Source organism: Melanostigma gelatinosum (assembly GCF_949748355.1).
Source record: "Melanostigma gelatinosum genome assembly, chromosome: 4".
Taxonomy (NCBI): Eukaryota; Metazoa; Chordata; class Actinopteri; order Perciformes; family Zoarcidae; genus Melanostigma; species Melanostigma gelatinosum.
In genome coordinates, this window is record NC_136637.1 from 4,747,190 (window position 1) to 4,891,368 (window position 144,179).

The following is a 144,179-nucleotide window of genomic DNA, read 5'->3' on the forward strand; positions in this document are numbered from 1 at the left end:
CTCCTGAAAGTATAACAGAGTTTATTAAATCAAAATAATAAATGATCAAATCAATTACTATTGCAACCAACAAACGTTATCATACAATTTTATATGCCTAAACTAAAGAATGAATAAAATGGATGAGAGTGTATGTCTGTGTGTGTGTGGGTCTGTGGGTGAAAAGGAGGGGGAGTCTTACAGCTACAGCTAGAGACTACAAAGATGGCGGCGTCGAGTGACGCTGGCCAAAAGGGGAGGGGCCTTAAGAACTACAGCTAAAAACTACAAAGATGGCGGAGTCGAGTGACTCGGACACAATGGCAGTTAGGCTGCTATATGTAATCACGTGTGCCTGGGCAGCACGTGATGTGAGGCGCTCGTTTGAACGGGGTTTCTCCCGGGGCAGAGAGAAGAAAGAGAGAGCAAAGGTGGGGGTCATGAATCAAGCTTCTGCGTGCGGTCCGCGTTGTAGTGATAATGGGGGTCGCTGGCGTATCGTACACAACGTGCCGTTGTCGGTAGAACTGCCAGCAGTTATGTACGATAGCCGAGATTCCACACTTCACTCACAGAGCTGATTTAATGAGCAGAGAATACTACACGAAGTGTAGTAAAACAAATGAAAAGAAATCAAATAAATCCCAAGAAAACAGTCATAGTTAATACACCAATACAGCGGAGCTTCTCTGCTCCGTAAAGAGTTGCGTGGTATCTCAATATCACGCAACAGTAATGTAAACACAGAAAAACACGGGAATATCAACATATGAATGAATGACCTGAATTAAACTTACGTTAATTTCAGCTAAGCTATGCCCAAATGCCAAGAATCTTACTTGTCGATGCTTCGTTGCAACGTTGAAGTGTTCGTGAGCAAAGCGGTCCGTTTTCCTCGTCGGGAAGGGGGACAGGGGGGAGCTTGCGGGTCGGCGCGGCTTTGCAGCGGGCGCTGTGTGTCGCACGCCGTTTGCTGGTGCGGCTTCGGTCCGTCGGCGTGGCTCTGGAGCAAAACGCAGACGTGATCAATCCTCGCTGCAGGGAGGATGACCTAACTTCGGCTGAGACGACGTGGTCCGAGAGGAGCGAGGCTTCGTCGGGCTCCTGTGCCGGTTTGTGCACAAAATAAAAAGAAACAAAAAGCAGAGAACGGTTCGTCTCGCGGGCTGAGTGGAGCCGTACTCAACGTGGAACACTGTCGTTTCGTCCAGCAAAACGGCTCGTGACCTGACAGGGTTTGAGTAGGGGAGAAGGGCCGTTGCGTCCTCGTGGCCTCGTTCGTGCTGGAGGGGGGAGGAGAGGCCGATGTATCTTCATGCGTCCAGGACGAAGGTCCGAGCGAAGAGAGCGTGGTGTGCTCCCTGTTCGACGGAGGTCGACGGGAAAAAGCTTTGAAATGGGGGAAGGAGACAGTTTTATAGAACAGTGGTTGAACCACAGGGGTCCTGGGTTCGCTTGGCCTTCGGCCAATGAGGTGACTTCAGGACCCATAGTTTTGGGGGGGGGGGGGAATTTACACCCAAGTGTGAAATTTCACCCAGAGGAGGCTTGTTCTCATCAAACTACAAGTCAGGATGAGACCTTTGCTTGAAAAAGCGAAGGCCTGATTCTCTTTGTCCACAGCACATATTGAAGCCATATGGTCAGACCCCAACATTGGACACCAGAAGGGAAAAGAAAAAGAGGCCGACCAAGAAACACATGGAGAAGAACTGTGGAGGAGATGCAGAGCCTAAAGCACTCGTGGGGCACCATCCAGCGACTCGCCCAGGACAGACAGGAGTGGAAGACTTTTGTTGATGCCCTACATGCCAAGAGGCATGAAGGAAAATGATGACTAAACACTACTCCACTACATCTCAAGATTGTGCAGTGCGTTGGACGCTTTTTTGCAGTGCGTCAAAAAATCAACGCGACCGGTGTGAACGCAGCATTAGGCGAAAGTGTCCGACGTTCAGCGTTTTCTGAAGGCTGGTCACGAGGGAGAGACCGCAGCAAGCCGGTAAAGTATATTGATTTGAAATTTAAAGTGACTGAATTGCTGTATGAAACACACTTGCAAACTGGATTATGGAACACCTGTATTTTGCCTACACGCTGTTCTTTTTTTGCGAAATCCTACCGGTACGGTCCGCCGAGGTGCGTTACACGTCTTATGCTGCGTTCACACCGGTCGCGTTGATTTTTTGATGCACTGCAAAATCGCGTCCAACGCACTGCACAATCGCGTCCAACGCGCCGCCGGTCGTGTTCACACCAAACGCCGCAAAATCTCGTAGCGCCGGAGAGGGGGCGTGGTTTATCGTCCTGGAAGCAGCCGTTCACCTGGCAGCCATTTCTTTCCGCTGTCAACCGTGAAAGGAATAAGGACAATTGCTGCTTTGTACGTGTTGTGGAAGTCCCTCAAACATCGGAATGCCAAACGCCGTCATGTCTGGTTCATAATATTGTTCAGAGGAGCTCCGTGGATTGTATCGAGCTGTATTCACTGTGTCTAGCAAGCCACCGGTCGCTGTTTACTACAGCTGTAGGAACACAAAATAAACTGATTTGGCTGTGATTCATCGGCAATAAACCGACAAAAAGGGACTCCGAAATAACTACGTAATGATGCCGATTTGTACTTGTCTTCTCCGACAAAAAGGGACTCCGAAATAACTACGTAATGATGCCGATTTGTAGGTTACTGGTCTTCTCAATGGAGCTCTGATGGATCGGTGCTAGGCTATGCTAACATCGTAGCAGCTCCACCAGCACTCAATAACGTCACGTAGACGTAAATACGGCAGCGTCTATTCATAGTTTGTACCGTATGGTTTACACACACACATGTATACACATAGTTTGGTCCGGTCTCTGTTGATATGAGGTATCAGAGCTCTGGGTGAACACAGACGGCTACAGGATTTATTTCCTGATTCAACAACGGCAGGAAGCCAGTGATGACAGGGGGAGCAACTCAACGCTGATAGGCTATCGCGCCACAGCGTCACGCGATTATGTCGCTGAAGTTGAAAAATTTCAACTCGCGCGTTGGCGATTTTGCGGCGTCCAACGCGTCCACCGCGTCCACCGCACTGCAATAACGCGTCCAACGCGCCGCGCCATCGCAAAATCGCGGCGCGCCAGTCTCATCGCGTCTGTGCATAGACTTTGTATGTAATCTCGACGCGCGTCAAAAAATCAACGCGACCGGTGTGAACGCAGCATGAGACGTTAGCCCTGATCAAGCTATAGCAGAAGCTACAACGTGCTAAGAAGGTTTAAAGAGCTAAGCGCTCAAGAGCTACGAGCTCCGAGGGTCCGGTAAACCAGGCTAACTGAATCTGGTGGCGGGGTTACGTAGGGTAAAGGCGACGGTCCCCCTGGGTCCTGTTTGGCAGGTTTGGATCTGGCGAACCGACTCTTAACGGGAGGGAATAAATTGAAACGAGCTTAGAAGCTAACAGAGCTAGTTGTGCTATTCGAGGGTCGAGCTCTGCGGCGACAAACTGACTACTACGAAGCACTATAATTAACTGAGTTCAAGGGAATATAATCTGGGGTGGGTAATATAGGTAACTAGAAAAAGCATTTCCTGCTGAAAATGCGCTGGAATGCTGAAAACTGAAATTAATCGCAAAAACATTGCTGAAAATAGATATCCAATTCAAAAACAAATTGCAAAAAGCTTAATAATTCAAAAAGTTTAAAGATTACAAATATGAAAAGTCATATCACACCTCTCCTGAAAGAGCTGAACAGTTTGATGTATAAAGTTGCCGTGTCTGTAAACGGGAGGCTCGTGGGTACCTGTAGAACCCATTTTTATTTACATATCTCGAGGTGGGAAGTTACGGGACCCGCCTTCCCAGGGCTCAAGTCAACTCACCGTTTGCACAGCCTTGTGGGAAATGTAGTGCCATAACATAGGACACGTTTCTAACTGATTTGACCTCATTCATCCCTGCCCCTCCCTCTCCCGTGGTTTCCACAGTGACGGGTCCAGCCTATGAGAACCTGGTCTCAGAGATCATGTCCATGGGTTACGAGCGGGAGCAGGTAGTCGCTGCGCTCAGAGCCAGTTACAACAACCCAGACCGAGCAGTGGAGTATCTGCTCACGATGAGGATTGAACCAGCCCGGGCTGGGCGGCTGGGGGTTCCATTCCCGCTGTATTCCAGAGTGTAAAGTCAATGTTTATGCACTGCAGGGTATTCCAGCCGAGGCCAGTGATCCGCCACCTCAGGAGCCAGTTGGACCCAGTGCTCCATCCAACCCCCCGGCTCCTGCTACGCAAGAACCCCGACAGCCCCCAGCAGCCTCACACAGTAAGAGCACACATTTACACTCTATTGATGCAGATATATGACTGATTAGCTTAACTTTACTCAGGAATACAATGTTTATTTTATTGACATTTTAGATTTGTTTCCAGTCAGATATTATTGAGTTTATTGGTGACTTTGCTGTCAATATTTCTGTTGCTGCTTAAGAAACACAATAAATTAAAATATAAATATAGTCTATTCAGCTTCAGATTTTTTTTCTGTGGAAAATAACCGATAAGAGTTTTGGTAAGAGTAGTAGTATTGATTAAATCATAACGATACCCATCCATACTCATGAGTCCCTGCTCTGGGGCCAGTACTCGCACATGGTCCCTCTGGAGTTTGTAGTTCTGTATGCGAGGGACAGACATGACTTGTGATCTGACAAAATAATCTCAATCCAGGGCCTGCTTACTACCTGATTCTGGAGTTTAGTCCCTATCAGAGTGTAGTGTTTGTTCAGTTGTCTTTGAGTTGGCTCTTGTCATGGTGTGACGACTGAACAGCAAAGAACAGTATGACTGACTCCGTGTTGGTTGAAACACAAATGCACAAAATGGACTTTTAGTTCCTGGGATCTATTTGGTTGAAAATTACATTATGCTCCTTCTTATTTAGGGTTACAGTACGGCTAACTTATCTTCATAGTTAGCAAAGGAAAAACAGGTTATTGAACCGACGTTAACAACACTACTTTCACACTGCGGCTGACCAAATTAGTTTTTGTTCTTTTAGGCACATATGTGACTCAGATTTGTTTTTCACAACAGTGTGAACAGCCCAAATCACATGGAATCTGATATTTTCCATTCTGGTTTGGGCCACAGACCAACAGTCTTTTTAACAGTCATATCGGAATTCATGCCACTTTTGTAATAATAAATTATGTAAATAATATGCTCTATACTTGTATGCTTATATTGCGGAGTTGTGAGGTCACATGTAAGTAGGTCAAATACTCCGAGCAGGGCATTCCTGCGCCTGTTCGCACGATAGAAACAGATACTGTGACTCTGGAAGGACACATCTGCTTAAACCACCAGATTAGGGCGGAAACTGCCATCTTAGGTTAGGAGTAGAGCTCTCTCTTATCTATCCACACAGAGACTTCGAAATAGCTTAGAATTGCACCATTTTGGCACCTCGAGTGTTAACAACATGCATTCACACTGATGATGCAGAGAAGGCGGATCCGGTCGTGAGCCAGTGTGGGTGGAGATGCCCAGTGCTCCAACCAGGCTGCTGTTCTGCTAAACACAGCCCTGCCTGCAACTTTGCTTTAACCAATAGGCTTCCATCAGAAGAACCTATAACACGCATGCGCACTCTGTCTAAGCGCCTTTTAGCTTTCACTTTTCTAGGTCCGTGCATGTATAACTGCTGGACATAATACTTGTTACAAATAAATGTTATTGCTTGAATTGAGCTAAACGCCTCGATCTCAGTCTGTTCACTCAAGTTACATCCTCAACATGGTAGCAGAGGATGGTTGATAACGATCTAAGAGGATTTTTCATCGAGTAACAGAATTTTCTTCTGTCAACAGAAAGAAAAAGGGCATTTTCCCGAGAGGCTGGGAGACCGGCTGCCGACCGGAGCGATTCTTCTCACCTCTGGAAACTGATCAAAGCAGTGCTGCAATCAAAGGTGAGCAGAAACCTATTTAATTGAATTCTGCAGATTGTCTATAGGTACTAAATTGAATTGATCAGAAGTACTGAGTTGTGAGTATGAATTGCCTTGACTAAATTGCTAATGATAAACTACGTAACATTGTGACAGAATTGTTATGCCAGCAGTGGGAGTTTTAGCATAGAATGTACATGTGTGTGTGTGGATCTAACAGAAACTGAGGCTTGTGGCATTGTATAGGTTGACATTGTGTCACACTGTGTGTTGTGAAAAATAAAGCTATCTTTCACTCAGAGCGGATTTAAGAGGATAACGAAAGCTCTCAAGAGGCGTTTAGTTATATCAAAAGCAATAGGTTTATTTATCAACAGAGTTATTCAGCCCAGCAATTAAACATGCATGGGAACTAATGGTTTCACTCTCAGAGCTCCACCATCAGAACACACTTGAACATGGCAGCGTGATCATATATGTAGGGTTCCTCCCCTAGAGGCCCATTGGTCAAAGTCAAAGATGCAGGCGTGGCACGTTTGTACGTGTATGACACCTGGGTGGAGGCCTGAACGTCCGTTCACATTGGCCCCTCCCAGAAGGCGTTTCTTCTATCAGTATGTAGTGAGATTTTGAGGCGAGAGGACCTGGGAAAAGATGTGAAGAGGGGAGTCTGCTGGGGCGTTGTCCCTGTATCTCACTATCTATTGTTCCTCCCTTATCTATTTAAAGATGGCGGCCTATTCCTTGTGGCGCAGTTAAATCAGTAGTCTCCCTCCTGCTTCTTCCTTGCCCTAGCGTGTACTGTGTGTATTGTATGAGTGGTTAATAGAGCTGCATAAGCTAATGGTTATTAAAACTACAAATAAGCTAGTGATTAATTAAAGCTATATATAAGCTAGTGGCTGATTAAGCTGTATATAAAATAATTTTCTCAACATGTGTAGGTCTCGATAACTGTTCGGCGGTTACGCAACCGAGGCGAAAGCTAAGGCACGCTGACCAATGACGGTCTGAAAGACCGAATTCCAGGCCACATGGTTGATTTATGCGAGATAGCAAGCTAAAGTTTGGATCACGTATATAGCAATTGTTTAATTACGCTGATGTGAAGAAGTGTGAGTGAAGACTGTACAATATAACGCCATTTCCTTATGGGACCAACTTCGTGCAAAGCGTTCACTGTAAAACGAAGATCCATACGTGGTTTGTGTAACGAGTATTGCAGAAGTGGCAGTGTATGGGTTTGAGTGCAGCGTAGATGGACTCAGGGAGACATCGATTCAATTTTAGCCAGTGGTGTATAAAGTACTCAAAAGCCATACTTGAGTAAAAGTAAAGATACCTTACTGGAAAACTACTCAAGTAAAAGTAAAAAGTCACCTCTTAGAATACTACTTGAGTAAAAGTCTTAAAGTATCTGATATTTATTGTACTTAAGTACAAAAGTACTTAAGTATCAAAAGTAATTTTCTGATATTAAATGTACATCATAACCTGAACATTAAATGAACATCATAACCTGAACATTAAATGTACATCATAACCTGAACATTAAATGAACATCATAACCTGTTCATTGAAAGTAAAAGTACAAGTAAATGCTGTTAATAAAAAAGCAAAGGGTTAGAATTGTGAGAATGATGAAGTTTATTCTTTTAAGTGCTGTGGCATCATGACCAAGGACATGGAGCTATGTTGAACATAATTGGGTTGGCTGTGATCCATCCAGGAGCAACAATGTTCAACATAATATATTGTACATAAGTATACTTTTGCATCTACTATGAACTTATCATCATAATTCTCCGTAAAGCAATATGACACTATGAAGGAGTTGTAACAGTGCGTTTATAAGTCTGCTCATTAGACTAGAGGATATAGAGGACCAATGCATAATATTATGTTCAGCAAAACATATCCACTTGATGCATCAGGTCAGTGTTTAGAGAAAGGACGCCTGCCTTGTAAACTCCTATGGGTCTGATTTGAATACAAAGGTTTTGCTCAAGCGGAATCTGCAATTGGGCGACTGCTACCATCATAACTCCATCTGATCATCCACAACATGACTCAAATATCAAAACATGATCAATACTAAAGTAACAACCCAGTCATTACTTGAAACTGAAACATGTCCTGTTCATCTTCAAAAGAAGTTGGTTTTCAAAATTGCGAGAATTCAGTCTCGCTCTTCTTGGGCTGAAGACTAGTCCTGCGATGCTAAATATCCTTTCACAGGCCGCTGAGGCAGGTAGAGGTGTGTTCAGCGTCACAGACAGCTTGCACACAGCTGCGAAGAATTCCCCGAATGCTGCGCTCTCGCGGCTCCTGTCAATCCGTGTATATAGCTACAGCTAACGTTAGCCAACTAGTGCTGCACAACTGTCAACACTTCCTCAGCTCACTAACTCGCTAGCGATCCACGGGTGTTGGTCTTCGTCACCACCGTCGTTTGTTGCGGGAGTAGCAGGTGCTTCCATTTCTGCTTCCATCATGAAATCAGTCATGTAGAGTGGAATGCTACTCATGTAGTCGCTCGCTAGCTTATAGCATGTAGCATCCTGGGCATCACTGGGAATCAAAACACCGCGGCTTTGAGAGCACTTGTTTGCAATTGTGCATTAACGTGATTAACCAATGATTTAACTTGCTGCTAGGACCACTGATTCACAAACCTGCTTGCTTGCAGTCTGTGTTCCACCACAGTCCCCGACGCTGCTCTCATGATTCATTTTGTTTCTAAAGATAGATTTGATTTTGTAGCGAGTAACGAAGGTTTCAGGGGAAATGTATCGGAGTAAAAGTATCAGTTTTCTTTGCAAAATGTAGTGAAGTAAAAGTAAAAGTAAACAGAAATATAAGTAGTAAAGTAAAGTACAGATACCCAAAAAAACTACTTAAGTACAGTAACGAAGTATTTCTACTACGTTACTATACACCACTGATTTTAGCACAACATATCGCCACTTCCTTCGGGGCCGTGTTCGTACAAGGCGTACGCTGTAAAACAATAAGATCAACAGAGATCTTCCAGACGTGGTTTGGGTGCGAGTAATTGTAGACGTAGAATTGTAGAATTGTAATCGTCACACGGCAGTGTGTGGTTGATTGAGTGCTATGTAAAGGTCTCAGGGAGACATCCATTTCCTTCGGGACCGGGTTCGTGCAAAGCGTACACTGTGAAACACTGTAAAACGCAGATCCATAGTACGTGGTTTGTGTGCGAGTATTGCAGAGACGGCAGTGTATGGGTTCAATTTGGTATGAATGTTTGACTGAAGCGTACATGTAAATGTGATAGCAAAGGATTGGAGCAGAATCTTCCCACCAGGTTCGTGTGTTGTCAGTTTTTGATGGACAGTGGAGCGGAGTACACGCATAAGACACAAGCTTTGCACTCACCACAGAAACACGAACACTAGGTTAGACTGAGGAAAGCTGAGGGATATATGTGTCAGTTTTACTGGTAGTGTTAGCCGTATTATAGATTTATTGGGAATTGTGTTGGATAGGGATCGTCAAAAATTAAAAAACGAAAAGAGCAGGCTAAAAGTGCAGGCTGAGGAGACAAAAAGGGAGTGAACAGTAGATAAGGAAAAAGGGAGGGACAGTGGGAGTCTCGTTCAAGGTCGGAAGGGCAGCAGGAAAATTTCTGGAGCTGTGGCTCCATCTGGTGGACATTCAGGAATACTGCAAGCAGAAAAAAATTCTGGAGCTGTGGCTCCATCTGGTGGACATTCAGGAGTACTGCGTTCAGAAGATATGGCTGGAGCTGTGGCTCCATCTGGTGGCTATTCAGGAGTACTGCGTGCAAAATTGAAAAAAGCAGTCACAGAGACCGGAGGCAAGACTGCATGGAAAAGAGACAAGATTCATTGGGATAATTGCATGGAACGATGGAAAGAGGAGGGATGGTGGAAGGCAGCCAGTCCACTACCTCCATCGGTCAACAACCTCCGGCTCTTTACCAACAATTTGACAAAACGAGTGGCTCAAGCACAGACTGCAGAGAGAAATCAAACGACAAATCAAACCAAGCGATGGGGGTTCGCTAACCAACTGAAGCAAGATGCAACCCTCACGCACAGCTTTCTCTCTGCTCCAAACTGCCCAGTCAACCTGCTGGGACGCGATCTGATGACTCGCCTCAATCTGACCATCTGGATGAACCAAGACGGTGTCCATGTCTCGTCCAACCCACCAGCTAGTACGTTGTCCATGCCAGTGCGCATTCTCTCTCTTGCTCCCGTTACAGAGATGGTGTCCCCCACAGACGAAGAGGTTTTCTGGCTGCGCTGTCTTCAAACTGGCCCCCAGACCCCTGCCATCCAATATTGGTTCAACATTCTCAAACCAAAAATCACTCAGCTGTTCCCGTACAAAACTCCTCTGGACCACGTCCATTGCACTCTAAATGTCACACCAGATCCCGACGACCCCTACACAGAAGACTGGGATGAAAACATGTCTCACCTTAGACCCCCCATTCAGTGTCTACACATCTTTTGTAGCCAAGAAGGAGTAGCATCAAGAGTCATTCTATCTCCCTTCCTTCGCTCATGGTACCAGCTAGATGCGGACTCACCACCCCATGTCACTTTGGCTGTTGGTTTTGGCCATGAGGCCAGAGGTCTGGGACCTATGATCAAGAGAGCACTTACTCTCACTTGGGAACCAACCACGACTGAAGGTCTGCTCAAAGCCAAGGAGGAGACCATGTGGAGATGGACAGCCCCTGACACTGTTGAACACAATTTACCGGAGCACCTCCCTTTGCCTCGTCACCATGGCAAATCGTGTTCAGATCATCCAGCTACAACTGCCTGTTTGGCTCAGGTCCCGGCCGAGTTGTGGACCTCAGGGGCCTATGACGTTGGCCGCCTGACTACGGAACCCATCAAAGTCACATTCACAGACCCACAACAGCTTCCTGTGTACAGACCCCAATATCATCTGAAACCAGAACAACTGGAAGGCATTTGGCCGACTATTGAAGGCCTGCTCCAAGCGGGAGTCATCTACCCCACCTCGTCACAGTTCAACACTCCCCTACTTCCAGTTCCAAAGGCAGGAGGAAAAGGATGGAGGATGGTCCAGGATTTCCACCCCGTGAACGAAATCACGGTTCCAACATGCCATCCGGTTCCAGATCCTCATCTCTCTCTCAGCAACTTGAGCCCTGCACACACCCACTTCACAGTCGTGGACCTGGCCAACGCTTTCTTCAGTGTCCCACTGCACAAAGACTCTCAACCTATCTTCGCCTTCACCTTTAATGATCAGCAGTATACGTATGCCTCCCTACCCCAGGGCTACAGGTGCTCCCCAGGACTATTCAACCACCACTTACGCCTTCATCTTGCTGACCTCGCCCTCCCAGGAGGGGTAGTTCTGATTCAATATGTGGACGATCTGCTTCTGGCGGCAACGTCAGCAGCTCTCTGCCTTGATTCCTCTGTCCGACTCCTCACTCTGTTGTCCGAAAAGGGCTACAAGGTCAAACATTCAAAGGTGCAGTTTGCCAGACGCCAAGTGTTGTTTTTGGGTCGCAATGTTTCATCAGACGGGCTAGGCCTGTCACACACGCACAGGGCCACCATCTTGCAACATCCCCAACCTCTCACTGTTGCCGCTCTCCTCTCATTCCTGGGCTTGACCGGCTACTCACGAGCCCATATCCCAGACTACACCAACCACACCACCATTCTCAGAGAGATGTTGAAGGAAGTGGGCACCAGAAATCTTACTGCCAACCTCACATGGACAGCAGAGGGTGAAACAGCCTTCACCCGCTTGAAGCAAGCACTTGCACATGCGGCCGCACTCATGTCCCCGGACTACTCCCTACCGTTCCACCTTGATGTTTCTGAAAGACACAGCCTACTCAATGCTGTACTCTTCCAGAAAAAGGGGGGTGAAAGAGAGGTACTGATGTATCATTCATCAAAACTTGACAGTGTGATAAGCGGTCAATCCACGTGCGCAAGGTACGTTGCAGCAGTGGCAAAAGCGATTGAAAAGACTTCTCATCTTGTCATGGGTCATCCACTGGAAGTACACACGCACCATGGCGTGGCGGCATTCCTGATGAGTAAAGAATTCACGTTCAGTGCCGCAAGGAAAACAAAGATTCAACACACTTGCACCATGCCACACATCAGCTTTGTGCCAGCCACAAGGAATATGGCGGCTAACTTTACGGATGGACAACCACATGTGTGCGAGGAAGTTGCAGTACAAGAAAACAAATTGAGACCAGACCTCCAGAACACTCCCCACCTCACAGCTGAGGCCTGGCTGTACACGGATGGTTGCTGCTACAAAGGAGAAGAAGGGAACATTGCATCCTATGCAGTGGTGGAACAGAAGAGTGATGGCTACCACCAAACAGTGGAGTCAGGGATTCTGCCACAACCTGCTTCGGCACAACTAGCGGAAGTGGAAGCACTGATCCAGGCTCTGGAGTGTGTTGAAGCGTAAATGAGGATGGAGACAGGACGAATCAGAGTTTGCAATCCAGCGGGAATTGTTTAATGCACATTCGAACATGCGACATGGCATATGGAAACAGATTCAACATCTAACTGTCCGAGGAACACTTTTATAGACCAAATACACGCCTTCTTTCAGCTGTGGTTCATCAGTCAAACCTGTCTGTTCAATCCAGACAGGACACATCTGGACTTCTAATCTGGGTGGGTTCTATTTCGTTCTCGCAGAAAACAACTCTATGTAAGGGGTTGTTTTGGTCCTTTTGAGAGATTAATCACACTTTATCTGTCTGAGGGAGGCATTTCCCGATAACTAACAGAGACAGAACCATTTCGCGATATCTCCTTCGAATTCACAATAACACGTTACGTAACTTGTTTTTAGTTCAAGTCCAGTTCAGTTCAGTTATAATGCTGATTTTCTTCAACACATCCCTCCTCTGAGGGTTTCTTAACCCTCATCCTAACTTTTTATAACTTTTGTCAATTTGCGAAACTGGAACCTAAAATTTTGATCCCTGCCTTCATTGCAACACAAGTGATTTTTGTAAATTATATGTGATTGATTATATACCAATACAGTAACAATACAATACAGAACATTTGAGTTCGTAAGATAATTCAAATAACATCATTCAATGCTCAGATTCACCTTCATATAAGGGCGAAAAAACCAACAGATTGCAATGCAGGAAAAACTCCCTTATGGTCCTTTCCCGCCAAGCGACCACCTTTTTGGTATGAAGTGAATCTGTTCTTGCTTACAAACATGTATTAACAGATACCTCACACATTTAATTTTTGCAAAATATTGAACAATGTTTCAGTATTCATTAGATGCAACGTCTGTGATAAACCTATATGCTATAATACTTGTGCACTGATTATATGAATCATGACTATGAATATACGTGAATGTAGAAATATCTGATTACAATACATTCAAATTTATAGTGAAACAGTTTGGACAGATGATAAAACATGTGACGTGGAGTTTCTTGGACGTGTGTACTTTCAACAAAGTTCGGGCTCTCGTTCTTATGGTGAGTTGCCCCCAAGTCCTGTTTCCCCCATGTCCTCTGAGTCCTCCAGATAATCCGGAATGGGAAACAGGTCCGGAAACAGGTCCGGTCGTCCAACCACCATTTGAGCGAACTGGGCCTTTGTCCCTTGCTCCATCATCATCATGTTCATCATCTGAGCCAGTTGGAGATTTGCCATGACACCCATCTGTTTGTCCATGCTCCTCTGGCACTGTCTCCTCAGGATGGGTACGATGCAACATGCCAATAGAAAAGCCACAATTAAAACTATTAGTGCGCCAATTCCTGCTTTTACCAACACAGACCCCCATTGTCCCAAAATTTGGTCTAACCAATCCCATGACCACCCCCCCCTTGCCAGCGTTGTCCTTAACTTCCTGTCTCAAACCCCGAATTTTCCCCATTGCAACAGCAAATGTCCCATCAGGTGCAGTGTTATTGGGAATGAATGTACAACACTGTTTCCCAAACATTTGACATACCCCACCTTTTTCAGCTAGAATCCAATCTAATGCTTGTCTGTTTTGCCATGCCATTGTACTGGTCTGGTGTAGCTGCTCACCCAACCCCTTAAAGGCCTCATTACTGTAATTCAGGTACCTCTGCTGATTGTAGTAGATATAATTGATCCAGTTAACGTTTTTGTTGATAGTAATCCAGGGTAATATAGATTCAAATCCTGCCTTAATCTCATCTTGTGCTTTAAATTCCTTTGGAATCCCTTTAGGCTGTCCTATAGCGTCTAACTGGATACTTTGGTCCAGCGTGGATTGTCTCTTATACCTACGCTTCTCGTCGGGCACTTCCATCATTTTAATTGTTTCCCCTGCCCCGTTATATATTACCACTACCGGTAATCTCATTCGAACTAACGCGCACAGCCCTACCCATCTGGGCGGCAGAATATTTAGTAAAACATTTTCACCACACATCCAATAGCTGTCGGCTATTCCTGTTGTCTGTTCACTCAACAAATGAAGAGTGGGAATGGTCATAGTTATGTTATCACAGTTTTGGTCAAGTGGTATTTGGTTCTCATACCATACTGGTCTCCTGATGAACAAAGAAGTCATATTAGCCTGTGGGAACCAGGACACCACCCAAGTTACTTTACAGTACACGGTAGTATTACCTAAGTCAACCCTTCTTTTGTCTGACGCAAATCCACCACTGGCAAAACATTCATATTCTTGTAATTGATCTACTTTATAATTAGTGGGAGGCTCGTTCTGCGTTGTGGAAATCATAAATTCTGCACATGCATTTCGTAGTTGATATTCAGGATACAGATCTAAATAGTTGTGCTTCTTTTGGGATCCATACAAGAGTCTACATTGAACACCACACATAGGAAGTCTGAAGATTGAAGCCAACCCTTCTCTGGGGATGAATCTTCCCTCTCTGCATTCATGCTGTTGTGTCTTTGCGCACTCTTTGAAAGTATGCTTTTCTGCGACTACTACAGGCAAGGTTGTTGGAGCTTCTGAGCACATTATGCATTCAATCGAGGTCATCTCTTTTACTGAGTACCATGCCCATCTATACCACCCATTCTGATTAGCATGCTCCCAGTCTTCATCTTCTGTTATTCTAACACTTCTCTGCATTGGCTTGAATTTTCTCCCTGAGTCTTCTACATCATCTACCGTTCTGTTCCATCCCTCCTCTTGGTCATGACTGTCATAATTATCATAATCATAACTCATGTTTTTACCTATTTTTGTAGCTCCTTCGGCTCTCTTTACCGTTGGAACAATAGTCGAGTTCGTTACCACTACATTAGGAATTACTGTCGTGTTCATCGTGTCTACTTGTTTTCCAGTTGTTGTTACTAACGAATGGCTTGGTTTTGTGCTAACCTCACTTGGCACTGTCGCGTGCACAGGAGTGCTTGGAACTTTGATTGGCCATGGTTTTGGAGTAGTTGTAACGGCGGTTGTACCGCTGCTCAAATTAACTCTTAAGGTTGTAGTGATAACGGTTGTTACCTTTATCTCACTCTCAGACTTGACTGGCTTGGGGGTAACTGTATGGTTATCATTATTGTCGATAGGGTTCATCAATGGTATAACTGTTGGATTGGTTTTGGTTATTTTAGCAGATGGAGTTGTACCTTTTGTTTCCTTATTTGTCAATTTGGCAGTTACATTTTGGTCTTCTATCACCTCTTCCCACTCCCACATGGGGTGAAGTTGTCTCTTTCTACGTATTTTAGCATGCAACTGTCTAAACACTTGATGTGCTGGTTTGAGCTTTAATGACAATGCTGGCATAGGTCTCGGTCTAACATGGGATGGAATATATGTGGTTGCATCGTACTCAACTGATTCATGGTATCTGGCTCTCTTCCAGGATGGCTGAGTCATCATTTGGCCGCTGTCCTGCATGCTCTTTGACGTCATCGCAGGTTTCTCCATCGTCAGCGTCTCCTGTCCCATGCTTCCCGACAGCATCCATATCAGAAAGCTGATTAGTTTCAACATTTGTTCCAGGCTCACCTTGTTTGTCATTTTCTTCTGACTTTACACCGTCCTTATTTTTGTCTTGGACTTTCGTGCAATGACTCAGGTGATACCACGTTGTACTTCCCTCGACTTGGACAGCTGTTGGCGTCGCTCGCACCACTCTGTAGGGACCTTCTCGTCTTGGCTCGTGCCACTTTCGTCTGAAGACTTTAATGTACACGTGGTCCCCTGGAACCACTGGTTTCTCTGGTTTCTGGTCAGCCCCCGGCTCCTTTCCTTTCTCCTGTAAATAGATGGATCTATGTATGGCAGTTAGTTGCTTCATATAGTCCTTTAACTCTATTTGCAGTTGCTCAAGTGGGGGCCCCTTGTAGGGCCCCCTCAGTTGAGGTGCTGGCATAGGTCTGCCTGTTAGCATTTCATGCGGCGTTAAGTGCGTGCTTCTGTGAGTTTGCATGCGATAGCTCATTAGCGCAAGTGGCAATGCATCTACCCAGTTTAGCGTAGTACTAGCACAGATCTTATTCAACTTTGCCTTTAGCGTTCCGTTAATCCGTTCCACTAACCCTTGGCTTTGTGGATGATACACGGCGCCCAATCTCTGTTTGATTCTCAACTGTTGTAAAATCCCCTTGGCTATTTTCTGCACAAATGCTGAACCATTATCTGAGCTTATTTCTGATGGTATGCCAAATCGTGGTATGACTTCCTTAGTCAGAAATTTAATAACTGTGTCAGCTCCTAGGTTCTTTGATGGAGTTGCTTCCACCCAGCGACTGAATCGATCAATTACCACTAGCATATATCTCTTTCCATATGCTGATTTTATCATGTCCACATAGTCTATGACTAAGTGTTTAAATGGCCCTTCTGGGACAGGGATGTGTCCCACAGGTGTTTTTATGCTTTTGCGCACATTATTTTGGGCACAGATTTCACATTGGTTCAACACTTCATCCACCATTGCTTGCATAAATGGTGACCAATATCCTTGTCTCCTCAATCTTTTCAGGACTTCCCCCCTCGAACAGTGATCATCACTGTGCGATTCTGAAATGAGAATGGTCAACAATGCAACAGGTGCTACCAACAATCCTTGATGTGTTCTCCACAACCCCTTATCATCAATTGTTGCCCCCCTTTGCATCCACATGTTATGTTCACTTTGGTCTGCTTTTTGTTGTATCTGGATAATGTCTTCGGGCGTGACTACAGGCTCTAGTGACACCACTGGTGATAGAATAGCTACTTTACACTTGGAAGCTGCTTTTGCAGCCTCATCTGCAGCATTATTTCCTGTTATAATGTCATCATTCCCTTTCCGGTGTGCCTGACATTTAATGATCGCAAGCCTCGTCGGGCCCATCATTGCTGATATCAGGTCCATTATCTGTTTTTCATGCTGTATTGGACTTCCGTCTGTTTTTCTGAAACCTCTCTGTTTCCACAATGCTCCTAAGAGTTGTGTGACGCCTAGTGCATACTGGCTGTCAGTGTAAATGTTTGCGACTCTGCCTTTAGCGAGTCTGCACGCCTCAGTCAATGCTTTTAATTCGGCTAGCTGTGCTGAACATGGCTGATCACAACCTTCAGCTTTCACTGTCACAAAGTCACTGCCTATTTGCTCAATCACGGCAAATCCGGCATGATTACCTAAGTAGTCCCTGTAGCAGGACCCATCCACAAAGTACGTCACATCTGCGTTTACTAACGGAGTAGACTCTAGGTCAGGTCGCAACTTGGTATACTTCATTGTCTCTGCCACACACTCATGTGGCTCTCCTTCAAATTCAAATGGAATAACATTTGCTGGATTTGTAGTTATACATTTCTTTATTGTCACATCTGGATATGTCAAGAGCGGCATGTACTGCAAACACCTTGCTTGTGTCACCACAAACTTTCCTTGGTTTATCAACTCAGTGATTTTGTGATGTGTGTGTATGACTACAGGATACCCCATCGTTACCGTTGCTGCTTTCTCATATGCATAATGCACTGCTGCCAGCCCTTGATAACATGGAGGCCACCCTTGTGCTACATTGTCCAGTTTTGTACTGTAATATGCAATCGGTTGTTTTGGACGACCACTACACGTCTCCTGCATCAATACTGCTGAAACGTACATGTCCTGTCGATTAGATACATAAAGCAGAAATGGTTTGTCATAATCAGGTGTTGCAAGAGCCGGAGCTCTCTGCATCTCTTGTTTGATTGTTTCAAATGCTACCAAGGACTTGTCTGTCCATTGTAACGGAGCTCTTAACGTCTGGGTTCCTGCCTCCTTCATGATTTCCCTTAGTGGAGCAGTTTTTTCAGCATAGCTTTCAATCCACTCGGAACAAAATCCAGTCATTCCTAGAAATGTCATTAACTGGCCCACTGTTCGAGGACGTGGCGCTTTACTCACTCCCTCTAGCTGGGAGGGTGACATTGCAATGGCTCCATGGGAGATCATTCTCCCCAGATACTCTACTTGCGGTTGGCAGTACTGTAGTTTTGTCTGAGAGGCTTTATGTCCTCCTTCTGCTAAACTCTGGAGTACTTTGATTGAGTCTCGATGACAATCATCGATTGTAGATGAGCAGATCAACAAATCATCAACATACTGTATTAATGTGCTATTAATAACAATATTTTCAAGATCCTGTCTCAAAATCTGATTAAACACGTGAGGGCTATGCTTGAAGCCCTGTGGAATACGTGTGTAACTGAGTTTTCGTCCTCTGTATGTAAAGGCAAACAGATGTCGAGAGTCTTCAGCCAATGGAATGCTGAAGAATGCTGAGCACAAATCAATTACTGTAAAAAATGTAGCATTATGTGGCACATTCGTGAGGAGTGTATGTGGATTTGGCACCTCTGCTGGCCAATCTTGTACGACATCATTTACTGCTCGCAAGTCATGCACAAGTCGATATTTTGATTTGTCGTTTTTTGGCACTGGTAGTATGGGAGTGTTGCAGTTGCTGTATGTCTCAACCAACACTCCTGCGTTTATCAGACCTTCAATTGTCTTACTTATACCTTCTTCAGCTTCAGGCTTTAAAGGATATTGTGGGCGATACGGCAGTTTCACGTTTGGTTTTAATTCAATTTTTACAGGATTGGCAGACTTTACCAACCCTACATCACTGTCATGTTTTGACCACACTTGATCTGGCACGTGCGTCAACATGTCTTCCATAAAAGTGTTTCTGCTTTCTTCACTTTTAGTTGCTGTTTTTAGTATTTTTCGCGTTGGTATCGTTACTACCTGCGGTTTTGCCATCATTGATGTTCCACAAAGGATTTTGATCATCTTTTTATCTTGTGATGAAAAAATTAGTGGGTTGTCTGTTTCTTGCCACTCAATCTGTGTAGCAACATGCATCATTGGACCGAGGTCTTTTGATTCAAACGGCTCATTCACCAATAGGGTGATATGTGGAACCGACTCTGGTACAGCGTACCACTCTGAAATGAATGAATTTGGTTGCACGCTCAGTGCTGCTCCCTGTTGGCCTACTACAATATCCTGTGTTACCAACTCAACAGTCACATTTTTCGTTTTCTCATCCCATTTCTTCTCAAATACCGAACTGCATGATGCATCATAGAACATTGTGCAATGATAGTCAGATAATGGTTGCTTTGCTTGTGGGATTTGGGCTCGAATTAGTTTTTCCCATTGGCTGAATACCTTTGTTATAGGTTCCATAACATCACCTAGCCAATAAACTTTTGCACATTCAGATTGTGTGTACATTTGAAAATCCAATCCGGATCTATCAACAAATACTCCATCAGGTGAACACCAGACTTTTATTTGTAATTTACACAGTGCATCCCTTCCTAACAAGTTGATTGGAGTTTGGTCAGATACTAAAATTGGAATTTTAGTTTCACCACCTTCAGTTGTTAATCTCACTGGAGCTGTTATTGGAATCATTTGTGTCATTCCCGAGAATCCTACTGTTTTAACAAATTTTCCTGACAAGGGGAGGTGTGTGGCATATTCTGGACTTACACATGTATAAGTAGCTCCAGTGTCAACCATCATCGGTGTTGGCTTGCCTTCTAATTGAACCTGTAACATGGGTTCTTTATCAGCTCCTATGGTGATAATTGGATGCTGACCCTCCCCGTTAGGATTCTCTGGGCACCCCTAGTAACCATATTTCGGACCTGCCCATGGATTGACAGGACCTCTACCTCCACGTTGCATGGACTGAGACCCGCGACCCCCCTCTCTCCACTCTGTGCCTGGCTGTGGTCTCGGACAGTTGGCTCGGAAATGGCCTGTGTCTCCACACCCCCAGCACTCCCTCTGTGGCGGACGTCGTTGTCCATTCTGGAAAGAAGGTGGTCCTCTTTGACCTTCCCAGCGAGGGCGAGTGAACGGAGGTCTCATTGCTCCATTTCGTTGTTGTGGATTTGGCTGTTGTGAATAAACATTGACAACAGCGGGTGGCTGCACAGGTGATGGTTGTGCCTCAGGTGCAGTTGGCATTGCATGGTTAATAGTGTCATTTACCATTGGAGCTTGCGTCTTTATTTTACTTTTATTTTGCAAGTCAGTGAGTTGCAGCTGTGTTAACTTTCGCTGCAAATTCCTCTCTTGTTCTTTAGTTTTCTCCTCATCCTTCCTGTATTTTTCAATCGCGTGTACCACGTGGTCACGGAATTGTCTGTGAGGCATTGAAGTCAGTCCCACCACATCCTCCAGTCTGCTCTGCACCGGAGTTGGCAGGGCTTCAATAACTGCATTCCTGAACAAAGTCATTAGGACAGGGCTGCTCTCAGCCTCTTCCTCTGTCTCCTGCTTCCATCTCTTCAGCTGTTTGTTAATATATCCAGCTGCATTCTCAGTCTCTGCCAGAGGTTCCCCCTTTAATGACTTGGGATCTATTTTGGTAGGGTATTCCCCCCTCAGGGCCATCCATAACTCAGCTCTGTATGCATTGAGCTCAGTTCCGTCTGCCATCGGATTGGCCATCCAAGTATTTCCGCTATTGCGCAAAATATTCTCCATCGTGGATACTCCAAGACTTTGTGCCCACACTGCCTTAATGTCTCCCAAGGCTAACATTTTACCGACTGTTTCCTCCTCAAAAGCCTTGATCCACTTACCAGCCCCCTCATGAATGTCAGGCAGCCTGGAAATCAGTCCTGCAAGGTCGAGTGTTTGCCAAGGTGTATAATGCCCCTGAGATCCTCTTATCAAAATTGGCCATTGCCCATACCTGTCTGGTGGGTGTATGCCAGGTCTGTATCTCAGATCATAAGGTCTGTCCTTTGTTACCCCTCCCCTTTTGTTTAACCCTGGTTGTCCTCTTAACGCTCCTTCTACTCCTTCTTCTTCCCCCTGTTGCCCGCATATCAGCCTGTGGCTTTTGTCTATCTCTCTCTCTAGTTCTCCAATCGTGGCGTGTGCCTGTTTGCGACAGTGCTCTGCGTCCTCCTCCATTTCTTGAATTACGGTCCGAATTACATCGCCTCTCGAGTCTCTCTCTCTTCCTCTTGCATGTTGTTCCATACCCAGCCAGTAAGACTCTCCTCTGTCTCTCCCTACGGTCTCATTTCGTTCTGCATAGCAATCTAGTATTTCTGATCCTTTCGCTTCTCTTTGTTTTCGGCCAGTGCTGCAGTATTTTGGGGGTTTATCTCCTATTTGTGATGCTGGGGTCGCATCGAGTCTGGGGCTGGTTGAACTGCTCGGGTCACCCTGTGGGGGAGTTTGGTGCGTCATTAAAGATCTGTTGTTGTTTTCAACTTCGAAGTCTCCTTTAATGTTAACAGTTCCTGCAATTGATGGATAAATTCCTGCAGTTTTCGAAAAATCCTGCAGCTGTTCCTTTTGATCTGCTTTTGCTTTTCTTTCTTTCAGTTCAACGAACCCGTCTCTTACATTTTTCCTGTAGCGATGACCTTCAACCTTAAACAATTTAATTGTTTCTAGTTCTAGTTCTCTTTTCGTCAAACGTTTCTTGCTTTTATCTTTTGGTTTGTAATCCTTGATTCTCAGTTCCATATCCTCACACAAACCCACATCAAATGTGCCCTCTTTAGGCCAAGATGGATCGAGTCCTTTAGTGCGTTTTGCCCATTTCTCTGAAAGTCTCTGGACATCTTTTGCATGCTCTAAGTTTTTGATCGCCACGAGAGCTACTGGTGTCACACTCATGTTTAGTTTATTTTATTTAAACTCACAACCTCGCAAAATTTCAAATCAAGAAGTCAAACCTAGTTCTGGTTTAAATGCTTATGCTACTGATACATTTATACCGGTTACACTTGTAATGTATATTGTGACAAATAATAAGATTGCTTTTATTAACTTGAAATATTATTGTTCGATACTGTAGAATATTAAGATTCTTTACTTTAGGTTATTTAGACACATACTCTGATCAATGTTTGTATCATGCAGTTACTTCTCCTCATGTGCAGCCTGTGTCACTCAACAATTTCTGGGCGTTCGGCCAAGGCTCTCACTCAACAATTTCTGGGCGTTCGGTCAAGGTTCTCACTACGGAGCCAAACTGTTTGGCCGTCCTGCCAAGACACAGCAAACGGAGCAAGAAAGGGAGGGCTATTTTCGACACAGAGAGAAAAAGGAAGAATAGAGAGGAATAGCCTTAATCTATACAACTACACAACACTATGACACTAATACTATAAACTTTATACGCTTTAAGTGACAATTTTAACTACAATGTTTAGACGCTTGTGTACTGCCAAGATTCTATTTGTACTAGAACAAATTAATAAACTCACAAAGAAACTGCCAAAATCACAACTCACTTATTTGCTATACGCACTTATACAATGATGTATATTTCTTATGAGGGGTTTCACAGAGGCTCGATTGAACATTTGCAAAAGCGTTATCACTGGGAGAGCATGCCAAAAAACATACAAAGCCAATATTTCATACACATGCAAAGCCACCCAGGTGTTTATCACATCAAAAGTCAGCGGTCCCAGTCTGTCAGTCCGTTTTTTGTCCAGGTATTTTTTATTTCTCTTTCTAATGTCAGACTTTGACTATGTGGGAGTTTTTTAACAGTATTGCTTGTACTCAAGGCTTTGTTAAGGAGAGATTCTTATTGTTGGGCTGTTTCACAGTTTACAAATGTCCTCTTTATTTCACCAGAGGCTCATATTGTTTTATTCTTCTTGGGGGTTTAACAGGGAGTATTGTCTCTTCCCTTTATTCGTCTATGGATCCCTCCTTCATAGTATTACTTTATCAGTAATGTCAATAAGTTACAGTCGTGTGCACACCTTTTCAAACCGTACTATTAATCTTATTGTCTAGTTAGATATTACTTTTCCTGCTCATTTAGATTTCTGCACAAAATTTCTGAGTCTCGTCAGCGTAGTGTCCTGCCTTAAACAGCGCTCACTCGTGACAGATTCACATTATAGTGTTATTATTTAAATCTAAGCCAGTCTTTTCGTTTCTTCCCTCTCGAGAAAGGATTCTTTTCAAGACCTACGTATCTCACACTGGAACTCACACTGGAGTTCCTTACACTTATTTGCAGAAATTGCTTTATCAATAGCACACAGTCGCTTTGTCATTAGCGTACAAAAGTCTCTTGAGTTTGAGAGATCCACGGAGCGCTCCGCATTTGAGCTTATCTTGGCCACAACCAGGCGTCACGCCAACAGAATGCTGCGTACGCTGTTCCACACGAGAGAGCTCTCTTTTTACAGCTGGAGATCAAATTGAATCATATCAACATCTTTTTTGCATTTTTCCAGCACACACCAATCCGCTTCTCTCCTCCTCCGCTAAACAGCGTGGATTCTGTCGAGGGGACCCCAAACACTCCCTCTCTATCACTCAAGCGAGAATCACGCTGTACAGAAATATACTATAGTGAGATATGAAGATCTCATACCTGACACGGCGCCTGAAGCGTGATTGTCGGTTGGCTGGCGTAGAGGAGATGTCGAAGGTCTCGACCCGAACCACGTTGAGGCGCCAATTATGTTGAAGCGTAAATGAGGCTGGAGACAGGACGAATCAGAGTTTGCAATCCAGCGGGAATTGTTTAATGCACATTCGAACATGCGACATGGCATATGGAAACAGATTCAACATCTAACTGTCCGAGGAACACTTTTATAGACCAAATACACGCCTTCTTTCAGCTGTGGTTCATCAGTCAAACCTGTCTGTTCAATCCAGACAGGACACATCTGGACTTCTAATCTGGGTGGGTTCTATTTCGTTCTCGCAGAAAACAACTCTATGTAAGGGGTTGTTTTGGTCCTTTTGAGAGATTAATCACACTTTATCTGTCTGAGGGAGGCATTTCCCGATAACTAACAGAGACAGAACCATTTCGCGATATCTCCTTCCAATTCACAATAACACGTTACGTAACTTGTTTTTAGTTCAAGTCCAGTTCAGTTCAGTTATAATGCTGATTTTCTTCAACAAGTGGAGCACGGACAAAATTGTAAATATCTTCACAGACTCGGCTTACGCCGACGGAGCGGCCCACATCGATGGCCCTGTATGGCGAAGACGCAACTTCACCACTTCAAATGACCACCCCATAAAACACGAAGCAGCTATGAGAAGGCTGGTAGAAGCAATCCAACTACCAAAGGGGGTGGCCATCATGAAATGCAAAGGACATGACACAATCAGATCACGAATCAGCGCCGGTAATGACGCGGCAGACAGAGCAGCAAAGAAAACGGGAGGCTACTCACCTCGCCAAATGGTTATGAAGCCAACATCCGGTCCACCTGAGCTCACCATAGAGCACATCAAAGATCATCAAAAGAAAGCAGGACCTTATGAATGGTCCGAATGGACCCGGAAAGGAGCCTCAAAAGACAAAGAAGGTCTGTGGAGAGCCCACGACGGCAGAGTGGTTGCCTCAGCAGAACTGTGTGCAGCACTCCTACCAGGGTCCCACGGACCTACACACGAGGGAAAGAAATGGACATTGGACAATTTAAAACAACTATGGTGGCATCCGCACATGGAAGCGATATCTTTCCTCTTCTGCGATGAATGTCAAATTTGTGGCAATCACAACCCAAGAAAGCCATTCAATACACTGATGGGATCTTATATCGTGCCCTCTGCCTGTTTCCAAGACATCAGCATAGATTATACAGATATGGGAACAGAGTGCAGGGAAAGAGGTACATCTTGGTTATGGTAGACAGATTTTCAAGATGGGTGGAAGCAATTCCCACCAAGAGAGAAGACGTGCAGACAGTTGTAAAGTGGCTGCAGACAGAACTGATTCCCCGTTACGGAGTACCGAGATGCATCCGCTCCGATAACGGATCACACTTTAGCAACACCACGCTCGCACAGGTAGAGCAATTTCTGGGAATCACACACCGATTCAGGTCTGTCTATCACCCGCAATCTCAGGGCCTGGTGGAACGAGCGAATCAGACCCTTAAGGCCAAGATTGCCAAAGTTTGCGCGGGCTCCAAATTAACATGGGTTGAGGCCCTGCCCCTGGCCCTTATGGCCATGAGGTCCGGAAAAGGGGGAGAAACACATCTCTCCCCACACGAGATCATGACTGGCTGGCCGATACCAGGTCCACCCAGAGATGGAGGTCATATGCCACCTCTGGATGTACAGCAGATTGAAATGTCTGACTATATGAGTGCCCTAACTTCTCTTGCTGAAGCTCTCTCCAAGCAGATCGAAAGGACTCGAGCAGTACCTGAAGCAGCAGCAGCGGGAAAGCAGATACAAGTAGGTGATTGGGTCAGGGTCAAGGTTCACAGGCGCAAGTGGACTGACCCCAGGTGGACTGGGCCATACGAGGTGAAGGAGGTTACTTCACACTCGCTCCAGGTCAAGGGCAAATCAGGCGCCCCTTGGCACCACTTGACACACTGTGTCTCAGCACCGGTACCAACCAGAACACTGGGAGAAATTCGCACTGATTTGGAAAATGCACCGAGAGTCTAGACGCTGTCTAGGGACCCCTCATGCAGACCCCGCAGATGTGAAGAAAACTATGATGGGGGTGGGGGTGGGTATGGGCATACTTGCTGCCCTCATGTTGTGGGGACTACAAACCATGTATCAGACACACCAGCACCCATCTAATTCAACCACCCCTTTTCCGAATCAGACTCACAACGCCCCTTGTCCCTCTCCTTTTCTGAATCAGACTCACAACCGAACAAGACGTAGCACCCCGACATTGGTCCATAAAACAGCATGTAGATCCAAACTCGTTCTAAATTACACAGCAGGCTCCACCAGTGCATACACGTTTGATTTGTGCGACGTTATAACCTGCAAGGGCAATCCAAGGGGTTGGCGGGGCTATAATGTTTATCTTTGTGATACACCCCCATTAGTGAAAAGCTGCGAGACTAGGGGCACGGCCCGACCAGCTATAGGCGGGTGGTGCAGCCATTGGGCTCTTGTAACTAAGTACACCGGAAAATGGGTCCCCAATGGTACGACAACCACCAGCCCAGGGTATAGGTGGTGGAGCAAAATTAGCCTACAGAGAGACTTTAGTGCCACAACTAACCCTCTTACTCTCTCGATAAACAACATCACAGCAAGTCTTTACGGTAACACCAGGGCATGGTTCATCTTAGGCGTCGACATCGCACACAAAGATCCCATGGTCGGTATCCATATCAACATATTTCCCCAGGTAGAGAACGAACACACCCAGCCCACGTCTGCCCTAGCATTGGCATCCCCATCTGACACCGGTCCCGTAGTGTTTTCTCAAGATTATACTGATATGACTCCCCTACAGGTCTTGCGGAGGTCTACCGGCTATGGCAATGATAATGTTTGGTTAAATTGGATCACTGATAATGCTAAAAGACAAAATATGACAGGGTGCGTGGCCTGCGCCTCCGCCCGACCTGCCATGTTCATCGAACCAGCCCCTCTCTACCCGCAAACTGATCCTCAGGGCTATGCCTGCATGATAGGTCTCACACGGCAAGCTACGCCCACAAATTGTACCACACTTGCCGCGATATTTCCACCTATCATAAATGAAACAAAAATGGGCCAATTTTCCGCAATTAGAGGTCAGGCTAACAGGTACATGTGTTTAAATTCCACAGCAGTCAGACCACAGCTGAATGTGGGCAAAATTTCCCCTGATTGGTGTAATGAGACCCGCAATGGCTTAGACATTGGGCCCTGGGCCAGAGCAGGTTTATTCTATTACTGTGGAGACCTGCGCTTAGTACCTAGAATAGAAGCTACCAAAACCATCGGAACTTGTGCAATAGTCAGACTCGGAATGCCCCTTACCCTAATAGGTCGTAGATTAGTACGGGCCGACGGTCTAGCCACTTCTCTCACCAAACGCAGAAGGCGACACATCATCAAACGAGAAGTTGCCTTAGGTTCCTTCTCGCTCACTGGGGGCCCCACCTATATAGACTCTATAGGCATCCCACGAGGGGTTCCTGACGAATACAAACTAGCAGATCAAGTCGCGGCAGGTTTTGAAAACATCCCCCTAATCGCTGCCTTCTTTCCGATGACTCCCAACAAAAACGTGGGCCGCATAAACTATGTCCATTACAATGTCTTGCGTCTTGTTAACCTCACCAGAGACACCGTTGAAGGTTTAGCCGAACAACTCGCACCGACCTCTCTTATGGCTATGCAGAATAGAATGGCTTTAGACATGTTGTTAGCTGAAAAAGGGGGTGTCTGCTAAATGTTTGGAGATATGTGTTGTACCATCATTCCTAACAACACTGCCCCAGACGGTTCGGTCACCAAGGCCTTAAATAGTCTGCGCACCCTCGCGGAAGAAATGCATGAGGCATCAGGCATAGACAATCCTTTCTCTGATTGGATGGAATCCATGTTTGGCAAATGGAAGGCCCTCATCATGTCCATAGCAGTTTCCATCGCGGTTTTCAGAGCTATACTCATCACCTGTGACTGTTGCTGCATCCCCTGCCTCCGAACTTTGATAGGCCGTCTTATTACCACAGCTCTCTCCAAGGAAAAGCAGCCGCCTCCACATGGTGCTTATCCACTGTTGGATGGAGACCAGCCGGCCTCTGACCCAGAGGGGTCTTGGGACCAGGAAGAAGAACCAGAGTTGCATTCATTGACAAACTCCCAGTTAGATGATGACACACAGGTCTAAGAAGTTCACACCTAGCAGGTGTGAAAAGGGGGATTTGTAATAATAAATGATGTAAATAATATGCTCTATACTTGTATGCTTATATTGCGGAGTTGTGAGGTCACATGTAAGTAGGTCAAATACTCCGAGCAGGGCATTCCTGCGCCTGTTCGCACGATAGAAACAGATACTGTGACTCTGGAAGGACACATCTGCTTAAACCACCAGATTAGGGCGGAACCTGCCATTTTAGGTTAGGAGTAGACCTCTCTCTTATCTATCCACACAGAGACTTCCAAATAGCTTACTTAGAATTGAACCATTTCGGCACCTCGAGTGTTAACAACATGCATTCACACTGACGATGCAGAGAAGGCGGATCCGGATGTGAGCCAGTGTGGGTGGAGATGCCAGGCTGCTGTTCTGCTAAACACAGCCCCGCCTGCAACTTTGCTTTAACCAATAGGCTTCCATCAGAAGAACCTATAACACGCATGCGCACTCTGTCTAAGCGCCTTTTAGCTTTCACTTTTCTAGGTCCGTGCACATATAACTGCTGGACATAATACTTCTGTTACAAATAAATGTTATTGCTTGAATTGAGCTAAACGCCTCGATCTCAGTCTGTTCACTCAAGTTACATCCTCAACACTTTTTATGTCTCTCTAGATCATGATCACAGTCCCACCGCTCCTGGGTCCGACTCCGCACGCACGCACGCACGCACGCACGCACGCACGCACGCACGCACGCACGCACGCACGCACGCACCACTGTACAGAGGAAGCTTGCGCTTTGCTTCCCTTGCTCCACAAAAAGCCATACTGAAAGATTTGACCATGTGTCAACAGCCAAACAATAAAAATCTGATCCGAGTAACAGTCAGAATTGAGCATGAAGGCTTGCAGTGTGAACGTAGAGATTTATGTTTTAATGTGTATGTTGTAATCTGTGATTGCCTGAACCAACAATATTTAGTTAGGCCGTGGCTGCTACCTTGATGTATGGGGTTAGGGTTATTTTGTCTCCAAACGCTCTCCACTCTATCACACTAAACAACACTGGCAGTAACCAGCGCGTCCTCCCTCCAGCAGAGCCAGCGTCCGGGAGCCTGCCTCCCTCTGCCGGTGGAGGCTCTCTCTCCACGGGGAACCCTCTGGAGTTCCTGAGGAACCAGCATCAGTTCCAGCCAGATCATCCAGCAGAACCCGGCCCTCCTACCGGCCCTTCTGAAGCAGCTAGGCAGAGATAACCCGCAGCTGCTGCAGGTACCGCACCGGCACACTCACCGATGTCTATTTCCTTTAAATGCATAACAACCACGTATATATTTAAATAATATTTTGCACTAAAGTACAAATTTGAGGCCCTTATGTGTTGAAAAATCCTCTTTCTTCTTAAGCTAAATAAAATATTTTAAAAGCCTCTTGGATCAGCTGGAAAATGCAATTCCACAATGGTGGAACCTTCCATGGTGTAATGGTTCCACCCAGAACTCTGGAGATTCTATTCAGAACCTTTCCACACTTTAAGCATGCTAACAAGAACCCACTCAAGGGATTCTACAGAGAACCCTTTTATATTTCAAAGATTGCATATAGAATACACCCAGGGTTTCATCTAGAACTCACCTGGGGGTTCTACGGAGAACCCTAACAACAACAATCCTGGTTCCAAATCACAGTTTCTGGTGGTGGGTGGGCTGGATAAGAACTCTTTCTACCAAAAAGGATTCTTCTGATGAAAAGGGTTCTTCGTGGAACCCTTATTCTTGCAAAGAACCCTTGGAAAACCCTTTCTTATAAACAAAAAGATCTTTCAGAAGCAAGTGGTTTTGGGTAGAACCTCAACTGTTCAGGGAGAATCCGTTTGGAGAGTGTAGAGACTGGGAACCTGTATATTAGTTATTTGTAGTATTTACATTGTATGTATGTGTCACTTATAGCAAATCACGCAGCACCAGGAGCGTTTTGTGCAGATACTGAATGAGACACGCGCTGGAGACACGGCAGGGGAGGGGGCCGAGGCCCAGGGGTCCCCACAGACCAACTACATCCAGGTCACCCCCCAGGAGAAGGAGGCCATTGAGAGGGTCTTGATAATAAAACTATCCCATGGTAAGTCATACTTCTGAGATACAAAGTCAAAATTGTGAGATGAAAAGTCATAGATTTGAGATAAGAAGTCAAAAATGTCACATTAGAATTCAAATTTATGACGTAAGAAGTAATAATTATAATTACGAGATTCAAATTTTGTAATTACCAGAGGAAAAAGTTAATTCTGAGATGAAAAATGCGGAAATGGGCTTCCATATTTACAGGCCAATGGGCTTTGGTTTAGAGCACATGTGTCAAACTCAAGGGTTAGGGTTAAATTGGCCCGCGGGCCAAATCCGGCGCGCCACGTCATTTTATCTGGCCAGCAAAAAATAAATTAAAAAATTGTTTTTTTGGAAAAATAATTAAAAGTTAGACTCGAGTATCCCCATGGTCGAAATTATGAGATAGAAAGTTGAAATTATGAGATAGCATGTTGTCTGTGTACCGACATTAAAACTATCACAACAGGTGGACAGGAGAGGCAACAGCCCGAAAAGCGGTTTTCCAACGATTGAAAAAGATCGACAAATAATCCCAAAATGTCCACGAAGAGAAAAATTGATGCAGAGGGAAGAATTAAAAGGCAGACTGCAATCACAGCAGAATATATTTACACAGCTACAGCCCAGTACATGCTAAAGGTATGTGAGTAGGTGAGCTCCGACCAGATACAGACTTTTACAAATGTCAGTTTGTGAAGAAACACCATCGCAGACCGAGTTCATGAACTAGCAGCAATCTAACAACACAGCTAGCTAAGAGACGAGCAGGTACTTGTGTTTTTAATTAGCTGTTGATGAAAGCACAGACAACACGGATACAGAGCATCTATCCATGTTTATCAGACCTGACTCTTAAAATTTTTTTTTTTTTAAACCTTTATTTAACCAGGTAGTCCCATTGAGATTAAAAATCTCTTTTGCAAGATGTAAGTAACAATACTACATAACATTAAGGAGCAGTTTTTGTTTTTTATGCTTATGTGTTGCTAAGAAGACACCCCAGAAGATGGGTCACTCAGGTATAGTTCCATCATTGTGCAAAGTCAAAGAATAACTTTGTGATGTTAGTTTTAATGAATAAATACATTTTAAAATCAAGTACATTTCTCTGGCATTTATAGTTTTCTACTGTACCGAAACGTACCGAACCGTGGCTCCACTGTATCGTACCGAACCTAACCGTGAATTTTGTGAACCGTTACACCCCTAATATTGGGTATATCTATATTCAAGAAGTCTAGTAGTAGTAAGGTCTCCGTGTAGTAAACAACTGCCAAATCAAATAAAGTACACATCAATTATGTTTAAAAAATATTATTCTCATTTTTCAAATTTAACTGGATGGATTATAAATAATACATAGAAATACATCAATAAATGTTCTTCTCATTTCAAGTAAAATAACAGCTGGATTAAAAAATAAATGATGTCATGAAATTCATTTTAGAAAAGTTATTTTCACTGAATTGCCCTGCAGCTTTAAATTCAGTTCATTCAGGAAGTGAAAAAGCCACAATATTATATTCTTCTCATCTTCTAAAAAGAGAAAGTAGTGTGGGAAGAATTCACCTATATGAGTCTGTCCAGTCAGAGTCTATTTACTCTGGTCTCTCTGGCCATTTCTCTCTTTTGGAAATCGTCCTAGGATTTGACTTTTTCAACTCGCACTACAGTAGTCCTGCTCTGCCTTCGATATCCTCGTCTCTCCCCCGTGTGTCACGGTGTGTGTACATCTCACTCAAGTCAGGAAACTTGTCAGAATACCCATATTTGATTGGCTGAGCTGCATCACGTGATGTGATTCACAACGCATTGGTCAGTGTTTTTCCTGCACCGCTGAACAAGTGCCGTAAATGCTGGAATAATTCCGCTGCATAAAAAATGCCCTTCAAAATAAAATCACAACATTTTTTTTGTCAGGCAAAGGCCCACGACCCATAAGTGGGTCGCGACCCACCAGTTGAGAATCATTGTTGTAGAGGACTCATGTCCTCATGGTCTTTCACTGTGGAGGGCCCGTCTGTTGGGTTATTCTATATGAAAGAATTTGAAGTGCCAATTTGTCAGCAAAATATTTGACTTCAAAAAATCAAAGTTGTGTTCTTTCATAATATTTCATTAGCTTGAATGATGAAACACTATTCAGATGATCCGTTTCTGTTCCATTGGTCTCATGTCACATCTTCTATGCATCTTAAAGTGGTCAGACTTGGAGCCACTGCTCCTTCATGCCTTATGATTGTCAAAGACTTGAACGCTTTTCATTTCACTGATGGAGTTATAGTTTACAATAAAGTGTTTTTGGATATTTCACAGACCAGTGTCAAAGGATCGGTGATGATCACCATTACTGTTTACATTTTTATGATTATTTAAGGTGGTTTAAAGGTAATTTGAATAAGTGCTTGAAGCCAAATCTATATATTTTTTCAGCTTTTAGCATGTACTTTGCTGTCTTCTTCTTTTACTTCTCTTTATTGTGTTTGAACTGGAACTGACTGGAAGTTTTGTATGATAATGTAAATGTGGTATACACACTTCGGGGTGAAAAGGGGCACTTTACTGTGATAAACGCTGTTCTTTAGCTGTGAGGGGTATTTGGTTGCATGCATGTGTTCCGGAGCTATTTATAGCATGGCAGCGGGTTGGAATGATGAAACCACCAGTGTGGTGTTGCTCTGGTATTTTACCCATTTGTTCTTTTGGATTTATAAAAACATATATTACAACTTTAAAAACACTAGTTCAGGTTTTGCGGAATTTAAAAATAAATGGCTTTTAGAAAGTGGGTGATAAATTGTGGTGTTTTATCATGACTGATGTAAATGAATGCAAACCTCACATATTTCACTGTTTGGTGCACATATACGGTTAGTATAAAGAAATAGGGTCTGGTTTACTGCTGTATTAGTTTACATGCAACAGTGTGTATCATAACCATCACACGTCTTCACAGCAGAGGTACAAACGTTTTTTGAAGTTCATTCTAATGATCTTCCTTTTTGACAACTCTTGCAACTTTATAAAAACAATTTTTATTTATTCTATTTGTTGTTATTATATCATATTATTATTATTTAACATAATTTAACTGCACGATTGATGCGGGAGAGTCGGTATACAGCCACCACACATCAGCGCCAGACAGGGATTTGTGACTCTACAGACCCCAATGTGGTTCCAGCACAACATAAATTAAATATAAACCAATTTAAGCTGCGATTGCGTGATTGTTTGTGTCCAACTACATCTGCCGAATTAAAAAGCTTTCCCTTACGATTAAACAAAAGTAACTTTTTTTGGTTGAAGAAATTCATAATTTTGCAGAACAAGTTATTGAGAGCAGTTTCGACTGCATTCTGTTCCAGTATTGTGAGGCATGGGTTTGTCCGCTAAGGGGAGTGTTGCTTTGGCGAGAGAGGGAGGGTGAGAGAGAGAGGGCGCGTTCCCGCAGCAACAGGGAAGATGGCAGCTCTCACATCTCTCACCCAGGTAAAGATGCAGCGATTTACGACTCCACACTTCACCTCAAGGCTCAGCTATTTAATAGTACGGCACAGTGTGCCTTAAACGTGACATTGTGATTTTTATGAGTTTGAACACAGCACGAACTCTCTTTGAAATGCAGCTAGAAATAAGGCAGTCAGCCGGTCGATTAAGGCCTATTTGAAGTACCGTTAGGTAGCGGGCTTGTTAGCCTCAGCTAGAGGAAAGCTAGCTGTGTAGCTATTTACATACGACGTAACATACAATTAACGCATTCATTATACATTTAAACTTAACAAGCACCGTGTACACTGTATGCAACGTTTGGGACAGGCTGGCACGCGCGCGTATATTTAAGAAAGCACTGTAAACTATTATAACGCTCAGTCCTTTCGCTAGCAAACCCTTAGCTAGCCTAGCCTTGATGCCAAGCAGTGTGAGGATGGAGATAAACACGCTCGTGAGCTTCTTATACACAGTCTATGCTCGTGGGGCTAGAAGGAAGGCTATACAGTCGGCTAACCCCAGCTAACCCGGGCTAAGCCTCGATTAATGCCGCTGCAGTGAGTTGGCTTTCTCGTCTCCATGTTCACCGGAGACCCAGGTTTATGTTGAGGCTGAAGAGCAGCCACGGTAGCGATTCTTCTCATCTGTGGTTGCGCAACAGTCACATAACATGGTAATGCAGCTGTGTTGTGATGCCTTCTAATGAACTGTGGGGCTGGGCGCTTTCAGCAGAACCGACATTAGCGTTAAGGAGTATTTTAATAAGAACTATAACGTTAGGCATGGTTAGACGTTTGAGTCAGTGTTTTGGTGAACGAGGCGGGTTATTTTAAGCCAGCATGCTCTCAGTGCTTCTAGAAGGAACCTCACTAGTGGAGAGAAGTGCATGGGGGATGATTTCTAGTGCAATGACATTCTCTCTCTGCCACAGCTGTCGAGTGGGAACCCTGTATATGAGAACTATTACAGACAGGTACGTTCCTTTATTGGTAATTACGAGATGGAAGCATGAATGATGCAAATATTCTAATACATTTTAACTGTGTGTGTGTTTGTTCCAAGGTGGACCCTGGGAATACAGGGAGAGTGGGACCAACGGAAGCTGCCTTGTTCTTAAAGAAGTCTGGACTCCCTGACATCACATTGGGAAAGGTAGGTAGTGGCAAAGGTTATTGGCTGATGATGGTTTGTTATTTCACATAGAGCTGGAGAGGTGCGTTTGTTTCATACAGCAGTTTGTGGATTTTCAGTGGACCAGTCTGCTGCCCAAAAGGGCTGTGTGTTGTTTTTACAGAGCTCATCTCTGATTTATTTTACAGGCTTTAAATTGCATCAGAATAATCATATTTTTGGAACGCTGAGCGATTTGTAATCGTAAGCGATGATTTGAAGCTGCATCAGTATTATTACATGAATAATAGATCAACTTGAGTTTGTGTTTTACAGCTTGTTTTGGTGCCCCAAGTGGCAAAATAGTCAGTTATTGCAGCTTTAAAATGGTAGAAAACTGCAACGTTTGTATAGCAAGTGAAGTTAAAGGTCCAGGATTTTGCTAAGAAAGTACTTTAGCCAACCCGACTCAAATCATCTTGTTATCAATTTATTTTTTAATAGCCACCTTCCTCTGCTTTGTTACCCCCTGCTACCCAGCCAGACTGGCCTAATTCAAATCAATGAGGGGCCCGTGTTTTTTCACACTAAATTCAGTCCGGACCCGGCTAGTGTATCGGCCTATTAATTGGCCTTCTTGTTCTTTTCCTGCTCCAAACTATCGTTATTATATCAGCCTTTAAAATCCACTCTGGTCGACCTTTACTGGTTAGGCTTTTAAATCTAACCAGGGACAGTCAGATACATGAGTAGATAAAACAGAATCGGGACTAAAGCAACTGCACAGATAACACTGACCGTATAGTGTGTACATGTGTGTATGCATTGCACATGACTTTGTTACACAGTGACCTATTGGTGTGTGAGTGTAAAATGACACATGCAGTATGTAAGCATAGATTTGTACAGAAATCCAATCAAAAGTGGTTCAGTTTTCACATCTCTGTTGTTTAAACCAATGCTTCACTTGTGGAGTGAAAACATATTGTGTTTTTAATTCTAAATAGTAGTACGCACGGTCTCTTTTGAAGGTAGTTGTGCGTTCATGCTGGATGTGTGAAACGTAACCGCTCACACCCAGACACACCTGTCAATCACTGTGTATCACCATGATTGTTCAATTAGCATGCTGAGGTCTTCAGGTGCTGAATAGTTATTTTTTTCCTTTTTTGCTTTCTCTACGGAGTCTTTGTGTTGGATGTTATGTGTGTGGGTGGTCGTGGCAAACCTTCCTGGCATGCTGAGAGAGAGAGAGAGGGGACATGCAGCTTTAGGCACTGACATTTTTTTTGTCCTTTAAGTGTGAAAACTGAAACTGTAGTAGACCTTGGATTTAACCTGAGTGGGTGTTGTTGGAATATTAATGTATGTATCATCACTTTTATTCTTTATCTTCAGTCGTGTATGCTTGTAAACTAAGGTTCCAGCTGTGCATTTTCACTGTTTTGCCTGATCATGTTTTTTTTGCTGCTGATACTACTTGCAGATCATTGATGATCCCTTTGTTGTTTGATTATAGCAGGTCTACAAGGCTCCAGGCTTTTTTTGCCACCGTCCCAGACATCATTTCAACCGCTCTGAAGTCTGTAAACCATCAGACATTCTAAACGTTATCCTTTTACTTTGTTAATGTAATTTATCGGGTTTCATTCATAAAGAAACACAATTCCAATGATTATTAAGAAATAAAAGATTGGATTTTCATTCATAAAAAAAAATCTTGTCATTAGTAGTTTTAATGTTGTATTATAATCTGCTTAGAGCTAGTGTAAACAGGTCATAATTCATCTCTAATATATATTTATGTTGTTGTAAAACCATCTCTCAAGTTTCTCACCAACACTACATTTTACGAGATCACATGTGAACACATCATGATAATGTTATAATTTACCTTCGCTCAATACTCATTTTCACTGAACAGAGCCTGAACGCATCATAATTTAAGTGAATGTAACCTTGGTTTGTTCTCCATTGGCTACTCGACCAGCTCTCCTCCGGTCATTTTAAACACAGAGTGGTTGTTTACAATGTAACATGATCAGATCGGTGACTAGAAAGCATCAATGAAGTCCTGATCGCATATTTGACTGAATATTGACGGATAATGATGTCAGTGAACCGTGCACATCAAGATACATATTTTTTTGATATCTGTTGCATCAGTGATATTTTTGCATCACTTTTAGAGACCATGGCGAAGCACAGACAGTTTGTGTTTTGGGTGAAAGCTTCGACTAACCCGTCAACATCACAAATGAATGTCCAAATTGATCGAACTGACAAAGAACCAGATAACTGGTTGTCACTTTTTCAGGAAGTTTTGTCTTATAAACTACTTAAATAGAATGACATTCAGCAGAGAGAACTGATCCGAGACCATCTGTCCCGTTTAGAAATAATGAATGGAACTAGAAAATGCATTTCCTGCTGAAAATGCGTTGGAATGCTGAAAGCTGAAATGAATCTCAAAAACATTGCTGAAAATAGATATCCAGTTTAAAAAAAATTGCAAAAAGCTGAATAATTCAAAAAGTTGAAAGATTACAAATATGAAGTTATGTCACCCCTCTCCTGAAAGAGCTGAACATTTTGATATTCGAACGGTTTCTGTAGCTTAAAAGAATTCCAGCAGTAGTGATATTTGTTGTAGTAGTAGTAGAAGTATTATTCGCAGTATAAGTATGAGTAGCATTTGAATAAGTACTAGTTGTAGCAGTAGTGATATTTGTAGTAGCAGTAGAAGTTATCGTCGAAGTATTTGTAATTAGAAGAAGTAGTAGAAGTAGTAGTATCAGCAGTCGTACTAATAGCTGTAGTAGTATTAGTACTGGTTATTAGTACTGGTAGTAGCAGGAATAGCAGTATTAGCAGTTGTGGTATCAGTAATAATAGTAGTGGTAGTGGTAGTAATAGCAGTAGTGGTAGTAATAATATTCATGGTAGCAGTAATAGCAGTAGCAGTAGTAGTAATAGCAACAGCAAAAGTTGTAGTAGTAGTGGTAATACTAGAAATATTAGCAGTAGTAGTAGTTGTCGCAGTATTAGTAAGAGCATTCATTATTTCAACAAAAAAGCCTAATTTTGAGCAAAACGTTTAAATACAGTTAATCCATGAGGCTTTTATTTTGAAAGGGTGGGACTGGGTGGGGGAGGGAGGGGGAGAGGAAACATAATCACCATGTTTGACACATAAACAGAGGTTATTAAATGACAGGCTTCATCACAAGCAGTTCAGTTAGAATTCACTCTCTGGGGCTTTTATTTTGAAATGGGGTGTGGGGAGAAGGGGAGAGGAGACAGAATCATAATGTTAGATAAACACAAACCGGTTATTAAATGACAGGCTCATCACAAGCATTTCAGTTAGGATTCATTCTGTGGGGCTTTTATTTTAAAATGGCATGTGTGTGTGTGGGGGGGGGGGGGGGTGGAGGAGGGGGGAAAGACCTCTAAAGATCCCTAAGACCTGAATTACTGTATGAGAGACAGAGAGAGAGAGGGAGAGGAGTGTATGTGCGCGTGTGTCTGTGAATCTGTGTGTTTATCAACATCACTAATTGGCTCAATCGCAAACACCTGTGTGCCTGAAGCCATTTCATGGAGATAAAACAGGGAAACACCTCTCAAACAAATCATCAAAACTCCCATAACCGTAGCTCCTATTGCTCCGATATTAATAATTAAGGGGAAGAATGAGTTGAAGAACAGATTCTGTAAAAATTGTGTCTGTAGTGTAAAAAATGTGGCTTAACTGGGGATCTAGAAATGGGGTACCGTGTTCTGTGGAAGATGTTTTTGAAGCAAAATTGGTCAACATTGGTCTCTATGGAGCAGAAAGTTGGTTTTCCTCTCAATTAACGGCTTCCGTGTCAAATGTGGAAATCTGTGGGATTCCACAGTAATTTTTCTACGACAAGGACAATATTAGCTACTTCTACATCCAGAAATTATGCATGAAGAGTGAAGATTGTGGACACAGTGGCAAAATACAAATGTTTTTTTCACAAGAATGTCAAGCTGCTCTTCACTCTAGCGGTGACATCACGCACTCTAAGCTGCGCAATACACACCCATTATAAAGTCAGAAAAGGGCTGAAAAATCATAAAAGTTAAAATGCTGCAGTTCAAAAAGTTAAAAAGATATAAAAAAAGCTGAATCATGTTGGCAATAGTTGAGGGTTTTCTCAACATTTGAAAGTTGAAATGGTGTCTGTAGCTGAAAGTATGAGGAAGTTGAAGGATTTGAAAGTTGAAGAAGTTTAAGAGGATTTGTAAATATTCTCCATAGAGATCCCATTAAAAAAAAAGTTGCTAAAAGCTTAATAATTCAAAAAGTTTAAAGGTTAGAAATAGAAAAAGTCATAGCAGACATGAGCTGAAGGAGCTGAACATTTTGATAGTTGAAAGGTTTCTGTAGCTTAAAAAATGAAGATGAAGAAGCGTTGCGACGAAACGGGGGACGGAAGAAATAGTGGAATAAAGAAACAGGATAACAATAGTTGGAATGCTTAACAGCATTCCAACAATAACATCCACGTATGTGTATGTGGCTCTTATGTTTTGTAGCACTGGGGTTCTCAAACTTCTTTGGGGCCAGGGACCCCTTACAGCAGAGGAAATATGCCAAAGACCGGCTCATAAATCCCAACAGCAGTTACGCCAATGCATGCTACCATTTGTACTCTTAGAAGCCAGGGAGTAATGGACACAATATGCTTGTAATACTGCTCCCTATTTGTAGATATGCACTTTTTGATGATGCAGCACAATTTTATAATTCAAATTATTTAGCCGAGTGCCACAGACCCCACTTTGAGAATCAGTGGTGTAGCAGACTGCAGCCTCTTGTCTACGACAGGACTCTGACTATACTGCTTTATGCAAATACAGTTTGAAGTGAAGCCATTTGATTGGTTGTATGGAAACAACTTTACCATCTATGTAGACGGATACCTGAATAGAATTGTATTCCTCCCTTTTGGTTTCTGATTATTTTTAAGGAGAAGTAATCTACAGATGTTAGCAGACAAAAAGATATTTAATACCAGTTGGACGTAAACATGCGAAATGCATTTCCTACCTCCAGGAAACACTTGCAATGCCTTTCTGTAGTAGTTGAAACATGCATTGTAGGTCTGCAACTAATGATTATTTTCGTTAAAAATTATTTTCAGGCTATTTTCTCGATCCTATAAAACATAAGAAAATAGTGAGAAATGGCCACACATTAATAAAGGGCACAAGGCGATGTCATCACATGTTTTGTCCGACCAACACTCCCAAAACCTACAAATGTTTGACTTGACTAATCATTGCAGTTCTGCCACATAGATTACATTGGATTTCAGTCTTCCTCTCTTTCAATCGCTAATCTATCAGTGAGCATTACGGCCTCCATGGATATCCATTCCTGCCTCTGCAGTCAGGAGACATCTGTACGCCTATGCTCGTGTGGTGCTGTGGTTTAAGAGATACACATATTGCTTTACAGCGCCAGTAGCAGTCAAAAACTCAACAAGATACCACTTACAATGCAATTCAACTTTCTTCCCGTTTCTCTCCTTTTGGATAAATTTGCTTTATTTGAGTAAAGGTAAATGTGCTTGTCAGTTAAAATATTTCAGGGACATTAATCAAAGGGATCAGATGGGTATCTCCGGCAAAAATAATCAGAGCATTTTGCTTAATTATCTGGCCAATTGTCTGATATGTATTCTTTTGTATGACGAGTCCAGTGCCTTTAGATTATCTGCTGTATCTGTGAAAAATTCCACTCAAATTGATAAAACCGTGGGAAGTCAGAGTCCGACATGATTATTTCAGACAATTGTAAAACGCTTCTTATTTAATTTGCTCAAACAGCGTAAAGATGGGTTAAAGAGTGCCTCACCATTGTCGGTCAGTGGGCTTAAAGATAAATGCTCCACAGGAAATGGTTGAAACTAAGTAGCTTCATTAGCCAAGTCAGCATGACATCTTACTATTCCACATGCACACGCACAGCACAAAAACGAGGAAACGATGATGGCATGTGCTTCTGTCCAGTTTACTTTTTGATTGATTAACCCTTTTCCACTGTTAATGTATTTCATGGGGCTGCACACTGCGCCTCACAGCCAGAGGGGTTGGATCCCGGGCTGGACGGCCCTTCTGTATGGAGCTGGCATGTTCTCCCCGTGTCAGCGCGGGTCTCTCCAGCTTCTCCGTTTCCTCCCACAGTCCAAAGATGTGAATGGTTGTCTTTATACATGTCAGCCAGGGCGCTCCTGCCTTTGTAGCCTTTGACATTGTGGATCTCCTGCCATATGTTTTTAGTGTTGTTGGTGTTGAGGTCTCCTCACGCCTCCACTATTCCTCCTTGATGCCAGCTTTCAGGCTGCCCTGACGATGCCGTATTATGCTTCCTTGTCACCTGACTTAAAGGCAGCTATTCTTTGGCTCTGGATAATAATGCTGTGTGTGTGTTTCTTGTGTTTCAGATCTGGGATTTGGCCGATCCCGATGGTAAAGGCTATCTGGACAAACAGGTAGGGATTGGAACAGTTCTCTGTCTTTGATGATGTGCTGGGTGTACTATCAGAGAAAAGGGGAAATTACTGTGGCTGCAATTATGCAAAAGTCCTTAAAGTAACCAAATGTCTACAAGTTGATCTTATGAGCTAACCCCAGTTGAAATAATGCCCCAAAATGTTCAAAGCCTTTTTGAACTGCAAAAGGGTAAACCAGAAAACATGAGCCTCTCCAGGCAAAGATAGATATTTACGTAAACATTGCCCTGTATATTCTTCTTCTAGTTCCTCAGTAATGGTGTTCATGTATGACAGGAGATGCATGCCTTTGTGGTGCTACGTCAGCGTTGCTTATCTCATGTAGAGAATGACACTGAGTGTTTTCTGTCTCAGGGGTTTTACGTAGCTCTGCGGTTGGTAGCCTGTGCCCAGAGCGGTCAGGAAGTTAGTCTTTCCAGCCTCAACCTCACGATCCCGCCCCCCAAGTTTGTGAGTAGGACTTCATCATGAAAGCTCAAATACACAAATTCTTTGTCTAACATTTTTGTTTTTCAAAATATTGACATTTACATGGAATTCATATCAAGCTGGAGATATTTTTTATCATACTTTATATAATTATCCTACATTATGTTACAATGTTATTAAACTTTGTATCAAAAGCTCATTCTGAGAGAAGATGTGTGTACGATCATGTGACAGTTCTGTGGCAGCCATCTTTGTTTGTCTGATTTCAGAAGGACAGCAGCAGTCCGTCTCTAAGCAGCACAGCATCCGCCTCCGGAGAATTACACTGGGCTGTCAGGGTGTGTTTAAGCACACGCACACACAGTAGGATGAAGCAGTCATTAGAGATGTTTCTCACCGACTCAGAAAGACGAAGGAGAAATACATTTAATTTCACAAGCTCTGTTTATTTTTGAGAGTCCAAAAGACCATTTTAACAATTACTGACTTGAGTATTGACTGGATATTTCCAGATGACATGGGCCATTGATATTTTTTATTCATTAAAATACGAATGTATGCTATCCCCATTTTCATAGCGTTTGATGACAGCATATAAACATAGATATTGCATAGATCCGTACTAACACATTATTTAAGTTTTCCACTGATATATTAGTATTATTCCAGCAGAAAGCACTAACAAGTTCATTTCTTTACACTGTAAAATGTCCCGCTCACTACATGAAATGTTTTTATCTCTTAAATATCGGTATTGTTGGGTCTTCCAGATTGCAGTTGAGTCAACCATTTGTGAATAAGCTTGAGCTCTTCCATCAGGTCAAAAGACAGAGTCAGCCTCAGACAGTCTAACATTTTCAAATCAGGCTTTTTACATAACTACTGTGTGTTTGTCTTTGTAGCACGAGGAGAAGAGTAAATTTGATGGGATTTTTGAGAGTTTGGCTCCAGTCAATGGCCTGCTGTCGGGAGAGAAGGTCAAACCAGTCCTCATCAACTCCAAGCTACCTCTGGATGTCCTCGGGAAGGTATTGACTTCAAGTTTGGTCGCTTGTAATAGGTTTATATTGGGCTTGTTGGTTCCATGATTGAAGATTATACTACTCAAGTCAGAAAGAAATGTCTTCTGTTTCACATAAATAAGAAGTGACATGAATGAAATGGTGTCAGGTAAAACTGTTATATTGAGCGATGGATTGTCAAACATGGGTTTGTGGTAATGAAATAAAATCTCTAGTAGTTTAGTCACTTTTCATTTGTCCTCATGTGTATTTCTTGCTGTTAGGTTTGGGACCTGAGTGACATCGATAAAGATGGCCATCTGGACAGAGATGAGTTTGCAGTGGTGAGTGTTCTCTTCTTCTTTGTTACCATATGTGAATAAATAGACACTCTGTTTCCAACTTCTTACTTACAACATCTGAACACTGGGTATGTGGCATCCATTCCTTAGAGATTCTGCTCTATGTTGACATGATAGAGTCACACAGTTGCTGCAGATTCATCGGCTGCACACTCCACGTCCCACAGGTGGTCTAATGGATTGACATCAGGTGACTGTCGAGGCTGGTGGAACCAGCTCGGCATGACTTGGGCTTTGTACAATGGCCTGTTATCCTGCTGGAAGTAGCCATTAGAAGATGAGTGGACTGTGGCCTTAAAGGGATTCATATGGTCAGCATCACAGATAGGCATTTAAATCATGTTCATCAGCAGCACCAGCAGCAGCCTGAACGTTGACACAAGGCAGGCTGGTTCCATGGATTCATGTTGTTGACGTCATACTCTGAAGCTGCAGTCTGCCTGTGTCAGCAGACATTGAGATATGCCAGATGAGGAAATGTTTATGCAAACTGCCCCTTCAGTTTCCTGTCCTTAGTCACCAGGAGTGGCTAACAAGACAGTGTGGTCTGCTGCTGCTGTAGTGTGGAGGCTAAGACTCACACCCCACAGAGAGAAGGCCAGAGCACGCGTGGCCGCTGCTTTGCACAGTCGACACGCTGCAATAAGAAATCTACCAAGACTGGGTTACAATTATAAGGAATTTAATTCCACTGATGCAAGTACGATTACAGTTAAACATTGGAGTACATACTCCTACGAAATATTAAATCAATAAAACCCCGTTTGCAAAAAACTCAACTCAGCTCCTCAGGTATAAAAAACACGTCCGTCGTCTGAGAGCCATCACGCGAGAGAGAAAAAAAGTCTTTAAATTAAACCTCCCACATATTCGTTCGCGACTCCTCCCCTCCCGTCTATCTCAATTTCTATTGGCTAACTACTCTACGCACTTCTGTAAACGCCTATCTCCACATCTCTCTCTCCCTGAGCAGCTAACACATTCAAATCCTCAGTTATGGCTTAATTCCTTCTATGATAATCCTTCAGTATATAAGCTAGACTTCTGCAACTTGGCAGAAGCTTAATGTCTTATTAGCTCCTAATCCTACATCACTTTATGTTTATCTTAATTATGCATTCCCAAAACCCTTATGTTTATGACTAATTACGAATTCTTAATTATGAATTTTTAAACACTTTTATTATATCTACTAACTACAGTTTTTTGCTCAAATTTCTTACAGTAGCTCAGACAAGTCGAGGTTTGACGGGTTGTATGTTGGAGATACGGTCGCCTGCACTATGGCTGAGAAGGTAGAGCGGGTCGGCCTTCAATTTACAAGATCGGTGGTTTGATCCCCGGCTCCTCCAGTCCATGTCGACGTGTCAAGACAAATTGTCCCCCAAATTGCTCCTGAAGGTGTGATTGTGTGTGAGGATTAGTTAGTTCTGATGGGCAGGTGTATTAATGGGTGTGAATGGGTGAATGACATGTAGTGTAAAAGTGCTTTGAGTGGTCGGAAGACTAAAACGCTTTTCAAGTATAAGTCCATTTACCATTTCACAAGGGTGTCCGTTGCAGGACATGAAAAGCCCAATGACTCCAGGAACTCTAAGAAGATGTACTAAAGAAGAGGAAACAATCGGCAAAATACAGATTGATAAAATATTAGATTGGTGTCAGTGCTCAAAATTAGAACTTGTGTCTGAACATGTTCTGTTGTCTAAAGGCTATACAGTATATGCAGCCAGTGAGTGTGCATTAACAGCAGTGTGCTCCCGTAGGCCATGCACCTGGTGTACCGCGCCCTGGAGAAGGAGCCTGTTCCTGCACTCCTCCCCTCTGCCCTCATCCCTCCGTCTAAGAGGAAGAAGAGTCTGGGCTCGGTGGCCGGCTCTATGCCCGGACTCTCCGCAAGCCCCCCCCCACCAAAAGACTCGCTACGCTCCACACCCTCCCACGGCAGCATGAACTCCCTCAACAGCACCGGCAGCCTGTCGCCCAAACACACACTCAAGTCTGGACAGGTAATACACTACACTGGCATGCTACGCCTCAATCAGTAAAAACACTTGTATGTACTTGTGTTTATTGAATGTGTATCTGACACATTGAAATAACTAAATCTGATACACCTTATTTTTTACAAGCTACTAAATCAAATAACGGTTTAACACTTAAATTATGGATATGATATGAACAAAAAATGAACCGGGACAATGCAACTTCTGAATTGACGCAACCTGCTCGAGAAGACGTACCATTCTTTTGGAGTTGTTCGTAGTACAGATGCACTTTGATTGTATGGAGGTTCTTCCCTCTCAAATCGTTGATGAGGTCAGACACCAGCATGCATAGAGCGCACAAACCCGACCACAGCCAGTTACTCACTGAAGGGTTATACACAAAGTAGGTGTGCGACAGTACCCGGAGGTCATGGTTCGGTTCGTACCTCGGCTTAGTTTTACTCATTTTCTATTAAATGAACAGGCCTTTTTGACGTCCACAGTAAAAAACAATGTGTTAACAGTTATTGAAAAAGTCCAGAAAAAATGATTTCTTGAAGAAGGGGAGCTCTCTAGGAGGTTTGTTTCTCTGGGGTGTGATAATAACCTGGGAAATGATCTCCTGAGAAGAACCACATTGACTCGGGACGGAATAGTTTTCTGTAGAAGTAACCTTTTGTAGAACACTAGCACCAAACGCATGCCTCTGCCTATGTCTCAGCATTCGCTGAACTGGGTGGTCCCAGTGTCAGACCGCGGTCGCTATGATGACATCTTCCTGAAGACCGACGCTGATCTGGACGGGTTTGTCAGCGGACATGAAGTGAAGGAGATCTTCATGCACTCTGGACTCTCTCAGAACCTCCTGGCCCACATATGGTAGGCTCCAACTCATGTTCCATGTCCCATGCTCGACAGTTCATGCTGTTTATTTCTCGGCTAAGCTTATTATTGGATTGGTACCACTCTCTAATAAGTCAGTCTTTATTTAGAGCTCATAAGTTGTGACTAATGGCTTTATTAGTGGGTGATAAATCATCAGTTATAAACCAATAATGAGAACAAATTTGCACTATACCGAAAGTAAGTGGCCATTTTGTCGAGTCACTCAAGGGGATTTTCACAACCCAAACGGCTTGATTCACTGCTTCCAGTTCAGTTTCTGCAGACAGCCCATCCGGGCTGCTCAGTAGCTCAGGAGAACTGTCTCTCTTGGGTCTGGTGTTCCGATCATTAAGGAACAATCTGTTTTTAGAGATGTTATGGGGAGTAAATTGAGGAAATATGGCAGGAAATTGGACCAAAAAATGTGTCTACGGTGACTTTGAACAAGCAAGTTAGGATAGAGTGGATTTAGTTTGATTGCTCTCATTCAGGATACTCATTCAAATACAAGTCAGCAACAGTGTTGGTAAGCTTTTGGTGTGCAATATATTTTAGCCACAAAATGTCTGCATGTTTAATTTGATTTCTTGCAAATGATTTCTTGAGGCGAGCGGAGGCTTGATTCATTTCTTCTTCTTTTCTATGCTGAATATCTGCGCCTCCCTGCAGGGCTCTGGCAGACACCAGGCAGATAGGCAAGCTGACCAGGGAGCAGTTCGCCCTTGCCATGTATTTCATCCAGCAGAAAGTCAGCAAGGGCGTGGACCCCCCACAGGCCCTGACCACCGACATGATCCCCCCCTCAGAGAGAAGCACTCCTGTACCTGTAGGTCCCTCACACACACTTCATGGTTACTACAGCTGGGTGGGACGCCTGTATCTATGTATTACATGGGGCTCAGGAGGTAGAGCGGGTTGGACTGTATATATTCTATAGTAACACTATGATAAGCTGTAGTTAAAGGCAGAATCACAGAAAACGTACAATTCTAATCATGTGGAGTGACCTGAACAATAAATGCAGCGATCTGCTCTACTAATGATCCGTTCTGAAAATGTTAAATGGCCAGTAAAAAATACCAATATTCATCGTCAAAATGTTACTATCCCTTTGTGATGATGGTTTGAATGAAGCCACATTCATTAAATATCTGCCCTCTTCTGTATACTATAGCTCCTCTTAGGGATGCCCCCCGGGGACCGGTTCTAAAGGAGTAAAACCCGGAGTATCGATGCGGTCCGGAGTAATCGGTTCTGCTATCGGTACTTTAGAAGGTCTGGAGTGAGATGTCCTCGTCTAAAACCTCCTCTCTCTTCTCTGTGTCTTTGTGCTTTACTCTGACACACACACACACCGACTCAGTACAGCGTGAGACTCTCATCATGACAGAGAGAACAGAAAGATCCAAAGTGTGGCTACATTTTACTTCAGTAGATGCTGAGTACTCTGGTTGTCTCAAACACAGTAAAACCCTCACAAGTAAGAGAGGAAACAGCAGCATTTTATCACAACATGTGACCAACAAGAGAACATCAATCTGCTGAAATGATCACTTTTCTACTGTTTGTAGAGCAGCCGTCGATCCTCGTCCACTCGGGTAACGTTAGCGATGCCATACGGAGTTTAATCAGAAGAACTGGATAATAAATGAAAGCTAATCACTGAGCTAATTGTTTAGCTGTAATCTCTTTTTCGCACAAAATACTCCAAAAGAACCGATAAGAGTACTAGTATCGATAAAATCCTAGCAATACCCATCCCTAGCTCCTCTGCTCTTCTTCACAGTGTGTTCATGTATTATGGTCTTTATTTCAGACAGTGTGATCCACCCTCTGCTATAAATCACAGTTCAAAATCCAGTTTTTTAAATTGTATTTCCCGTGAGGTTTGGAAAAAAAAGCTGCATGAAGACAGCAAGGTGCTTAATTTCTCCAGTTACCCTCTTATCATCCAGAGCTCCTTAGAAGTGTTGATCTACCTTTTTCCCTTGTTGTCAGTATGCTTGTATGACCATTATGTTTGTCTTCACAGCATGCATAATACTAATATTGGATAACACAGAAAAAGAACAAGGAACGTGCTTTGTGCTGGCGGCTGTTTGTGTCTCAAAATGTTCAGTCTCTGTTGGCGTGAGTGGAAACAGTTTATCATCATTGTGATTGACTCAGTGAGTTCTCTCTGGCTGCAGAGCTTGTCAGGATACATGACCCCGGTGGGATCAGAGATGGCGGCTCTGTCTGAGATGAGACGGGTGAGTCAATACTTCTCTCACGTGTCTCCTGCTCTGGGTACATTTGTGCATAAAGCTGTTCAGATGTGTCTGCTAGACATCCTGTTCCTTGAGCTGTACCAATTTCCCAATCTGCAAAAATCTGCATATTTGCTGGAAGACGACTTGAAAATGTGACCCACAAAGATAAATGTAAAGATTGAGGAGAGGTGAATCAATTATACAGTGCTTTGTTAATGTGTTCACCCGCTTGGTGTTTTTACAGTTTTAATCTTAAATTCAAATTGATGGATTTATAATTTAAATGGATTTTTATTTAATGTAATATGTGAAGATAATTTATTTTGTATTGCATGCATATATATTGTATTTTTTAAAGACGTTTTTTCATTTCACTTCTTCACTTTCACCAATTTTGAGCAGGTCCATCACTGACAATCCAAATAACAATCCATTTAAATTCCACGTTGTAATGCAACAAAACAGGAAGAACCCCAAAGGGGAGGAAAAACACAAAGATATTTATGCCCACTGTTCTTCTCTTATCCCAACCTTTCCTTACTGCTGATGTGTCTAACTTCTCTCAGGCCTTAATGTTGAAGTTGTGGGTAGGTAACATGGACCTACGCTGTATTCAACTGGAAATGCTTTCAGTACCCGGCCGTTCAGGCTGGTTACTGGAAAGCATTTGACTTTTCTCTCCATTCCAGTGCAGTGACATTGTCTCACCCTGTCAACTGTCTGCTGATCAAGGGAAGATTCGAGATCGCTCGCTTGTAGTTGGCAACCGATAATCTTTTAAAATCTGTTTGTATTTGATAAAGGGAATAGCTTGTAGGTTGTTTTTTTTGTCTCCACATTGTTTGGCTAGCGTCACTAACAAATGCGCGTGGACAAAATACTGGAACTTTTTTGAAAAGTACCTTCATGAAAACTTTTTCAACATTCTCAGAGGGCTTAATTTGAAACATAAAATAGCAAAATGCGCAATCTTTCCTTTCCTGGGCAGTTTGTCAGTGGTGGTGACGCCTCCCCCTCCACATGTTGGTGACTGACCCCGCCCCGCCCACTGACTCCACCTCTGTGCTGCTCCTGTTATCGAGCACTGGTTTCTCTCCTATCCTCTCTTCTCCTCTTCTTCCTCCTCCTCACCTTCGGCCTGGTTCTGCCATGGCTCCGTTGGTACCGTTTCATTATCCCACTTCACTTCTCCCACCAAAATAAGGTTCACTTTGCCAACCCTTTTTTTTGTCTTCCCTCTCTCCGTTTCTCTCTCTCTCTACAGGACAGCTCCAGTTCAGTGGGCTCAGGGGAGTTCACTGGCATCAAGGAGCTGGACGACATCAGCCAGGAGATAGCACAGCTGCAGAGGTAACCAACAATACCGCCGCCACCGACAGTATAGCTTTTATTTTGTAGAACATCTCATTAAGCCGATACTTATTGCAGTAACCATAGCAACAGCGTAGGCCTTTGCATGTTTTTAAGTAGTAATTGCCTCGACATTTACAAAATGCAGTTTCCTTGTTCACTACGATGAATGCACTCGGTCACGGTCTGTGTCAAAGCTTTGAGTTCTGCCAAAACTGTCACTCTTCAGCAGCCAACACACCTCCTGTTAACCTCTAACATGAGCTTCTCTCTCATCCATCGTCTTCATCCGCATCCAGGCGTCTCCCTTTCCATAGTAATGATAAGACACAGCAGTTTACCTGAGGGGGGGGGGGTAAACACTGTATGAGAGCAGTGCAGTGCGGCGGCTCTGCTCAGGAAAACATTACTCCACTATATGTTTACATATATATTATATATTAATGCTCTGATTTTTACTTGCAGTACTTTTCAGTAGGGGCTTATCATGCTGACATAAGAATCCTACCAAAGTCCACCACTAAGGTTGGCGGACACAAAGTGCCACTGTGTGTTTATTTAGTCGCCTTTTTTAAATTTACCGTCATTTTTGCTCTGTTTTGTAAAAGGAAAGCTTCTCATGTGACGTTACATCTCCAAGACTAAAAAGCTAGATGTCAATACCAGTCCTTATCTCCAGTGTAGTTTGTTTTTACATAACAGAAAACTTCAGTGTCTCAGAATCTTTAAAAAAATCTCATTAACTTTAACACACAGAATACTTAACCCACACTCGTTACAATTCGTAACGCTCCACTTTGCCACACCCATCCAGCTGTTGCCGGCATTGCACCTGTCAGCTGGCTGTACGACTGACAAAAGAAGACACAAAGAAGACATGTTGGCTTCAGCCTTAATCTGAACACGCATATTGTTATCAGCATTAGCTGCTTGAGAAGCACTATCTCAATATTATCTTACTATGTCCAAACGCAATGCAATTAAGGCCAGAGATTTCAAATCTGTCTCTTCGCGAAGAGACTGAAAAAGATAATACAGCATGGTCAAAATAGACCATTCAATATCTTATTGTGTCACAGGAGGCCTGCCTGCTTCGAGAAGACTTGATCTAATTACTTTAATAATTGTGTTACTCCATGGGTTTCTCCATCCATGGGATGGCCTCAATAACCAAGCACGTCCCAGTGTGTCTTGAGTGAAACCCTCAGTGTCTGTTCCGCTCATGAGACTGACGGGTGAGTGTTTGCATTGAAGGGGAATGTCCCTGACAGAAGGGTGTTGACGCGCAAAGATGGTGGACACAGCTGCAGACGTTACTCTGCATGAACCACGGTCCAACCCTTTTTCTCTGATAAAATGCACACGTGAAAAGGAAACATGTGGTATCAAATGCTGATGATGGTTTTAGCGCACACACACGAGGACAAGGGAGAAACAACTCCCTATGAACTACGTTACTCCCACACATAGACTATAAGACAACTGAATCACATGGCACTTAGGTCATGGTGCAGGCGCTTCCTTCCAAAACACATGCAGGTCTAAACCTCATTTTCATTCTTATTTGGAGCCAATAAACATCTGTTCTTTTTAAATATTTATTTTCTTTCTTAAGATATGTTCCCTTACATTGCCAATAGAGTGGACATTTATGGAAAATACCGTGATATAATACCGTCACCGCAAAATAAATAAAAATAATAATGCAACATATTTTAAGTCATATCGCCCACCCCATGTATGAGCTTCACTTCCCATCTTTGGCTTTGTCTCATCCTACTGCTCTCGCCTTCCATCCATCACTCCATCCAGCCAGCCGTCCACTCTTCTTTTGATGTGTGTATTTTATCAACTTTTTGTTTGTTCACCACTTATTCTCCATGCTGCGTCAGCACTCTTGCCTTTACCCAGTGGAATACTCTCAGGTAAACACCCCGGCTGCTGGGCTGGCCTTCTGTCTAATCTACTGTGACACACACTCAGAAGGAGCACAGGCTCCGCCTCCTACTTTTTCACTCGCGGTTATCAGCGGGATTCACATATGTTCAGATTTGCCTGTTAGTAGATCAGTTCGCAAATCAATTTTAATGTAAACGATGGGGGACAAAATCTACAGTCCTTAAATGAACATCTCAGTTTATTTGAATAATAATTATTTGAATTAATATGAGGCTTTGGCAGTCTGTGTTAGACAAATCATATGTAACAGAGTTTGGTACAAAATTCCCTTTTTGTGATTATTCTTCTGCTGAAGGAAAGCAAAGGGGGTTATTTGTACTAAACGACTGTACCTTGAGATTCATTTTGGAATGTATCTTTGCACAGAAGGAGGATTATGGATTATTGTTCCCCATCACTGACATTGAAAGTCTTTTACTGGCCAACATAAGAAAGGAGCAGCAATAATTACAGCAAGCAAATCCTGTTTCAAAATGCATTTGAGCGCATGACTATTTTTAGTTTTTAGACAAACTTCGAAAATGACGAAACTTTCCAATAATAAATCCGTCCGACACCCCAAAAACACGATTTAAGCTAGCTTTAATGTGTGTCGAGGAAGGTTTGAGGGATCTTAGGTCATCTCACTGAGTCATACCAAAAGAATATTGTGCTGCTTTACAGCACAACAGGGTTTCCTCCGATGGAATCAAATGCTGTTACTAGAAGATGAATGTATCTTATTCCCATAGCATAAAACTATCAGAATTATGTTACTTTGTGACCCTCACTGTGTCAGGGCAGCTCATTTCAAATACCGTAATATATATATTTACACACACATGATTTTGACCGCACAATTCAAGATTTGTGTGTACACAGCAGGGGGCTGGCTGTTCATGATTCTTTCTCTGTTCTAATTATGCTTGTGTGTGTGTGTGTGTCTCAGGGAGAAGTACACTCTGGAGCAGGACATCAGGGAGACAGAGGAGGCCATCAGACACAAGAGTGCAGAGGTGCAGGTGAGGGCACCTTGCTCACTGGTCAATCATAGCTTTGGCACGTGATACTTGTTTGTCACTCGTAGGTTGTTTTTTTTGTCCCCTCAGGAGATGCAGAATGACCTGGACAGAGAGACAGCCAGCCTGCAGGAGCTGGAGGCTCAGAAACAAGATGCCCAGGACCGGCTGGAGGAGATGGACCAGCAGAAACACAAGCTAGAGGACATGCTGAACGAAGTCCAGATAAAGTGCCAGGAGGAGTCTCAGATGGTGAGCAAAGGGCCTGGACGCACTGAAAGCAACAATTGATGAACGCAGATGACGTTTGTCATTTTAACCAATGAAAGATACAGCAGTAGGCTGCTCTTCTCCTCCTCCTTCTTTTTCTTTTTTTACTTCTTTTCATGATTATCATTATTAATTAATAATATATTTATTTAATGTAAATGCCATCCTCTGGGGAAACCCCCTAGGTACTGCGGCTACAGAAACAGTTATGTTTACTGGCTTCTCATTTGGTGCTCCAGAATCAAAACGTAGGCAACTGCAACCTGCTACGCGTTCGGCCCTTTAAAACAAGCAGAGTACCTCAAAAAGTGCGTGAGAGAGGAAGAACATGGCGATGTCGGAGAAACGGAAATCGAGGCAGAAGTTTCCAGCCGCGTGTCACATCGCGGTAGCTACGCAACAGTTTGGTGTGCGGTTTCAATAGGTCGGCAGATGCAGAAGGGATTTCATTGGGCCACGGTCACGCGTTCATTTCGCTCTCCTCCGCCTCCAGATCTCGACCCTCCAGAGTCAGATCCACTCGCAGGAGTCGGATCTGCAGAGCCAGGAGGAGGAGCTGAGCCGGGCGAAGGCCGACCTGGGCCGGCTGCAGCAGGAGGAGAACCAGCTGGAGCAGAGCCTGGCCGCCGGCAAGATCCAACTGGAGACCATCATCAAGTCTCTGAAGGCCACGCAGGATGAGATCAACCAGGTAGGAAACAGGGCCTGTGTATGTGTGAGAAGTGTCAGCAGGGGGCATCGTTGCACTGTATAATCTACTTCTGTATTACCACTGACGCCAGTATTGGTCCGCCTTGTACCACTAGAGGAGCTGGAGTTTCATTTAACCTCATTTTATCATCTGTTCTCTGCCGCTGCTCTCTACTCGAGTCAGAAAGTCACACGGAGAGTTGAGGAGTCTCAGCAGTTGATCATTTCCTGATGCTGCCCTGCAAAAATACCCAGTTATTAATGACACAGTCCCCGACACCTTTTTATTTTTCATAAAACCCCACATACAGTGTGCTACCCAGGGAAGTACCAGCAGTTCATGTCATATCCCAAAAATATCATTTGTGCTCATTCATCAGTTCAGAGTGAGATGTAGTGGAAGCCACTGACTGAAGCAGTAAAAACAAAACAGTTTAGAGGCAGTTCAAAAGCATTGTGTCTCCCAAATGACTAAAACAACTTATTTTCTCACTTTCCTCTCGTGGTGTCTGTCCGTGTAGATAGTTTTGGATTTGTTTTGTCCAGTTTGAGACATCTGCCTCCGAGATTTCTGCCTCCACTTCCAATGCAAATGGAGCTGAATGAAAATTAATTTGTGGTGCTCACAAAATTAAAACCGTGTTGCGGTTTTTTTTCCAGACAGTGTCCTCAGTACTCAGGATAATCTACAGAACACACTGTCAACAGTTTCAATGTGGACAATTGTTGTCCCGTAGGAAGTAGTTTTGAATTTAAGGCTCCAGGAGTAAAAGCTTCCCAAAAATGGGACAATGTGCCTGTAAATTACCAAATGAAATTGTGTGACTTTACAGTCACACAATTTAGAAATGTTGGGTTATTCTGCTTCCATAACGTGTCTTCTTTTGGATAAGTGGAAGGAAAACATCACAAATACACATTTAGGTGTTTATTTTATGTGTATTTGATCTGCAGATTTCTTCACAATGAAGACCATGCAGCGTGGTATCCAAACGTCCTGCTGTCACTCAACTGTGTGTTTGTGTGTGTCGTGCAGGCTCGTAGCAAGTTGTCCCAGATTCAGGACAGCCAACAGGAAGTGTCCAAAAGCATCGAGCAGTACAACAGCACCTTGAACGGAACCCATGGAGGCAGCATGACCAACCTGGCCGACATGAGCGAGGGCTTCAGCGACAGAGAGAACGGAGGCTTCCCGGCCATGGTGAGACAGGTCAGGATCTCCAGCGGAGCTCTGCGTGGTCTGATGACACATTTGAAGTGCTACACAAAAGGGCCTCAGACTGACACGCACGCTTTTGACAGTTAAATTCAGGAGCATCTATCTGCGGTGCCATGATTCCTGCAACGTTGCCCTGTGAAAAAGGAACCTCACGAGTCGCGTTGTGTGCGTGTGTGCGGTGAATTCTCCTCTCCCTGAAGCGTTGTGAAGAAGAGCTGTAAAAAATGTCAGTTAACGGACATTCCAGCCTCATATCCCCCTAAAATAGACTGGAATCTGCAGTGTGGGAGCATTTTTGGACATATACAATATAAGACGGATATCCAATTTTGTAAAGCGTGCTGACCAAAAAGCGACTGTGAGGGGGTAGTGGTATAACGGATCGTAGCTAATCCATAAACCGTACTTGAATACAGTTAACAGCAATATAAAATACAATTTACAAAAAGGGAATTATGACCTGTTTAACTTCCTAACACTAGCTCTAAGCAGATTATAACTATAACTTTTTTTTAGTTATTTTTAGTCCGCATAACTATTTATTTCAGCCAACAGTGTTTGTTTATTTGAGTGCTGGGCAACGTGGCTCGTTATTATCGCATTAACGCATTCATTAATTAACACCGCCAATTATTTTATCGCGCGTTAACGCAGTTAAAAAAGAAATGCAATACACACCATTGATGCCAGCAAATCACCCAAACAAACAGTGGAGGGAGGCTTCGGCAGACTACGTTGGATGCAGCGTGTGGGAGAAGTATAGATAAACAACAGCAAGACAAGCTAACAAATGCCACAGCGAAGTGTATAGCTACAAACTGCAGGCCGATTAGTGTTTAGGAACTTTCTCAAGGTGTGTTCGCAAGGTGTGAACGCACCTTTAGGATCGCAACGAATGACGGCACGTATGAGCCTCGAGACGCACCATCACAAGAAAAATACACGAGTTGTATGAAAAGGTGAGGACAAAAGCGACGGCGTTACAAAGTGCACCAGCTGTTGCTCTCACTGGAGACTACTGGACATCGCGAGGTAACCATAATCACCTCGGAGTTACAGCATTATGTTGATGCACAGTGGGAGCTGCTTTCACATGCTCTGACTGTCATGAAGACACAAGACCGACATTTTGCTGAAATGTGCTGAAACATTTTATTCCTGTTGCACAGCAGTGGAACGTTTCAAGTAAAGTCAGCACACTGAGCACAGATAGTGCAAGAAATATAACTGCTACTGTGTAACGGGAATGCTGCTGTTAAAAAGCACCGTATTTGTTTAATTAAAGTGTTTGCAAACCAAATGTTATTGCCATTTTGTTCGTACTTTTAAAATAAAAGTGTGCAATACACTACTTTTGAATTCATTATTAAACTTTGCGCATAACAATGCGATTAATCGCGATTAAAAATTGTCATCGTTGCCCAGCACTAGTTTATTTATAATGCTAATGAGGTAACATTTCTTTTTCCAGGCTTTTTTTAAGGGATTCCACTCCTCCTCCTCCTCCTCCTCCTCTTTGCCCAGGCCTATTATCATCTAGACTAGAGATTAGCAGTAGTCTGCCCAGATCTCGGCAGTCATTTCTGTCATTTGAACCGTGTTTTTGCTAAAACCTCGGTTATTATTTTCTCTCCACTGTGTTCCCTGGAGACCGCACTGGTCCAATCCCACAATCCATTCACTTTACTCATAATAACGCGACGACCCCGGCTCGGTTCGGCTCACAGCTGGCAGAAAGCTCTCGGGATCAGTGGCGGGATCGGACTCAGGGTTACCTACGAAGTGCCGGTGCAGGTTTTTTTAATGAACGATAACAAGGTAGAGCCCGGCACAGAGTCGGGATTGCACGTAAAGAAATGAATGAAAACACACACTCTCTGAGGAATGTTGCAGTCCAGACTTGGGCTTCCTCTCCACAAGAAAAAGAAAATTTCCTCTGTTTTTGAAGTGAAATTGAATCCTTCGGGAAATGTGTGCGTGCGCCCTCATGTAGTGTAATTAGGGCTCTCGCTAGACATTCTTATAAAAGAGCTCTCGAGGTTGATTCCTGCACTTCTTGCAGTAAGTGGAAAATTTTAAAGGATAATTGTGGTTTATTACAACTTGGGTCGACTTGTAGTCGAGTCCATCTTTTTTCTGCCAGTTAGGATAATATAGTATTCGCCAACTTAACTGCTGCAGTTCTGGGAACAGGACATCAGTACCATAAAGCCGTGGAGGTGGATCAGTCGTGTCTTAATAGAATTCTGAGAAACATGCACCCAAACGACAATTCAATACACAAACCACAACAACCCCCATTTTATATTCTGTTATTCTGCTTCTTAAAAGCCCACACTCACTAAAGAGCAAATAGTCACTAAATCAACACTGCTACTCCTGCTTGATGAAGTCTTTGAGGCAGTATGCCTTAAAAATGTTCCAGAGGTCTGAGAGAATCTGTCCCTGTGTGTATGTAATGTGATCATGACTGATGCTCTGTGTATATGCGTGTTTGATAAGTAAAATGTCTTCTCCTCCACAGGAGGATCCATTCAAAGTGAAGCCATCTGTGTTCAACAGCCAGCCTCAGGAGCTCCACACTGACCCCTTCCACTCCGAAGACCCCTTCAAAACAGACCCCTTCAAAGGTGATCACTCTCTTCAGAATAACGATCTCTTCTCTTCCTTGACTCTCCATCCTTCATTTGTTCTGCTCCGTTCTCTTTCTACTCCAGGCAGCTGATATTGTGTTTAGCTTGAGTTGCTCTCTGACTGTCTTCTATGTCTTCCTCTTTGTTTTCCTCCCGCTCTTCCGTCTCTGCTGCATTCCTCTACTGTAGGTGACCCTTTCCAAAATGACCCTTTTGCAAAGCAGCCACCGACATCTACAGGTATTTACTCGGAAGGGGGGGGAAAGAAGATGTATCGCTTTAAGACGTGGTCACACCAGCATTTAAGAAATCACTTCATTTCAATGGCAGTCAGCCTGTTGACTCGCTTGAACAAAGTAAACTAGTCAGTGGCTCTTGAGTTGAGATTATATTATCGCACATAAACGGAACAGTAACGGTGTTGTCTGCTGCTGCAAACAGGGTTCAGTGCATAATGTGTATAATATTAGTATTCCAGAAATCAATATTTGGTGTCTGTGGATTTATACAGAAAGTATTATTTCTCTGCTCTATCAATCTGCCTTTTTTATACATGATTGTGTTTTAACATATAACTAAGCATAGGGGGGAGGGGGGGGGGGCAGCCAGCCAGCCAGCCAGCCGTGTCTTTAGCCGACGTCCCTCCACATATGTGAAATGGCAGCGCGTTCAACCGTGACTTCTGTCATACTTCCCCCGTCAGCGACATTGTGGAGTTTCAATTCTCTGCTTGGTAGATGGAGATCAGCGATAGAAATCACCCTTTTTGCTCCACAGTGTACAGCCTGTTATTGCGCGTTCGGTCCCCTCCACCCACGCAGCCCACACGCACCACCCACATTCAAATGAATTGGAGGACTGGCATTTTCTCTGCAACGCCTGATTTGGTGTGAACGCAGCGTACTCTCCCCCGGGTGCATGACTTACAGGGTGCCTCTTATCATAACCTCTATTAGATTCCATGGAAGCTGTTCATTTTGTTATGATTGCAATACTACAAAACATAGGCGGTCAAATATTTTAAGATGTTGAAGGGAGGTGTGCAGACAACTGATTAATTGAACTGCTGAAGCTGTTTTAGTTCATTTTTAGGCAGAGATTCCACTATTTCCTTTATCACCAAGACTTTCCAGGAGAATTACCTCCTGTTCATTAACTGTAATAACAAATAATGTAACATGATACTGATGTCTCTAGAGAACAGTTTTTTAACTTGTTTCACGTGCCACATTTTTTTCCTAATTGTTTTACTCTGGCCACTCGAGGTAAAAAAAAGATTCTTAATTTTATTGTCAAAACAAGTGCATTCCAAAACAGATCCATAACATCAGCAGATAAACAAGTTTTACACGTCATGATAATTATTTTTTATTTTACCGTAACAAAATAAATTGTTATTTTTTTAGTTCTTCAAGTTTTTAAGTGCTGCATAAGAGTTTTTAATTGGTGACTTCTCATTGGCCCATTCGATCAAATCTCCCACAATCCATAGGTGGAGGTAAACTCCAGACTTTGAAAAACAATACATATGATCAGCAGGGTTAGCTGAGCCCATCACAAGGTTGGGCCCAGAGTTAGTGCAGAGTGTATACAAAATTTACATTATGTCACAAACGGCTGATCCCTCATTGGTTGCACATTAACATTGCACAGACAAAGTTGAAATCCAAGCCGTGTTAAGCGCTCAATGTAGTATTTGTCGTGGCTCACACTGTCACAAAGCGTTTGAAAAAGTGTAACCTGTCTTTTGAAATTCCTAAGCAATGTTGGTCCTGTTCTCTGATTCATACAAAAGTTTAAGAAACACTACAGGGAGAATCTTCAATAGCTGAAGTTGTCCATCACTTACCGCTGCAGATCCTTTTGGAGGAGACCCGTTTAAAGAGACTGATCCGTTCAAGGCTTCGTCGGAAGATTTCTTCAAGAAGACCACAAAGATGGATCCCTTCTCCACACCGGACCCCTTCAGTAAAAGTGCCTCATTACCTTCCAAGGTACTTGTTCAAGATCGAAGACCAGAACATGGAATTTTAATTTATAGAATAATATAAAATCCCCATAGATTTTAAGATGACTGCCTATTGTTGGCTTATTTGAATCACTAACAAGTTCAGCATTTTCTTTGGATTGATGAGTGCTGTAAGAATTTCTTGAGAATTCTGGTATTGCCTATTCTGCATTTCACTAAAAACTGTATAAAATCAAAATGTGGGTGAATTCAGATTTTACATAGATGGTATTAATAAACACTCGAGACGTAATACATGAATTTATAGTTAAATTAATTAAATCATCTTCTGCTTCCAGCAGAAAACCAGTAACTTCACAAGCAATGACCCATTCTCTTCAAGCAACCCAAAACCCAAAGGACCAGGTATGGTTTATTTCTGTGTTGCCTCACAAGTGGCTTTAGACATCATGTGTTTTCTTTGAAAATAAATGAATGGAATCAGTCAGTCTTTGTGCTCGCCAACATCCAATATTGCCGTAAAAGTCTTTCTCATTGGTTTACAGCATTTCCTATAATTGCTTACAGTTTTTCTCGATTGCTAAGACAAATTTCTTGAAACGGTCACCCATTCTCTCAAAACTGTAAACACAAAACCTCATCTTCAAGCACGATTTACAAAACCTCTGAATCCTCTTGCAAAATGAAACTTTCGCCTCAAAACAGTTTTACCTGTACTCAAAATCAAACACTGCTCTCAAATCATAAACAAAGTGATCAAAATAATATACACTATCAAGCAGTCAGTAAACAATACACCAATAAATAGAAAACACATTGTTCAAAACATATAGTTCTCAGGGAGAAGTAGATTTTAATCTCAAAACTAATTTCACATGAACGAAAACATGTTCTATTACAGTCGCTCAAAATTGATCAGAAATGACTACTGTGCTTTGCTCTTTGCAATTTCTTTTGTTCTTCCTCCTCCTTGTAGCCCTATTTGTACAGTACTGTACCCTGCATCTCACAAACATGTCCTTTGTCTCTGTGATACTGTAATTATTGTTCTTTGTTGATATGAACCTGCAACCAGTCAAAATCTATTGAGCAGTCAGTACTGTTACTGTAACAAATAGAAAGCACCATGTTCAAGGCCTACAATGTGTTTATTGTACACTGTCGATTCCCTGGAAGTGTGTGTTGTCTTGTATCACTCGTTCCTGGATTTCTCTGAGTCGTATTAGATTATCTTGAAGGAGCATGCCCACTATAACGGTCTCTTGCTCCTGAGTGAATATAGCTCTCCTTCCACCTGCATGTGGCAGCCTTGCAGTTCTACAAAAAGTAGATGTGAAGTTACAAACAATATTCATGCAGTACAATACATACAGTGATGAACTTTACAAATGTCTATTGAAACAGCTGCATATAGTGTAGTACAGTCAATTTGTAATTACAAAAATACAGTAGCATACTGTACCTGTTCTCTTCTCTGAATGTCCTTACTATGGTGGACACAGAAAATCGGCTCAAATTGGGGTGCAGTCTAAGTCCTGCTTCCCTCATTGTCAGTCCGTGGACTATAACATGGTCTATGACTGTTGCTCACATTTCATCAGATATTTCCACTCTTTGTCTTCCTCTTCCTATTCGTCCTCCTCTTCATATCATTCATATCATTTAGTCGTTGTTGAGATATTTCAGTCTGGACCAAAGTTGTGACCCGACTGACCGAAATCACCATCTCTGGAGCCACACCATAAGTTTGGTAAAAAACGAAGAGTTCTTTATGGCCCGAGGCATTATTTGTTTGGGTTGTCAGTCCACGTCCGTCCGCCTCGTCCATTCTCTTGAATGCAATATCTCAGGAGTCTGTGGGGGGGGGGGGGGGGGGGATTTCTTCAACTGTGGCACGAATGTCCACTTGGACTCGAGGATGAATTGATTAGATTTTGGTGGTCAAAGGTCACTGTGACCTCATGTCCATCCAATCCACGTGAAGTGCCTGGTGGAAACAAACATCCACTTGGCCCCCTAAATGTACTATTTACTGTACTGACTTATTATAACAAATGTCTTTTGAGTGTCGAGTAGAACTGTACAGTATCTGTTTATAAGCTACTGAACCTCATTGAGGTAAACAAGGCCGGTTTTATGGAACATGCTTTTCTAAACCCCGTTTTTTGTTTTTATGAATAATATTGTGTGAATTTCAATCAGCACCAAGCTGGTCATCTAGAACTAGTCCTGAGTCTTTGATACCACAGGAAGGATTGACTACCCGACCCTTTCCTTCATTTTTATGCAACTCTTGCCTCCTTAAATGCACTAGGAACATTAACCCGGCTGAATTTAAAAACAAAAAATGTTTTGAAAAAAATACAGTAAAAGTGCAAATTAGATATTGAATTGTAGCTGACACCGTGACAGCTAGTCATCTTTTGGTCATCTTTGCTGTAGTTTGCGTTGGTGTTGCATTGCATCTGTGAGGTGTAAGCCGTACTGTTGCTCCTCCGTGTGTGTTTGTCAGCTCAAACGTGCCGAAGTAGAAGAAAAGTGGTCTCAACAACACTGAACATTTCAAGGTAGCTAGTAATTGTGTTCACTGCGTGTAAAAGAGCTTGTTGATGTGAATACATTGTTACTTTTTTCAGACCTGTTTGGCACGCTGGACCCGTTCGGCAGCAGTTCGTTCAACAGCAGCAGCAACAGCTCTGCAGGATTTGCAGACTTCAGCCTCATGTCGAAGCCTCGAGACCCTTTTGAAGGCAGGGCCAGCTGGCTGCCAGACTACCAGAAGGTACCAGAGGCCAACACTCATCCTGAAATCACTTTTTTAGTGCAGATATGTACCGTAAAATGCCGTATTGGCACAATTGGCACAAACTGATAAGTTGAAGTGTTTCCTGATGCCATCATTTCTCCAGTTGTGTCACGGACTGTCAGATTCTAGTATATTGAAAGTGCAGCTGACTGCTAATCAACCACATGTTCTTCCTTTCACTCGTTCTTTCCAGCCGGTGTTTGTGGACGACCCATTCAGCAGGAAGAATGACACGCCAGCTCTGCCACCGAAGAAAAGTGTTCCCCTGAGGCCCAAACCCCCCAGTGGTGAGTGTCACACTCGACAGGCTTTTGAATCTTTCTTAAATATTGGCTTTGTTATTGTACTGTCGAGTACAGTGGTCCCCAACCTGGGGTCTGTGCCCCCCAAAGATCAAAGGGGGTGCTCCAGGATTTGTTTGAGGTTGTCAAAATTAGATTTGCAGATGAATAGCTCAAATCACAATAATACACATAATAACCCAAACCCTAAATTATACAAAAGTCTCCATATCAACAATTTTTTTTTTGTCCTCGCTCTAAACTCAAAACATTTAGTTCAAACTTAGTTTCTCTGCAGAGTTGCAAATGGGGATCAGGCAATACTGTTATTGTTTGCATTATACCATGTGTAGCATTACATTTGTTTCTGAGTTTGGTAAAATCCAAAAGCAAAATCAGTCAAGACGTTATCGCTTCTTTTATGTTGAGGAAACTGACGAGTTATATTCATTAAAGGAAGTTGATTTAACAAAAAGAGACTCGTTTAATACGCTTCAAGGAAAAGAGGTTGGGAACCGCTGGTCTATTATATTCATGGACACTCATTTAGCTTAGAAATAGTTTAGAAAGACAAGTGATGAGAGAACATACTCTGGTGGAAAAAGGAAGTGGGACAACATACATGATGTTTTTTTTTTGTGCGATTACCACATCACCATCATGCCCGTAGTCACCGCCCTGCTGGGTGCGTGCGTTTTCATGGACTGTGAGCAGAAAAAACTTTAGACAAGAAATTCTAAAGTAAATGAAATTAAATAAAAGATGGAGTGGAGAGAAAAGAGTGAAAATACTAATCCTGCAGAGTTGGTGATAATTCTGTCTCTGGGTTCATGGTCATGGAAATGGTCTACATATTGTAAATAGTTGTGACGTCATTTAAAGGCACAGTTGGTTGAATACGGGCTGTACGGGGTTCATTTCTCCATGATTTGAGCTGTTCACACTATTTATATAGCACTTAGACCTGATTAAAAAGAAATGGAAATCTCCCTTTTTACAATGTGGGACCGTTAAAGGCACAATGACAATTGCGGTTTGTAAACGTTTGCCCCTCCTCCCCGGCTCAACGACACCAGAAGCCACGCCCCCTACACCACTGGGCTCGTCAGCGGGTGACAGACATTTTGAATTGAGCTTTGTCAACTTGGAATTTTGCCTCGCTACATTTGTGTTGTTTATATTTTTTGCGATTTCCTGTGTTTGCCATTTTTGGAGCTTCCTCTTGGATGCTTGCTTCCGATCTATCTGATACCTGGACGTTACGCCTAGTAACGTCCTGAACAGCAAAATGAAAAGAAAATCCAGGCAGAGGGCAGAACCTCTGTAGATGCACACTTCTAATGGGTCATAGTTTTACATGTACCTTAGATGTATATATTGTCAATATTGTGCCTTTAATGGATACCTAGGATCTTAGTTGATTTTACACTTCTTTTCAGCAATTAAAAATAGATCAAATAGCCCACTATGAAAAAAAGAAGTAACCCCATGCAAAAGGCAAGCCTAAATAACTAAAAAACTATTTCATCTTAGAATGAAGGACCTTTTTGAATGGACACTTTAACATTGTGTATAGCGGTGATGAAATATACACGTTGGCTTTTCTGTAACGAGAGAACATTTTTTTTCTTCTTTTTTTAAACTGTGCTCTGCTGTGTAAACAGGAAAGACTCATTGTGGGCACAGAGAAGATAAAAAGCCATCGCTATCACACACTGTATACTGTGTGTTATTTGTCAATTCAAGCACTTAACCAGCAGCGCACTGTGAATGCCTTATTGAGGCTTTTATACCCTCTTATACTGACAATAGCGAGTCTTGTGAGTTTTGAAGTTTGCATTTCTCACAGCTCAGACTTTAATTGATCATCGCATCAATTCATTTCCTTCACAAGTTATCTTTTCGAGAACTACATTGACTTTATTTGTCTACCTCAGTGGAAAGCAAGGTACATACAATACACATGATACAGCACACCATAAACATATAAAATACACAGTATACAATAGTGCAAGTGGGCAGGCAGCAGCAGATATGTTTAATTATAGATACATTCTTTTTATGCCTCCGTGCCAGCCACATCCGGCCGTCTTTCAATTCGATTTTGGTGGTCAAAGGTCACTCTGACCTCACAAAATGAGTTTTTGAATTAATATGATAATTATGATAATTTTATCTAAATATCTTTTTTTCTTTCCTCTGTTCCCGTTTGGCGTCGCCACAGCCGATCATCTGCTTCCATCTAGTTGTAAACCCGGGCCTCGGCCGGTCCGGTATGGAAATCCACATATTTGATTTGACATAGGGCATTGACATGCCATTAACACACAAGAACATGCAAATGCCACAAAGAAATGTGGCATAATATAATGATGAAGTGATGGCGTTTCGAACAGACGTGGATGTAGACTTTAGTAACCACGGGGCGGTGATTGTAGTTTGTTTCTGTGTTTCTTCAGCCACGGTGGCCAAATACATAGTTCTTGCTCCATTTATCCCCAACAAGCTACAAATGTAAAAGACAGCCCAGTAGAAAATGTTGCATTTAATGCTTCTAATTGTGCCGATTTCTTTATGAATGGATGTCATGATCACAAAGGGTCCAAAATGTATTTTAGGGACACCACAACATGGTCCCTCGGGACTTGGTGCTTATATTGCGAGCCACGGTTGCCTAGAATCTGTGTTTTCAACCTGAACTGTGGCCACGCTTGCTGCTGTTACAAGAACCCACATGCTTTGCTGAGTCAGTGGTTGTAGAACGGAGCTAGAGAGAAGTCTGTTTCAGCGTCGGTTAAACTCCAGCAGCTGTCTGTCCGGTTCATCGTCGCTGTGCAACGCCTCAAATTCACGTTTATTCTTTTTTCAAAGGTCTTTGCATTGATTTTTATATCATGGTTGTTCACAAACCGCTGCTCTGTTTGCGAGCACTCGTAAAGGTGATGTTGAGAGCAAAAATGTGCGGTTTGCTTGGCCTGTTGTTTGCAGACACACCCTAACTTGCTTCCTCTCTCTTGTGTGTGTGTGTGTGCCTGAGTGGTTCACAGAAGGTCAGGCTGTGTGCAGCAGGCGAATGCCAACACTGTAACAATTGTCCTCCTCTTCCTTTATTCAATTCCATTCTTCAGGTCTTTTATTTCACTCTTCTTCACACACGTGCACATACACATGCATGCTCTGTCACTTTCCCCCATCGCCTGACAAGGTGTGAATGGGTCACGGCTGCAGCGATACACTGCTACAAGTAAAGTGTCATAATTAAAGACACATTGCTGTAGCTGTATTGTTTCCAGTAGCTGAAATAATGCACGTACAATCCTGTGATAGACATAGAAATTTGATGCCACTGATGTGGATTATTTTAGAACAGGGTGGAGCTCGTTTGTGGTTTCTCAAGTGTGTGTGTGCGCGCAGTTTACCGAAAGAGGAAAAAACTGATTGCCAGGCATGCAGGTTTGCTCAGCGTGGAGTGTGAAATGAACTGCTCACCCCGATCGGCCGAGGTATCTGGGTAATAGAAGTAAATACGTATGTGTGCGTTGTATGACAACGGTTTGACTGGTCCTGTGGTTTTAACACCTATACAATCAACATGGTGTGCGCTTAACGTTCCCACGATCCTCTGCCAGGGCCAGCTTCAACTCCCTGTTAATAACACAAACTGCCGTCACGATGACATGATAATGTTGTGTTCTATAATTGTTTCTGTCGGTGGTTCTAAAGCATCACTGAGTCTGATAAACTACCTACACAGTGTTTTATACTATATAATTCGTTTTTTGTTATGTTCTGTGAAATATTTGACTGTTTAGTCTTCAGGCAGAGCATGGCTATTACACCTCTTCAAGTCTTCACTTATACTGACTCATTTAATGGCCTCTGTAAGAGTCTTAATGCATTGTAATTCTAATCAGATATCTGAAAATGTGACAAGTGAATTCCAAGTTAAGAAAATGAGCCAGTGGCATTTCAGTTGATCTGTTTTGTCACAGATACACTAAGAAATACAGGCGCTATCTAGAATATGAGAGGTTCTACAGACAACCCTTCTATGGTGTAATGGTTCCACCTGGAACCCTCTTTGGAGGTTCTATCAAGAAGCTTTCCACCATCTAAGGGTGCTATCAAGGATCCACCCAGGGGGTTGAATCGAGAACCCTTTTATATTCCAAGGGGTTCATCTGGAACCCACCCAGGGGGTTCCACTGAGAACCCTTATATATTTCATCTCGAACTTCAAAGGGCCAGAGTTGATGCTGTGCAGGGCAACGCACAATAATCATGGTTCACTATTAGATTTTTTGCGAGTTTGTTGTTGGATTGTGGGCGTTCTCTATTAACATCCCTGCTTTGAATAATCCTTTGAGAACTGAAGTGCTCTTTGGATGAAAAGGGTTCTTCAATGGAACCCATAGTCTCACAAAGAACCCTTGAAAAAATCATTTCATCACAATCAAATGTTTCTGTTTAGAACCTTAGCAAGAACGTCTTTTGGAACCCTTATTTCTAATCCTAACCTAAATGATGTACTTCTATGCTCAATACTTTAATTAGCTTTTTTTATTTGCTACACATTTCTTCCCTCTTGATGCAGAAAAGATCTGATCCAAAATTTGTTTTATATAGAGCTGAAACAATGTGTTGATTGACAGGAAATTAGTCTGCAACTATTTTAATAATCAACCGTTGAAGTCATTTTTCAAACAAAAAACACTAAGTGGCTCGAGTTCCAGCCACTCCCCTGGAGAATGTTCTTCTTTTTCTCTTTTATATAATTGTAAACTGAATATTTGGGGGGTTTAACTGTGAGTCAAACAGTTAATATAGATGATATTCTACAGTCCAAATGTGAATCAAGAAAATGATCAACAGGTGGTTAAATAGATGGTGAATTGCAGCCTTAGCATTGCAAATATAGCATTGATAAATCTATGTGGACTATTGCCGTGCATGTGAATGTGTGGTCTAAGAACATGAACAACAGAAGTCTGTTTGTCTAGTTGGTAAATTGGTGAACCAACAGTTGGTAATGTGGGCAGAAACCCAAGTGTTTCACCAGGAAACCGTTGAGAATGGCTCCGTGGGTTGTGGCTATCTCTTTTGATTTGGGTTGTTGTCTTTCTCTGCATGTTATTTCCTACACCAGCGGAGGATGCCAGCATGTGAAAGACGTTGCGTTGGAACTCGATGTGAATTGCTTTGGTGTGCCGCACGTGGAGGTGAAACTCGTGTGGCTTTCAAAAGCTGGTAGCTGTCTTTGAGGTGACAGCGGCAGGGAAGCAGGGCGTGGGCACAGCTGTGAGAACTAGAAAATGTAATGCGTGTGTGTTTTTAATCCAGAACTGATCAAATCAGATCCTGCGTTATCAACATAGTTCACTGAGGTGTGAATTAGTCTTGCAGGCGGCAGTGCTGAGTCATTATATCTCTCAGTTATCAGTGAACACATGCACTTTACTTGCTTTACTTCCTCCTCTTGAGATACGTGAGACCTGAAGCTTCTGATATAACATGTTTTAGTTAGTGCGGCTTTCATCCTTTTATCAAAGATGCTTGGGAGGTTGCGCTCCTGTTACGCTTGCCACCAAGCAACCGAAACCTGCACGCTGCGATGATGATAAAGTTGTGGACATTTAGCGGCAAGCCTCACTGACTAAACTAAAGAGTCACAACAAAGACAAATGGATTTCCAGCAATTTAATTCCCTTCAGGCGGCAACCTCTGGTTCTGCAGAGTGAAGCCGATGGGGAAGTGTTAAAACTTGCATTCTCTCTACTGGCCAGCAGGGGGCGACTCCTCTGGTTGTATATAGGGTTGGGTATCATTTGGGTTTTTTCCGATACCGGTGCTAAAACGACACTTTTAAAACGATACCGGTGCCTGAACGGTGCCTGAACCGATACTTTTTTCTTCAAATTGAACAATATATTAACTGTTAAAGTATACTATAAATATAAATAAATACAAAACACTTTGCTTCAAACTACAGCTTCAAACTTTTTAACTATGAACAATATGTTAACTGTTAACAGTTTACAGTATACTTAAATAAATATAAATAAATACAAAACACACACACACTTTGTACACACACTGCAGCAATTATTTTGCAGAAATATGAGCATATTTTCCTCCTCTGGCAAAATACGACACGTCTCATGACTTATTTTATTTTACCAGTTGGTGGCGGTAATGCGCCAATTCGTCGTTTGCCAACCGCCAGTACACCTCAAAGGAGGAGAAGAAGAAGCTTTCGCGTGCCTGTGTTGTTGTGCTTATGAGCGACAGCGCTACGTACCCCGTTGTAATAATACTATGAGTGAGGAGCGGAGGACCGAGTCCTGCTGCCAGGACGGAGTCATCAGAGGAGTGTCAAAAAAGTATTTCAATCGGCGCAGGCACCGAAATGAAGCACCGAAATCTGCGTTACGTTTCGGTCCGGTAGGTACCGAACGTATAGGAACCGGTTCCATACTGGCACCGAGTTTCGGTGCCCAACCCTAGTTGTATAGAAGTCTATGAGAAAATGACTCTACTTCTCTCTTGATTTATTACCTCAGTAAACATGAGTTTATGGTCTCAATCTCTAGTTTTGTCTTCTTCAATACAGCATGATGTTCATTTAGTAAATTGTGGTCCATTTAGAGTCAAATAGACCATAAAGCAGGGTATGCTTTAGGGCGGGGCTTACTGTCATTGACAGGTCGCTGCCGCTACTACTAGCTGTTACAGCGTCTCTACGTCACTCCTCCGCATTCTAAATATGATAACTTCCATTCATTGGCTGCAAAAAACAATAACAACGGCAACAGCTGTAATCCAAGATGGCGACGGCGAAATCGCCAAACTCGAGGCTTCAAAACGGTCACGATGACTACGTCCACTTCATATACAATCTGCGATTCCATTTGTCTGTTCTCACTTTGGCTGACCTTTCAAACGGATGTTGTGACGTCGTTAGACGGATCGTAAAGCTTCGGGTAGCCCTGCACTAAAATAATTAACCTTCATATATTTACGATAGACGGATATTTACAGAAGAAAGAAAAATATATCTGCTGGCTGTAATTGGTTGTTCCTCATCACACGACATGCGGTGAGCTCTGCAGCGTTCCAAAAGTTGAACATTTTAATCTCTGGGTTCAGCCGTAGGCGCTTGTGAAGGCTTGCACACCGTTACGGTGTCTCTCGCACTTTTGATCATGTGTTCCACGCGTCTATATTGACAACAATGGATTTTAGGGTGCAAAAAACGCAGCATGCATTATTTCAGATTTTAGTCTTATATTCGATTGGTTCGTCACATGAGGGCTCTGAACAAGTTGCTGTTTTATTCAGCCAGCATTTGTCGGTATGGTTGAAAAGAAAACTTCCCCGGGACGATGCTTACCTCTTGTGTTTTATGTCTTCAGGTAAGAGCACACCAGTGAGCACGTCTGGCACAGCGGACCCTTCCAAACCATGCGACCCCTTCCAGCCGTTCGCTGGCGACGCCATCGACCCGTTTCAGAGTAAAAAGGGCCTGGGAGACCCGTTCAGCGGCAAAGACCCCTTCGCCCCGTCCTCGGCATCAAGTAAAGACCCTAAAGACCTCGCCTCGGATTTTGTAGACTTGAGTTCTGTAAGTTGAGAGGGTGATACTGTTAAAACTGTCTGTGTGTAGACGAGGCCACGCCTCTCTGCACAGTCACCTGACTTAAGTTCTGGTGAACTTGGCGGGCCTCAAGTTCACTTTTAAGTGCTGAAAGTGCTCACAGGATATATCTGTCGTATGAATGCATCTCAGTCGAGACTGTCTTTAAACAACATGTTTTGGGGTTTGAATCTGATTACTGATTTTACAACAGTGACCTCATCTCCCTACTTGACATCTGAATCAGTTAATAAGAAAGGCATGTTTGTTGTTTGCATATTGAGATCTGATCACAATGTGGGCACAACCACATAAGGAGAATGCTTATTAACAACAATTAACGACAGCTAATATATATATATTAATAACAGCTAATATATATATATTAGATAGTTAACACTGTGATATTGATTTCAGGGGGTTATGTGCTGGCACTATTTCTTGACTAACAGCCTGGTGCTGTGACTGTATAGTTTTCTGGAGGCTTGGAATTACCTTTAATTAAGGCTGTGTCAGAGCTGTCATTCTTTTTTGTTTTGGCGGGAAGAATATCCGTCTTTATGAAAGTCCGGGGAAACCCTGACAAATGTATGAGGGCTAATGTCAGCTGTATGTTGGCATAAGGGTCACAGTCTATTATCTAACTATTGAGTCTGATTTCATTTACATGAGACACAGCAGTATCACCACTCAACTCAGCTCTTGAGTCTGTCTGCCCTGCATGACCTGTGTGTGTGTGTGCGCGTGTTGATCGATGCTTTAACTCTGCTGTCTGTTCTTGTTCTGGATGTTTTATTAAGTCACTTTAGTTTGCCTTATCTCACCACCGCACTCTTAGAAATAAAGGCACTAACTAGAACCCCATAGGGTTCTTCGACTTGTTCTCACAGGAGAGCGCTTTTTTGGTTCCTAGTAGAACTTTTCGGATCGTCGCACCTTGAACCCTAAAATATAGAAGTTGTATCTAGAACCAACAAAGGTTAAAAGGTTCCAACCAGAACCCCATATGAAAAGTTCTCCAGAGAACCCAAATATGGGTATTTGTGTCGTATTTGTGTCATTCGCTCTGCCGGTCAAAACGGCGGGGACCATTTGTGTTCATTCGCGCAAATCGTGCTGGACGCGCCGGAGAGGGGGCGTGGCTTATCGCCCTGAAAGACGTTCAACTGTCCGCCATTAACCATGGAAAAATAACCTATATTTCTGCTTAGTACGTGTTGTGGAAGTCACAGATATCCTGGGAAACTAAACGCCGTCATGTCTGGGTTCATAACATAATATCGAGGTGTATTCACTGTCTAGTTCGGATCAGCCCTCACGGTTCGGATCACTCGTGAACCGCGGATCAATTGAGTATTTTTTTTTCTTTCTTTTTTACAGTTTAATCATCACAGTCTGTAATAAAGTTATACTGCTGCTGTTCCTTTTCAAGTAACAAGTCCCCGAATATCAATGCAGAGTGTCAGTGAACAGATATAAAGCAGTAGTGTGTTCACGTGAACGGAGCAGGTTAAAAGCATTTAACGGCGAAAGTCATGGCGAGTGGAGGAACTCAAGAAGCCCCCGGCGTCATTTAAGTCGCAAGTTTGGAAGCATTTTGTCTTCCCTGTAACTTATAATGACGGACGAAACCGTTACGGTATGTAGGCGTTATTTAAAGAGAAAGAAACGCACGACAACTGCAATGCATCGGCATGTCCACACATATGAAGAGCCACCATCCCCGTCTGTCAGCGACGGGAGACACTCCAGTGTGGAAAACAAAAGATTTCAAAATCTGGTTAAAATGCTTGAGCCACGCTACGAAATCCACTCACGCACCCACTTCAGTGTGAAGCTTGTTCCAAGCCTCTATGAAAAGGAAAAGACTGTAGAGACTGCTTTCACCACCCCTTTCTTTTAAAAAGAGTTCTTCTCACAAAAAGGTTTCTTAATGGAACCGTAACTCTTACAAAGAAGTCATAAAAACCCTTTCTTCAGAAAAGGGTTCTTCAGAAGCAAATGGTTCTGGGTAGAACCTCAGCCCTTCAGGAACAATACCTTTGGAACCCAAATTTCTAATAGTGCCATCTCAAGCTTACTTCCACACCTTTAATCTGCATTCTGTTTTTCATGGAACCTCGGATACAAACTGACCTCTTTACTGGCTATAAATTAAATAGTTACTCAAAATAAATGCATAATGGTGCGTTCACACCAAACGTGGCGCGAATTATTCGCGCGAGTAGATTACATACAAAGTCTATGCACAGACGCGATGAGACTGGCGCGGCGTGAATTTGCGATGGCGCAATTGATGCGAATTCGCGTCCAACACCAAATGGCCCCAAACGCGTGAGTTGAAATATTTCAACTTTGGCAAAATATTCGATAGCCTATTAGCGTTGAGTTGCTTCCCCTGTCATCACTGGCCTCCTGCCGTTGTTGAATCAGGAAATAAATCCTGTAGCCGTCTGTGTTCACCAGAGCTCTACGATACCTCATATCAATAGAGGCCGGACCAAACTATGTGTATAAATGTGTGTGTGTAAACCATATGGTACAAACAACGAATAGACGCTGCTGTATTTACGTCTACATGACGTTTATGGAGTGTTGGTGGAACTGCTACAATGTTATCATAGCCTAGCACCGATCCATCCACTCCATTGAGAAGACAAATAGCCTACAAATCGGCATCATTACGTAGTTATTTCGGAGTCCCTTTTTGTCGGTTTATTGCTGTTAAATCACAGCCAAATCAGTTTATTTTGTTTTCATACAGCTGTAGTAAACAGCGACGTGTGGCTTGTTAGACACAATGAATACACTTCGATAAAATCCACGGAGCTCCTCTGAACAATATTATGAACCCAGACATGACGGCGTTTAGTTTCCCGGGATATCTGTGTTGGGATCTAAAGGAGCGTGTTTGGGTTATCAGCATTTAAGAAACTGAATTCTTGACATCAATAGAATTATTGATGTATGTAACAATTATTAATGACTATTAATAACAACGGGGCACCACCCTGCGAACAGGGACCAATAACCAAACGATAAAACTAAGTCTCATAATTAGTAGTCACGCATAATGTCAATAGTCTGCGTATGACTATACATTCAGTGACAGTGAAGGGTTTTAAGTTCGAGCACAGGCTACTACATACAGTCTTATCAAATACATATGCACAAGTAATCACAGACGACTGCTCCTTAAAGTATAACAGAGTTTATTAAATCAAAATAATAAATGATCAAATCAATTAATATTGCAACCAACAAACGTTATCATACAATTTTATATGCCTAAACTAAAGAATGAATAAAATGGATGAGGGTGTACGTCTGTGTGTGTGTGTGTGGGTCTGTGGGTGAAAAGGAAGGAGAGTCTTACAGCTACCGCTAAAGACTACAAAGATGGCGGCGTCGAGTGACGCGGACAAAAGGGGAGGGGCCTTAAGATACTACAGCTAAAAACTACAAAGATGGCGGAGTCGAGTGACGCGGGCCAAAATGGCAGTGAGACTGCTGGATGTAATCACGTGTGCCTGGGCAGCACGTGATGTGAGGCGATCGTTTGAACGGGGTTTCCCCAGGGGCAGAGAGAAGAAAGAGAGCAAAGGTGGGGGTCATGAATCAAACTTCTGCGTGCGGTCCGCGTTGTAGTGATAATGGGGATCGCTGGCCGTATCGTACACAACGTGCCGCTGTCGGTAGAACTGCCAACAGTTATGTACGATAGCCGAGATTCCACACTTCACTCACAGAGCTGATTTAAATGAGGAGAGAATACCACACGAAGTGTAATAAAACATGAAAATAAATCAAATAAATCCCAAGCAAACAGTCATAGCAGTTCATACACAATGCAACGGAACTTCTCTGCTCCGTAAGGAGTTGCGTAATATCTCAATATCACGCGACAGTAACTTAAACACAGAAAAACACGGGAATATCAACGTATAAATGAATGGCCTGAATTAAATTTAAGTTAATTTAAGCTAAGCTATGCCCAGATGCCAAGAATCTTACTTGTCGATGCTTCGTTGCAACGTTGAAGTGTTCGTGGCAAAGTGGTCCGTTTCCTCGGCAGGAAGGGGGAGCAGGGGGGGCTTGCTTGCAACGCGGCTTTGCCGGCGCTGTGTTGTCATGGCGTGAGCTCGCTCTGGAGCGAAACGCAGACGTGATCTATCCTCGCTGCAGGGAGGGTGATCTAACTTCGGCTGACGGCGTGGTCCGTGCGTCTTACCGGGAATCGTCGGCGAAGGAGGGAGGCTTGGTCGTCTTTCCTTCGCCGGAATGTGTGCACAAAAAGAAAAAGAAGCAAAAAGCAGAGAGCGGATCGCGGATGCGGATTCGTCTCGCGGGCTGAGTGGGCCTTTACTCGGCGTGGAACACGGCTGTTTCATCCAGCGAAATGGCTTGTGACCTGACAGGGTTTGAGGAGGGGAGAAGGGCCGTTGCTTCCTCGTGGCCAGCGTCGCGCTGGCGGGGAAGCTGGATCGTCTGTGGTCTGGACGGGGGGTCCGGGCGAAGAGAGCGTTTGCGTGCTCCCTAACTCAACCGAGGTCGAAGGGAAAAAGCATTGAGGTGGGGGCTGCAGGTAGTTTTGTAGAACAGTGGTCGAACCACAGGGGTCCTGGGGTCTCTTGGCCTTCGGCCAATGAGATTGCAGCGGTGCATTCAGGTGACCATGGTTTTTTTGGGGGGGGGAATTTACACCCGAGTGTGAAATTCCTCCCTAGGAGGTTTGCTCTTATCAAACTACAAATCAGGATGAAACTTTTGCTTGAAACAGTGAAGGCCTGATTCTCTTTGTCCACAGCACATTTTTAAGCCATATGGTCAGACCCCAACATCTGTGACTTCCACAACACGTACTAAGCAGAAATATAGGTTGTTTTTTCCATGGTTAATGGCGGACAGTTGAACGGCTTTCAGGGCGATAAGCCACGCCCCCTCTCTGGCGAGTCCAGCGTGATTCGCGCGAATGTACGCAAATGGTCCCTGGGGAGACCGGCGGTGCGAAAATGCGGCGCGATGAATTCCGCGTTTGGTGTGAACATGGCATAAGCATGTCATTTAGAACATATGTCAGCCGTTCAAAGACATCCTGTGAACCGTGAAGCATTTTAAATATTCTGCGTTCACAGCTTATCGTTCTTTCAGCTTTTACTACCGGTAATATTATTTAATAATGCATTTATTACATACTCAAGCTGCTATATCTACTCCCACAAAATCATGTCATTCCAGCCGTTCACACCAACATACAATTGATTATTTTAAACTGATGGCCACTCAATACACTGAGATTTGGTATCCTAGTTGCTTCCAGTGGAATTGATGAGGGACACAATCCAAAACAGACTTGACATAATGTGAACGTATCCTTGTTGAAATGATGTGACACTGTAAACTTTAGATCTAGGATTCATTGTCAGCTTTTCAATAATATTGACTGCCCTACACTGCTAGTCCTATAATACCAGTCACACAACAATCCCACTACAGTTACATATATTTAAATAGCTTAGATGAAATGGTAATTCCATCTGCTATGAGCCCGATCTCGGGCATAAAGTAGGAAAACGAGACTTATCCTTGAATGGACAGATTTCTTAGGATTCCTTCATCTTTTTTTTTCTCTGCATGCCACATCTCCTGTTGCTGTGTAGCTGCTCTGTCCTTTAGATCCCGGTGTTGTTTGTCACCATGTGAAGGGATTCACAGAATTTTCTGTTTCACCTCAGTCCGTTTGTTTCACCATGATGCTTATCGTCACAGGTGAGTGTCTACTTCGACCTCAGTCGCGCGTTAGCATCGTAAGTCACTTCAATTAACACTAACTGGCCTGCAGTTTGACGATAGCGGAATCACTTGCTCACAATTTTTAAAAGTTGCAAAAGACATGGACTGAGCAGAAGCAGTGCAGGTGTCCCCTTCACAGTGTGTGTGTGTGTGTGCTGAGTCTGATGTCCTGTACAGTAGCCTAGTTTAGGGACGTCTGGTTTATAATACCTCTGTTCTGTAATCCACCTCTCTGACAGGACCGGACAAAGTCAAGGTAAGAGATCAAGCACGCAGTGAACTTCACATAAAGCAAACTGATGTTATGGCGTTTTAGATCGGGAGGTTGAAACATTTGTGTTCTTTCTACTGCTCGTCCTTCTTAATAACAATCAACAATATAGAGGAAAACCTGAAAGAAGTGACACATGAATTTATATGCAATATATTTATAATCTCAATCTGTATGGATATGGGAAACATTCACTCCTTGGTCATTGAATTTGCACCTATACAGTACAGTCTAATGCAGGGGTATTCAATTCAAATTCCAAAAGGTCCAGATTGAGAAAATCTCCTCCTGCAAAGGTCCGGAACATTACAATAATATCTAATTTAACTGGATGGATTATAAATAATACATAAATAAATGTTCTTATCTCATTTCAGGTCAAATAAAGGCTCAAATACACAAAAAATAATTTTTGAAAAGCTTGCATTTTAAAAGGAAGCGCTTGATTTTAGAAAAATTAATGAAAAGGAAAAAGGGACAGTGTGGCTGGAGTGAACTTTTTTTCTTCTCCTTAACGGTCTCAGTCAACTTTATACACATCTCAACATCTTGCCCTCAGTTCAGACTGGAGTGGGTATGTTTGCTCAAAAGATCCAAGTTTGGTCTCGTAGTGGCGTTTCACATTGGCGCTTACAATAATGGCCACGGTATCTGAACATATGAGACAGAGTTGTTTTGTAGCGCCAGCAGGAAGAATGAACAAATAGTAGTCCGTCCATTCTTGGTTAAAAGCTCTGTTTTCTCGTTCCACTCCTCTTTTTAGAGCACGCCCTGTTAAACTGCTTCTCCGACTTACCTCTCTCTCTCTCTCGCTCGCTCTTTCTCGCTCTCTCTCCTGTCGGTGTGTAAATCTCACTCGGCTCACGATGCGTTTCAGAATACAGATATTCGATTGGCTGAGTAGCTTCACGTGAGATGATTTACAATGCATGTCATTTGTAGGTGTATTTCCTGGACTGCTGCCCGAGTGCCGTAAAGGCTAGAAAAGCTGTGCAGGTTAAAATAGAAGCGCTCCGCCAAAATGTATAATTCTCAATTATCCATCAGTTATACGTCCGGGTCTGGATAGGACAGCGTCTGAGTCCGGATCCGGACCGCGGTCCGCCTATTAGTGACCCCTGGTCTAATGCAATCCAGCACAAACCTATTCTTTTTTCGCTCATGTTCGTAAACTGGGTAAAGCAGTTCAGTTCATACAAACTACAAGCTCATCAATAAACATTAGGGGTGTAACGGTTCACACAATTCACTGTTCGGTACGATACAATGGAGCCACGGTTCGGTACGTTTCGGTACAGTAGAAAACTATAAATGCCAGAGAAATATACTTGATTTGAAAATATATTTATTCATTAAAACTAACATCATAAAGTTATTCTTTGACTTTGAACAATGATGGAACTATACCTGAGTGACCCATCTTCTTAGCAACACATAAGCATAAAAAACAAAAACTGCTCCTTCATGTTATGTAGTATTGTTACTTACATCTTCATCATCATTTTAGTATGAACAATGATGGAACTAAACATGAGTGAACCCATTCAGTGGTCAGGTGATGTGCGTTACAGTCAGGTAGCTTTGTGTAACCCTCGACGTCCAGGGACCCGTTGTCAGAGCAACAGCGTGCCTCGGACATTTGATTCTCCACTCGTGCTTTTGTTTTCTTGTACAAAGCGGGAATTATGGTTTGGCTGAAATGGGCTCGTGAAGGAATTCTTAACGGGGCTCAATAACATTCAGCAGGTTCATGAAGCTGCGTTTACCACTACAGAGTCCGGTCTCATGTCCGCGGCTATGAATGTACCAATCGCCGTGGTTCACAGAGAAACCAACGTGGCTCCAAACACCAGACCTGCAGGTCGTTGGAGGATCGTCTATTACTCGCCATACTGCACCGAGCTAGCTTCGTGTCGTGGCTACAATGTGTCCGACTGGAGTAGAATGTTTTTCTTTGGTGGTGGGCGTGTCAGAGAGCACGCTGTCCGTTACGTCATGTGGGTTGCCAGTTTGAGAACAGTGGCTCCCCCGAAAACATAATATTTCCCACAATTTAAGCTTCTGCATTTTCCAAATGCACTCGTATTATTAAAACGTATTGTTCGGTTCATCATGCGTACCGAACCGTGAGCCTCGTACCGAACAGTTCAATACGAATACGCGTATTGTTACACCCCTAACAAACATGTCGTTCAATAAATACGGCCCTCGCTGTTTCAATCACAGTTTAACATACCTATCTTAGTAAAAGTAGAATATATTGCAGAACTGCTGTATTGGATTGCATTTCATTTTACAGGTGTACTGAATAAAGTGGCCACTGAGTCTATACAATTTGAAGCTACATTCACACGAATATGTTTCTGCTTAAAACCGGGGTTTACTGTAAAATGAGGACTATCTCCGTCCACACGGAGTTTCACAGTATTTACTACAGTATTTATTTCCTGATTCAACAGCGGCAGGAAGTCAGTGATGACAGGGGGAGCAACTCAACGCTGATACGCTATCGCGCCACAGCGTCACGCGATTATTTCGCAGAAGTTGAAAAATTTCAACTCACGCGTTGGCGGTTTTGCGTCCACCGCAAAATCGCGGCGCGCCAGTCTCATCGCGTCTGTGCATAGACTTTGTATGTAATCTCGACGCGCGTCAAAAAATCGACTCATCCGGTGTGAACGCACCTTTAGTCTTTAGATGAAAATGCTTATTAGTTTTAGCCACATTGTTATCCATAATAGCTGCAGTCTAGTTCTAGCTGACTTTACTCAAAGCGCTTTAGTCCAGTTTTAGTCGACGACAAGTCGTTGTTTTTTCTCTTAATTTTGTACAGCTATTTTTTTTATCTATTCTTAGTCCTGTGTCAAATGTGATTTTCTTTTTTTTGTCATGAAATTATATTGAATATTTAGTTTTGTCATTTTTGCCAAACTTATTTCACATACGATTTTATCTTGTCATGATCTGTTGTCATTAGTGATGCGCCATTCACTCCCGCCCACCAGCCCCTTATGAGCACCGATCCGCACTGCCCCAAAACGCAGCGTGTGTCAAGCAACCAACCTAACCGCTAACTTTATGAATTATAATAGCGCAATAGTCAGGACGGAGGTCGGAGACAAAAAAGTCAGACGGATTTAGAGCCACCACAGCGCAAGAGAGGGGAAAAAACAAAGGGAAAACAATTTTTTTAACCAAATTTTAGTCTCAGTCGGTATCATCATCGTCTCGGAAAAAAGGTTGTTGGCGAAGATATTTCGTTGTAGTTTTCCTTAACAAAATAAATGCTGGGAGGAAGGCGGTAGTGGTGCAACAGATCACAAAACACATGGTTCAGATCGGATGACCACAAAAGAAAAAAATTGAGCAAAACTTTTACTGACCATGTTTTTTTGTCACACTAATTGCTGATCATTGATGATATTTACGGATACAGTTCCTTTTGTTGTTTTGTTTGATTATATCAGCTGGTCTACAAGTTTTGTTTTTTTTGCCACCGTCCCAAAAAATATTTTAACCGCTCTAAAGTCTGTAAACCACCAGAAATTCTAGATATTTTACTTTTACTTCTTTTTTTTAAAGTAATCTATAGTGGGGGGTTTTCTTCATAAAAACACAGAATTCAAATCATAAGGAAATAAAAGATTGTATTTTTATTGATGAGAAAATATTGTCATAAGTAGTTTTGATGGTGTATTATAATCTGTTTAGAGGTAGTATAAACAGGTCATGATTGTTGGAATGCTGTTATCCTGTTTCTTTATTGTTGGAATGCTATTGTTCTTTGAATCTTTATTCAACTTCTTCTATTTCTTCCGTCCCACCTCTTCTTCTCCTTCATTTTTTAAGCTATCAAAATGTTCAGCTCTTTCAGCAGAGGGGTGCTATGACTTTTCATATTTCTAACCTTTAAACTTTTTGAATTATTAAGCTTTTTGCAACTTTTTCTTTGAATGGGATGTCTATGGAGAACGTTTTCAAATCATCTTAAACTTCTTCAAATTTCAAATCCTTCAACTTCCTGATACTTTCAGCTACAGACACCATTTCAACTTTCAAATGTTGAGAAAACCCTGAACTATTGCTGCATGATTCAGCAATTTAACTTTTATGATTTTTCAGCCCTTTTCTGACTTTATAATGGTGTGTATTGCGCAGCTTAGAGTGCGTGATGTCACCGCTAGAGTGAAGAGCAGCTTGAGATTCTTGTGAAAAAAACATTTGTGTTTTGCCACTGTGTCCACAATCTTCACTCTTCATGCATAATTTCTGGATGTAGAAGTAGCTAATATTGTCCTTGTCGTAGAAAAATTACTGTGGAATCCCACAGATTTCCACATTTGACACGGAAGCCGTTAATTGAGAGGAAAACCGACTTTCTGCCCCATAGAGACCAATATTAATTATTTTGACTACAACTTCTACTGCTACTACAAATATCACTACTGCTACAACTAGTACTTATTCAAATGCTACTAATACTTATACTGCTAATGATACTTCTACTACAACAAATATCACTACCGCTGGAATTCTTTTAAGCTACAGAAACCGTTCGAATATCAAAATGTTCAGCTCTTTCAGGAGAGGGGTGATAACTTCATATTTGTAATCTTTCAACTTTTTTGAATTATTAAGCTTTTTGCCATTTAAAAAAAAATTGGGTATCTATTTTCAGCAATGTTTTTGAGATTCATTTCAGCTTTCAGCATTCCAACGCATTTTCAGCAGGAAATGCATTTTCTAGTTCATCTCTAATATCTATTTATATTCATGTGAAAACATCAAGGTTCTCACCAACACCAAGATTACCTGTAAACACATCATAATAATTTACCTTCGTTCAATACTCATTTTCACTGAACAGAGCCTGAACGCATCATAATGGCGGTGCTGCCACGGTTACCAGCTCTCCTGTTGATTTAAGCACGGATTGATTGTTTACAATGTAACATTATCAGAGACTAGAAAAACTAAAATGCTGAAAATATGAAATGCATATTTGACTGAATATTGACGGATAACGATCGTCAGTAACACTTAATTTCGCACTGATGGTGAACATTAAACTGTGTAATTAATCCACGGTTCCCAGGCGCGACGAACCGTGATGGGGGGATCTGTACGGATCACGGATCCACAGTGGTCCGTTACATCACTAGAAGGAGTGCTTTTTATGTGAATAAAGCCATATCAGACATTTATTTAACAGTCATATTTCTCTGTCTTTCTATGTAGTTTGGGAACGAGGCTCAGCAGCTGGAGTGGGCGAAGCGAGAGAGCGAGCGAGCCGAGCGCGAGCGGCTGAAGAGGCTCAGGCAGCAGGAGCAGGAAGACCTGGAGCTGGCCATCGCTCTCAGCAAGGCCGAGATGTCCAACGCATGACGTAGAACCCCGACCGCGCGCACACACACACACACACAAGCTAACATGACTGACATCTAAACATGCAGACACAAAGCAGCTCATTGGACTAACTCTACCAAGTGTTCATACAAACTCTGATCCACACACATACACAGGACTTGCACCTCCACTATTTTACATTCCCCCACTCGCAATGACTCGATGAATGGAAAAGAAAGAACCTCCAGGCGAGTCTGGCCTCTGACCCTACATTTATGAAAAGAAAACAGACAACTTTCCTGCTGACATGAAGAGATGGCGAACTGAAGGATGGAGGAAGAGGGCCTTGATGCACTGTGTATATGCACTAAAGTGGCTGGACAGTGATGAGACGGATCCGTTCACTGGGCCCAATCGGACTATTGCTGACAGAATACCTTGACGGTTTGAATTTCAGCGTGTTTTTCTCCTGCAGCTTCTCACAGTGTGGGGATATGGCTAATATCAGTAGCAACAAGCAGCTACAAGCATTGTAGAAAAATAACAATTCAGACTGCCACGGTGTTTTCTGAAAGGGATTTTATTTTTTCCTGATATATAGGGTGACGCGGTTTTATCATCGAGCTACTGATGCTATAAACGCTGTCTGCATTTAGTGTTGAGTTGTATTGCTGGCATGGAAACGCTATGGACATGCAGTGATACTTCAGTATTTGTTTCTTAGAGAGAAGACTGGATTTGACGCTCCTCAATTTCTCTTTCTTTCTCACACTTTTTGTTTCTCAGGAAATTCTGTCACTAAGCCAGACTGAGTTGAGAAGTGAAAAGCTCCATGTTAGCAGAGTTTCTTTTTCACTTCCGCTAGATGCTTACCGTTCCCCTCTGCTTTGTGCTAAAATAGGTTAAACTCTGTATTGGATGTATGAAAATGATGATTGATTTTGATCTCATCTGATGCTAGTTGAGTTGAAGCATAGTTCTCCATATCAGTTTACCTTTTAATTTGATACCACACCGGGGTCTACTATTACTAGATTAGGGATTAGAAGGCTGGGTTATCGACCAATTCCCAGGTTCACTATGTGGCACATTTGTTAAGCAATATGCTCTGCACTTACCAATATGAACTGGTGTGATAAGGGCCTCGTGGCACTACATGCTTCGTTACCTATTAATGAGCTGATGTGCTGTAGAGCCTCACAATACATTATACAACTTCATACAGGCTGAGAAATACTGACCATGTTCCTTGAAGGCCTCTATTATTTACTATTGTCTCCTGGAGGAGATAATGAGATTGGCCATGAGTGAGTGTGTTCGCGCCTCTCTCGCTGTGTGTCTGTCCACGGCTAATCTCGCATTGTGCTGCAGCAAACTGCGTGATACTTTGGTCGGCAGATTATGGCTGCATGCTCAAGGACCTCTCGTGGGTTGCCAATTTGATACTGCCATTAATTGACTGCTGACTCACTACTCTTTAACAGGGCCCCAAGTGAGACACAGTGGGGGGGTGTAGTGGGGGGGGGGGTGCAGTACTCCCACCCCCTCTATCCAGTGTATATATATTATATTAACAGAGCTAACTATGCTGTATTCTCGATCCCGATGCTGTGATGTCACACCACATTCGACACATGAAAGGCAAGATGAGGGAATCACTTTTTTCTATGTTTGACCTTGTTTTCTTTTTAGAGATTGAGGATTTTTAATTATTATTTTGACGTGTTTTTGTTTTAAAAGAACATCCAACTGTTTTTTTGGCAGAACAGATCTACCAATACACACAATTTTGACTGCATCGCCACGGTTCAGCCGCTGCTCTGTGGCCAGAGACATGGTTATTGTTATTCCGCGTCTGCACAGAGCCGGTGCAGGCATCTTCGTAGATGCAAAAAGTGACGTCGTAGCTCTCGCGTGAAACGGTCAAGTGAAAAACACATTTCATACGCCTGAGGTCTAGACGCAGTCGAACATTACAGCAGTGTTCGTTGCAGACACACCCGGCGAAGATCCACGCTCTACTTTTCCGGTTCAGATTGTGTTTACATTGCGCATATTCCTAAATAAATGCGTTAATCAAATAACCACAAACCTGGTGGGGGGGAGGGGGGAGTAGGAGCAGCAGCAGCAGCAGGAGCATGCTTTTTGCCATGAAGACCCCGAGTGGGATAATCTGGAGTCCAGTGCATGTGCTTGTGCTTGTTCTCTTTCAGGAGAGACGCTCCCTTCTCTGGCTCAGTGGCTCCTCCTCTGTGAAAACGGGAAAACTTTTAACTGACAATTTCAGTCTGGTCACATAATGGGAGGAAAGAAAAAGCAACTTCTCTTCAACTGCGTATATATATATTTAAAAAAAGAAACCCTGATGAAGCTCCATTACACTGTTTCCCTCTAATGTGACAACTCCCTGACAAATGAAAATAACAGTTTCAAATGTCAACATATTCTTTTGAGTGACAGAAACAAATTGTACAGATCTATTTTCTTCGTCCGTAGTGTGAGACTGTACTGTGTGGAGTTTGCTGTGACGACGCTGCAGTACTCCCACCCCCTCTATCCAGTGTATATATATTATATTAACAGAGCTAACTATGCTGTATTCTCGATCCCGATGCTGTGATGTCACACCACATTCGACACATGAAAGGCAAGATGAGGGAATCACTTTTTTCTATGTTTGACCTTGTTTTCTTTTTGGAGATTGAGGATTTTTAATTATTATTTTGACGTGTTTTTGTTTTAAAAGAACATCCAAATGAATCGTTATTGTTTTGTCACCCCAGTGCTCCACAAACCAGCGAGCACAAGCTGCAGAGTGTTTGGAAAGGTTTGGATCAGGTGTCATTAGGCTGTCAATTTGAAATATTTGCTGTTACTGATGTTTCATGGTTTTTCTCAGAGTTATCCCTTTTAACTTGAAGCGCTGACTCGTGTTTGAGTGAGATGGACGGATGTGGACTTTTAACGTCGAACAGATTCTGCTGAACTAAGTCACTGAAGACTTTCTGTCTCACTCAGAGCTCCCCTGTTTGCAGTTTCAAATATCACATTGTGTTTCATATTTATATTTATGCCAGTCTGTATTCGCTGTGTGTCCATGACCAATCATAGGCGTCAGTCAGTGCCCTGCAGGCGGAATCTGCTCAGAGCACGTACGTTCTCCTTAACGTTAACTTTAAGGGATGACATATGAAGTTTCTCATTTTTCATTACCATAACTTTAAAAAATATAGGGAGAAAGAGGCTTTAGTTGAAGCATAGCTTGTTGAGATTGTTAGTGTTCATTGTTGAGACCAGTTGTAACCACTAGCAGTACTTTGGTCTCTGGATCGTCGTAATACAGTGCTGGATGTCTTCTAATGGAACTGGACCATTTTAATTAGTTGGACGTTTATTAAATTTGTAAAGAAGAATTTTGAAATGTGGACACACCTAATCAGCTTCTAAAGGCATCATCATTTTGTCAAATCCAACAAAAGTGTGCTCAGCGCAAATATACTACTGTTTTAGTTTAATGTAATACCAAAACATGAATGGCCCAGTCTATAGCCACTGTTTTGTCTGTTCTGGGCTACTGTAGAAACATGGCAGTCATCTCTGTGAAGCAGATCAAAAACGGCTCATTCTAAGCTAGCTGATCCCCTTAAATGCTCCACTCTTGTTCCATTAAATGTGGCTGAATTGACTGCCCGATGTTATGGGGAGTTCATAATTTCAACATTCTTCCCATAACTAACTTTATGAATGTCTAATTGACAGAAATGTCTAGGTTGTGTCAGATACCCATCCAGGACTGTGATACGTAATATGATGGTCTTCAGGGCCAGGTTCTCTGTATGATGCGAACAAGCTGTATTTTTAATGGATCTTTAGGACAAACTAAGTCATTTTATCCAACAGTTGGGACAAGCACATTGGGATGAAACATAGTTTGCTTAACTACTAGATAGTATGTCAAATTTGTCTTGGTGTTGAAGGCTTTGCACTGACTGGTACGACGAGATGACCTCATGTTATTTAGTGTTACGTTTGCCTCTCCAGTCATCACATTGAACAAGATGATGGAAGGTCAATAGCGTGACTGAACTATCTTACTAATGTCTAATATCTCCCCTGAGATATTATACAAGTGTTGAATAGCTCTTCTGGGGGTAAAAATGTGAATTCACTCAAATTGGATAGAAATGCTCAAGTTAATGTGCAGACACCGATTCTGCCAGATAGAAATGTGAACGGCCTCTCCCCTGCCATTTTGTTTTGTTTTGTCTTGTTTACATATCATGAATGTTTCCTTTGCTGTAGCTGTTACAAAGTATGTACCTGTAGGAGAGCAGTGTCCCTGGATAGTGAGCTTCTCTAAGCTGTACACGGCTAACACCTCCTGAGAGCTTCCTTCTACCTCTGAGCCATAGAAACGCACATTGGCTTTACCTCGTTGCTGTCACACTGTAGTGAACATGTTACTCATATTGAAACGTATGCCTGTTTTCATTCCTCATTGAAACGAAATGGTGCAGGGTAATAGCTGGCAGCAAGCTAACAGGCTAGCTTGTTGTCAGCTACTACCCATTTGTTTTGATAAGGAATGCCGAGCTAACAAGGTATTGTAGTTCATGTTACGTGCCACAGAAAGAGTGGGGTTCCAACTAGTTCATTTTTTTTCAGGCTTTTATATCCTAAAACAGCTGTAACGTGGAAAATGTACATTACTGTAACATGCCGCTAGCTAACAAGCTAGCTCGTAGCCGACTGTTAACCGTCAGTTAAATACAGATTAGCTATCGATAACGACGCCATTTTCAGTCGTCTAAACTTGTTCACAACAGTGTGACGTGCACCTTGCACGGCAAAAAAAAGACTAATATTCAAAAATGTCTCCTTCAAATTTTGGTCTCGGTGTGTCTGTGGTCTTTTGGTCACAGCCAGATGGCTCAGCTGCATTTTTGGAAGCAAACCTCTCTTGTGAAACGTGAACAGAAATCTATAATGTAGAAACGATCTGAGTGTCACAGAATGCAATGGTACCCACTGCTCTGGGAGGAGGTTTAGGGCAAGTTTGTCTCAACTGTGACATTTTGTAGTCATTGCTATTTCTAAATGCATCAACAGGCAGCGTTGTGATATTTTCACACGGTAAAAATGGCAACATCCAGGAAGCAGAGGGCTTCATAGACAATGTGGCAGTCTTCATGTAAAAGTGCCAAATGCTGCCCACCTGCCAGAAGCAAAAACCAATACTTGATCATTAGAATGCTCAACACTCACTGAGAACTAGTGGATGTCATTTGGACCTTTTTGATTCTAGTGGCGATAAGATACCCGAATCTCGGTACAGACACCAAAACAATATTTGAGACAAAATACAAAGCTCTGGAATGTTAAATCTATGTGCAAATGTGAATTTGTCTAAAGTTGTTGAAATGGAATTGCATACGTTTTTTTAAAATCAAAGAGTAACAATATTACAAATCTGACCAGATATTTGATGCCTGCTCATGGTACTTTTTTTTCACACTTGCACATTTCAGTTCGTATTAATACTTGACACCGAGCCTACCGCGCACTGTGACCCTCCATCTGTTCTTCGTGTGTTTCTGTCTAACCTCCCCTTTGACCTCAGCCCATCTGCAGTGTACTGCTTAGACTGGCCAATTCCAGACCGCGACCGTCATTGATACTGTCGTCTGATACCTCCATTGTGCAATAGATTGTTTATTTATTGTTTTTTTTGTGTGTCCTGTGAAACTTTTTTTTTTTTTGATACCTAGCGAATGTTTTTCGTATGATTATTTATGCACCAGCCACCGCCCACTCCTCTGTCCCCACTTTGTGGAGGAAGTTCCTGCTTTGATTGCAATCTACAAGCCTTTCAGTTCAAAATACTTTTTGTCTATTTTGGCAAAAGAAAATGGTAACACAATGTTCCTTACTCAATATGTTTTAATTATCAGTAATGTTAGCAGTTAAAGGTATTTATAGAATGAAGGCTAAAGAAATGTAAAAATGTACAACTTAATTATTCCTCGGTTTTAATACTCATTTTATTTTTCTAAATGGTGGATATTTCATTTGGGTCAAAAATCGTTTGAATTCTGTCTGACTGATGCTTAATAGTAAGCAGCACAATCAGATTTTGAGGGGACTTGTTTCATTCTCCATTCACTTTATTTTGGTGGATTTTCTTTTTTTTCTGCCTTAACTTCCCTTCCTCCCATGTAGGCGAACTACTCTGAGCTGTCTTCATCAAGATGCATACGATGTGTATACAGTCTGTACAGTATCATGTCTGTTATATTTGTCCTATAAAAAGGTGAAGAAGAAAAAGTAAACATGGTGAGGAACCATTGGGAGGATTGCTTACAGTTACGCTGCAGAGAGAACAGACGCTGGTTTGTTTTGAACGGTGACCCTCTACTGGTCTGTGCTGTTTACTAGAATAAAACATTTCAGTTCAATGAGGGTGGACTGCCGCTTTATTTGTTACAGGTGACAAGTTGAAGACTGGAGACGTGAAAGATTTTAAATTGAGTATTTCTGTAATTTAACATTGCACTTCTATGAGTTTGTGAGAGTCTCATCTGGGTTATTTTCTAACATTTGACAAAGTGCCCTTTTAACCGCCCTGTAGGGCTGTTTTAACTCTGACAGTACCATGCGGCAAACTGTTGCGGCTACACAACTTCACTGCAAATACACAGAAACAAAACCAAACAAACCGTGTATGTGTCTGCATCCCTTATGGAACTTATGGTGGCAAGTGTGTCCCATAGTCTAACTCTTTGCTTTGGTAGTTTCCATACACACTATCTGTCCTTCCACGAAACTCTCAAAGCTTTTGCTCCTGTTTTATGCCAGAAAGGAATAAAACCAGACAGGTTTCCCACCATCATTCCTTCTCTCCTGCACAGCATGTCTTTCTGGGTCTTGACTTGATCTTGACCACAGACATGAAGATAACTACACTAAAAACACCACTCTGCTGGATTTTCAGTCCTTATTGCTGGACTCGCTGGGGGGGGGAGGGAGGGAGGCACGGGAGGACCAGAACCAGGACTGCACAGGGCAGACTGTCAGACCCCTGCTGCAGTAAACTCTTATGTAAAGGGAAACTGGTGCTAGGGGAACACTACCGCGTTAGGGACCACCAAGATAGACACACAATTATAATGCCTCATATTAGCTTTAAGTAGAACTGTATTTGTGCATATGCATCATTCAAGAACAATATTAACTGACATGATTAGCCAAGTGGCTGGTACTTCTTCACCTGATTTTAGGCACTGTCCTGAGGTTCCCTGTTCTTACTGTGAAGACCTGTAATTGTTCTCTGACAGACTCCTTGCAGACGGGGCCTTGTAAAGAGCTTAAACACGACCTGCAGTAACAACTCCATCCCTCCCAGACAGCCACAATGTGCAGTGAATTACGCTCCGCTACGTTTTCAAGGATACAGCTGTGGAGTGTGAAACGAATGCTGTGCAAACACAGCCGCCATTTTTGGACATATTAGCTGAAACCCAAGCAATCGGCTATGTTAGCGAATGCTAACTGTCTCCGTATGGAATAACAGGAAATCCCTCGCTAGGTTTGTGTTTACCCTATGGTAATGGAGAGGAGGAAATGAAAAGCCTATTGGCTTTTTAACTGGGAATGTGGGTCAGAGAGAATTAAAGGATAAATGTTGGTTTTCACATCACAATAGTTCTGTATCTCTTCTGCTTCTAGCCTCTCACCAGTGTGCTTTCACTTTTCAGCCTCATCAGCACAGCTACAATTTCTTGCTCCATTATTTTCAACTTGAAAACACATGCACTTTGTGAAAACTCACCCCCAAGAATTTAAGTTCTACTTAAACTCACCCCCAAGAAAAGCTCACAGCTGAACATCAGCTCAAGTGCTGCAGTGCTGGGTGTCAAAAAGGGGTGATTATGGTACTCCCACAGCATCCAAAGCAGACTGATGACTTGAATCTGAAAAGGGAATAATTTATGCTTAAATTATTTGTATTTTATTGTAGTTTTGTTGCACACTGTTCTAATTCTTGTTATCTCAGCCGAGAGGATCATGTGATCAGTCACGCGCATTCGTGGTGTTGTGAGTGTGCATCTCCGTGTCTGTCCATGGCTATTCTCGCATTCTGCTGCAGCCGCATGATATTTTGGCTGCCCATTGCCTGCATTCATCTCCGCTTGTTTTAAGTTAAGTTTGAATGAAGTGTGTTTTACACACTGATGCCTTCCAGGCCATTGGTGACTAGATGATGGAGGGTAAGCAGTAATACAGCAGTGGTCGTTGCAAACTAAATCTGCACTCTTCTGAGTGTACCTTTCTATGTATTATCTTTAATCCTTTTTATACAAGGCCTAGTTTTTGTATGTTATGGAACACAATTAATTATTATTATGAATAACATAGAAACATTGCGTACAGTAGTCCATCTTCCCCCTTGTCTTCTCCCTCTCTCGGAAACACATTCAGCGACAGAGGGCTAATTTCTCTCAGTAATTATCTCAGCACAATAATAGAAAATCATATTTTACCCTTTTTTGTGTTGCATCATAAAATATGACAACAGACATCAAAAACTTCATTCGTAAACCTCAATTCAACCACATTCAATGCAGCCCTATAGTCTCCATGCTGTGTAGCGAGATGAGCCTCCTAAATTTGCACCCAAAATGCTGTCAAAACTCAGCATCGATAATTCTCGAGCAGAAAAAAGGCACAGGGAAAACAAAACACTGAACAATTTACTAGATGTAGACCTAAAAACATATTTACTGCTGTAATCTGGAGTACGATGTAAATCAATTTACAGTAAATTATCTATGTCAAACTGAGCTCATGTAGAGTTGTTTTTTGTACGCGTGTATGTATATATATATGTGTATATATATATATATATACATACATATACATATATATATATATATATACATACATATACATATATATATACATACATATATATATATATGTGTATATATATGTATGTATATATGTATGTATATATATGTATATGTATGTATATATATATGGATATATATATATATATATGTATGGATATATGTATGGATATATATATATATGGATGGATATATGGATGGATATATATATATGTGTGTATATATGTATGGATATATATATATATGTGTGTATATATGTATGGATGTATATATGTATATATATATATGTACAAAACAAGACAATTCAGTGGGGTTAAAATGTGTCAAATTAACTAATTTGCATACAAAAATATTCCTCTTTGTTTATTAATTTGCAAAAATAAATACTCATTTGAAAACAAAACATCTCTTAAATTTCATGTGTCTGGTTGCTTAATGAACTAGTTTAGCTGGGACAGAATACACATTCCCTCTGTCTGTGTTCCCTCTCCGCCATTTAACTCCTTTCTCACCCTAATGCCCTCGAAGCCCTTCTCCCTAACGCCTCAACGAGAGAGAAATGAGTAGATGACATAGAAATATCCAAAATACAACTGAACTTAACCTCTTACTTGAGAAATTGCTGCGGTCAGTAGAAGTTTGAGGAGGCGTTCAGGCACTTGGATACACCTGCTGGAATCCAAGTGCCTGAACGCCTCCTCAAACTGGATTCCAGCAGGTGTGTCCTGCCGCTCACAGTGGTGCTGCTGTCCCAGTAGATGGCATCCTCTTCCCAGAAATAACATTCCCACTCTTCTTCAGAAAGTGCCGGACACCCGTGGCTCTGGGAATCCATTCAGATAAGACACCAACAGCTGATAAAGTTCCCCGATTCACTGAATTTCACTGGGAAAAAAAAGTTTTTACCGCAATCCTCACTGGCCTTTTGACCCCACCGACAGGAAAACACTGTTCATCTCCACATCTCTGGTATCAGTTTTGTCCACACACTTATGGTTTTATGCGTGTGTTATGTTGGAGTTGGGGAAGAATATGCCACTAAACACTCTAGAGGGGAGTTCATCTGAGATGATCTGTTGCACAAGAGGTTGAGAGCTCGTTTACAGCCTCTTGCCAACTGAAAATATTAGCATTGGACAGGGAGGTGGGTGGGAGAAACCATCGGGATAGGGAGGAATGCTTCAGGAATGTCACATGTTTGAGTTTTATCCCTCAGGTTTATAGACTCGAGGCGGAGGCAGTGCTAAGCTGAGCTTTTGGTGTGTCCTTCACTGGAAGTGTGTGGAACGGTTCATGAACCAAATAAAAGCCCATCAACCTGTTTTTGTGTGTCAATCAAGTGGGGAAACAGTGAGGGGGGCGGGTTCTAGAAAGTCTATTAACTTTATAATGCATTGGACTGGAGGCAGAAATGTCAGAGACAGATGTCTCAAAACCTGGACATATAAACTATCTACATGGTGAGTTACAATTGGAGGTTAATGACAAAATAGGTTTTGTGTGATTTAGATGAAACAAGTCTTTAAAATGTACATTATGATTCCATTGCATATTTCTGTTGTAAACATAACGTGTTTTTGTGGGCAGAGCATAGATGGAGGCAGAATGATACTCTGAACACGTTAGTTAATGCTGACAAGCAAGTTTCTTTGACTTGTTTTTGTAATGGCTTTTTAGTGAACATCAACAAATGGGACCATATCAGGAAGAAGAGCATGACGGAAGCTTCCAATGCTTCTGATTAAAGGCACCTTTGCAGCAAATTGAAATGGAATGGAAATGCATAATTTAATACACATGCCCTCCTAATTCAGCCTGACATATTTAGTATCTTCAGTGGGGTCTCCACTAGAGTTTAAAATAAGGCTTAGCCAGAAAACAGGTCTGAGCATCAGACCAGAGTGCAGAGGAGTCTTTAGGAGCCGTCGTACACACACTGCCAGCTGCCAACCTGTCCACCATCTGACCCGCCTCGGGTCGCAGCTTCCCACGCTCTGCAGCGGCAGCCACCCTGTATACTCAGCTGAAAAAGTGAAGTGAAAATGCTTGATTTTTCACTTGAGTAAATGTACTAATGATAGCGGCGGGGGGGGGTTCCTATTTTTCTCAGGGCTGGCACAGGGCCACCCTGGAGATGGCTCTGAGATGTGAGGCCTTTCACAACCCAAAAATAGACACAGGGCCTCCGACTGCTGCAGCAGTGCAAGTGTGAAACGGCGAGGTGGGAGAAGAGTTGCATGAGCAGCCATCATCTCTGTGTTTGTTAGTCAACACAAATGAACACGTGTACTTGTAAAAGGTCCAATTCCCTGTTAAAGGATCATTCGAGTTTATTATCATCAGATCTTTCCTAATTTTGACTATGATTTGTATCAGTTAAATGTTGTCTTTATGTGTGTGATGTACCTGTTATTATGCCCGATATAGGGATGACAGCAAAAACGATGTATCAACTTGTTGAGTGGCCGCATTTGAAGTAGAGGTGAAAAGTCAGCTTTTGATCAAACTCTGTATCGTCCCCCCTCGATTGCCTCGTCACGCTCCGCTGGACATCATTTTCATAGAAATAATTTCCATGTTGTGGCTTTTCTGATGTAACACACGAACCCAACCCACAGCCCTGATGTTATCTTCGTCATCCAAACACTTGCTTTCTAGGAGGGTGAATAAACTCTGCCGGCTCACAGGAATCGGCGTGTCTTTTTTTTGGAATATAAAGAGTGCTTGTGGCATTAATAGACTGCTGAGCAGACAAGACAGTGTGCCATCGTGAAACTCAATCTCTCGAACTGTGAATGTTCGAAAAAAGACAGGATACAAAATCCTCCTTCGCATGCAGTGACGACAACATCTCCATTCCCAGCGTTCATCCCTACGAGCAACCTGACAACACTTGTCCCATGTTGGGTCTTTTCAGTTGATTTGAGACAGGGTTTTCTCTTTTCCTTTCACCCCTCCATCCCTCCCACTCATTGCGGTTCTTCTGCATTGCCTCCATCTATATCGGGCCCCTGTAATTATGTTAATGTAATGTTTGTATTTATAGGCGGCTGCCGCAGCGCTCTGGCGGCCGCTCTGTCCCAGCTGGGAAGCATTGGTCTCGGGGGGCCCCTGGATGGAAGCAGCTTCTGAGGTTGGCTTACCTGGTGCCAACCTCCTAAATCGACACCTTCAGGATTAAACCATCATTTCATAAGCAAGGCACAAAACCTAGCCCATGGTCTTGGTATATTTGGAATTAGAATTAAATAAATAAAAACATTAATAATTAAATAACTGGTTAATTTTACTTCCAAAGGCATGTACAATTATTCAAATAAAACTATCAGACAGGAAAGAATCTGAAGTTGATCTGGACACAACCTATAGTAGACATAGCTTTGTTTTAGGCTTGTTACTCTTTAGCAACCCCCCACCCTGTTTTAGATTGCGTCACAGTTCAACCAGCATTATGGTCCCTTCTCAGATGATTTAATAGTGTTTAGAAGAGAAGAAGAAAAGAAAACTCATCTTGTGACCCCTATAGGTTTTGTCTTTAGAGCAGGGGTCTCAAACTCATTTTCACTCCGGGCCACATCAGCATCATGGTCGCCCACAAAGGGCCGGTTGTAAATGTAACTACTCCTAACATATTGTTAAATAACTCTCTCTGCATTTGATTATTGTTTATTCAAGTGTATAAATATTGTACATGCAGTTATATAAATGTAAAAATATATTTCAGCACATTTCTGTTATTATAACATAAATCCTTTTAATTTAGGGTTCAGAAACCCACATTACTCTATCAAAGATCAAACTATTGAAGAAAATATCAAACACAAGTTATTACAATAACTTTGTTCAATGCTTAAAATCCTTTCAAGGGTGCGTTTGCACAATCCCACGTGAAGTATTTCATGTGTTGTAAAGCCATGTTTAAAGTAGTCTTCAATGTACTCACAATACAGCCAAATGTACATTAACCAGCCAAAGAGCTGCTTCTATGACTGTGTTTAAGTTCTCATAACTTCGACTTTTTATCTCATAACTTCGACTTTCGATCTCATAATTTTGACTTTCAATCTCATCATTTTGACTTTCAATCTCATAATTCCGACTATGGGGATATTTTTATTTTCAAGTCTAACTTTAACTTTAACTTTTTTTGTTTGTTTTTGCTGGCGGATTCGCGGGCCACATAAAATGACGTGGCGGGCCGGATTCGGCCCACGGGTCGGGAGTTTGAGACCCCTGCTTTTGAGGGTCCAGAACTTCAGGTTGGGAACCAGTTTTCAGGGAAATCTGTGCTTTGTGTAATGTGTTCACATCAAAACCACGTTTTTTGATATCATATTTGACAATCACACTCAGGACTCAGAAATCATGTTCATTTAGTTTAATATGTACATTAAAATAAACTATTTACATTATATTAAAAAACAATTCAATTTACAAGGCAGTACATTTCTTCAAGACACAAACAAACAAGTCTTTTTGGGTTGTATTTGTTTTGTTGCTAAAGACTGGGTAGCCCTTTGTCAATCAGGTGGCGCTGAGATGGCATTGCACTTCTGTGAGACTTCCTACAGACAGACTCACAGACGCGACATCCTATTCAAGAATGAACAGAACGAACGGCAGTTTCAAAACAAAACATTGTCTCAAAGCTCATCTCACATGCGCACGTGTACACTCACGATATAACACACAGGATCACACTTTGATTGTCTTTTTAGCCAGTGGAGAATATGGCACTCGTAAGGATTTGTAATAATGTGTTATAAAAGGCACTATAGGTGAAAGTACAAAGAAAGAAAAATATCAATGTTCTTCAAAAAGGATTGTCTGCTTCCAGTTGCTTCAGTGGCATGTGCCGGACATGTTCAGTGGAATGTTCCTTTAATGTGTTGTCTATATAAACAGCATTCCATAAAAAAAGTAGTACCAGCTACATAGTAAAAAAAAAAAAAAAAATTCGAACAGAATTCATCTGTTTCTGTCGTATCTGGCTGTTTTTTCCTCCTTGACTTGTGGTTTGTTCGTAGTTTCTCTCAAAGATAATAACATTTAAATAAATCTTTTCACAAAAAATATAATTTCAGAGCATCTCATCTATTTGCTCATTTTGCCCCAATGGAATACAAATCATGATAATATTCCTCTAGGTATTACAGTTTAGTCATTTTGCTGTATGGCAGTGTATGCTGTGGTGGTATCACTATATGATACTCCTATAGGAACCTCTATATACAGCATCCGTCTCTAGCTCATCATATGAGGATTATAGCTCTTTGAATCGGGTCCATGCGGTGCACAGGAGTCCTTGGCTTTCCTCACATGTGCCTCTTCATGTGCAGGGCGAGGTGGTCGGAGCGGGAGAAGGCCCGCTCACACAGGTGACACTGGAACGGCCGGTGTCCGGTGTGCTTCCGGAAGTGACGCGTGAGCTCGTCGGAACGCGCAAACTTCCAGCCGCAGCCCTCCCAGCTACAGTGGTACGGTTTCTCTCCTGTGGACAACAACAACAACAGCCGTGAGTGACGTCACAGTTTATTATTCGTGTGCACATCTATTATAGTAGCCTACACATGTTTCTGTATGTGCTGCTGTGAAAATAAATAAATAAATAAAATCAAATAAGAATGAAATATGAAATCAAATAAATATTAAATAAATCCGTCCGCTACATTCAACGTGCGGCTCTTACCTGTGTGCGTCCTGTGGTGCGCCTTCAGGTGGGAGCTCTTGGTGTAGGTCTTCCCACAGCCAGCGAAAGTGCAGGTGTGCGTTGCAGTCCGTTTCCTCGGCCAGGACCGGCGACCCCTCTTCGGCTTGGCGTCCATCACATCCAGCGGGGAGGACGGCGGGGTGAGCAGGACCCGCTGGCCGGCCGCCGGCTGCTGCTGCTGCTGCATGCCCATGGATGCGTCCTCCCCAAACATGCCGGGGAACGGGTGGTGGTGGTGGTGCGCCACGGGGAAAGGTATCTGCATCCCTGCGTGCGCTTGAGGGAATCCCCCGGACGCGCAGCGGTGGTGCGCGTGGTGGAAGCTCTGCGGGAACGTCAGCGAGGCGGAGTTGCACATCTGGGGCTGGTGGCACTCGGAGCTCATCAGGTCGTCCGGGCTTAGCGGCGGCGTCATACTGCCCAGCGCGGCCTGCGGAGAGTTGGCCAGCCGCGGCTGCTGATCGTACGACATCATGCAGGAGACGCTGCCCTCTTGCTTGACTTTGGCGCAGCTCTGAGGCACCAGACCCATGGCGGGTCCGTACGTGTCCATGGAGGCGGGCTCCACTTTAATGTTCAGATGCTCGGGGAATAAATCCTGAGTGGTCGGGAAAGGCGCGGAGCTGATCTGGAATCTCCCGTGGATGCTGGGGCCGCTCCCAGGGAGGAAGCTGGTATCCACGTCGGAGCGAAGGAGCTCCGCCATCAGGCTGTTGTAGGGCGGCGGAGGGCTGTTCATTGCTGGACCAGAGGTGTAACTGGCTGGCTGATGGGACATCCCGGTGTGCTGCTGCTGTCCTTGCTGCTGGTGATAAGCGGACAACCCGGACTCCTGGAGCCGATAGGACTCTGCCCCAGTTCCTGCGGTCGGCGCGCTGTCGGACACGGTGGTGTTAGCGAGAATAAACTCAAGATCCAAGAACTTATCCAGGTCCTCTTCGTCTTTTCTGCCGAGGCAGCTGCTGGCCATGTTGAGCGCAACGCCGCTCATGTCACACTTCCACCTCTGGAGCAAAGAGTAAAGAGAATAATTAGTCTGTTTCAAAATGTACAACTTAACTTCCTCTTCACCTTCAGTCATTCGCCTCGATAAAGTAGCTCGTAAAACAGCCAAACAAGTGCAGAGAGAATGAGCTGAAAACTACCAACTACTAGTTTTCATTTAACTTTGCAGTACCTGGAAACTTTGCATAATTCCAATGTTTTAAAAACGTCTCAAGGACCATCAAACACCGTGTATGATTTCTGATATGACAGACTGACCAGCACAACACAATACATTAAATCCTGTGACTAAATAAACATGTAAATATGTAGAATGCGCAACTTACATCTTCCCAACATTTCTCCTTTTGGACTGCAAATGTAGAGATTGATGGTAAAATGGTCCCACTCAAGGCCATTTCCATGCGTTCTTCAAAAAAAGTTTTAAAAGTCCTTAAATATTGAGAAAATGCACTTTCACTGTTGTTAAAGGAAATCAGAGTCCGCTGAGTCTCCAGAAAAGAAAAGAAAAAGCTTCAGTGCGCGTTGCTTCTTCTGCGGTCCGATGAGCTGCTGCTCTCTTCACTCATGTGCAAGCTGTGCTGTCTGGAGGGAGCAGCTTTTCTTATAAGTATTGTTCGCAGCACAAGTCGGACCAATGCGAGGCAAGGGGAAGGAAGCGCGTCCAGGATGAGGATGCTGCGCACCGGCCAAGCCCCCTAAATTTAGCCACGGTATAAAGGTCCGAGTTTCCCTGCGAGTCAGAGACAGAGAGGTGGCGAGAGAGTCGAGGACGAAGAGGACCGATGCGGAATGCTCTCTCTGCTCCGCTGCGGGCAGCTACTTAACCTCCTCAGGGAAGAACCCGCCCTCCTCCCGACAAACCTGGCCAACAACTGGCAGGGCAGATAGAACCAGACCGCCCCTAGACAACGCACCACTAAAACACGAATAAGCAATTAACACGCTGTCGTCAAAAGAGCGACAAAAATAATCCAGATACTAAAAGGGCACACAGGCATATCCACAGGATGCCACAGGTGCCATGCGTAATACGCATCGGGATACGGAGCGCTTTTACGCACACAGAGAATGAGGCAATATGTTCTAAAACGGTTTGCTTATAACATATGATAACAGATAATTTGTCGATCAACACAAATGCTGATCCTAAATGTGACACATATTTCTGTCTCGCTTTCAGAGAGAGGGAGTGTGTTTCTGTCAGAACATGGGCAGACAGATAGAAAGAGAGAGCAGGTCTAAAAACACTCCTCGCTTCTTCCCCGGCTGTCATGCCCGGAGCAGCGCGGGGGGGGGGGGGGGGGGGGGGGGGGGGGGGGGGGTGTAGCGCAGGCTTCCGCCACTAGGCGCCAGCTACACCAAGGCTCTTCTGCCCTCTTCTCCGGGAAGCGTCAATCAAGCCTCCACTCATTCATTTGTAATCTGGCAGCATGGTGAGAGTTGCTGGTTCTAATCTGAACCAGCAACCTCTGTTACAGGTAGAACTGCCACATGAGTGAAAAGCATTATCAGCAAAGTATTGAAGTATAAAACCAGCAAAATTACAAACGGGCTATGTATTTCATGTGTCATACCTTTTTGAAATCTTCCTCTGCAGTGTAAATAATGACTGCACAGCTGTCAAATACATGCAATGTAAAAATACACATGTACACCATCACACAGGTACTTCACAATTGACTCACAGTTTACTTATTTTATGGTCTATGTGACAGAACCCGGTTTGTATGTGCTGCTATTGTCTATGTCCTTCAATGACTCATGAAGAAAGAAGAAAGTGAGCGATGTCAAACACTTGAAATAGCAATCAGCACAAGCAGAGAAGAACATACTGTACTTTTACATTGTTTTGCACTGGTGAACAACGATTTCAGATGATCATTAAAGGCTGACTAGCCTTTGATAGTCAGCCAGTTACTTTTGGAGGCTTGGCACCCTTTGGTGATTTGGTGGCATTCCATTGTATTCATCAGAGTGCATGCGTATACGAAACACGTGAAGAATCATGTACCAACCAAGCCAGTCTCGGTACACACCTTTACTGTTGACAGGTATTGGCGATCCCTTCAGTAGAAAGTTGTCCTTATTAAAGCTATTTATAGAAAGGTCTGCATTTTTATTGAAATGTCATTTTTCAACTCTAAAAGAGCCACAAACTAAAATTTCATTTGCATCTCCCTCATCTGAGAAACATCAGGTTAAAAACTCACATACGGGCATTTGGACTATTCCCATGTGATGCATTTTCTTGATTTAGACACACCTGACTTTTAAGATATTTCACAAGGAACATCATATCACATCACATAAGATGTGTAGCTTGAGTGAGAGTTTGCCTTTTAGGTCACACAAACTTACCAGATCACCACCGGGAATGGAGGACAAGACGTTAATATATATAGAAGTACAATGTTTTTCTTATTCTCTTTTTCTTTGGGGGGGGGGGGCAATAAATTGGTTATTTTGGTGGGTATAGATCCATTTTTATTTATGTTGTACATGTTGAATAATGCAACATGTGCAGTGGATTGTATACAGGCTGCAACATCCAGGTCTGAAAAATGAAGCCAATGAGGAAGTGCTTTAAACCTGCATTCTTTCTAATGGCCATAAGGGGGCGACTCCTCTGGTTGCAAAAAGAAGTCTGATTGTATAGAAGTCTTCTTCAATACAGCATGGTATGCTTTAGGGCGGGGCTACCTTGTGATTGACAGGTCACTACCACTGCGTTTTCCAATCTGGGAGTTTTTTTGTCAGTATCTTCAATCAGCAATTGGCTAAACTGCTTCATAGACCCGCCTCTTTTGGGCCAAAACGATCAGGCCCCCCAAGCTGCGCGTTCTCAGAGTGTCGTGCACACAGACAGAGAGCACGAGCAGAGAGCACACAGGCGGAGAGGACGAGCAGGAAAAGCATATATTTTCCGCAGATATCATATTTTACACATATTACTGGGTACATTCCATAGTTCCAACACACAAATATTGACAATTTGTATAATTTATTATTATTATAATAATTTTTTTTTGTGTGGCTCAAGGTGGGGTCAGGCCCCGTGGCCCTCTATTGATCAGCCGCCACTGCATTCTATGATTTCATATTGTGTTTTTTAAATAGTAAATTTCGCATTATGGTTCATAAAGAAGGATGAAGTTCCTTTGGATATCACTGCCTGGCTGAAGCTGGTTACCTGCTAGCTGTTCATCAGAGGGAGGAGGCCGTGAAAACATGGATGAAATGAGAAAAAGTGAATACGGTAACTCAGCTTCCTTATTCTGAATCACTGAGTCATATTTTCCAGGATGATGCTGTACATGTATGTGTAAGAGTGCATGAGCAAAATATGTGCATCTGAATACTTTTGATGCGTGGTAGTCAGTTTGACTGATTCTCTGACTAGATGTGCTGACTACGAGACTCCTTGTTCTGTGGTTTTCATTTCCAAATTTAGGGGGTGGTATGTAGCATCAAAGTATCTCACTATGTTGCATTTACTATACGGGAAAGTCACAAGTTATTCAGTGATTCATGTTACGAGCAGCCGAGACAGAGCTTAACAAGTCACACAATGAGAAATATAACTGACAGCCCGCACTCCCAGTATTGTCTTGATGGTGTTGGAGAGGATAATTCATGACCTTTTGATCCAGTGATCCATTCATCCTTCAGCGGGCTGATGTCCCCGTGGTGATCTGCTCTTATCAGACTGGAGAAGCCACTGCTGGATGTTCTGTCTTACCCAGAGTCCTAACTGTGTGTTGGTGGATGTATTAAACCAGTGTTTCCTAAAACATTTCTTTCAGGGGACCCGCTTTTTAAAAATGACAAACCGTTGAGACCCAATTCACAATAGGCCGTTTCTATAAATGTGAGCATAATTTTACCATTTTTGACCGCCGTTTCCCCATGACCTCATCTTATCTTGAATAGGTAAACCAGCCACTTTGCAGAGATATACGTTTGATACATCACAACTTTGCTTTATGTTAAAAACTTTATAAATGAGACCAGATAAATGCATTTCGGCAGATTTAACAGGCTCTCATATTTTTCTTTCATATTAGATTCAATGTTATAAGTACGCTACAATCCTCAAACCTGAGCCGCAAGATAGTTCGTTTCACAGAACCATCTGAGAGGCGGACATTGGAAACTGTTCAAATAGGTATTTGCAGCTGATTGGATGAACCATCTGTCAGTCAAACTTTTACAGAAGCCTGTCGGGAGAAGAGAGAAAACAAGTTTTCCATGGAGAAAAGCCTTCAGTGTCTTTCTTTTTCTGATATATCTGATGCTATTGCAGCATCTACGCTAACCTCTTCTGGTTCCGCCATTGTTGTTTAGAAAGAAACATCTTGTCTCTTGTGTTGTCTCACACACTTAAGCCACGCCCATAGCCTCCAGTAGCTCCTCTCAGGACGACAATTGGTCCGTGCTCCATCTAACTGGACACCAAACGCATTCCTCGAAGCCTGACGAGAGGAATTTTCATTTTGACGTGCGATCCCGCGAATCTGAGACCCAGGTTTAAGAACTACTGGAATTTTACACTTTCACCAGGCTAGTCTCTGTTTGATACGCAGAGATGACGCACAATATCATTCCTCTCATGTGGGCAACATTGCCAGAAATGTCAGAAACTCTGGCAAAAATCGTAAGCCTTAAGTTTTGTAGCTTTGTACAAAAGCTTGGGTTTATTTCAGATGTATTTGACATCTGTCTAGGCAGAGCGATGTGTCTCTTCACACACATCTTGTTGTCATATTTATGATTTATATCTGTAACCATTAAAGCAAATCGATAATAATTCTATTTCCCAAGTTTCCGTTCCGGCAGCGGCGGAGCGGCGGCGTGCGACTAGACTGTCCAGCAGAGAAAGTCCTGCTCTGCGTTTTGCTGTTTTTAACAAACGGAAGGTGCCACTTGTTCTCATCACCCCAGAAGCCACTGGAGGCCATAGCTGGCACAGCGCTCTGATCTCACTGTGACAATGATAGCATGCTGCTACACGCTTCCACAGTTGCTCACCAGATGAAAAGCAGCGTCTCCGGCACTTTCTTCTCATCTGGATGCCTGTCTCTATATTGTCCTACACCCTACCCGTATATGACTCCTCCACTTCCATCGCCATCTTGTGTCTCCTGTCTTCTCTGTTCTCTAGGCACACTTATTCATGGCTCAGTCATCGCCCATTTATGCTTGAAGTCACCTGTGTCCATGGCGACAACTGAATGAAGATTTGACGCACACACATGGCAGCACTGTTTACTCCGTCGCTCCCAGTTGCTTTTACACACTGTCTTAAGGCAACCTGATCCTTTAACTGAGACGTGAACAGCAAACAGTGGACCTGCGCCGCTTGTTGTTTGCGCTCCCTCAGCCAGCAGTGGCAGCTGGGCTCCACATGCCGAACGTATTAGATCTGACATGGAAATGTACGCACGCATTTGTGTTTGAGAGGCTGAGTCTGTGTGTTGGCCTGTTGTCACACCATGATGGTGTACATTTCCATGTGGAAGTGAGTCCTGGCTGGCTGGCTGGCTGGCTGGCCGGCTGGCTGGGTGTTTCTCTGTGCGCGCGTCGGAGGTTTTCTCACATGTGCTCATCTGGCTCCGTGTCACTGTTTGGGCTGAGATTTACATCATGGCAAAATAACGTCTGATGGGCTGCAAACACGTGACTTGTAGAGGAATCCAAACCTCGCTGTACACAAAGATTGAGACTCTTTAAGACGCATTACCAAATTAAAACATTCACTTCCAAGTTGGCATATACTGATAGATACATACATCTGAAAGGCTGTAGTGCATTGATGTCTTTCACTTTTAGTGGGACACATTGTTTGGAAGTACTGTGGTCATGTGACTTGACCCTGGGATCAACTATCTCAACTGTATTTCAATTCTAAACCAGCCCAGCCCTGTTACAATATAGTAGGTCACAGCTCAGCAAGTACATACTTGCATTCTCCAAAATCATATTCTTGGATTGACAGCGTCTAGGCCGAGTCCACACTACTCCAGTTTTACTCCATCTTTGCTACGTTTACACTGAGCAGCCACACTACGCCGGAGTTTTGGAGCACCCTAAACGGAGGAGCCTGAAAACTCCGCTGAGGTTGGAGGTATTTGAAAACTCCGGGGTTTTGGTTGAGTGTAGACGGTCGGACACGGATGTGCTTAGAAAAAAATTACGCCCACACCCGTGTTCGCTACTGGATTGGTTCTTGGCAACCATGACGTCTCCGTCCCTGATTCGTCACACTCACTATCACGTACCCGGAAGAAAACAAACAGCCGGGCGACCAGCGACAATTCCCAAGTCCAGAGACGCTATCAGCCGTATATGGAGTGCCGGTTTTGTGCACGCTGTATTACCTGTTGCGTACTAGCAGCTGTTGTGCAGTAAAAAGTCTGCATTTATGTGGAGGAAGCAGCTGTTATTCTAGCTGCGTGACCATCGGCGATCAGCCCCCACTAGGGTGACCAGACGTCCGGATTTAGGCCGGAAAGTCCGGATTTTCAATGCCCTGTGTATTTGTCCTCATCTTTGGAGTTCCACTGGGCCTAAAGAGACGCGCGATAGAATATTTTGCTGGCACGAAGTCTAACAAATGATTGGTTAAAAGCGTTGTCAAATAAATATCTGAAAGGCTTAGGTTAGGTTCTAGCCCTATGTCATTGGTTAAAAACGTAAACAAGGCTCCGTGTGCTGGCTACCTCATATCTACGAGGCCGACTGACAGCTGATCAGCTGTCAGTCGGCCTCAATCATCAGAAACCGACGTCGCTTCACGTGACGCTTCAGAGGAAAGACTGCGGTCAAGTCAGCAGACTCTCAGATCTCCGTGGTCAACTCAGCAGACACTTGTTAGTGCACCTATATGCTAAAATACACGGTAAACGCATTCAAACGGCACAGATCGGGAGCGAGCGAAGGACTTTGCAAAGTTAGCGGAAAGATTTACGTGAGACGACTTCCGGTTTTCTACAGATGAACATCCGGTTTTCAGAATAAGATGCCAACAAAGTATACACATTGCATAATGGAAATGAGATTAAATGAATTATATTCACATGAAGTATACAACATGCTACCTGCATCTCCTGAGTGAAAGGGAAAATACACCTAAATTGTGCGTAAAGTGTCTTTATTCTTTGATTTGAGGGTTGCTGGAAGTTAATAATACCTGACTGACAGTCAATTAAGATATTTTACGACGCAAAAACTCTGAACTGAATTTGTATCTTCAAATGGCAAATTTTTAAATGTTTATGGTGCTATAAAAATGTTTTTCTCAATAATTCCACACGATGACTAATGCATATATGTTCAGGACAAAAATGGGTAATATCAGAATATTTAAGGTGCTATAAAAACTATTTTCTCAGTAAACCCAGACAATGACTGATATGTATGTGTTGAGGACATCGTTGACTCCACCCATACTGAAAATTAGCCATTTTTACTGTCCTAATTAGGAGATATTTCAAAGTAAATGTCATACATTTGAATCGAGAAAATATCTAATAAATGAATATTTGAAGTGTAATAAAAAGTATTTCTCAATAAGATCAGACAATGACTTATATACATGTCTTGAGGACATCGTTGACTCCGCCCATACTGAAAATTTGACATTTTTACTGTACCAATTAAGAGATATTTCAAAGTAAATGTCGTACATTTGAGTCGAGAAAATATCGAATAAATGGTTATTTGAAGTGTAATAAAAAGTATTTTCTCAATAAGATCAGACAATGACATGTCTGCACATGATCACTGTACAGAGTTGTTTTCTGGTCCGGGCCGTTTTCAGCGAACATTCCAATAAAAATGCACTTTAAATAATTTGATTAAAAAAAAGATTGCATGTTTTCAGTTGATTTAATGGTGTTAAACTACTAATTACATTAATAAAGACACAGTTATCATCACTGTCAGAGTGGAGATGATGTTTTCTCTGTAGTCTGTTACCTGTTCAGCAAACTGCACACATACACGGATGAAGACACTGCACACAAGTCCCCAACAGACTGAATCACTTTAGAAATATTTTTTTGGCTCAGTCTACAGTTGTTTTTGGAATATATTTTTTCATGAGGATATTATTTACTGCCTTTTCTTTAGTATGTTAGTATTCCGTGTTACTGTGTTCTTTTATTCCACAGAAAAGCTGCACAAAGCTTTTCTGTGACCAACAAAGACCAACAAAGGTCCCAAGGCCAAAGTACAATACTGTTTTCAGTGATAAAGTTTCTCTTACACTTGCTGTTTGAAGGTGAGATTTCAGAAAAAAAACCTGTCCCGATTGGACATATGTCTGTTTTTTACCCTATTGGCTGAAATATGTCTCCAGCACGCCTCTGTCCATATGTGGCACAAAGCTTGGGTGTAGGATTACACAGGACTTATATTTGTTACACTGTGGTATTGCTACCCTGACTTCAGAAAAGGATCTGAATACCTCTTCCACTTCAACATTAATTATTTGTTTTACAGCAACCATCAGTTGAACAGATAACATTCAAACTGGTGCGTTCAAGTACAGACATTCTGCATACCTCTTTCTACCACTTGATACTGCCGATGGACAAATTAGTCTGATGAAAAAAAAGACACTGCACACAAGTCCCTAATAGACTGAATCACTTTAGAAATTCTTTACTTTTTGAGCCGTAAAATGTTAACCAAATTTGTTTGGTTTTCTTCCTGCTTTTAAACACATTCATTTATCTGTTCATTATTTATTATTTATGTGACCTGTGATTTAATTTGTACATTTTAAGTCCACAAATGTTATGCTTTGTGGCACTCAGCACAGTGGTCAGTTTTTGAACACCACAATGTATTGAATGAATACAAATACTGTGAACAAACACTTTTTGACTTTTTAAGACTATTTTTTCCTATTCTGTTACACATACATCATGTAGCAATCACACAAAGTTGTATTGTAGAGGGGAGCACGCCAGAGTCCAATGCAATTATTCACAGCTTCACTAAATACCGCAGAGTGTCCTCCTTTTTGGTGTCATGGATATGGTCACCCTAGCCCCCACGGAGCGGCTGTCTGAAGCTACAGTTAGACTTAAACTTTCCACGAACTGTGTCTGTTTGAGTTTATAGAGGAAGATTTTAGAGGAAGATCTTAAGTATCAAATACAACCTTTCATTCTTAAAGACTACTTTATTACTCTGTTGCAGTGGCGGCTGGTCAATAGAGGGCCATGGGGCATGGCCCCACCATAAGCCACACAAAATAAAAAAATAAAAAAATTATAATAATCATAAATAATACAAATTGTCAATATTTGTGTTTTTGAACTATGGAATGTACCCAGTAATGTGTGTAAAATATGATATCTGCGTAAAATATATGCTTTTCCTGCTCGTCCTCTCCGCCTGTGTGCTCTCTGCTCGTGCTCTGTCTGTGTGCACGACACTCTGAGAACGCGCAGCTTGGGGGGCCTGATCGTTTTGGCCCAAAAGAGGCGGGTCTATGAAGCAGTTTAGCCAATTGCTGATTCAAGATATAAATGAGTGACATACAATTTAGCCAATCAGCGCCCTCAAATAGATTCAGCTTGGGGCCAGAACGATCTGGCCCACAGCTGCGCATTCTCGTTAGGAGAAGTCTCTACAGGCGCCCGCGCCAGCGCGAGCACTCCTCCTCCAAGACCCATTTGAGAGGAGAACTTTGGCGGAGATTCTGCAGCCAAAGAGCTGATATCAGATCAGCCTGACCTCACAATCAGACAGCAGACTCGCGGGAAAGGGAAGCAGTACATGCAAAGCTTCTGTACTAGCTGAACACCAGACAGGTTTGGCTAGCTGGATGACGTCATGCTAATCATTTATTTAGCTTTTTAAAACAACGGGGATGGATCCAGCACGGACAGTTACGGGAGTGAGGGATGAGGAGGTAAGGAAACATGAGAACACCAGGGTAGGGAGTGAGGGATGAGGAGGTAAGGAAACATGAGAACACCAGGACACACATGGAGAACTCTGTCAAGCTACATATTAGACAAAGTGAACATCTTTTCTTCTACATAGCTGTCCTCAGTCTCATCTGCTTAACTTGGTCATGGAGGCATCAACATGTAATAGAGATGTTAAATTAACAGTGAAAACTCATCATAGCTTAATTTAACATCAGTATTCATAATTACACTTCATGTTTACTTCTCCTGATCTTTACCTCCTATAACAAGGTCCATAGGGGCATCTCAATAAATGAACATGTTATATTATATTATATAAGTGTTATTTACTGATTGTTTTCGTGTTGGAATAAATGTTAAATATTTAACTGCCAAGTAATAATGCGTGTTTGATACTTACATTTGTTTTGCATTAAATCATACTGGGATGTTTGCTGAAATTGATAGGATGGCCCTACCTAGAACATTTTCCACCAGCCGCCACTGCTCTGTTGTATTTTTTTTAACTAAGCAAGCAATCCACTTCCTGTTTACACCGTCACGCGCATGCCCAGTGTACGTTAATGGTCACGTGCTGTCCGCCTTCGAAGGCTGCCGTGTGGATGCAGATCAACTTGAGAATAATGCTGAAAACTCCCGTGTGGACAGAGATCATTTCTATTTGACAACTCTGCATCCATCTAGACACGGCGTAGTGAGTGGCATATTGATGTTAGCCTTGACATATTTTCAAGTTTGACTGTATCGTCTGCCAACACACTAAATGATTGGGGCTAATAACTTTGTAATGTGGGGCGAAGCACTCGACTCGCCAGCAGCCACCTCGCGTTACAAACGGGTCTTCCGCACCCAGCAGAGTTCTGATCAATTCTGAGAAACATGAAGTTAGCTACACCAGAGGCTACAGTTACATGTATACCCGGGGCCAGAGCAGGCGACATTGAGTCCTATCTGAAAGTACTGGCTAAAGATAACCGTAAATACAGTAAGATTGTTATTCACGTCGGCGGGAATGACAGCCGACTACGGCTCTCTGAGATCACTAAAGTAAATGTGGAATCTGTGTGTACATACGCAAAAGCCATGTCGGACTCCATAGTTTTCTCTGGCCTCCTCCCGAATCTGACCAATGATGAAATGTTTAGCCGCATGTCATCGTTTCACCGCTGGCTGTCTTGGTGGTGCCCAGCAAACAATGTGGGCTTCGTAGATAACTGGGACACTTTCTGGGGAAAACCTGGTTTGCTTAGGAGGGACGGCATTCATCCTACTTTGGATGGAGCAGATCTCATCTCTGCAAATCTGACCCAGTTTCTGTATGGACCTGGTACATGACAACCCAGAGATCAGACCAGGAAGCAGAGTTGCAGTCTTACACACTCCTCTGAGCTTCCATTAGAGCAGTTACTCACGCAAAACCACATAGAGACTGTGTCTGCCCCACGGCCACTTAAATTAATTAAATCAAAAATAAACGATCGAGGAGTTAAACAAAATAACTTAATCCAAGTTAAAACTACCGCAACAGTACAACAAAATAGGATAATTAAATGTGGACTCTTAAATATCAGATCAAGAAAACAATACAGCCAGTTATATTTGTTATAGTGTACCGGGCCCCAGGTCCGTATTCAGAGTTTTTATCGGAATTGTTTCAGTTTTTATCAAGTCTTTAAAACAGATAAAGTAATTATTGTAGGTGACTTTAATATTCATGTGGATGTCGAGAACAATAGCCTCAGTACTGCATTTATCTCATTATTAGATTCGATTGGTTTCTGTCAGAATGTACAGAAACCCACTCACTGTTTTAACCACACTCTCGACCTGGTTCTGACTTATGGCGTTAACATAGAAGATTTAATAGTCTATCCACAGAACCCTCTTCTATCGGACCATTATCTAATAACCTTTGAATTCCTACCAACGGAGTGTACACCGTTAAGCAAGAGTTACTACACTAGATGTCTATCTGATGGTGCCGTAGCTCAATTTAAAGAAGTGATTCCGTCTGTATTTAACTCGATACCATGCTTCAATATAACAGAGGACTCCTGTGCTAACTTTAGTCCTACCCAGATTGATCATCTTGTCGCCAGTGCTACAAGCTCACTGAGAAGGACACTAGACTCTATTGCTCCTTTAAAAAAGAAGTTGGTAAAACAAAGGAGGTTCGCTCCATGGTATAACCCTGAAACCCGCAAATTAAAGCAAACATCGCGAAAACTTGAAAGAACATGGCGTTCCACTAACTTGGAAGAATCTCGGTTACTCTGGCGAGACAGTCTTAAGACATATAAGAAGGCCCTCCATAATGCCAGAGCAGCTTATTACTCATCGTTAATAGAGAAAAATAAGAACAACCCCAGGTTCTTCTTCAGCACTGTAGCCAGGCTGACAGAGAGTCACAGCTCTGTTGTGCCGAGTATCCCTATAGACCTCAGTAGCAATGACTTCATGAACTTCTTTAATGATAAGATTATAATTATTCGAGAGAACATTAATAATCTCCTGCCCTCGACCGATCTTTCCACAAATAGAGTAACCTTAGAAACAGCGGTAAACCCTGATATATGTTTAGATGGCTTTACTCCCATTGACCTTGACAAACTGACTTCAACAATTTTTACGTCTAAACCTTCCACCTGTCTCTTAGACCCTATACCGACTAGGCTGCTTAAAGAAGTGCTACCATTAATTAGCACAACTTTATTAGATATCATCAACCTGTCTTTAGTAACAGGTCATGTACCACAGTCCTTTAAAGTAGCTGTGATTAAACCTCTTCTTAAGAAGCCCACTCTGGATCCAGAGGTGTTGGCCAACTATAGACCGATCTCTAACCTTCCCTTCCTCTCTAAGATCCTTGAGAAAGCAGTTGCAAATCAGTTGTGTGACTTTCTGTGTAACAATAGTTTATTTGAGGATTTTCAGTCAGGATTTAGAAAGCATCATAGCACAGAGACAGCTCTGGTAAAAATAACTAATGACCTTCTAATCGCATCAGACAAAGGACTCGTCTCTGTTCTTGTCCTGTTAGACCTTAGTGCTGCGTTCGACACTATAGACCACTACATCCTGTTGCAGAGACTGGAACATTATATTGGCATGAAAGGACCCGCACTGAACTGGTTTGGATCCTATTTATCGGATCGATCTCAGTTTGTTTATGTAAATGATGAAGCCTCGATGAAGACCAATGTCAGTTATGGAGTTCCACAAGGTTCTGTGCTTGGACCAATCTTGTTCACCTTATATATGCTTCCTTTCGGCAAGATTATCAGAAAACACTCTATAACCTTTCATTGTTATGCAGATGATACTCAATTATATATATCGATCAAACCAGATGAAACCAACCAGCTTGCTAAACTGCAAGCGTGTCTTAAGGACATAAAAACCTGGATGACCTGCAACTACCTGATGTTAAACTCAGACAAAACTGAAGTTATTCTACTAGGCCCAGAACACCTCCGAAATCAGTTATCTAGTGATATAGTTTCTCTAGATGGCATTGCGCTGACATCCAGCAGCACCGTCAAGAATCTTGAAGTTACCTTTGATCAGGATTTGTCTTTCAACTCTCAGATAAAACTTATTTCTAGGACTGCCTTTTTTCACCTACGTAATATTTCAAAAATCAGGCACATCCTATCTCAAAGCGATGCAGAGAAATTAGTTCATGCATTTGTTACCTCTAGACTAGATTACTGCAATTCCTTATTTTCAGGCTGCTCTAATAAGTCTCTTAAATCTCTCCAGTTGATCCAGAATGCTGCAGCTCGTGTACTAACAAGAACTAAGAGGAGAGATCATATTACTCCTGTATTAGCTTCTCTGCACTGGCTCCCTGTAAAATCTAGAATAGAATTTAAAATCCTTTTACTTACCTACAAAGCCCGAATTGGTCAGGCTCCATCATATCTTAAAGAGCTTATAGTACCATACTGCCCTACTAGAGAGCTGCGATCCAGTGATTCAGGGTTACTTGTGGTTCCTAGAGTCTTAAAAAGTGGGACGGGAGCCAGAGCCTTCAGTTATCAAGCTCCTCTTCTGTGGAACCAGCTTCCCGTTTCAGTCCGGGGGGCAGACACACTCACCACATTTAAGAGTAGGCTTAAGACTTTCCTCTTTGATAGTGCTTATAGTTAGGGCTGGCTCTGGCTTGCCTTGGACCGGCCCATGGACAAACTGGTATAGGCAAAAACTACAGGGGGACTTCCTACACTGAGCACCTCTCTCCTCCTCTTCTTCACCTCCGTCTGTATGCATTGATGTCCCATTAATGCTCATTACTAACTTTACTTCTTCCCCGGAGTATTTGTGCTTTCTCGCCTCACAGGATGAGCGCAGTTTTATCTGGACACTGGTTCTTCAACCAGCCATGGCCTTGCTGACACCTACTATGATCTTCATTATTAACATTATTAATCCTATTACCGATATCATTAATGCACAGTACTGATTTTGTCTCTTCCCCGGAGTCCTTGTGCTTCCTCTCCTCACAGGTTTCCATGGAGCATGGTTTCATCTGGACCCTGGTCCTTCCTCCTACAATGGCCCTGCTGACTCCAACTGCTAATATCACTTTTATTATTACTCACATTACTATTTCATACTACCGATACCATTAATGCACATTATTGACCTGCTTCTTCACCAGAGTCTCTGTGCTTTCTCGCCTCACAGGTTCCTGTGTATCCGGGTTTACCTGGACCAGGTGTTGCCTCCTGTCGTGGTTGTGTCATACATTGAATGTGCTGTAATTACATTGAATGTGTTGTAATTCACTGTCCTGTTCTACACGTGACATCATTGCACTTCTGTCCATCCTGGGAGAGGGATCCCTCCTCTATTGCTCTCCCACAGGTTTCTTCCTCTTTCCTCCCCGTTAAAGGGGTTTTTGGGGAGTTTTTCCTGTTCCGATGTGAGGGTCCCGGGACAAGAGGATGTCAAATGTGTACATATTGTAAAGCCCTCTGAGGCAAATTTGTGATTTTGGGCTATACAAGAATAAATTGAATTGAATTGAATTGAAGACCAGTCCCTATCACCCACAGATCGATGGAGGACACAGAGGATGTCAAATGTGTACATATTGTAAAGCCCTCTGAGGCAAATTTGTAATTTGTGATTTTGGGCGATCCAAAAATAAATTGAATTGAATTAATGTGATGTCAACAGGTGCTACGGGACAGGCTGTACTCTGCAATTACGGACAGGATATGTGCTTTGAAAGTTTGTGATCAAATGGCAGAACAAACTGTATAAAGATGTTGTAAGCGTGTGCTGCTCTGGTGTCGGGTTCTCTGGAAGCATTCTTCCAAGAAGGGCCATACACAGTTTTCCGACCTCTGATCCTGACTTTGCCAGAGGGCTTGGGGTCTTACCCACTCACCAAATTTTTATTTGATTTCTCTAATTTGAATATGGGCATATTAAGATGCTTTCCAGCCTGATCTCAGAAACACACAAAATTAATGAATGAATTTTATTTATATTGCGCTTTTCACAGACAGTAGTATCACAAAGTGCTTAACAGAGCAGACATTTAAAAGCATAAAAAACACAATGTGACCCTAGGGTCAATAAATTATCTACACAGAGAAAATAAAAAAATAATAAAAAATAAAAATGTAAAACATATTTTAAGAGCAGGTCTAGGACATGGGTTTACTTTTACACAAACGCCAGCCTAAAGAGGTGGGTTTTGAGCTGGCTTTTAAAAGTATCCACAGTATCTGCGAGGCGCAGAGTTGCAGGCAGAGCATTCCAGAGCCTCGGGGCCACTGCCTCAAAGGCTCGGTCACCACGGGTCTTCAATCGTGTGCGTGGGACTGACAGAAGACCTAGAGCATTTGACCTGAGACTGCGGGCGGGTGAATAGGGGCGAAGTAGATCAGCTACATAAGCCGGAGCCTGACCGTGAAGTGCTCTGTAAGTGATGGTGAGAATTTTAAAGTGTATCCTAGATGCTACAGGAAGCCAGTGGAGAGATCGGAGTACGGGGGTGATGTGAGACCGTTGATTTGTCCTGGTGAGTAATCTAGCGGCAGTTAATGTGTCAAAGTTACGTGTCGGCACCCAAGAAACAACTAAACGGTAGGTTTAGGAAAAGAAACAGCATGGTTGGGCTTACAATAATTGTACGAAATTAAATGTAATGTAAATAACGTAACATAAGTGCGGAAAACACATCACAAACATAAAAAGTAGTTCAACAACACTTTGACACACGAACATTGGTTTCTTGGTTAAAAGTGAGAGAGTGAGAGAGTCTAATGATGTGGATGTTAACAAGAAGAGGATGGCTCATGCGTCGGCATCAGACGATGGATTCAGCTGCCTAAGGTTTCATCTTTTTGACTTAATCAAAGAACCACCATGTTGAGTAAGCTTTCTGCAGTAATGACAAAATCATCCACTAGTCACAAATAGCAAACAATCCGTTTTCAGATTCTATACAAATGTTCTTCACATTGAGTGCAAAGCCGGTCTTGTGTGAGGGGTTAAAAACATGCTGAAGACAGTGATACTCTGCTCAAACACCACAGAGTCCTTAAGCTTGGCTAAAACACCATCAAAACTTCATGCTGCATACACAGCCCTGTACAAATCTAATATCAGCGCGCAATCAATTCAGCCCGGCTTACGGTGTGCTGAGGGAAAAGTATCAGTTGTCCGAGGCTTATCGGAGTAATGCGTCTCTGAGTTTCTTATTGGAAACAGACGGGACTTTCTCCCTGTGTAAAGTTATTTCAGCCTGTTTTGCGGATAAAGTGGCTCTCCTCGGCACACATAGTTTATGTCTTTGTTAAACTTCTTGGAAACACCTGCTTTGACTTCTCCACTTTCCTCTGCACGGCAGGAAAGCCGTGATGTTCTGTGTGTGTGTGTGTGTGCGTGTGTGTGTGTGTGTGTGTGATAGAGCGAGAGAGAGAGAGAGAGAGAGCGAGAGAAGGATGAGAGCGGAGCCCAGCCTCTGGCCGCAGCAGAGCTGTGTTGGAACAGAGAATGAGAGTTTGAGACGGAGAGTGGGCTCCTGCCTCGGCTTATATAGGCGGGTTATTTTTAAACCACACACCCCCTTCCTTTATTCCTTATTACTGTACTTCCTCTCTCGCTCGCTCAGGAAGCCCACTTGGCTGAGTTTCCTGCCGGCACGCCGTGCCGACTCGGAGGGAACGAAGGGAGCGATAGCACTGAGAGGGTCAGGCACTGGGACAGTATGAGAGAGAGAGAGAGGGGGGTTTGGCTGGCATTTGTTCAGAGTCTGACATGCGAAGGCCTGGGCCTCTTCCAGCCCTTGTTAAAGTGTCCCTCTGGAATACTTCAGAAAGAGAGGGAGAGCAAGAGCGCAATGAACACAAAGAGAGAAACATTAAGAGACAGACACAGGTCAGGTCTGAGAGAGATGTGAAACAGTGATATTTACCAAACAATGACTCGATTTATAGATTTTGGACCAACCGGCTGACATCAATGTTTCAAATCTTGTCAGAGTTTTTTTTCTTTTTCTTTTTAAACCTGAAACATTTGAGAGAAAGTTAACATTCTGCCTCTCCTCCCCCTTCCAGCCACATTCCCACATCCCCCTAACCCGTTCGTTGCCATTCTCTGCTGGACCACCAGATGCCCTCAGAGTTTTCCACCTGCCCCAGTCACCTGACTCGCTCGTCCACCTGCTCACCTGTTTCCACTTTCCCTCGTCAGCCCTGAAGTATATAATTGGCCCATTTCCACTCATTCCCCAACAGATCTACAACTTCTCTCTTCTCCATTCCTGCCATCCTCTGGACTCTATGCTCCCTCTGTTTGGACATGCCGGTAAGTTTATATGGTGTTCATCGGTGCAATAAATCCATATACTGTTCCTTTCTCTCCTGTTGATTCCATTTGGGTCCTATTCCTTGTCTTCAACCCTGAGACACTGATATTATATTTGGTATTAGTGTTATTCAGGAAGCCATCCGCCTGTTAAACAAGGAACTAAAGTAGAATTCTGGCCCATATCTGGAGCTTGGCACATGAAATAATCAAATGCCTTTCTGCCATGTGGACCGTTTCCTTATTTATTCCTTTTTTTATCTTGTGATTTATTTTTATTTTTTTTAAAATTTTACTATGACTTTCATTGCTTTTCAAATGTAGCTGCATTATCCCCTCAACACAATCGCAAACAGCAATTTTGCTTGTAAATGCCTGATTTTACTCATGCCCAAAAATCTAATTGTCTTGTATTGAATTGAATCTATATGTTCTTCTAGTTAACAAACCCCATGAAACGACCATTCGTCCGTGTCATAGAGCTCCATTGATGTCCAAAAATGATAAGACTCATATCAATGATCCACAGTGAAAAATAACACTGCTGCCCTGGATTTTCCTTCACTACCATGAACACACACACACTGTATCCAAGGATTAAGAGAAGGACAGACACATTGTTGCCTTTAGTCCTTTCATGGGATTTGCTGAGAAAAATGTAGAATAATTCCAGCTTTATCCTTTGTTGTGGCTGAAGTTTAACAGACATGTCATATAGGACGGTGTCCTCTGCAAAGTGAGGCACAAAAGACTTATGTTGCAGCTCATTTGGTTAGTTAATGAGAGAAAGCTATCTGCTTATGCTGATCATTTTTACTTTACATTTCTTTAATTGTGCTATTAGAAAGCGAACTATCTCTTAACTTATTGTAATGCATACCGGGGTGCTGGCTAAAGGTGACTTTAAAGGACAACAGATGGACTCTTAAATTCTACAACGTGATGAATTCAACAGATATACAGGATTGTTATTGACAAAGAGAAAAATCTGCCACTTTGCACTGCGCTCGTACGGTGGTTACAGCTGATAACGCTGTCACGACTGACTGCGTCGTCGTGGAAGCACCCCCAGTTCCTTCTCAGGTAAACAATGTTTGCTCTGTCAGCACTGTTGCTGTAGTGTTAGTGATGTTAACTCAGCTTTGGTGAGCTTTGCTTATGAGAGTACACATTGATAATGTAACAGTTACTTGCTTTTCCAGCAGCACAGTTCTTTAAATACCTACACATACACCCATATGATCCACTGAGAAGCGGTTTTGTTCAATCGCAGTCTTCAGCTGTGTGTGTGTCTCGAGCACTCTACTTCAGCTGCACTGTATGTCTAACTATTTCCTTTGTGGGAACATTGAATGTAAAGTGCATCCACGATGCACCATTAAGCAACACAGCCCTGTCATTTACATAGTGTAGACTTTCGCATCTTCTATCATTTTCACATTGTCCACCATGATACTTATCGAGGGCCAAAGCACAAAACCTATCTGCAGAATTTTCTGATTGCAGGATTTCATTTTGGCTGATGAGAACAAGGAAGGCTGTTCATATTCAGTCTGTTTTAAAATAATCCCTCCCTTTATTGAAACTTAATTTAGAGCATCATGTTGTAGAACCTCTTCCAACTTGGACCAGATGGACAGATTGCAAAGATCTTATCTGCAAAATGATCCAGGCATTTTTCAGAAGTTTTGCTCTTCTGCCATAGTTATGTTAAAACAGTCATAAGGGAGAATAGTAACACCTTAAGTGAGCAGAATGTAGAGTAAGCGTGTACTCCATAGTTGAATAGAGGAGAAAACTGAGTTCAGAGGAACTCTGGTTGGAAAAGGAGGGGGAGGATTCCATGCATAGCTGTGGGCCAAGTTGGACCGAGCTGCACTGTTACAATGAGAGCCGGAGTTTACATGTAATCTGGAGAAAACAGCACAGTTAAACATAAAGAGGCATACTTTTTAACCCAAGATGTAGTTAAAAATATGCATATTGACACCATGGCGTTCTGTGTTTAAACTGACTGAAAACACATCAGTAACTCCTACCAGGTTCCTGTAGGAGCAGCCTAGTCTGACACACTGGATGTAGACTGTGGATATACGCCTGCCATTGGCTGTGCTATCCATTTCGCAAGTACACTGTCACTGCATCCTGTGCTTGGTGCCACTTAAGCTTTCGTTATGTGGTAGTGTAGTTAGTGGACCCAAACGCACGCACACAGCAGGTTTACTCCAGCCAAGACTTTATTTAACGGTGCAGGAGCAGTCACAGACTGAACCAACAAAAAACAAAGACTAACTGTCCAACAAACTAAAGTCACTACTATAATCTCCTCCGGAGTCGGGAGGGAAGCTCAACCGAGGCCGGGACAGGTAGCCGCCGGAGTCGGGAGGGGAACTCGACCGCACTCAAAACTGAAAGAACAGAAAACAACCAGGTAACGATCTTCACTGAATCAGTGTTCAGACTTACGTGACCAGAATGGTAACCGGACGGACTGACGAGGCAGAAGACGATAAGGAGTTGAAGCGGGTGAAAGACGGTACGACCTGACAACCCCAGCCTGCAGGACCAGAGCTTATGTAGTGACAGGGGAATCATTAGTGGGACCTGAGTCTGGTGTGTCAGGCTGCAGGAGGTGATCGGCTGGAGTGTCCTCAGCTGTGCACAATCAAGGGTGTGGCCATGGGAGGTGTCTGGAGGCAGAGGACAAACACAGAGCACATGGCACACAATAACAAACAGGGGAATGACAGGACACATGAGGAGAGGAGATCAGGGGAAACACACACCGGGTCAGACAGGGATCCAGGAGACCGCTGTTAGTGTCCCATGTGAAACTGAAAGCCAACGTTGACTTTACGCTTGTTACGTATAATTGTTCAGGCTGGTCCCACCAAGCATTCTTTGCTATACTTACAAAAAAAGAATGTGCCGTAATTTGTAAATGTCCCACAAAACAACCAGCGATCTTTCAGCCAGGAGACTGCTGTTCGTTCTCCATGTGAAACGAGAAGTCAGTGTTGATTAATTTGTCACGTAACTTTAGTTAGTTACGGCACTTCCGTAGTTATTTTAATCCAAACAAGGATCTTTTCCTCAAAAAATTAAAGCTTGTGGCAGGGTTTCAGATAAAAATTCAAGAAAAATGAGGAGTAACTTTTCGTAAGACATGAACCGTTGTATGAAGATACGTTGAATTGTTACGCTTGTTTCTTAAGTAACAAAGGGCGGTTGTTATTTACCTATACAAGTTACGTTATGTTGTTAAGTTATGTTGTTACTCTATGTTTTGACATTATTATTTGAGCACAAACAATTGTGAATTTTCTAACCTTAAACTATGTAGTTTTGTTGTCTAAACCTTACCACTTATTTCAGTGTTAACCATGTGGCATTTTGCGTTTCTGCCCGTGTGATACGAGGCTATTATAAAAAGTATTTATGAAACATATTTTTGGTTTAGTAACATCGACATTCAATGTATCCTTGTTTGTAGAAACATACAATGACAATATTTGTCACTCAACTAGTTCATAAATCAAATGCCTAGTCAAAGATTCCATTTATTTATCCATAAAAACATGGAGAATATAGTTAATAATAAATACCTACAAAATAAAAACAACCAGTGCACATCTTCTCCTGTTTAACTGTTGAGATCTTAAATCTAATCACACCATAACTACAATAATTCATCTAGTTCTAAGGGACATGCATGAATGTGGATGTTGCTTCTGTTAAAGTCAATATATTTCACATGTCTGATTAAATATTTAATGGCAGTGTGCATTCCATAAGCCAATTACAACTAACTGATAAAAGCTGTGTTCCTAAAACACACTGGCTTTACTAGTTTTCAAATGTGTTGAAGTGGGAAACAAAGCAGCGAGGAACACTTCAAAGCAACAGTGAACCTGACCTTAATACCCCTCAACCTAGTCATTATCAGTTGCTTTTGAAGTCACTTATAAAAATTACACAAACACCTCTTGTAGCAGTTGGTGGCCATGTTAAAGGGTTGGTTTACAATATTATTCGTTTAAAATAGTTTTTATGAGGGAAATAAAGAAAGCACTTAAGGCAGTGAAAAGCTACGAGATCATTGCTACAGTTAGTGGATAATTAGTGTGTGTGTGTGTGTGGGGGGGGGGGGGTGTTTGTAAGCAGCAGAGAGGCTCTTGGCTCTCAACATCACCTGGATACTGTTTCAACCATATCTGTATATTTGTGTGCATTCACCATTGGGCAACGGGGGCAATCGGGCCCCACACCCGACTCCCACGTTCTCAATATGGATCTTTGTTTCTCCAGAATACTGCAACATTGTGTGTAATTGAATTTTTCAACTAAAGGTGACGAGTAACAACTTTCCTCTGGTTGCATGAAAGTGCACGTAACTAAAACAGAGCGCCGCCCTGTGAAAGAAACTTTCTCACAGAAACAATCTTCCAAATTGAACATGGCTGTATCGTTTTGCATTAGTGTGCAGTATGCACACGTTATTCAACAATAATAACTTGCCCAGCACTAATAATATGTTAACACATTAATTAATTAACGCCGACAATTATAATATTGCGCGTTAATGCATTTATTTAAATGTATTATTACTAAGCCGACATCGTTAACACAAGAACCAGGCAGCGAGAGGTGAACAGCTGTGCTTGTGTGGCCGCTTTGCAGTGTAAGTGAATGGGGACGATATTGTTGATTGTCATAGTGTTCAACCAATCAAATCTTTAGTTTGACATGTTGGGCGTATTCTTTGACATATCAGCGCCTGCTAGCTGGCCTAGCCATACGTGATTGGTCAGTGGGCTAGCGTGACATGTTGGGCGGTGACAATCCCAATATCTGCTGCCTATATCTGATCCGTAGTCATCAGACCAATAGCTGATGGGTTCCGAGATTGTTTATGACCGAATTGCAAATCGGCTAAGTGACCCGGGAGTTTTGGCATCATTTCCTGCCTCCTGCACGCTCTACCCAGACGACAACGTCTGATTCTGCCGACTGAAGCCAATGCGGAAGTGTCTTAAAACCTGCATTCTCTCTACTGATCAGCAGGGGGCGACTCCTCTGGTTATAAAGAAGTCTATGAGAAAATGACTCTACTTCTCTCTTGATTTATTACCTCAGTAAACATGAGTTTATGCTCTAAATCTCTAGTTTCAAGTCTTCTTTAATACAGCATGATGTTCATTTCGTAAATGATGGTCCATTTAGAGTCAACGTCACTCTTCCACATTCCAAATATGGTAACTTTCGTTCATTGGTTGCAAAAAAAATAACATGGCGATGGACATAACCCAAGATGGCGTCGCCGAAGTCGAGGCTTCATAACATTAGCCCACAAACCAATGACTGGCGTCACGATGACTATGTCCACTTCTTATACACAGTCTATAGCTTTACCCAAATGGACAGACAGACAGACTTCTGCTGAACACACAGTTTCTGAGCCTGGTTCTGATTGTACCGGGCAGACCTGTGGAGTTGGAGAGCTGGAGGGAAGAGTGTCCAGAGGCTGTTAGAAGAGGTGATTATAAGGTTGAGTTGAACTTTTCTGGAGCTGAACCTCAGTTGGAAGCATTTGGGTAAACTCTAACATCCTCGACAATCTCTCTCCCTCTTTCTTTCTCTCCCACCCTTTCCTTCCCTCTCTCTTTCCGAAATTGCCAAAGCCACAGGATTGCTGTCGGGATGGCCTGCCAGGAACCCAGGCTCCCTTTTTTTTAATACATTTTTTTATTTATCATTGAGGAACCGGAATTGCAGAGTGAATGCTTACAATGTAGGGCTGTCTTTTTTGGCAAAGTGAAGAGTGCGGAGAAAAAGAGGAATTGGGGAAATACTGAATGAGGAGCCATCAAACAAATCAAGATGGAGACAGACAGAGATGGCTAGGCCCACAGGATTTTCATGCGCAACTCTTAAACCACAAACTCAGTCACACTCCAACATGTCTCCTTAAACTGTGCCAGCTGTCCAAATAGTCCGTGCTGGCTGCAGGACAGGTTAGCCACTGTACTCCCACTTTGAACTCCGTGCTGTACCAACATTGTCCTTACTGCTCTCTAGAATTCTCAGACCCAGAGTATTTATATATTATAAAACACATTTCTGAAGCATTCCTGGGCCGCAATTGAAATTTTGCACATTATCATTATAATGTTTTGTTTAATCTTATGCCACTGTCTATTCCACTATTAATCTCTCGTGCAAAACTGCATATATATACATACTGTTCTCACTCTTTCTCCTACTGCCTCTCATCAGCAATGTCAGGACATGTTTCCAAAGCTATTGAACCATCTTTTTTTCAGTACTTCTAATAAAGTATATTGACCCCTTTTACTTGCTTTTCTTCCGGAACTTTCACCAAGAGTAAGAATATTTTGTGAAACTATTAAGTCCTTAGTATTTGTGAGTCTGGCAGGTATACAAAGTGGTTGTGGTTGTTTAATATCTTCCATTATTTCCGAATGTGATTTCTCAGGAAGCCATGGTTCTCAGTTTCACACGCATACCCTGTGTGTGTGTGAGCGTGTGTTGACTGGGCAGAGAGTTTCCTGAAAGGAAAATTCAGAATGACTGTGTCGTAACATTTATCTCACCTGTTTTTCCTGTGCAAAACATTTTTAAAGGCCACACACGTACAGTACACACACTCTGCACTCTTTTCCCCATATAAACAACTTTTAAAAGCCAAGCCACCAATGCATGCACACACCTGTGTTGCACATATGCTCATGGGGTCTCTAACCTTCTAGGTACACATTTTCACATATGCATATGGTGATTTGGTTATTTCCTCACACTGACACAACAAAATGGGCCTCATGCAAGAACCACTCAAAGCTATTTATCACTACATGTCTGCATTCACACACTGATGGCAGGGGCTTAACTGGGGTTAAGTGTCTTGCCCAAGGACACCATGACATGGCCTTTCTCCACAGGGGTTAAACTCCCTCATTTGAACCAAAATCATAATTTTTAATGTATGTCTGAATATATTTGGGATTAAATATGATTCAGAAATAAACTAAGATCAAATATATAACAGACTGTATTTAGCATCTAACTTCATGTTAAACTATTCTCTCTTCTCGTCATGTTCATACAGAACCAACAACAATTTCGATTTTTTTTTTAAGCTTTCGCACAGCGAATTAAGGCATCAGCCAATTGCTTTATAGTGTTCAACGTCATGGAGGCTACCTGTTCTGTAGACGTCAAACTTTATTATTCATTTCAACCTTAACAAAGGCAGTGGAGACCAGATCCACTCCTTCTGTTCGTCACAGCGAAATAACCTCAACAGACATACACTGTTTACCAGAGGCAAAACTCACTCTGAGCATTCCACGAATAGGAAGCTTTACAGCTTTAGGCTGTACAACAGACGCTGTTCTGGGGGAAACGGAAAAAGGTAGTTGTTCCACTGTCTGAGGAAATGTTTTCAAACCTTTTATTCAAGTGTGCAACTGTTGCAAATTCACAAATATTCACAGGCTAGTATTTTCATATTGTTTATTTGCCCCGGTGTGCAAAGGCCTTTAGGTGGAAACCGAGCGCCTTTAGCTTCTTTTACGGTTTCAAATGTTTGACTCATCCTGCACAAAAAACAATCCAATCACATGAGCTACGTGTTTACCTACTTTACTTTGTTTGCATACTTTTTTTTTTAAGCCCATCCATGATGTATTTCCTAAACCTAACGGTAGTTTTGTAGCCTTAACCTATAACATTAAACTGTTACTTTTATTTATTCGCTTTACCACCGTGTAATGCGCTGTTAAGAGGTCGTGGTCATTTCATATATTTCTACAAGATCACGTTGGAAATACTTTGGTGAATCTGACTTGTGCGAGAGAGCCTCACGGGAAAAAAAAGTACTGGAGGTTTAGAATATGAGTAACATATTCTAAAATGCCTGATTCAGATACTAAAATAAACTGAGATTTCCAGAGAAAATATGTGAGTGCTGATTGACAAACGATCTCACCAAAGAGTGCTGAGCGCCAAAAAATGTAACTTTGCCGGCTGTGATGTGACAGTTAGATCACCTCAGATGATGTTTGACAGGCTTTTTTTCCCTTTTGTTTTAAACCTGTGTTTTTCACTTTGACTGGTGGTGAGCTTGTGGTCGGGTGCTGATCGCACTCAGGGCTGCTGGCTTCGCGGTGTGTATTCACACTTCACTAGTATGACTTTGGGTAAGAACAACAGAGGAAGGCCCTATATGCATGCGTGTGTGTGTGCGTCTCTGCATTCAGGTATTACACTGCAAATTTCTGCACATTTCAGAGAATTTGTGTGACAGCACGTGGCGTGCGAGACCACGCGCAGGTTTAATTAGCGCCACTACAGCAGGATGTGTGTGTGGTCTGCAAACCACAGGAGAAGGTTTCATGACACACTCCTCTTCGGTTAGTTCTGGTTGAAACCGCTCTGCCAAACACACACCAGCCACAAATGTAGGTGAGACAATTCACTAACAGTTACGCAGACATCATAAAGTACTTTAGATATTGTCTTTTCATTGAATGCACTGCCCTTTTCTTATTGGACCAGTTAACTTCAGTGCAGTCATGTGCGTATTACTTTACTCCAGATCTGCACTGGTCAATGGGACCAACTCGGGGTCGAACCATGGCAGGGAGTTTTACATGAGCCTTGACAAGCAAGAGAGGCTTTCAAGACAGACACAACCTCAGCTAGGCCACCATACCTCTGAATAACATCAAGGGTGAGGGTTTTGTAATACTAATAGTACAGCTATTGTAATCAAACCCAGGGCCTTTTTTTCTTTATGAAAACAATGACCAATAGCATTTTAGATCATGTCATGCACGTGCTCAACCATCACCGGCTTATAATACATCGAAGATACAGCTGCAGTGGTCGACCATTTCATTTGATTACAAAATTACGGGTTATTTCAACACTGTGCCTTTTTTTTCTGGCCTCTCCACCCGGTTCGGAAAATATAATCTGCTTCGAGAAAAGTTCCCTTCCTGACGCTCACAACTCAAGTTTTTCATAGTCATCCAGCCAAAAGCAGCAAACATAAATGGAGGTAATTTTGCTAAAAAGAATACATACCCTTATGTCCTCACAGATATGACCTCATTCTCAATTTCACCATTTCACCTAACTTACACAACAAACAAAGTGAAAGTTCTAAGCGTAACTGCTAATACTACTAATACTATGGCAGCCTCGGTGTGTGCTCTCTAGTACTTTTTCTAAATTTGTTTGTATGTGTAGTTTTCTGCCGTCCCTTCTTTTTTCACTGCTTTTCATCCAACCGGAAAGTTTTACTAAGCTTTCAGTTGTTTGAGGAGCAACAGGTCTCTATGGGTTTACCAAGAGACACAGATGGGGTAAACAGGTCGGAACGCTAGTTAAACTGGGATTGGAACTGCGTTCCTGTCGCTGCATCTGTCAAACATCCGCTCTCTGGCCAACAAGATGGACGAGCTGCTGCTTCTTAACAGAGGACAATTAGTTGCACGGATGTCTCTGTATTAAGCAGACAGAACTTTGTCTATGGTATCGGTATAGATGGGCCACCGTGGCTCACTGGGTTAAGAGGGTTGTCTGGTAACCGGTCAGCGGTTTGATCCCCGACTGGGACGTGTCACGTGTCGTAGTGTCCCTGAGCAAGCCATTTGTGGTTGTTGAGAACACTTGACCTGCGGTTTTCTATCCTTCTGAAAATTATAATTGTCAGTCTCTACTTAACACATTGCAAAGTCTGAATGAAAGTTTTTAAAGTATATGTCAAATAAAAGTGAACAAGGCAAAGTCATAGTTAACAGCTGCTGCATGGGCCTCGGTCAGGGATACTGTTCTGCGGTTTTCAATTCTATCACAAAACATCATCGAGGCCGGTATCTTCTCGTCGACTGAAAAACAAGCAAAATATAAAACAAGCAAATCCTACTTTTTCGCCACAATATCCTTTTTTACAGTTCTATATGGGTTTCTATTGTGGACCTTTGATAGTTTGATGGACCTCTAGAGACCTGTAACTTTAAAGTGATTGCCCTGAGAGCTGTCATTTGAAACACTCTACTGACTGTGGAGTATAATAGCTATCCCATTGAAAAAATTCTCAGCTACCTGTCATCCCGAAATGTCACTTTGCATATCTTTGCAATTTTAGTTGTTTCTACAGTGGGGGAAGCATTCTGGCGGCTCTGCTGAAAGCCACACCAAGGCCAGCTCATGTTCAACGGAGCTCGATTCATTCTCAGTGTGGTTCAGCATGCTAAGAGAAATATAGCACTGAGAGCGAACAGACATCCCCCTCCCCCCCTTAACAGATATTTAAAGTGCAATTGAGTGTTTGGTGGGTTCAGAACTGTAACTCAAGGGCACAGGTTAGGAAACCTTTAATATTATAGTGGTTAAGAGAAAGGGAGGGAGAGAGAGCTGTAAATAGGGATTTTGCCAGGGTGGTCTTTTCCCCTATAGTCCAAACACGGGAGACAGAATTGGTTAAAGACATACCAACTGCAGCTGGGTGGCTCTAAGGCACTCGTATATGCACACACATTCAGAACCCATTAATGCATGCATACAAAGTACACAAGCAGCGGAATATATACATTTACACCCCATGAACTCATATTCAGACGCACACACATTTTGAGAACATTGCAAATGAATGTGGCCAGACATAGAAACATTTACATGTCTCTCACACACACACACACGCAGTCACTCTTACACAATACGGTAATTGTATGTTTTTGGTTTTGTGCTGCGGAACATTTAGACTGACTGAGGGGCATAATAGTGGGTAGCAGGACACTGCCGCATGGGAAGTCACCAGACGCTGGAAAATACCAGTTGGGATCCGTCTTTGTTTGTCTTAAGTTGGGACAAAAAGGAAAGCACGGATGGCCGTGATGCTTGTGTGCCTTGGAGGCACCACATCATTGTGGTTCGACGTCTGTTTGTTTAATCTGCGCAGAAATAAGAAAAGGAAGGTAAGGGAATGTTTGGTGCCTCTGTGTCTTGGAGACTCCATGTAGCTATCTATATGTATACACACCGAAATGTGTATTTGTGGCCTAGGGTGATCTTATTCTGAGATTTATCATTGTTCTGATCGAGCGTAGCTTGATTTGGCACCCACTGTAGCGAGTGAGGAGAATCTGCCTGCAGAAGAACAGAAAATCCCACAGACAGACTGGGAGCTAGAGATGTTCCGATACCATTCTTTCGTTTCTGATAACATTCCAATACCTGAACTTGTGTATTGGCAAATACAGAGTACTTATCCAATACCATTGCATTAAAAACATGCTGTTTCCTGCGTTGCCAAGTTGTTGACATTATATGAGCTAATGAGTGGGCCATCCCGCTGCTTTCTCATCTCTGTTGAGTTGCACATGTGCAGTACCAAACGGGCAGTATGAACAGATCCGGTAGCAAGTGACACAAGTTGTTCCTGTTTAGCGTAAATGTGCTGATAAATTATATGACATCGTATCGGTGCAGAGACCCGCTTACTTGCCGATACCAATCCAGCATGTATTGTAAGCATTTCCAATACTGGTATTGGTTTCGGAACAACTCTACAGAGAACCTTGATCAATATAGATAGATCAATAAGTTCCAAACGCATATACAGAAGGATATTTGTGTGATCTAAACAGCTGTCAATGGGGATTACGCTTCACTTAACACCACACAAATAGACTTGAGTAAAAAATGCAGGGGGTCTTCTAAATCCGCACTTATTGGGGATTGGCCGTCAGCATTTGTAAGGCCAGGGTAGGTTCAAGAGAACTATGGGATGGCAAGTTGTTCAAGAGTGTTTATAGCTGTTGCAACATTCGGAGGCTGGGTGTAAAGCCAGTCTCTTCAGGAAGGCATACTCATGTTGCACTTGTTTGTACACACACAAATGGAAAGAAGTAGTTGTGTAAAGAATAAAAATAGAGTGAAGTTCAACTTCTGTTTACTGTCACACCTCCACAAACTTGGCCAATCGCTGTGCAAAGTGGGCAAGAATTATATGTGATTGAATCTGAATAGTTTCAAGCACTTCTGTTCGAGTACACCTTAGTACACTAAGCTGAAACCGAGCAGAACCTTTTCTGAAAGCTTTTCCACCTAACTGCTGGCATGATACGGTGCTCCACCAGGTTCTATGGTAGATCGTCTCCTATTTACATTGAAGCCCTCGTGCTTCCACCTGGTCACATTATATTAACAATATACAACACTATTATTTCAATTTTCAGTTTGGGTGTCATCACGGGTAATTGCTTAAATTCTACAAAGCACATTGACTGTGTCATCAAGATTTATATTTGTAACTTTCTGATGCAGAAATTGTTAAATGCTTTGGTTTTCTCTCATCGTTATGGTTGCAATGCTCAAACGCACATACTGTATTGGCGATAACAATACACTCTTCCCATAATTATCAGACATGGAACTTTTGTAAATTCCCTCAAGAAGCATATTTAATCTTGCTTTTAAGTGGTCTGATACTTTTTTAGTCTGGCTTTTGCTAATGAATTTTCCTGAAATATTTTATCTCCTAGACAGCTTGATTGCATTTGGCAACCATTCAATGTATTTGTTTAAATGTGGGTTTCATGTAGTTTTACGTAAAGCCCCTTTAGTTGCATTATATGTTTGAAAGATGCAGATAAAGTTGATCATTATTACTTTAATGTCATGCACATGTAGTATGTAGTTTTCTAATGAAAACAGGGGAAAGAACAAGTAAAGTTCTAACAATTTCATACAGGTTTGGCATTTGGTTGAGGAGCTAGGCTTTACATTCTACAAATCTGCTCGGGTGAAAAAGTCCAGCTGATGCAGTCAATGGTGTTTCTACATTTCAGCACAGATGAATAACTCTGCTGACTAACTCATCAGATGCAAAACTACCTAAACAGAGAAACGCACAGTGCTGAGGCTCCAGCAGCAGCAGTCTTAAAGTGGTGGGTGTTCCCACCTCACCGCTCCAATAGGCTGCCCTTCTCCTTTCATGAAGCCTGTAGACGACCTGTTTTAATGGTGGGGAGTAATTACTCGCACACATAAAGACCATCATGTACGTACACACACGCGGGCTGCCTCGATAGTGCTTGTAATTAGGTGGTGTTCTCTACAGGGGGGGGGGGGGGGGAGTGGGGCACACGGCAGCAGCCTCTGAACTACAGAGGGGGAAAAAAACCAGCCTTATATTAACCCACTCATCACCCAGCTCTGTTTGAAGGCTCACACACACATCAAACAATGTTCAGGAGACTCTTTTATTTGCCTATATCATCATCGTTATTGGCTTCTTCCTTCCCCTGTCTGCTGTCTGTATCTAACGGCAGCTCACTGTCTGGGTACAAGGATGACAAGCGGTGCTTTTTCCTGTAGGTGCGCTGTCACTATTTGTTGAAACAGAATAGGTATTTGAATGAGAGTGAAACCACAGTGTCATTGTGATTTCTGTCATTCTAATAACGGTATGAGAACAGTACTGAACTGAAGTATTTCTTTTAAAGAAGATGGAGCTCTCAAATTCCTTCATTCCATGCTTACTGTGTCTTCTCGAGGCATTGTGCCTGCATACAAAGTAATTAGAAAGACACAGGTGGACCAGAACAGGAGCACATTTTCTCTAGGAAGCAGATAGCATCCATCCAACCATTATCCGTAACCACTTATCCTTTTTCAGGATCTGGAACCAATCCCAGCTGACCATGGGCGTAGGCAGGGTACACTCTGGACAGGTCGCCAGACTATCGCAGGGCCGACACATGGAGACAGACAACCATTCACGCTCATATTCACACCTACGGGCAATTTAGAGTCATCAGTTAACCTAGGCTGCATGTCTTTGGACTGCAGGAGGAAGCTGGAGGGAACCCACGCTGACACAGGGAGAACATGCACAGAGGACTGTCTGGCCCGGAAATGAAACCCCAGCCTCTCTTGCGGTGAGCTGACAGTGCTCGCCACTACTGCACCACCGTACAGCCCAGCAGCAAAACATGCCACCGTGTAAGTTGAAAATGTTCGAACTTGAGTGAAAAATGTACACTTGAATGGGATTAAACTTAACACATACAGCCCGTTCTCACTCCCAATGCGTCAAATATTTGGTAAGTCTCGGTCAGTGCTCTTTGACATCTGACCCCGACACACGGATGCACTCTTTAGTGTCGCACCGGACTTGCAACTAACTCCAATATAAACACACCCGTGTCCTTGGCAATTAAAGTAGTATACAGTAGGTGGGCAGAATGGGAGGTGGATGGTCAAACAAACACAGTGCTTTTGTCCAGGAGGCCGTTGTTCGTATCTCAGGTGAAAAGTAAATGTTTTGGTCTCACTGTTAGTCAGTCAACTTGACGTCAACCCGGCTCCTTTCCTAAAGCCAACTCAGTGGTAACCTTATTTTGAAAGGACACCAGGCAAGCGAGCGTATATTGACACACCACGACTGGATTGCACGATCACACGGAATTATTCATCGAGGCAAATTAATGATTACAAAACGAGTGACATCCATTAACTGCAATTTCCAGGAGCTTCTAGGATGAACACTGACATACTGGGGCGTGTCCGATTGATGCGTTCCATTCAGATTGTCATATATAACTCATGGAAAGCTCACTTGTGTACCTGCAGTGCTTAAATTAGGATCTGGAAGTGCAATTGTAAATTACAAAATATGTAAGAAATCTCTTTAGCACACACTGTTGTTGCCACACAGGTGTGTGAGAACTCTGGCTGTTACATTCATTACTTCAGGTGTGTGTGGGAGGCTCTCACTTCTTTCATGTTATTTTTTCTTAAGTACTGAAAGATTACTTTTTGTTTTGTCTCTCTTACCAAAGCTGCTGTAAGCCACCACCTGATTTCTTTTTTTCTTTTCTTTTTTAACAGTGGCCGTTAAAATCTACAAACGAGCAGACTGAGACCAGATAGAAGGTGAAGACACACACACACACACACACACACAAAAGAAACTTACATTGTGACATGACAATGGGTCGAAACCGAGGTAGAGAAAGACATAGGAGGCCGAGTCTGTGCATCACTAAGGTCATAATTCCATCGTCGTAAGAATAATCACTTCACTTGAGTTGTTAGATGTATTAACGTTGCAGCTCATGCATTTTAGGGGTCACAGTAGAGATGTCCTTACAGGTAAAAAAATGTTGGCCCTTCTCTGATATGGACCCGTGGTAAATCCACCCAAACCCAATGTGCATGAAGTAATTTGTAAAGAAGACCCAACCTGAACAGTTGAGGATACGACCCTACCCAAAATGATGTTGACCCTAATAGTTTTCTAACCGATTTAATATCGTTGAAAAAAAAATGTCTTTCTCCGATGGTCTCCATGATGGGTTACATGTTTGCTGCACAGCGTAGACTTTCTGCTCCAGGGTTGAAGTCGTTGCAAGCTTCAGGGTTATTTAGTGGTCGGCGTCCCAAGAACTCTGCTTATAGCTTCAGTTTACTGACGTACTGTACCTCAAACTGTACATTCACTGCTGCATTCACAGTATTCCTGCCAACTTTAGTCCGCTCCGATGGGGAGCAGGGGCCTGCTGCTCTCTCCAACTCTAAACTACACACTCTACACACTGAGATTTGAAAGAGCTACTCTTAAGACACACGATCAGATTTGGATCTACTTAGGTATTAGACATATTGACACACAAAACTGAAACCTGTGACAGAACCAGAGCCTACCTGACCCAATTAGACTTTAGTTGGGATCTGGTTCGACTTCCGGGGGTGTCGGGTCTTATTCAGAAGAGGACCAGTGAAGACTCCTACCTCACAGGTCAGGTGCTGATTTGGCTGGTCTTTATGATGTTGTGTAACTGCAGTTTCTCTACAAATGTATTTTGCAAAACAAATAGGCAGGAAATTGAATTTAATTATATTCGTCACATACATTTGGTACATACATGAAATGTAACTTCTGCATTTAACCTAACCCTAGCATATTGGGAGCAGTGGGCTGCTGAGAAGCGCCCGGGGAGTGGTTAGTTTAGTGGTTTAGTGTCTTGCTCACGGACACTTCGGCACAGGACTCGTAGCAGCCAAGGATCGAACCGCCGACCTTGCGGTTGCAAGGCACTGGATTGAATGATCAATCTGAATTTTTACAGCCTGGGTCCTGTTTTCATACGTTATCATAATTTCTATCAATTATCATAACGTTGTGCTCACCAACTGTTTTTTTGCTGAGATCATGGTGACATCAATAAAAATAAGTCCAACAGGTCAAGAAACCTGATCCGTCAGCCGATCAGACAGGTTGGAAACGAATTGAACAGTGGTTCTTTTGCACCATGCATCCATTCTGCAAGTGCTTGTGTGCACTTCATCAAAAGAAAACCGTCATTCTTTAGTGCAGTGAATTTCAGGCACAGCACTTTTATTTTGACGTACCATGTCCTGCTGCAGACAGACTATTGGTAATACCATGTGCAACTCTACATTACAAGTAGTCTACCGGCCGGCTCTGTTGGTCATGTGATCATGGCATCAAGCTTTTACAAGACAGAATTAGTTGTAATCTGGGGCTTAGTCAGTGGTTTGGGTGTTGTGCCTCAGCGAGAGGAACTGATTGAGAGAATATTAAAATGAATAAAATAATTAAATTAAATGGATGTTAAACTAGCTTATGTGCAGACTGGATGTGTGGCAAAGGTGAAACGTGGACCCCGAGGCTGGTCCAGCTGGAAACCAATCATTCACATCACCTCATATAGAGGTCAAACTGAAAGAGTGCACCTGAAAGGAAGGTCATGACACAGGAATGTTGTGTGCACAGAAATGTGGTTTAGTGTGCCTGCAGTGCAAAGTTGTGGCAGGAAGTGGGTCTGTAAACTGTGATGGCTGTTTACAACGGACAGTCATTTTTACCGTTCACCTTCGTTCTCTCGTGCAAGTGATTCTTGTCATGTCTAACCTATTTGTAGTGATGCCACCATGTCCAAACATCTCAGCTGTTGATTTAGAGACTACAATGTTATTATTACTGAAGAAATGACAGCTATAACTGCAGAGAGATTCAAGTGAAAGTTAAGTGCAAAGTACAACTTTGCATTGAAAACTGCATTGCTAGGGATTCTCGCGATCAGGTATGCAGATAGGAGAGCAGATGTACATAATGTGTGCATTGTGCAAATCTACATTGTAAACAGATGGTGGTAGAATATAAACAGACCCTTATCCATTACATCAGTCTGCTCGTGCTGCTATTTCTTCACCATCTGCATACACTTGCGCAGAGCTGCAGTCGATGGTCGGTTTCCCCAAACAGGTGATTTAGTTGGGGAAATCAGACAAGATTGCTCGAGGAGAAAGTAAAGATAATGATGAATTAGACTCGTCTCTGTCTATCATTATCTGATCATGTAAACTGCAAATTCCTCTGCATACACGTCAGTTAAGACACAGTCCCCCATTCCAGCGCACCGCCCAAAACGTTACAGTAACGACTTGAAAGCACCATCCACATGTGAAACGATTTGTCTCGAGATGAGTTGATGCAGCAGTTGATTCAAACCATAAAACTGCTTTGATATCAAATTTTGAGAGGAACGTGTCACTCCGCCTGATGTTTGGGTGGCTGTGATAAGCGACTGTTTTCGAACTGACAAGGCACAATGTGGTTAATCGCAGAGATGAGTAACCTGTGATATAAGTGTTTTTGTATTTTGCTTGCTTTATGTAGATTGTATCCTAGGCCTCCACATCTGAGATTTGGAATGATGGAAGAGATAAAAATGAAGCTTGACAACAGAAAGTCCTCTTAAATACATCAAAACATGCATTTCAATGGAAACCACCTTGGATTACAACCCACACCAGGAACACAGTACTCTTCAGACTTCGGCAGTGTTTCACTGTTCTTTTAATATCATTGTATTGTCTCCTTTTTCTTCTGCAATCTAATGACATATCACCTTCATGACAGATGCAAACCAGGCTTACTGCCCTGAAACCAAGTGCTGTTTTCGCTCAAACTCGAAGAGGTGAATAACAAACATCAGAGGTGTTTTCCTCTACACAGTCTGAGTAAAACCACATCCTCCGTGCTGCACTTCACTCAATTGTGCATGCATGCTAGCTGCGCCTACCAGCAGGACTGTGTGTCGATGTGTAATCTGTTTTTCTGGGTGTATTGTGTTAATGCTCGGGCCCACCAACAAAACCTAGAAAACCTCAGGCTGGATCACAAATGAGCTGCTGCGACATGCCAGCCTGCCGCTGCGAGCGCAGCAACATCCAGCACCTACAAAACGTGCTACATTTCACTGCTGCTGCTTTTATGATACTCTGATGTAGTGTTAAAGTCTAACCTCAGTCATCTATCTTCAGCAACCAAACTATTGTGTTATGTTTTCAGAGAAGTGTTGATTTCTTAACAACGTACATGTTTAAGGTAGGACACATTGTTTTGCCTCAGTTACATGTGTATCATGATGGCCTTCAGCATAAGTTGTACAGTCCTCGTATACTTGCATATCAGGCTGAATGTTCCTTTTCAACTCTTTTGGAGGTCTTCACTCCTAACATTGGTAAATTAAATGTTCAATCACTATATTTGAATGCATTAAAAAGTGTATTGAGTGAGCTGTTACAGATGAGCCAGGCAACAACCTTCAGGTCTGAAAAGTGAAGCCAATGGGGAAGTGCCTTAAACCTGCATTATTTCCGGTGGCCAGCAGGGGGCGACTCCTCTGGTTGCAAAAAGAAGTCTTGTATCTGAGGAAAATTACCTTCTCTCTTGATTTATTACCTCAGTAAACATTGTAAACATGAGTTTATGGTCTCAATCTCTAGTTTCAAGTATTCTTCAATACAGCATGATGTTCATTTAGTAAATGATGGTCCATTTAGAGTCAAATATACCATAAAGCAGAGTATGTTTTAGGGTGGGGCTTACTGTGAGAAGTTTAAAAAGTATTCCTAGTATGTTTAATAGCACCCCTAGTGGTGGATATTGTATGTTACACTATATTTACTTATAAAGGTTTTGAACTAAAAAGCATAGTCATTGGATGTATTGAACACTGTAAGAATAGTCATTGGATGTTTTGAACACTGTAAGAATAGTCATTGGATGTTTTGAACACTGTAAGAATAGTCATTGGATGTATTGAACACTGTAAGAATAGTCATTAAATGTTTTGAACACTGTAAGAATAGTCATTGGATGTATTGAACACTGTAAGAATAGTCATTAAATGTTTTGAACACTGTAAGAATAGTCATTAAATGTTTTGAACACTGTAAGAATCGTCATTAAATGTTTTGAACACTGTAAGAATAGTCATTGGATGTATTGAACACTGTAAGAATAGTCATTGGATGTATTGAACACTGTAAGAATAGTCATTAAATGTTTTGAACACTGTAAGCATAGTCATTAAATGTTTTGAACACTGTAAGAAAAGTCATTAAATGTTTTGAACACTGTAAGAAAAGTCATTAAATGTTTTGAACACTGTAAGAATCGTCATTAAATGTTTTGAACACTGTAAGAAAAGTCATTAAATGTTTTGAACACTGTAAGAAAAGTCATTAAATGTTTTGAACACTGTAAGAAAAGTCATTAAATGTTTTGAACACTGTAAGAATCGTCATTAAATGTTTTGAACACTGTAAGAAAAGTCATTAAATGTTTTGAACACTGTAAGAATAGTCATTAAATGTTTTGAACACTGTAAGAATAGTCATTGGATGTATTGAACACTGTAAGCATAGTCATTAAATGTTTTGAACACTGTAAGAATAGTCATTGGATGTATTGAACGATGAAGTGGTAGGAGAGTGAGGGTTTGCAGGTCCAAATGAGCCAACAGAGACACTGGCTTCAAGAAATGGTCACGCAAAGACATGCTGGCTTCAGAGGGGCTGGACCATCGGGTCAGAGGGCAGAAGGAGTCCGAGAGAGGTCAGCCAATTACTGACTCACTGCGGGCTATCGGCCAGATACCAGTCTGCCGGGTGGCCCGGATTGGGCCTCTGTTTCATGGAAGATTAGATTATTAATAGTGTGATTCGGTTTGTAACTGTTTTTGCATTTGTGGGATAATAAATCCATTTGATTTTAACTTGAACCGGCTGTTTTGTTTTGGAAACGGACGCGAAGCACATGGCTGCAGTGAGAGGGGCGGTTTCTCTCGGTGTTCAAAAGTTACCTACCAGAGCCGTATACGGCGTCTCTGTCACTCCGCCGCTGTCCAAATATGGTAACTTCAATTCATTGGTTGCAAGAAAGATGGCGACAGCCAAAATGCCAAGAGTCCACAAACCAGTGGGTAACGTCACCAAGACTACGTCCACTTCTTTTATATTCAGTCTATGATGTGATCAAATGCCCCAAACAATTATTAAGAATTATTGTGCCCACAGCTGTGATGTTAAGCACTTATCTGTAATCGTCAGTATAATTATACCACTATATGGGAATACAATGTGTATGTCACTGTGAATGGAGTCTAAGTAAGGCAAGACAATTCAAAGTGTTTCACATAAAACCATTAAAAGCATCAAAACATAAGGCAAAAGAAAAGGAGATTTAAAAACAATTAAGAACATTCTTACATTAAAACCAGTCATTAAAACACTAAAAAGCAGTGTAAGAAATAAAATACAGTAGTAAAATGCAGAAATTGATTAATATATGAATTGAATGTGGTTCAATTAAAGGCAGCAGCAAACAGAAAAGTCTTCAATCTTGATTTAAATGAGCTGAGTGTCTCAGCAGACCTGCAGCTTTCTGGGACTTTGTTCCAGATATGTGGAGCAGAACAACTGAACGCTGCTTCTCCATGTTTAGTTCTGACTCTGGGAACAGAAAGTAGACCGGTCCCAGACGACCTGAGGGGTCGGGATGGTTCATAAGGTAGCAGCAGATCAGAGATGTATTTTGGCCCTAAACCAGTGCTTTGTAAACCAACAGCAGGATTTTAAAGTCAATTCTTTGTTGGACAGGAAGCCAGTGCAAAGACATCAGAACTGGGGTGATATGATCCACCATCCTGGTCTTAGTGAGGACTCGAGCTGCAGCGTTCTGAATCAGCTGCAGCTTTCTGACGGACTTTTTACAGAGACCTGTAAACACACAGTTACAGTAGTCGAGTCTACTGAAGATAAAAGTATTTCACAAAAAGGTCTCAAAAATGCTGTTTGGAAATGCACCTTGTGCCATGCCAGTAAAGCGTCTCGAGGTGGATATATATATATATACAGACACAGAGACAGAGACAGACAGAGAGAGAGACTTATTTGGCCATGACTTTCACCGTTTAACAGCAGGGACTGGGAAAAAAGAATCCAAGTTTGACAAAACAGTCTTAACGATCCCTTTTTCTAGAGCTTTCAATCCGGTCTCATGGTCTTTGTTGATGAATGGAGTTGTTTGCTCAGTTGCCATAAAGTGACAAAAAGTATAGAACCTGATGACAGGTGGTTGTATATTTGGGGGGAGACGGTACCCCCTGTCTCTGTTCAAAGATGGCCTCTGCAGTCAGATGTCAATTTCCTTCTTTGTCTTTCTCCGGGGGTCCACCGACTCCTTGTCGATAACCTTTGACCCGTTACCCAGTCTACGCTGTTTCTAGTTTTGGAGTGGATCAAATACGACCACCGTTTATCTCGTGACCACAGTTCCATTGTCACGTCCGTCCCCTGAAGACTTCATGCTCAAGGTCCAAGTTGTAATTAATTGGAATCCTACAACCTGTCTCCTTGCAGTAGTGAGATCTGGCAGTTTTCTTGTTTACCGAATTTCTTCTGAAAAACTAGAGCACAAAGAAATACACGCACATCCATCCCTCTGTCTGTGATCACATGTTGGGCAGATCTACCCTTAAATCTACTGTTTGAGTGTGTTCTAACGTGCGCTGCTCAGAGTTCCCATGGTTAGTCCGACTTGAACTGAGTAAAATTATGCTTACAGCTGCTGAGGAAAACAACAGGCAGGCCCTGCCTTTCTGTGAAGAGATATGTTCTTCATGAAGTTGTAACCTTAACATGAGGCACTTCAGTGGCTTCTTGTGAGTGTGTGTGTGTGTGAGTGTGTGTACAAACGCTGCATGTCCAAACATACTATGAGAACCACTTGACTGCATAGAGCCACAGGTGTTTCTCATCCGTTAGACACACGCACCGGATGCACGCTCTGTGTGCATCCGCCGCATATGAGCCTGTTGTGTATATAAACAAGCGAGCTCAAAGCTAGCGGGCGCATGAAAGCCTGAAACATAGTTAGATGTCAGAGGGAAAGCATCTGTCCAAAGTGGAAGATCTAAAACCAATAGAACAAATGGACAAGAGGGGAGAGGATGGAACGTGTTTGTGTGAGAGACAGAGAATACTTGAGGCGTACACATGACGTGGAGTGCTTGAGTTTAAATGGGTAAAAAGTCCACTTCTTATATACAGTCTATGGGTAAATGTGATACAGTTGGGCACCCTGATGGTTGAGTCATGTAAATGTGCTAGTAGGTGGGTTTACATGAAAACGATTGGGATTGGGCTTTGTGATGCATGTCATATGTGTGTTGCTACGTAGATGTCATCAGTTTGTGATGTTTCTTTCTTTGATATTACGATCCCCATCAACAGAAGCATAAGCGTTGGCTATTCCTCCTCGGGTCCTGTGTATGCAAGCAGTAACAGTATAACAATGTGTTTTGGTTTTAGAAACTAAAGTAGGTTGTGTTTAGTGTGAGAACAACTACTAATGAGAGAACAAGCACATTGTGTTTGAAAGAAACTCTCCTTTCTCAGGCCAGTTTCCCTGCTCTATGGTCCTTATTAAGGATATGAAGCTGAAATTATTCTTACCATGTACGCACAGGTTCTGCAAGGTTGTGCGTGAAGTGAATTTCATCTCATCTCTCAATGTCTACAAGGTATGTGTCCAAAGTTTATGGCTGTGCATACTGTAAATATAGCCCATATGCTTTGACTGTGTTGGGAAGTAGACATCCATGTGTTTCCTCTGACACACATGTAGGTATTAGCCCATTGCATTTCACCTGGGTTCACCTGCCAAACTCTCGTAAAACTGACAGTTGTTGATCTAAAATGCAGACAGATTCATGGTTTATTTTTTAATTGTTCGAAAACACATTTTGGTGGTCTATTTACTCAATGTAAGAGAAATAAGTTTCCAAATGGGAGCAGGAAGCCTACAAGTGAAAGCCTACATCCAATCATGCCTAGTGGCAGCTGGTGGAAGCTGGTCTGGAGCTGGGAAGCGGCCCTAGCCCTTGCATCCTAAAATGCTCTGTGGACATGATCCTTAAGAGTCCTCAGTAAAGCAACATGGACATTTTCTCTCACTGGATTCCCACCTGCAAACAACATCAGGAATTGAACTCTTGTCCTACAAAATCCAGAAAATCTTCCCCATAATTCCCTAGTGTAAGCTTGAAAACGATGATACCTAAAGATCTCATTTCTGACGCTTGGTAGAGAGCTTCAAAGAGTGTACAAAGTTGATGCTCGGTACAGTCCAAACTGAAAGAACCTTTTTCTAGGCTTATGCAAGCTTCTTTTTTTCACAGTATTGGGGGAAAGTGTGAGAAAGGAGGAAGGGAAGGTAACAAGTGATGGAGAGAGGTCATAAGGAGTGGAGGAAGAGATAGATGGGATAGGGGTTTTCTAGGGGATTGTAAATGGCACCAGTCGAGCCTGTGGACATCTGCTTTGTGTTAAAGAGTGAATCGGGCCTCTCACATGATGAAACCCAGCCTGGCGCTCACCAGCACAATAAGATACTGCTATTGGTCTCTCCTCCTCCTCCTCCCCCTGCTAGCCAATCAGGAGCCAGCAGACCCAGAGGAGACGTTACACCAACCCCGCAATCCGTCCTCCTCCAGCCCTCCATACTTCGGTACCTCTCTCCTGCCTTTATGCTGCATTCACTTCATGTGGGAATAGCTGAACATCTTCATGAAATACGATAAGGAAGCCGTAACAAGTCATGACACACACCTTTTCTGAATTTTGAAATCACACTTAAATTATATATTTTGCATGAATATTTGTAAACTGTAGGTCGCTTTGGATAAAAGCGTCTGCTAAATGACGATGATGATGATGTAAACTACCAAAGAAGTTTTTGTTTACGGAATTATAAGTGAATAACAGGAGCTTCTTTGGATGCTGGTGAAAGAAATACTCACCTACACCAAGATCAAGATCCAATTCCTGAACATGTGGAAAATTAAGCAAGTAGGATTTACTGTGTGAAAGCGGACTTGAACATCACTTTTTAGTGTGAACCCTGGAGCAGTATCCACAATTTCCTCATAAGACTTGAATGCAACATTAGCTGGACAGCAGCTGTGTGGGTTTCCCCCTCTATTGCCTTGACAACCAGAATCCCTCACAATAACAGACTGGTTAACAATTTTTTTCTTCTTCCTTGTTTTCCCTCTGTTGGATCTTACCTCACTTTCTCTACTCCTCACATTCCTTCTTGCAATGTCAATTCCGAGTTCTTGGACAGGCATACTAAGTAACAAACGATGAGGTTGTCATCCTTCAACCCTGTCAAAGCCAAGAGACTTTCGATAGTGTAAAAATTCATACAAAACAAAGAATAATGCGTAATAACTTTACCATTTTTGTTGAATAAAAAGGTTATGAGACCATTAGGACAATAGTACGCAGGGCAATGCACAGTTTCTTTATCATGGGGAGTACATCTCAGCCTATAAATGTTGTATAATGTCATCTGTGGCTCTGGGGAGCTTTGTGAAGTCAAATAACCCCTGATGATGTCATATAGATGTCATCTTGGCTTTGGCTACCCATAGACTGTATATACGTAAGACGTTGGTTTGTGGACTGCCGTTTTGAAGCCATGACTTCGCCATCTTGGATTACGGCAGTTACCATCTTGACTTTTTGCAGTGACCATATTTGGACTGCGAAGAAGTGACGTAAAGACGTCATATACGGCTCTGGTTGCGGTAGGGACCTCCGGTAGGTTGTTTGCTGCATCTTGTTTTCCATTTTTGTTTAAATATATATACAGGCCATATAGTATATCGGCCAATCATTTGTTAGTGCTTACTAAGGTGATCAAAGTGGTTGCAGGGAGATGCCATGGGGTTGTTCAGGGCTTCTGGTGATGCTAGGGGGTTTCTTAGTATTAATTAGGGGTTTACAGGTGGCTACGGGTATTGTGGGTAGTCTTCAGGATGGGTGGTTTATGGGTGGTTCGCATACTTATTTGCAGTCATAGGCTGCAGGAGTAGTATTAGTGGTGGTAGTTTTTATGTTTGATTTAGGTAAGCTGACCAGCATTGGCAATAGACATTATTGCACTGTGCTTGCTGACTGGAATTTAATTTTATTAGCTGCAGCTGTGTCTGCCGTGCTCTACCATGCCAAAAAGCTCTGTTGAAAGTGTAGTGACATCATTTCCAATTAGTAAACATGTTGAGCAAAATATTCAGCGCTTTTGCAAATGCAAACTTCCCTGATGGCACAAACAAGTGATGTCTTCTGTTTTTTAACTTGCAGATTGCCAAAATTATAATAATCATAAATTATACAAATTGTCAATATTTGTGTTTTTGAACTATGGAATGTACCCAGTAATGTGTGTAAAATATGATATCTGCGCAAAATATATGCTTTTCCTGCTCGTCCTCTCCACCTGTGTGCTCGTCTGCTCGTGCTCTCTGTCTGTGTGCACGACACTCTGAGAACGCACAGCTTGGGGGGCCTGATCGTTTTGGCCCAAAAGAGGCGGGTCTATGAAGCAGTTTAGCCAATTGCTGATTCAAGATATAAATGAGTGACATACAATTTAGCCAATCAGCGCCCTCAAATAGATTCAGCTATGGGCCAGAACGATCTGGCCCATAGCTGCGCGTTCTCGTCAGGAGAAGTCTCTACAGGCGAGCACTCCTCCTCCAAGACCCGTTTGAGAGGAGAACTTTGAGGAGATTCTGCAGCCAAAGAGCTGATATCAGATCAGCCTGACCTCACAATCAGACAGCAGACTCGCAGGAAAGGGAAGCAGTACATGCGGAGCTTCTGTACTAGCTGAACACCAGACAGGTTTGGCTAGCTGGATGACGTCATGCTAATCATTTATTTAGCTTTTAATTTACTTAGCTTAAAACAACGGGGACAGATCCAGCACGGACAGTTACGGGAGTGAGGCATGAGGAGGTAAGGAAACATGAGAACACCAGGGTAGGGAGTGAGGGATGAGGAGGTAAGGAAACATGAGAACACCAGGGTAGGGAGTGAGGGATGAGGAGGTAAGGAAACATGAGAACACCAGGACACACATGGAGAACTCTGTCAAGCTACATATTAGACAAAGTGAACATCTTTTCTTCTACATAGCTGTCCTCAGTCTCATCTGCTTAACTTGGTCATGGAGGCATCAACATGTAATAGAGATGTTAAATTAACAGTGAAAACTCATCATAGCTTAATTTAACATCAGTATTCATAATTACACTTCATGTTTACTTCTCCTGATCTTTACCTCCTATAACAAGGTCCATAGGGGCATCTCAATGAATGAACATGTTATATTATATTATATAAGTGTTATTTACTGATTGTTTTCGTGTTGGAATACATGTTAAATATTTAACTGACAAGTAATAATGCGTGTTTGATACTTACATTTTTTTTGCATTAAATCATACTGTGATGTGTGCTGAAATTGATAGGATGGCCCTACCTAGAACATGTTCCACCAGCCGCCACTGTCTTTTACTATGAATTGTGTTTTTCATTAAGGGTGATATATATATATATATTATGACGCCACAGCTACGATTATTATTTGTTTCGTGTAAAAATGAAGCTCAACACCTATAAATACACTAACTGCAGAGTGCAGATACATGAATACGCCGACAGTGCGTCTCCGCTCTGCTCTGACTGCAGCTGGGACTGCTGCGCGAGGCTACTGTGAGAGAAACCGCCTGTGAGTGCTTTGGGGCGAGAAAGTCGCCACGGTGGCAACACTGGCACCGACTAAATGTGTCCCCACCGCAACATTGGACGTAACAATAGTTCCTGTCGCATATAAAACCAAACAAAAATCCATCTTCATAAAAAGAAGTTGTACAAATAATATATCAACAAGCATATTAAAGCTACAGCAGATGTACAAACAAAAGCAGTTCACTTACCAAAGCTGCTGTTCACTATTTAAAGACAAAGTCCTCCTTTCTCTGTTAATAAAGAGTTTAATCCCACGGTTGTTCAGTACATCCGTGTGTTTCAGTTCCAGTAAGAAGTCCTTCTCGATTCATGGACGCCAGTGAAGACAGTCGAGCCTCCCCAGTTGTATTTTTTTAATACGTTTTAATGCGTTTGAGGGCTGAAAATGTCCGCTAAATGTCCGCTAAAAATGAACCACCACATCACCTGGTGATGAAGACAAAGACAATTAAAATGAAGGAACAACACTGTTCCTGTAAAGCCCGGGTAGGTCTCTATTCACTGTTACAATCATTAAAAATCAAAAGCACTATGTGTATACATTCAGTATACCTAGTTAGCGTTGCATAGAAGTGCTAAAGCTAAAGCTTGTTCATGATATGCTAATGTTAACTTAATGGTAACTAACTTAACAGTTTTTTTGGTAGAAATGTAACATTTTAAAAACCTTCTAAAAGGTCAGAACATGCAAGTTAATTTTGTGATTTGCTGGAAGATAGGAAAAACACATGTTTTGCAAAATAGTTGGCAGCAATATAGAGTAAATGATTTGATTTGATTATAACCCAGCTGTTGGAAATTGTGTTTTGTTGCACCAAGCATCTCAGTCTTGTCATTAGCTCAGTTTATATTATCTCTATTACTTTTTCCTCTCCTCTTCCTTCTTTCCCACACTTTATGCTGCCTGGCTCTGTCTATCTCTTGCTCTATCTTGCTCTCTCTCTCCTCGTGTGCTATGTTATATCATTTCTGCTTTCAGTGTGCACTCCTACTTAGGTCAGTGCAATCTCAATTTTATCATCACACACACACACACACACACACACACACACACACACACACACACACACACACACACACACACACACACACACACACACACACACACACACAGCTGGGCCTTAGCTCATTCTCCCTAGTGGATGACACTGGGTCACTCCCTCTGTGACTGTGTGTGTGTATGTTATACTCCCTATGTGGTCAAAACAGTGTGATTTAGCACAGTAACATATGTATTTCCCCTCAGTGACAGTGTGTTGATAGAATTCTGAGAAGGCAGCAGTTGATCAAACCTCGTGATCCTACACAAAGCCAGGCTGTCCATTTTTTCACAGCATTTTCTGCAGTTTCACCAAGGAATTCTTGGATTCCAAGGTCTGCAAAGTTTACGATTTTGGTCGTGCTCCATTTGCTTTTAATGAAATCAACATTATTGTAAACATACCAGGGTGGGAAGCTAAGACTCATTTTAAATGTCAACCGGTGACAGGAAGCTACAAACTGACGCTTGAAACTTGTCGCTGCGTGACGCGCTACAAATCAAAGTTGTGCCGGTCTCAACTTTTGTCAGCGCTCCCATGACGTGGTGAAACACCGATTCAATGCCATTAGCCAGTTTGCAGTGCTATTTTTAAAACATAACTACGTCAATGAGCGCTTGAGCAACACGTCAATGACGACTCGCCGACAATGTAGCTGGCCACGCTTGGCTGTTTTGTTGCTTTTGTAGCTCGTAGTGTGAACGCAGCATTAGGCAACTGGCCATTGAGTTGTATGGAGCCATCTTTTCATCTGCCAGTATGCTGTAGCTGAATAGTGTCCTGAATAGAAACAGACTGTCGTCAATAGTGATTGGGCAGCAAGTATTCAGCTGGTGGCAAGTGTTTAAACATTAAATCCACATTGCAAGCCAACATTTTCCGTAAACACTGCAAAGCAGAAAAGTGTTATTCCTTGATTTTACAATTCCGGAAAGTTATCACAGTGCAAAACAGTCAAAATATGGCATTCATGTTACAAAGTCATCTACCAGGAATGTGCGCTTGCAACGGTAGTTGAATCATAACACACCTTTTGCCAGAAGACCCCATTGCTTTCTACCAACAGATGAAACTACAGAGACTGATGAACTACAGGTGAAGCTGACAAAGTACAGCTGAACCTAATGAACATCCATCAGCTGAGTCAGGATATGTAGACTGAGACAAGGTCTATGACGGTACTTAAACATACAGACATTCATATACAGAATCACTAACAAATTATTGGCCATGCTTGAATCAAACCGTGAAATAAACACAACAGGGACCAGAGATTTACAAAAAGTTATTAAACACGTCAATCTGCAAAGCAATTT

The 144,179-nt window shown here is 42.6% G+C and overlaps 2 protein-coding genes and 1 pseudogene across 3 annotated transcripts; 2 read left to right on the plus strand and 1 right to left on the minus strand.

The window, feature by feature from the left end:
- The first annotated feature begins 3,727 nt into the window (after positions 1–3,727).
- LOC306776008 (UV excision repair protein RAD23 homolog B-like) lies at positions 3,728–30,158 on the plus strand (annotated as a pseudogene). Its single transcript has 5 exons — positions 3,728–3,767; positions 3,956–4,083; positions 4,172–4,289; positions 29,119–29,292; positions 29,970–30,158. The product of its transcript is annotated as a UV excision repair protein RAD23 homolog B-like (transcript).
- A 3,435-nt stretch (positions 30,159–33,593) lies between these two features.
- Positions 33,594–81,755, plus strand: eps15l1a (epidermal growth factor receptor pathway substrate 15-like 1a; the record flags this gene model as incomplete). Its single annotated transcript, XM_079266912.1, has 24 exons — positions 33,594–33,620; positions 34,552–34,593; positions 34,683–34,772; positions 41,213–41,260; positions 41,636–41,731; positions 41,980–42,048; positions 42,613–42,738; positions 42,996–43,055; positions 44,840–45,082; positions 45,783–45,940; positions 46,616–46,772; positions 49,463–49,548; positions 52,436–52,508; positions 52,596–52,757; positions 53,269–53,466; positions 54,502–54,666; positions 57,209–57,314; positions 57,507–57,557; positions 59,175–59,311; positions 59,625–59,691; positions 61,923–62,068; positions 62,286–62,379; positions 69,786–69,994; positions 81,309–81,755. 24 exons carry the CDS (start codon positions 33,594–33,596, stop codon positions 81,453–81,455), a joined length of 2,757 nt encoding a protein of 918 aa, XP_079123038.1. The 3' UTR covers positions 81,456–81,755.
- Positions 81,756–94,685: 12,930 nt separating this feature from the next.
- LOC306776170 (Krueppel-like factor 2) lies at positions 94,686–97,787 on the minus strand. The gene is made up of 3 exons (XM_079266780.1): positions 97,364–97,787; positions 96,012–97,038; positions 94,686–95,813 (listed from the first exon to the last, which is right to left on the minus strand). The coding sequence occupies exons 1-3, from the start codon at positions 97,439–97,441 to the stop codon at positions 95,638–95,640; spliced, it is 1,281 nt and encodes a 426-aa protein (XP_079122906.1). The 5' UTR covers positions 97,442–97,787; the 3' UTR covers positions 94,686–95,637.
- Between the last annotated feature and the right edge of the window lie 46,392 nt (positions 97,788–144,179).

Bases quoted from the DNA above. Each gene is read 5' to 3' on its own strand.
- LOC306776170 (XM_079266780.1), bottom strand. From the start codon at position 97,441: ATGGAAATGGCCTTGAGTGGGACCATTTTACCATCAATCTCTACATTT. The intron at 97,039-97,363 runs GTAAGTTGCGCA...TCTTTGCTCCAG, and splicing joins AGGAGAAATGTTGGGAAGAT to AGGTGGAAGTGTGACATGAG. The intron at 95,814-96,011 runs GTAAGAGCCGCA...TGTTGTCCACAG, and splicing joins GCACCACAGGACGCACACAG to GAGAGAAACCGTACCACTGT.